The sequence below is a fragment of the Lynx canadensis genome, chromosome D1, assembly GCF_007474595.2.
Source record: "Lynx canadensis isolate LIC74 chromosome D1, mLynCan4.pri.v2, whole genome shotgun sequence".
NCBI lineage: Eukaryota > Metazoa > Chordata > Mammalia > Carnivora > Felidae > Lynx > Lynx canadensis.
In genome coordinates, this window is record NC_044312.2 from 43,170,991 (window position 1) to 43,315,169 (window position 144,179).

The 144,179-nt window shown below is 37.0% G+C and overlaps 2 protein-coding genes and 1 long non-coding RNA gene across 3 annotated transcripts; 2 read left to right on the forward strand and 1 right to left on the reverse strand.

Moving 5' to 3' along the window:
• The first annotated feature begins 7,700 nt into the window (after positions 1–7,700).
• CHORDC1 (cysteine and histidine rich domain containing 1) lies at positions 7,701–29,206 on the forward strand. Its single transcript, XM_030330945.1, has 11 exons — positions 7,701–7,857; positions 11,695–11,744; positions 14,770–14,826; positions 16,466–16,623; positions 18,673–18,776; positions 19,430–19,488; positions 23,243–23,313; positions 24,260–24,365; positions 26,278–26,397; positions 27,067–27,129; positions 27,810–29,206. Exons 1-11 carry the CDS (start codon positions 7,794–7,796, stop codon positions 27,954–27,956), a joined length of 999 nt encoding a protein of 332 aa, XP_030186805.1. The 5' UTR covers positions 7,701–7,793; the 3' UTR covers positions 27,957–29,206.
• Positions 29,207–42,144: 12,938 nt separating this feature from the next.
• On the reverse strand, positions 42,145–103,217 carry NAALAD2 (N-acetylated alpha-linked acidic dipeptidase 2). The gene is made up of 19 exons (XM_030330944.1): positions 103,010–103,217; positions 102,168–102,279; positions 91,778–91,964; positions 90,182–90,283; positions 87,490–87,615; positions 85,600–85,786; positions 81,444–81,537; positions 80,110–80,208; positions 75,521–75,606; positions 75,116–75,235; positions 74,928–75,010; positions 64,256–64,319; positions 63,492–63,559; positions 60,287–60,378; positions 58,996–59,086; positions 57,275–57,539; positions 54,657–54,738; positions 53,484–53,576; positions 42,145–42,334 (listed from the first exon to the last, which is right to left on the reverse strand). The coding sequence occupies exons 1-19, from the start codon at positions 103,089–103,091 to the stop codon at positions 42,145–42,147; spliced, it is 2,223 nt and encodes a 740-aa protein (XP_030186804.1). The 5' UTR covers positions 103,092–103,217.
• On the forward strand, positions 47,780–58,713 carry LOC116738355. The gene is made up of 2 exons (XR_004344215.1): positions 47,780–48,692; positions 58,552–58,713. It is a non-coding gene; the product is annotated as an uncharacterized LOC116738355 (long non-coding RNA).
• Positions 103,218–144,179: the final 40,962 nt, after the last annotated feature.

Below are 144,179 nucleotides of genomic sequence, written 5' to 3' on the forward strand. Positions count from 1 at the left end.
ATAAAATTCAGTTTGGTTCATGTATAAGCCACATGAAGTGTGGTCTCAGTAAAGGATTGAGACCATAGTGTTAAGATCCTTGAACTCTCACTCCTACACCTAAAAACTTAACTATACTCAAAAGGGAAAAACAAGCAAAACAAAATTCTTTTTGTGTATAAACAAATACTTCACCTAGGCTTTTTTTTTAATTATTATTATTACAGCTGACCACTTCCAGAATCTTGTTTTATGGGTTATTCCCTATTTTTCTTATATTTTAGACCTCTCTTTGTCCACCAGGTTATTTCTTCACAAATTACATTCATGCTTTACTCTCTTGCATTTCAAGTGAATCTTCTCACAGGAAAAGTTCACAACTGCCACCCCTGCCTTGCTTCTCATCCCTCATGGTCACATAGCAGTCAAGCAAAAGCTGTTCTGGCAGAGGTCAGATCCAGGATACTAATTGCCAAATCCAATCGATTGTTCTTACTTCTCTTCTCAGTTAATCATTTCTGTAGAACTTGACACTAAATTATTCCATTCCTAGAAGTCGTTCAGTCCTTGTCATACATGGCCCTATTCTCTGGGTTCTTAGACAGCTTCCTTTCCTTTCATACAGCCAGTCTTTTTCAGTCTCATCTGCCCATCCTCCAGCTTCCCCACCTCAGCTTATTCAGTGACTTGCAGTTACAAGAACAGGTTGTGTATGATGGCCTTATTGTGATCTGTTACATATACATAGACAAATATTCAGGGTATGTGCATGTAAGTTGTGTTTACATTTTTTTAAGTTTTTAAAATTATTTTCGAGAGAGACAGAGTGCACAAGCAGGGAAGGGGCAGAGAGAGAGGGAAAGAGAGAGAATCCTAAGCAGGCTCCACACTGCCAGCAAAGAGCCTGACATGGGGCTTGAACTCATGAAACGATGAGACCATGACCTGAGCCAAAATCAAGAGTCGGAAGCTTAACTGACTAATTCACCCAGGCAACCCTTAAGTCGTGTTTATATGTAAATCTGAATATATATATATATATATATGCACACATATATATAATATAAATAATTTGTATATATATAAATTATATAAATAAATATATATATATATTCTAGTGAATTTAACATTAATCATTTCTATAGTTTTTAAATATGTTTGTTTTGCAATTATCATGAATGAATTTTTAAATTGGGGAGTGAATAAAAAATTCACCAGTTATATTTATATGCCCTTGAATTATACTTGCATGTTGATTCTCAAACTGCTCTCTTAAGCCCAGATTTTTTCCCTGAGTTCCAGTCCTCAATGCCCCATGGACAAACACATCTCTCACCTTCATCTCTTTTGAGCCTCACCAGTCCCCAAATCAAAGTTTTCTCCAAGTAAGTGCTTTGTTGCAGCTCTATCTTTACATGTTTGTAATTCATAAAATGAAAAGCCCCAAGCATTATTCATGTTTCTATTCCTAGTACCTATCATAGCAACTTGCACATAGAATACAGTTACTGAATAGGTTGAGTGAATTAACTAGAAAATACTATTCTTTATTTCATATGGCTTAGGAAATTATTGGTCTTTTTTTTTTTTTTTTTTTTTGGTTAAGAAATGACATGTTCAGATTTGTAATTTAAAATTAATCTGGATGTAAAAAAATGGCAGTGGAGAGTATGACAGAGAGGGGCATGTGTAAAGAGTCACAGAAACTCTAGGTACCAATGATAAAACCTTTCTAATGCAGTGGTACCTCCAAGGAATAACGAAAAAGAATCCCCCACTTCCCTTACACATTGTAGCTTTTAAAGACATACATCATTTGGGATGACTACTGTGTCCAGTGATTCTAAAATAAATCTTTGCTGCCATCTTGTGGAAAAATATTTATAACAATGCCTAAGTTTTGCAAGACTTAGTGAGTCCAGAATTATCCATAGTTGTTTTTTAGAAAGAGATATCACCCTAAAAGTATTCCTTCTGCTGCTTTCATGCAAACTTACTTTTCAATCTACATGGACTTTGTATCTTTTTGGAGTCTAATATTGCTTTGTTAATTGTAATATAAATCTCTTTCAATGAATTTCTGTATTTAAATTTTTGTTCAATTTTGCTCCAAATTCTACAGGCTAAAGAAAAAATTAAGTTGTAATTGACCATATTTTAAATTTGAATTTATTGTCTTTTAGGTTTTTTTCCTATTGAGCACATATAAATTCATTTATTCAACTTATTCAACAAATATTTATTAAATGTCTATCTTATGTCAGTCATTTTCTAAGCATTCAGGACATAAGAATGCATAAAGACACAAAAATCCCTGCTTTTAAGGATCTTACATTTTAGTTGGAAGCTAAAGTGAATTTATAGGGGCACCTGGGTGGCTCAGTCGGTTGAGCGTCTGACTTCGGCTCAGGTCATTATCTCACGGTCCGTAGGTTCGAGCCCGGCGCCGGGCTCTGTGCTGACAGCTCAGAGCCTGGAGCCTGTTTCAGATTCTGTGTCTCCCTCTCTCTCTGACCCTCTCCTGTTCATGCTCTCTCTCTGTCTCAAAAATAAATAAATGTTAAAAAAAAATAAAAAAAAATAAAGTGAATTTATAGGTCTTAATGTTCTTTAAAAACGATCTTTGTTATCCACTTTGATAAACTGCATAAGCTCATAGGTTGGAAGGAAAGGAGATATACAAGATTTTGTCACAAAAATAGGCTCTTTGGAAAAAAAATGTATAATACTCCAAAATCAGGACCATGCATATAAAATTTTGTAGAACTGGAAGTCTTAGTAATTATTTCTGTACTTATAAGAGTATAGAAAAGTGAGCAACAAATAAATGAGTCAGCAACAAATTTTTTATATTTTAGTTATTCAAATCTGAACAAGTTATTTAGCACTCATAGGCACCATCTAAAGAGCCAAAGTTTAATGAAAATTGAAATTGTTTGGAAAAACCAGCATTATAGGAATGTAATGGAAATGTAGGAAATGTAACCTTACGGAAATGCCAGCAATTATTGTACAAGGAAATCAATTCTTAATCGACAATAGCTTCAAACTTTCGATCTATAAAGTTGTCTCTTCTTTCCCTAGTAATAGAAAGCAGTCACTCTATAAATTTCTGAGATATGATAAATTTTATTTTTTTGAGGATTTAATTTGCACATCTTTTCATTTCTTTCAGCCTAGGTCCTTTCCACAAACAGAGCTGGAGACAAAAGCTTGTAAACAGATAGTTTATTTTAAGAAATTATTCCAAAGAAGAGGAGTGGGAAACTGGGAAAACAAGGGAAAGAATAAATTTAATACCTAAGGTAAATTATTGAGGAGTTTTATTACTGCAGTGAGTAGCTGGGGGTCGATTCCTCTAAGAAGCCTTATAGAATACACTTCAGAACTGTCTACCTGAGCCACAGAATCAGGAACATTTATCCACTAGTCCCCATCTAAGAACTGGTCAAGGACTGCACCACTGCATGTTCATTCCTCCCACTTCCAAGTCTGGTATGCATCAGAATGGCTAACAGGCATCTCAAATATTGGCGCCAGAGAAGCATGGGACCAGACAAAGAAAGGTATGTGATACAGATGAATGAGATGTCAGGTTACATCACAATGACTGGAGGAAACTGGTGGGCCACAAGAATGTGAGGTGGAGCACAAAATATGTATGAATCTCACCTCCCGTTTTGTTAGGTTATTAAAACTAATAAGGAGATGATCTTAGATGTAAGTTAAAAAGTAAAACTATAAGTAAATGAGAACTTTTAAGAAAATATACTTCACAATTACTTCTGTTGGGATTGCTGCCTATAGTGAAATTCAAATATGGGGTAACATTAGAAAAGTTGTATTCTTCAAATAACTGTGTGCATGCACTCTAGAGTATAAACATCGCTGTATGCTTGTTTTTATTTTTAGAGAGAGAGAGAGAGAGAGCAGGAGCGCTAGGCGGGGGAGTGGAGCAGAGGGAGAGGGAATCTTAATTAAGTAAGCTCCACACTCAGCGCAGATCCCAATGCAGGGGGGTGTGTATCCCATGACCCTGGGATCATGACCTGAGTCGAAATCAAGAGTTGGACCCTCAGGTCACCCAGGTGCACCAGTCACCCAGGTGCCCCATGTATGATTTTTAATATACAAGATAATCATCTCTAGTCTCTCATTATTTATTTATATTTCCTCCCTTGCTTTGTAGGGATAAACTCAACGTAATTCTTACTTGTAATCTTTGTTTTCTTTTTTTAATTGCAATTGTCTAAGGACTTCAAAAGGTGAAGGGTTTTTGGCAACCCAAATTTTATTAACTATTCAGATAAAGATATTCCATTTATTTTGAAAAAAAAGTAACCAAACTTTGGAAGAATCATTTACAAAATGTGCAATACTGTTGTAGGACATTTATATTGATTTACGGGGCAGTGAAATAAGTTCAGGACATTTCTAAAAGTGTGATTGATGCAGAGAAGGAAAAAGAAAAACATGTACTGCCACAGTGAGGTTTTTCTCTTTCATTTTGTTTTAGATTTGATTCCACATGGGCTTCGTCTCTCTCTCTCTCTCTCTCTCTCTCTCTCTCTCACACACACACACACACACACACACACACACACACACACACAAATTTAGTTCAGTATTTCTGGGCAAATTCTGAACTTAGTATGAACTAAGTAATTCTGAACTCTTAGTATGAACTAAGGATTTTATTTCCACTCAAGCACTCCTTCAAGTTTCAAGTCTATAGAAGAAGCTATTTGAAACATGTAAGAGATCGAAATGATTCCTGCCCAGCTCTACTAGAAAATAAGCTTCATCTGACAAGAATGCCAGGAAACCTCAGCTGAGAGACTAGTAGTGACCAGTGAAAATATTTTTAATATATTTGTTATAAATACATTTACATAGATTTGATAAATATATTTATATATTCACACAAATATATTAATAATAAATATATTTAAATAATAAATAATAAAGCTAGGTATCTGGATGGAAGCCTCATATGCAAATGCTGCATTTTCCAACAAAGTAGAAAAAACTAACAACTAAAATGGGAGGAGAAGGAAGGAAGAAAGAAGAGTAGTAATCTCATTGACTGCCCTATAGGAAGCAACTAAAAGTCAAAATCAGTCCAATCTGGCAAAGTGAGCAGAAATGCCTAAGAAAAAAGTAAGAGATAATTAAGTACTAGTATACAGGGAACAATTTGAAGAAATACACAAATGTTCCTAAATGCCAAAGTAAAGACAAAATTAAAAAAAAAAATGTTGATATCATTTGTTGCAATACCCTATTCAAACTTGTCCTTGTGGGTTTATATATTTTTTAATTCTTACTTTCACTTATTAATATATTTATTCCTTTACCACAGTTTTAGTGGGATCTGAGGAGAAAATGGAGATAAATATACATGTTCAATATTACATGACTAATCAAAATAAGTTCAAAATCAGTTTTCAAGCCCTGAGATTGGACTTCCTGCTGTAGATAGATAGCTGGGTCAAGTCTACAATGGAAGCCCAAAGAGATTTCCTGAAAAGATTACTGGCTAGTACATTGTGGAGCTAGGATCTGAATGCTTGTCTGAATCCAAAGCTTTCTTTTTTTTTTTAAGAAGATTTTTTATTTTGTTTATTTGAGAGAGAGAGAGAGAGAGAGAGAGAGAGAGAGACCACATGACCTGAGCTGAAATCAAGAGTCAGATGCTCAACGAACTGTGCTACCCAGGCGACCCAAAAGTCTACTCTTAACAATCCTATATATAGCATTGCTTTCATAACACAGGAAAAATCGCAAGATTCTGTGCAACAGTATGTTTCTGTTGGGGGAGGAAATGGGACCTGGATTTAAAGCTATATAAATTATGCAGTGTTACCACCACAAAGTTTCTCCAACAATTTGTGGTAGTCAGCACTGGAGTGGAACGTCCTGTCTCTGTTCTCTTAATAAGAATGATTTAATTTTGTAGCCAAAAGAGGAACATAAACTTTCATGTATATTATGACTCCAATTCTTTGGGGGTTTTTTTGTTGCTGTCTTTTTAATTTGTTTAACATTCATACCAATAATTTATTGGTATGATGCCTGGCAGGGAAGGGACTGGAAATAAATTTATCAGTGAGTTATTTTAGTGATACAGTACTTATTGCTGGGTGATGGAATTATTGGTTTTGTTCCTGATAGATTTCTGCATTTTTGAATTACCTACTGTATTTATTATTTTCTGTTTATAAAATGTTGTAGCTGAAAAAAGTGAGAGTAAACATTAAAAGTATTTGAAAGAACTTGATAATAATCCTGATAATGTTGCACTGGTAGTAGGACACTCAGACCACGAATTTAACCACAACTAAAACTTTGTAAACGTCTCCCTCTCTCTAATTGTGTAAGATTAATTCCTATGGTCTGTTCCTCCAATCCACGGCTGGTGAAATTGAAAGTTGGTGCCACTTACTGGAAACAATTGGCTATACTTATCTTTAAAATCTTAAGTTTATTTTAAGACTTACGCCCTTTACCCCAGTACTGCCACGTCCCAAAACTCATCCTGGAGGGAAATCTGGTCATAGTGCCGATTTATTCAACTCCATTTATGATGATTATGAAACAGAAAAATACTCAGGTTAGGTTAAACGAAGAATAATACATTGTATATCTCTATGTTGAGATTACTGCAAAAATTTAACACTTCTAGATATAAAAAGAGGAAGGGATCATGCGAAGGTAACAAACCTTTTTTTTTTTTTTTTTTTTTTTTTTTTTACGAGGGTGAGAAAATTTTGAGCCCAAAGTTTTGGGATCACTAGAAACATTGCATAGCTTTTTACTTCTACTTAACACTGATATTACTATTCTAAGACTGTCAGTATACCTGCTATCAAGTGTTTGCTTTTATTTCTAATACCCCAAGTTTGGGAAATATACAAGTTGGAACTAGTATCTTTAGCTTGTGCCTGTTAGTGTCACGCTTTTTTTTTTTTTAATAATGCACTCGATGAAATCAGCTTCGGGATAGAAGAATTAAGTACGGGCACACTGATCAAATGGAGGCTTACATGAAACAGCAACGATTTTATCCCCTGGGTCTTAGAGCAATAGTGACCACTTCTAGCTCTGTATCGGATCAGTACTTTCGGTGTTCCGATTTTAGACGCTTTGTATTTTCAAAGTGATTTGACCTCAGTTACCACAATTGCTCCCGATGCCTGCGCTTCTCTAGTGCTCCAGAGACCGGGACAACGGACACACAATCACCCAGGGAGAATGGTCCACCAGTCCTCTCGTCGTTTGCCAAGCTTCCACGTTCTAGGCAGAGGACTCGGAAATACTGCAGGGTTCTGCCCCTACTCTGCAGCAGCTAGGGGGCGAACGTAACAATGCCGTGATTGTATTAATCCCAAAAGCAAGGAGCCTGCGGTGCTGGGGCAAACCCGCTGGGCGGCCGCTTGGCGGCACGACAGAGCCGCAGCCAGAGACGAAATCTGGAGCGAGCACGTCAGCCCCTCGGATGGCATCGCTTTCTGCCTTTAGGGTCTCTCCTCCTCAAATATCCGGACGCCAGCTCCCCGCCCCGCCGCCACCCTGCGAAGTCCGACCTACGGCGTCTGGGCTGTTGCCCGGCCTCCCGCCGCTCCCTCCGCCTCCATCTTCTCTGCGCGCCTGCGCGACCGGAAAATTCGCGAAGGTTCCTGAAGCGGAACCGGCCGTTTCCGGAAGCCGGCAGCCGCCCCAGCCGTCAGACCGGTCGTTGCGCCAGTGGGGTTGTAAGCGCATCCTCTTGCTCGTCCGTGTTTGAATCCGACCCGTAACGGTGGGGAAAGAAAATGGCCCTGCTGTGCTACAACCGGGGCTGCGGTCAGCGCTTCGACCCCGAGACCAACTCCGACGGTAAGAGGAACGCGCCGCCGGCCTTCCCTCCCGGGTCCACCTCACCCGGGGGGACGCCCTTGGCCCAAGGGCGACCCCGGGGTCCGCCCGCGAGCCGTTGCCGCGCTGCCCCCGTCCGGGTCTCTTCTGGCCGCCCTCTTAGCCCTACTGCCCGTGCGCGGGGCCCCTCGGCAACGGCATCCGACCCTCTCCCTGCAGCCACGCGGACCCACGTACCCACGTTCCCGGCCCCCACGTGTCTCCCGGTGGTCCGCTCGCTCGCGGATTCCCGTGCAATTTAGAACATCTTTATCCCCCCGCCCCCACCCGTGTCTTTGGGGAAGCCAAAGTTAACCCGGTGCTACAGAGCTCGCTTAGCGGTTGGTGTGTGTGTGTGTGTGTGCGTGCCAGAGATGGGTGGGAGGGTTGGGTTGCGGGCGAGTTATTTTATTTAGTTCAGCTCGCCGTATTAGTCTATTTTTCCGGAGTTTATTTATGCCAAGTGTTGGCATAAAGTGATTGTTCCTAGGTGTACAGTTAAGGATGTAAAGTGAAAGTTAGTGGCTGGACTAGGTGAACAGCCCATGAATTTGAATTTTGAGTGGCGATTGGGATAAAGTGAGTTGGTTTCTTGACTATCGTGGGAAGTGACACCACTTTGTCAAATTGAACTAGCGGTAATTGCATGTTTTCTATACCCCAGATGTTGGTCTGTCTTTATATCATCTCATTTAATCTTCAGGACACCCCTGTGAAGGATGTATTATTAGACCTATTTAATAGAGAAGCCGGGTTCAACATGGTAGCAGCATGGTTCCTGCATTATGAAGGGAATTAAAATCGAGGCCTTTGACACTCTTTTCCACCTCTAAGATGTCTGGAGCACTTACTTGGTGCACACGTGAATTGGTGACATACTTTAAAATAAGACTCTTGGCAGGATTCTATGGATAAAGTCGAATCTAGTCTTTCAGTCTTGGTGTAATACTCATGTTACTGTCATGACAATTTCATGATTTTTTTAAAAAAATGTGTAACGTTTTATTTTTTGAGAGCATGTGAGCGGACAAGGGGCAGACAGAGACGCAGACAAGAATCCAAAGCAGGCTCCAGGCTCCGAGCTGTCAGCATAGAGCTCTATGCGGGGCTCGAAGCCACGAATGAACGATCATGACTTGAACCTAAGTTGGATGCTCAACCGACCGAGCCACCCAGGAGCCCCAGAGTTTTTATGATATTAATACGTTACTCAAAGAGAAAATTGTGAGATTTCAGTGGATGACAAAATCGAGGAAAAAGAGGTTTTAAAATCAGTTGCTGTTGGCAGCATGCATAAAAAGTAAATTATCTTAGTATCTACACATATTCTACTTTAATATTAAATGAAGAGGAAAGACTGATACTTTGTTGAGTGCGACTATAATGTTCCCAAATAAGTAAATATATTTATGGAATGTTATATACGAGCCTGAAATTAAGGGGGAGATAAAGCCATTTTTTGGAAGTCAGCAGTGTGTGTGTGTGTGTGTGTGTGTGTGTGTGTGTGTGTGTAATGGTATAATGCCTAAAAAGGAGATGGGAGTGGAGGGGAGTGGGAAAATCAGAGTAGACACTCAAGCGTTGTGTGGTCACCAGTACTAAATTCATCAGGGAACGCCAATAAGGTTGCTGAAAATTTAGCTGCTTTAGCAAAATGGGGCTTAGAGACCAAGTAAGTTGCTTGATTTAAGTGGAAAGTTAAGAAAATGGAGATAGGAAGTAGAAGATAAGAGCTAATAGCAAACTGTGGAGTTGATTAGGAGAAAGTTTTATAGAATGGGAGAGGTTTGACCTTTGTATTGACAAAAATAAAAAGCCACCTAAGCTGGTACAAGGCTTTAGTTTGAAACACAAGCTAACTTAATGTTTAAAGGAGACACAGTGTCTTTCACATATTAAACACTTACTCTGTACAAAGCACCACTTCACAGTTTTTTACTTAAGCCATGTATGTAAACTGAACTGGCTGCTAAAGGGCAGAACCAGAATTTGAGCATAGGTCAGATCCAAGACCCAATACTTTGATTTTCTTAACTCTGAACTGCTACTATGTTGGTTTTTACCCATGAAATTTAACTTTGAGCAAAACTGGTAAACCTGGTAAAGGCTAGACAGGCCAATGACCATCTGCTTGTTATTTACATTTGAAAGCAGTGATTTTCAAATTGTGTTCCTACTAGGTGTATGGTTAAGACCTGACTCACACCTGCTACCATTCTGCCCAAACTGACCATTATTATGATTAATGCCTCTTAACGTGTTATACGGTATGCATTTTATGCCTCCATCTATATGTTTGGTATTTGAAAATACTGTTCTCTCTTTGCTTCTGTTCTTAACTTCATATCCCTCTGCTTATTCATTTCTACTTTGAATCTCCTTTTTCAGCCCTTAATTCCACTACTACCCTTAATTAATAAACTATATTGGCTATTACTGTAGGGGTAGGAGGATTTCTGTAAGTACCAGGAATTAATCACTTTAAGGCAACACCAGGAATCAGAGGCTGTGGGCAATTGAAAGCTAAGCAGACAAGGAAAGGTGGGGCAAAGTAGCCTTATAAGAAAATTGCACAGGTGTGGAGCTGACCTGTTTTTTTCCTAAGCTCATGGTTGTGTCTAGTCAGGAAATAATTGTTTATTATTATTATAATCTGACTTTTTAATGTAATACAGTATATTGCCATCTATAGTTAGCCCATTTTCATGAAAGAGTTAGTAGAAATTGATGGTGTAATGGGGAGGGGAGGGAAATACAGAATAACAATCGGTGACAACCCTGAAAACAGACTGTAGAACTTAAAACTTTTTTAAATGAAGTTTGTATCTAGATATTGACACCTGTCTAGGAAAGTTAAATTAGCAATAAGATATTGCTTCAGTTTTTAAAATTTTGAACTTGTCCTTCCAAAATATCTTTTTGGAGAATCTCTTCAGTCTTTATGGATCAGTGCACATAAGCACACTTAAGTTTGATAGCGTTTTTGTAAATAGAATTGGAAGAGGACCGTCAAAATCTTGGAGCTTAAAGTTTTGGTATTAAACAAATTTAACTACAAAGATTAAAGGAATAGAATACAGTTTGTTATAGTTGCACTAGTCTGTATTATTTTTATCTGTAACTATCATACTCTTGAATTAGAATTTTAACTATTACTGTTTAAAAAAATTTTTTTTAACGTTTATTTATTTTTGAGAAACTGAGGGAGACAGAGCATGAGCCAGAGAGGGTCAGAAAGAGAGACACACACACACACAGAATCTGAAGCAGGCTCCGGGCTCCCGCCTGTCAGCACAGAGCCTGGTGGATCTCAAACCTGGGAACTGTGTGTGTGACCTGAGCTGAAGTTTGATGCTTAACCGACTGAGCCACCCAGGCGCCCTGAACTGTTACTGTTTTAATACAATATTATAGTAAGCACTGTGTGCCATGCATCTAACTTGAGCATTTTGTGAATTTTTTTTATTTTTTTTTCAACGTTTATTTATTTTTGGGACAGAGAGAGACAGAGCATGAACGGGGGAGGGGCAGAGAGAGAGGGAGACACAGAATCGGAAGCAGGCTCCAGGCTCTGAGCCATCAGCCCAGAGCCTGACGCGGGGCTCGAACTCATGGACTGCGAGATCGTGACCTGGCTGAAGTCGAACGCTTAACCGACTGCGCCACCCAGGCGCCCCCGCATTTTGTGAATTTTTAAGGAAAAGCAAAGTATTACCTGCATTTGGAAAAATGATTAAAATGTTAACACCTGAAGAAAATAATGATTTTTCTTCATTATAAAGTTATTTTTTTTTCCTTTCTTTCTTTGTTTTTGACCAGATGCTTGCACATACCACCCAGGTGTTCCAGTCTTCCATGATGCCTTAAAGGTAAGAACTTGGTATATTTCAGTGTCTTCATATTTGTATATTAAATTTAGAGGTGTAATACTAACTATTTTCTCATCTTTTTTCCTCAGCTCAGCTTGTGACTTTTTTGCTTTCTTAATGACCATTTTGGGGTGCTTTAAGCAAGTCTAAAGGCAGAGACAGTAGGTGGTGGTCTTAAAGTCTTTCCCAAGTATAAAATTAGGTTCTTTTCATCCCAGCTCTCATTTTCTATACCCTTCATTTCTTCACTTTTCAATTTTGAGGGGAAGTGAAAGCAGTTGTACTCAATCTTAGTTTCTCAGTCTGTTGGGCAGCTGCTGTCTAATAAAGAGCAGCTCTGAATTTGAGGGAAGATTCTTAGCAGTAAAGGGTGCCAGTTGCAGGACAGACAGATATCAACTGTTTTCCACCTGTACTTTCTTGATGTTCTGGAGAATTAGATAATAGAATGTTGTTTGATCAGGTTTTTCTTGGTGGGTTTATTGATTTTTTAAAATTTATGTTAACATGGTACATTTATCTCCATAGATAACGTGTATCTCAAAAGAAAATGTTGCAGTGTGGCTGCCGTGGTTTTAGGTGTTGGCGTACTTTTGTTTTTAGGAACATAAACAATCTTACGTGTTTAAATATTGTTGATGCCTTTTGAATTTTTTGAAGCTTATTTATTTTGAGGGTAGAGAGAGCGAGCAGAGTGAGAACACAAGTGGGGGAGGGGCAGGCAGAGCATCCCAAGCAGGCTCCGCACTCCCAGTGCAGAGCCAGACGTGGCTCCAGCCCAGGAACCGTGAGATCATGACCTGAGCCTAAGTCAAGACTCCCACGCTTGACTGACTGAGCCACCCACGTGCCTGAATTTCTAATTATACCTTCCAGGGAGTAGGTGGACACTTTTGGTATTTAACTGTTAGATAGCCGAGTGTAAATAAACATGTAGCAAGTTTATGTCACTCTGGTTAGTTCTAAGAGAGGAAAACAGAATAGGGCAAGTTGAGACCTGAGTCTTCCTTCTTACGTCTTTTTGGCCTCTTTGAAAACTCTTTGGGGATGGAAACTGTGCTTCTGTGGAAATACTTTTGCAGAGGAGTGGGGGTATTTTATGTTTACTGGACTGCCGTTTATTCTGTGTTACTTAGTGTATGTTTTTCTCTTTCTTCTGCTATATTTTTCTATCTCCTAACCATAGACCTACTTCACTTCTGTTTTGGGCTTCCTATTTTCTCTCATTTAGTTCGTTTGTGTCCTTAAATGTCATCTTTGTGCCAATGGCTTCTACAAAATATTTCCATTTATGTGTGTCATTTGCTCCTGCAAACCAGTTTTTAAAGTGAACTCTTATTCCAGAAATAGCCTCTCAACTTCGCTGTTCTTTTTTTTTTACTACCCAGCTGTTAATCTCCCTGTTGAATTAATCTTAATGATCTCACTTTGAAGTAATTTTGTTTCTCTCCTTCTCAATCCTACTGTTCATAAGAGCCCTATAAACATTTCTTGAAGACCTGAAATCCAAAGACTATTGGATTTCACAGCACAAATACATAAACCAGTATAATGTCTACTGTTGCCTGTTTATTGGCAAATAAAAGTTAGAAAGAACATTTTAATATTTAAATTAGAAGTGGCATAGACAAAGAAAAGAGACAATTTCTCTTAAGAAACAACCTTATACTTACATACTTAAATTTATCCTTCATTTTTTTTTGCTGGGGACTGTGATAGATCCAAGATTGATACTTGGGAACAGCTTGTCTATTTCATGTATGTATCCTGGTCTCCCCAGAATATCTGCTGTAAGTCTTTGTGCAAGACAATAAAGCTTTTTCTCGTGTAGAATGACTTTTCTGAAGACCGTATTATCAATAGTAATTAAATTCTATATTTCAGCATTATAGTAGGTTTTCATCTATATTTCAGTTCAGAGTAAAAGATAATTTCAAAATAAAGGAAAATTTGAATTATAGCATATTTAACATTTTCTTTAAAATAATTTTGGGGGTGCCTGGGTGGCTCAGTCAGTTAAGCATCCATCCCTTGATTTTGGCTCTGGTCAAGATCTATTTGTGGGATCGAGGCCCATGCGTTCAGAGCCTGCAGCACAGAAGCTACTTGGGATATTCTGTGTCTGTCTGTCTCCTCCTCTGCCCCTCCTCTGCTCGCACATGTGTGCTCACTCTCTTTCTCTCAAATAAATAAACTTTAAAAAAAAAAAAAATCTTGTAAGTGCATAGTGTGGAAAAAATCACTACCAAATTCTTCATACATTATCTTGAGAAAAGCAGTGAGGCCCAAATGGGTATGTGCAAATCCTAGCCCTTAGTATAATTTGAAACATCCCACGTTTTGAAACTGCTGCATTTTTATTTTCTTATTCTCTGTACTACTTTGGAATTACGGATGACAACTTAAAGCCATTTTTTGGTAAGCCACTTAGTATTTTGTTTAGAAGTCACACACGGCATTAGAATTTCTGTGTATTTATGCTTGTCACTGAAAAGATCATTTAACCTAACAATTCTTAGGCTGCTATGCTAATCAATCTATGGTGTTCTGGAAATAGACTGATTATTGTTGGGAAACAGCTAGTGAGTTCTTTAGAAGCTGAATTGTGATAATCATCTCTATCTAACTTACCAGATTTTTAAAGTAAAGCACCTCACTTACTCTCCAGATCCTTTAAAATATATGATGTTTTTAGAAATTATAAAGTGTTTCTGTTCTAAAATTCAGTTACTAGTCTTGAAACCAGAAGCAGTTTTTGTTTCCCTATTTTAAGGTGTTTCCTTTTGTGATCATTCAAAACACAAATCACCTCTAACATTGGTTAATTAGGGTTTTTTTTTTTAAATCAAAGACTAAAAATCATTTCACTTGATTAGATAAATCATTTATAACACTTCACAACTGTGAAATCTATCTATGTGCCAGTCACTGTGAGATTCAAGGAGATAAGTGCAAGTAGACCCTTTTAGTGGGTTGTGGTTCTCTGCAAATTCAGTTTTAAGGTTTTTTTTTTCATGTTTCATAGGGTTGGTCTTGCTGTAAGAGAAGAACAACTGATTTTTCTGATTTTTTAAGCATTGCAGTAAGTATTCACTTTTTTCCTAGATTATCTCCTGAGAACGTACATACAATGTGAAGCTCCACATTTGAGGAGTCTGATTTTTGGACACCTATTAAGTAGTCTGTTAACTTGCAGATAGAATCTTTCTTTTAAAGTGGAACTCACCTCCCTTGATAGCCTTTAAAATAAGGAATTCGTCTGTTTCAGAAGTAAAAGTTTCAAGATACTAATTACCCACATGTCAATTTAGGTTTGTCCTTGGTGTTAGTGGTCTTTAAAGTACGTTAATAAAGAAGTGGTAGGTAACAATTTAAGGCATTTTTAGTGAGGAACAATATATTATTATCAAATCTAACATGCGCCAAAATGTGCCATTTATTTTGTATGCCCTTAAGAAAGAAAACAAAAGCTGTTAATGAAATGACATGCCATTGAAGTTCTGTATGATTTTTAAGGATGTTACAATGCATGTATGACTCCATGGAATGTGAAAAAGGTCACTAGCATTTGTTGACAATTTACCACATGCCAGATTTGACAAATACTCTATTGTTTGACTTAATCCTCTCAAAAAGTATCTTAAGTGCCATAATCTCCATTTTACTAGTGAGGAAACTGAGGTTTAAAAAGATTAACTTGCTCAAGGTCGCATGGGTAGTAAGTAGAAAAACAAGTTTATGCTATGGATATACTATAAATAGATAATCATGAAGCATAATTCAAAGGCTTCTTTTAAAATGCATTCAGATGTACATTAACAACTCAGGCAACAATAGATGTTGGTGAGGATGTGGAGAAAGAGGATTGCTTTCGCATTGTTGGTGGGAATGCAAGCTGGTGCAGCCACTCTGGAAAACAGTATGGAGGTTCCTCAAAAAATTAAAAATAGAACTACCTTACGACCCAGCAATTGCACTACTAGGCATTTATCCAAGAGATACAGGTGTGCTGTTTCAAAGGGACATATGCACCCCCATGTTTATAGCAGCACTATCAACAGTAGCCAAAGTATGGAAAGAGCCCAAATGTCCATCAACAGATGAATGGATAAAGATGATGTGGTATATATATACAATGGAGTATTACTCAGCAATCAAAGAGAATGAAATCTTGCCATTTGCAACTACATGGATGGAACTGGAGGGTATTATGCTAAGTGAAATTAGAGAAAGACAAAAATCATATGACTTCACTCATATGAGGACTTTAAGAGATGAAACAGATGAACATACGGGAAGGGAAACAAAAATAATATAAAAACAGGGAGGGGGACAAAAGAGAGTCCTAAATATGGAGAACAAACTGAGGGTTACGGGAGGGGTAGTGAGAGGGGGGATGGGCTAAATGGATAAGGGGCACTAAGGAATCTACTGAAATCATTGTTGCACTTTATGCTAACTTACTTGGATGTAAATTAAAAAATAAATAAATAAAAAATAAAACAATTAAAAAATAAAATAAAAAAATAAAACAAGTTAATAAAAAATGCATTCAGATGTAATAATTGCAAATTTGGAGTTCTAGTTTTAGTTTCTTAAAATAAGTCTGTGTAATGAAAGTGGAGAAAGCATACAAGAGATTTTATTAATAAAGAATTGAAAACTAATTTGTCAGGGCATATGAAACCCATGATAAGCTAACTCTCATCTGTCACTAACAGGGCTGTACGAAAGGTAGGCATAATAGTGAGAAACCACCTGAGCCAGTCAAACCTGAAGTCAAGACTACTGAGAAGAAAGAACTTTCTGAATTGAAGCCTAAGTTTCAGGAGCACATCATTCAAGCCCCTAAACCAGTAGAAGCAATAAAAAGGCCAAGGTAAACTTTATACAGTTGTAATTTTTGTCACAATTAAATAATAGCATTTGATCCTGGTATTTTATGATTTTATATAATATCATTTATAGCTCTTGTGTAGATCACTTTGATGTTCCCTTAAGTATACTTTTCATTTTTTTTCCCCTTTACCTTGAGGACATGTACACAGTAAATTTCCATCGCATATGTGTTCACTGTGTCATCATAATTTTGTCCAGAGCAGAAGAGCCACACATCTTTCTTGTGACTTAACATGGCTTTTTCACTGTAGTATGGAGAAATTGTTGTATAAAGAACAATTTGTAGTATAAAAGATACATAAAAGTATAAAGAACAAATTGTAGTATAAAGAAATTGTTGTCTGGGAATCCGTTTGGGTTGAAAAAGAACCTAGAGGCCTTCCTATCCATTCTTGTGCTGTTTTCTTGAAGAGCATCTAGGACATTCTTCACAGAAGGATATTTAGTTTCCTTTCAAATAATTCTAGTGAAGAGGAATTTACTTTTATTATTGTAAAGCATTCCATTTTGTTACTAAGTGTGTATTCTTTCTTAATATTGAGCCAAATCCTGTCTCTTTAATTTGTCCATGCTTTGTCGCTTAGAGCAAGCCTAGTCACTCCTATTTTCAGATGCCTGAAAACTGATAATGTTATTACTTACAAACTTTTTATTTATTTGATTTAGATGCAGATCTGTTAAACTACTTTTAAAATACCTCTTGCTCATTTTGCAATAGGTTACACAAGTCCTTCGTAGTCACCTCATCAGCTAAAACTCTGTTGTACACGCTCATACAAGTGTGTTGGCTAACGCTGTTACAGCAGGCCTTCTTAATGTTGCACTTGAGTGTTGTTTTAGAACCAAAATATGAGACTCAAAAAACATGATTCTGTGGCCTCAAATATGGCTCCAGTTGATATTTTTATTCACACCATGGATTTAATGTTTTTCATAATTTTTTTTTCCTGATCTTACATTTAATTTAGGTAAATTTATTTAGAAATTTATAGCATATTGAATAATACTGGACCAAGATAAGAAGACTGAGAGACTTTGTGACAATTATTCATTTAACCAAACTACTTAGAATTATTATTATTCCATCTTCACCTTATTCATAATCATGAGAGAGTTTATCAAATGCATGGCTGACTGATTTGCCAGTTAAAAAAATTATGAGAAAAACACAATTTTGGCATGACTCATTCTTAAGTATCACAGTAGTGTCTGCTGTAATTGACAGTATGAGTTAATATTTTCTTTAAATAATGGACTACTAATTTACTTAAGAGAAATTAAGTATTTTGTCCTAAATTCATTTGGTGATATTGTAGAAATTATGAGAATACAGGATTTTACATACTTTGGTAATACTTCTACATCTTACTTATAATAGTTGTTTTCAATAAGGATGTGGAATGCATAACCTAGCATTTCTATTTTTGTTGTTTTTGTAAATATTCTTAATACTTATTGAATGGCCTTAAATTGTACATACAACACTTAATCGTTATGAAGGGGCACTGTATTGATTTTTAATCCTACTAGAATTGTCTTGTGATAGAATTGTATATGAACATATAGATGTATATACCAGTGTCCACACTAAGTGAATTATCTCCACTGGTAGGAATATGGATTCACTTAGTACATATTTATTGCCTGTTAGGCTTATGCCCAACATTTTGCTTAGGTGTGGAATGTAAAAGTACTTCATGATCCCTTCTTGGCAAACTTGGAATCCTAGTCTTTATTTCCTTTCCATTATGGATACTGATTAATAATTTACTGTGTTGGCAATAGCATGATTATTTGAGACTTAATATTTTAATATCAACTTTCCTTTTAAAATTTAGAAGTATAGGTACACTATGGCAGTTATTTGTAAAATAGTATTTAATGTGAAAACCCTGATTCATGAGGCATTTGGCTTCTTTTTATAAATAGGCTCTTAGTGTATTTATTTTTAGTAAAAACAAAACAAAACAAAACAAAAAATAATGTTTTGGTACATCACTAATGGTAATAAAGTTTAAAAATTCTCTAGCCCAGATGAACCAATGACAAACTTGGAATTAAAAATATCTGCCTCCCTAAAACAAGCACTTGATAAACTTAAACTGTCATCAGGGAATGAAGAAAATAAAAAAGGTAAGATTTTATTTTATAATTTTTTTTTCTGTACAATTAACCAGTTATCTAGAAGATAAAAGAGACAGTGTAGTTCACTGAATATAAATATGAAAGAAAAGGTAACATTGTAGTAAAGAATTTATTTTGCTTTCTAAATACCAGTAATACCTCAGAATGAATTGGTTTATTCCATAATGTCTGTATTAAAATGAAAAATTTAATTAAAAATTTGTTTCTTCCATGATTCATCACTTTTTTAACAGTTAAATTTATTTTATAATTGTACATGTTTCATTGGGCATGATATAAAATATATTCAATTTTTTCTGACCTACACTCTATACCACGGGGGAAAGTAGTACCTTTTTCATGATTTCCCTTTCACAAGGTCAAGATGTTGGATGTTGTATTGCGGTATAGGATAGAAGCGTGTCATGTATTATTTGGAGACATAGGCAAAATGTAATCACAATAGTTGATTTCTTCTTAGTTTTTTAAATATAATTACCTGAAAGGTCACCTAGAAAATAACTTAAAATTGTCTTAAAATAAGTGTTTTTTAAATTTAGATTATTTTTTCAAGTACTTATTTTATGAAAGAGGTTACTTAAGAATAACGCCAAAGTATCTATCTTAATGTTTCTAATTTGATTTTCTTTTCTTTGTTTTAGAAGAGGACAGTGATGAAATTAAGATTGGGACCTCATGTAAAAATGGAGGGTGTTCAAAGGTATATATTGTAAAATTTGTGTTGGGTCATGAAAGAAAAATTTTAATTTTCAAAGAAGAGAGTGCAGTTTACTGATTGAACAAACTTTTGGGTGCCTGTTATGTGTTGGTCAGTGTGCTTGGGCTAGGGCTGTGAACACGGATAAGAGACTCTGTCTCTGACAAACACCATATCTGATAGACTCATGGGAATAAGTCATTCTGATGCAGTCAGCATTTACTGAGCACAGTAAATGTGTGCCAGACATTGTTTTAGGGGCTAGAAATACAGTATTAGGTGAAGCAAAAATTTCTCCTGTTGTGGAGGTTATACTGTAATTTAGGGAGAAGGGTAACATGTAGGTAATTAAATACGAATTTAGATAGATATGAAGAAAATACAGTGAACAAGGCAAGTAAAGGTATTAAATAAGGCTATTAGGAAAATCCTTTTGGAAGTGACACTAAATCAGAAATCTAAATAATGTAGCAGGTGAGTTATATAAACCTTGAAATTGATATGGGAGCAGTATATGTAGAGCTTTTAAAGCTTGGCTATTCAAGGAATTATGAGAAAGGTCAGTGGGACTTGGTCAGTGGTGTGAAAGGTAGGAGTAAGCGAGGTAGGCAAGATTATGGCAGTTTTTTTAGGGCATAATGATGGGTTTGGGCTTTTTTCTTCTTTTTAAGCATACTGGGAAGCCATTGTCTATTTTAAGGAGGAATTTTAAAAAGATCTCTTTGGCTGATACGTGGCAAATATATTGGCGTAATAGGGGAATTGGCAGAAGGAAAACCAGCTAGGATGCATTTATAGAAGACCAGGCAGTGGGAGTGGAGAGTATTTTTTAGAAGTAGTTAAATGTGGGATGTACTCAAACATCCCAGTGAGAATTTTCCCCACCCCTCTAGGTAAAATTATGTGCCCTCCAGCATCTCCACTCTCACTGCCCTTTTGTCTCCAGGGCACTAATGACCTTATAACATGCTGGTTTTTTTGCATATGTATTTTACTTCTGTAGATCTATCCCAGCTGACTTTCCCTTCCCTTCTCCTCTCATGTAAGGTTTATGAGAAAAGAATTTTGTTGTTGTTCTTTGCTGTATCTTGAATGCTTAGAACAGTGCCTGCCTGGCTCATGACAAATCACGCAGAATGAATACTATTTCAAAGTATTAGCAGGAATTGCTAATGAACTTTAAGTGAGGGGGACCTCGAGCTCCAGCAGCTAGGTGACTGGTGACACCATTAACCAAGAAGGAGAAAACATGATTAGGGGAGCAGGTTTGTAATTTTCCCTCATGTTAAGTTGGAGATCACCTTGCTTATTTAGGGATGGAAATGGAAATGTATTGACATACATGTAGGGTAGAAGTAGTAGATAAAAAAGAGTGAGTACTGGGGTGGGGGAGAGACAGTGGAAGTGGTAGGATAACTGCAGTAAGATGAGAGAGAAAACATCTCAGTTGAATTTTGAAGAATGAGTGCCAGTCCTGTAAATGGACAAAAGGGAAAGTGTGTCTCAAGCAGAGGTGATAGCAGTTTCAGGAAACAATAAACAGTTAATAATCATGGTACAAAATTTGTTGGTGTGTTGAGGTTAAAAGAGAGACAGGCCAGAACTTTAAGGGCATTTACAGTTTTACCATGCCCACAAGTGAGATCTTACTGTAGGTTACAGAGGCCATTAAAGAAACTTTTGATCTTTTTCACTGAAAAAATAACATTAAAAAGTAAGTAAGTTCATAGCTTGAGGGATTTTCACAAAACCGAGCCCCTCAGTATATCTTTTCCCAGCTATTATTTTCTCCCAAAAGTAACCACATTTTTCTATCAGTATAGTTTTGCCTATTTTTGAGCCTAATGTGAATAGAATTACAGACGAGGTGCTCTTGTGCCTGTCTTCCTTTGCTTCATGAAATGTATGTTAGACTTCTCTTTGTTGGCATATAGCTGTGGTTTGTTCATTTTCATTGTTTTAAAATACGCTGTCGTGTGAATGTGCCATTCAGCTTACCCTTTCTTTTGTCCTTTACATTTTTTGACTAATGCTACTATGAACATTTTTGTGCCTGACTTTGGAACACGTGTGTACATTTCTATTAGGTATATGACTAGAAAAGGAATTCCGTGATCATAGGGTATGTATATGTTCAGTTTTGACAGATATTTCCTCATAGTTTTCCAAGATAGTTGTATTTCCACACCTGCCGCAGTATATGAAGCTGATTGCATTTGTTCTACATCTTAGGAACGCTTTGTAATATCAGTCTTGTATTTTAGCCATTCTGGTTAGTGTGTAGTGTTCCCATTGTGATTTTAATTTGCACTTTCCCGATAATGATGTTGAGTTCCTTTTTGTTTGTTAATTGGTCACTTGGATATCCTCTTTTGTGAAATGTCTGAAATCTTACACCTATTTTTCTTTCTGTTAGTTGGCTTCGTCTTACTGATGTTAGGAATTCTTTTTTATTTTTCATTCAGAAGTACTTTGTTGGAGAGGGACACTATACATTTTCATGATCTTAATAATGGCTTTTGATAAAAAATCTTTTTAATTTTAATGAAATGCAATTTGTCCATTATTTTTGACTAGCACTTTTTGCGTTGTTTTTAAGAAATCTACTTACTTTAAAGCCGTGAATATTTCCTCATATGTAGAGGCACATTTAAATGTACAAACCACCTGGAACTGATAACTGTGCAAGGTATGAGGTAGATGACTGCAGATAAGAGAGTGATTCATGTTTTAATTAGTAAATGAATTAGAACCTGTTAGTGTAGTCTCATTGTCTAAGATCTGGTAGTGATCATGAGGAAGGTTAGCAAATTAAACCGATAGTTATTTTCAAGCTAAATTGATAGGATTTTGTGATAGAAAACATGGATGGAAGGAGAGGTTTTTTGTTTTTTTTTTTTTTTTGCTGCTTTGGGAGACTGAATGGATATGGTGCCATGAAATAAGGTGGGAAGAAGAGTAGGAGTTGGGAGTAGTGGGGAGGAAATGAAGGGGCAATAGTGGTTAAGTTCAGAATCTAACATACTGTTTTATGTGCTTATGGAATATCTTTAGGAGATGTGCATTTTGTCAACCCAGTACTTTGGATTTACAAAAAGTAAATATACAGAATTTTATTTTCTGTACTTGTAGGTAGTTGCTATAAATACCAACGTAGAAAATATACTACTGGCTGCATCTGTGTTTTATTAACATAACTTTTTGTGAATTCATCTGTAGGGCCTTCACCTACAGCAGCAGTGGGGCCCGGATCTTCCAGACAAACCCTGGATATATTTATAGGTCTGCAGCTCATTTTACCCTTCCTAGGGATAAGAAATCAGCAAAACTCCTAGACCTTCCAGAATTGCTTATTAAGTCGTAATGTCCACACAGAGTTTCCTATACACATAAATCATGCCTTAACTATATTTCTGTTGGGAATACTAATTCCTTGGTTTCAGTATTGTTCTATAAACTTAAATACCTGAATATGCTTGAATGTGACCTCATACCTGAAAGTCTGAGAGCATCTTAATGTATCCCATTGCCTACTTTTTATTTGCCTTTTTCACAGGGAACTAAAACTTAACTATAGCCAAAAAGGAATTATTTTCCATTCCTTATTGGAATGGCCTGGGGTGAATTTATGAATGTTCTAGGTAATTGTTATTTCTTGAGCATTTTCATAGTTCTTAGAGGTCACCAGTACTACAAATGTTGATGAAACATAACGTTGAGATACGAAGCTAATTTCTTCTTCTTTTTTCTCTTTTAGACATATCAAGGTCTACAGAGTCTAGATGAAGTCTGTGTATATCATTCTGGAGTACCTATTTTTCATGAAGGGTAACTTAATACATGACTAATTAAAACTTTATGGTAGAGGTTAGAAAAGTTAATATGCCTGTAAGCATTATTTGCCGTGCAGCATTATCAGGTTTTTTATTTACATTGTCAACATCTTTAGAGTCACCTAGAATGTGGATTTTGTCTTTTTACACATAAGAAAACTGAAACAATATTACAGTAAGTGGCCATTGTGATCCAAACATCATGTTATTCCTTATTTCCTTACTTTTCAGTGGGATACTCTATTTGGGCTGAATAGTGTTTAGTTTGAAGAACTGTTCTGTGCACTACAGGACTCTGAGAATTTTGGCTCTGTGCCACAAAGACACTGGCATTGTGGCATCCAAGAAACCTCACACTTTCCATAGCCCTCAATTGAGATCTAGCTCCCCTTCTGTATTCTGAAGTTTATAGACATGCAGTACTGTGTTAAAGTCTTCCACTCTTTTTCCGTATTCTGCAAGACTCAAACCCAAAGCTTTACTGTAATTTTTATCTTTCTAGTCTCAAGTAAATAATAGTGGGTATCACCTACTTTAGGACTGACCATCACAGGTTGTGTAAATGTTAGTTTTTAGTTTGTTTGCATATTTTCACTTTCCTGGTTTATTAAAATGGGATTTAAAATCTTTGGTTATACCACTTTTTGGTAGCTCCATGAGGAAGCTGGAATGTGAACAATTAGTGAAAAGCAGGTTTGGAATTTTCTGGTGGTTTTAAGCATCTTTAGTCAGGAGCTCCAAAATTGCTACAATAAATGGCATTCTGGTTTTAAAATGATTAGTCTTCTGATAGTTTTAACTGTTTAGTACCTTAAACACTTTGTTAGAATACTAAACTTGCACATTTACTTATCTTTTAAATTCACACTGTCGCTGTACTACTTCTAGACTTAAGTAGCTGTAAGATTTTATTTCTGAAGTTTTTCTATGGTAATTTAAAGGATGAAATACTGGAGCTGTTGTAGAAGAAAAACTTCAGATTTCAATACATTCTTAGCCCAGGAGGGCTGTACAACAGGGAAACACGTGTGGACTAAGAAGGATGCTGTAAGTAGCCTTTTCAAAATAACACATTGGGGTGTATTCATCTGAGTCATTTTAAAAAGGTTAAAAATTATTCTGTCTTCAGATGTAAAAGAAAGTTTTTCTGTCTCATACAGTAAAGATTTCATATTCCTGAAAATTAAAGTTAATCTGAGTCAAGTGCCCAGAGCACCGCCCTTTGATCAAAGTAGCCATTATGTACAATGATACAAGCGTGCCAGTTTTTGTGAAATTTTAAAGCCTGCCAAAATTGAAGAATGTGTTTCTGTAATTCCATAGCCTGCTCCCACTTTTTGCTTTTCAAAAATCACTTTTGAGTTCATTTGAGTTACTGATCACTTAGACTTCTGATTCCCTTTTGGCCACTTTAAATTTCATTCAGCTATTTACAATGCAAAAACACTCCATCTAGTGGCCAAAGAGGAGGATGGCAAACTTGTTGGAATTGTCTTGAATGCCTCTGCTTGCTACAAGGTAATTTATCACAACAACAAAAAAAGCATTAGTTCCTACTTCCCTAGATAGCTTTATTAAAAGATTTAGGTTGTGCAAATTAAGTGTCTAAATCCCATTAAATTATAAGCAAGCAATTTATTGCTCAGTAAGTATGTGTTGGCTGCTGTAATGTATTTTATAATGTATTAAATTAGTTTTATATGTTGTATTGGCACTAACAACCCCACTAACACAATCAGCCTTTTCATTATATGTGTCCTTTAACTTACAAAAAAATTGTAAATTTTCAGAATGTTTTAGGGATTTATTCATTCTCCATTTGAATATTCTGTAGTTTCTGATTTTTTTTTTTTATAGCTTCTGATTTTTAATAACATATGCTTTGGAAGTGTAAATATATCCTTCAGGTTATAATGATTCGTCTGCCACAAAACTTCCAGGGATATTTTATTAGCAGAAAGACTTAAGTAAAGTCTCTCTGTACTTTCCCCAAGGACCTAAATTTTAAAAGTTTTAGCTTGAAAACATAGAATGTTTTCTGTTATACGTAGAAGTTTTCATAATATAACCCTTGATGAAATAATGTTTTTGTTATTTTTTCATACACACAGTTATCAAGTATTAAGTTGGTATAAGCTGTAGCTTAGGGCACAAAATGTAAGTGCTAGAAGTACTTTAAATTCAGTTAGCATAATTGGACCAAAACGTAAATACTACTTTTTCAACAGTAGTGTCTCACGGTTTCCTGCATTATGTGGCTATGCTGCTCTCATTTATAAAACAAATTACAATTTGTCTCTTTTTAAAATAGTCATTGATAAAGCACAGTGTTCTACTGGTAGGTAATAGTTACTTCCATAATAATAACCAAAACATTACTTTCACAAATCCCCACTTTTTTCTGCATGTTATTATGGGAGGAAAATAATTATTTGAAACAAGTAGCGGATAGTTGTAAGTAGTCAATTAGTTCCACTTGTAGAAATTGGAAATTTCAATTTGTAGTCAGATTCCAATTTATAGAAAATAAATGGAAGGCTTTTATGCATCAGGTTAAGATGTCTGGATTATTTCATTAAGCAAATGGTTTATTTTAGTCTTTGGAGAACGTTTTTATGACTGCTTAGTGGATTTCAGAAATGTTAAACTTGGATAAAGTTTAGTAGGAATTCTTAAGTTGTCTTTTTCAATGTATGTTAATGCTGTGGTTCCAAAAGAAAACAAAAAAAAAAGGGAAGAATAAGCATGTTCTCCAGCCGTAAAACTATAAAGATTCTTTGTATTGTGATAGATTTTATTGTTTAAGCTTTTGGGTGAGAACTTAAGAAGTTGCTTGCCCTTAAAAACACTAAGGGCTCAGTTGCACATAGTTATTTTTTCTCAGTTGTTTGGTCAGATTACTCATTTTTAGAGGTCATATGGCACATAATAAATTCATAAGGTTTTTCTTATATTACAGGGGAAAAAAGTCGTTCCATGTAGACATGACTGGCATCAGACTGGAGGTGAAGTCACCATTTCAGTATATGCTAAAAATTCACTCCCAGAACTTAGCCAAGTAGTAGCAAATAGTACATTGGTAAGTATACGAAATAATTTTGAGTAAAAATTGTCTCATATATTACTCTTTATTTTCATGTATTATCAAATCCATTATATATATTGTTGATTTTAAAACTTTTTAAATCTTTTCCATTTGAAGAAATAGTTTGAAATTACTGTCAGAAACTATTTTAAATGAAAATTTCTGCGTAATTAGTTCTGAAACATTCTGAAAGTACTGTAGTACTTCAAGATTTATCAAATAATATAGTACCTAGTTTTTAATATGAAACTTTAAGTTAATTTTTCTTTTCTGTGAATGGTTTCCTCAAATTAAAGAAAAAAATAACAATATTGGCAGTTTCTTAAATACTTTAACTGATTTATATCAAGGGGCACCTGGGTGGCTCAGTCGGTTAAGTATCCGACTTCGGCTCAGGTCATGATCTTGCGGTTTGTGAGTTTGATCCCCATGTCAGGCTCCATGCTGACAGCTCAGAGCCTGGAGCCTGCTTCAGATTCTGTGTCTCCCCCCTCTCTCTGCCCCTTCCATGCTCATGCTCTGTCTCTATCTTCAATAATAAATAAACATTAAAAAAAATTTTTTTAAGTGATTTATATCAGTATGTTACTTTTATAATCATTGCTTTAAATCCTATTCCTTCAACTTGGATTTGATCAGTTATTTAACTTTATTATTTTTCAGTTAAATGTGCATATTGTATTTGAAGGAGAGAAAGAATTTCATCAAAATGTGAAATTATGGGGTGTAAGTATTAATGAATCCAGATTTTTTTTTTTAATACTTTAAAATACCCATTGGTGCAGTAAAAAGGCAGTACTTTGGAAATCGTTGGTGTAAAGTAGGTGTATAACTTTACCATTCATTCTTACTAAAAAGTTTAAATCTAAGTATATAAATGCCCTTAGAAGCTTGGAGTTTTGATTGTTAACATAGACAGGACCACTGCTTTCCTCTAAGACTTAAAAAGAACACATCCGGTAAAGAAGATATGGTATATGTACATATATATACAATGGAGTATTACTGGGCAATCAAAAGGAATGAAATCTTGCCCTTTGCAGCTACGTGTAGGGAACTAAAAGGTGTTATGCTAAGCGAAATTAGAGAAAGACAAATATCATATGACTTCACTCATATGAGGACTTTAAGATACAAAACAGATGAACATAAGGGAAGGGAAGCAAAAATAATATAAAAGCAAGGAAGGGGACAAAACATGAGAGAGTCTTAAATACGGGAGAACAAACAGTTACTGGAGGGGTTGCGGGGGAGGGGGGGATGGGCTAAATGGGTAAGGGGCACTAAGGAATCTACTCCTGAAATCATTGTTGCACTATATGCTAACTAACTTGGATGTAAATTTAAAAAAATAAAAACAAAACAAAACATCCAGGCTTACCATAGCTGTCTCTGCTCTGTCACAGGTGATTGATGTAACACGAAGTTATGTAACTATGACTGCAACAAAGATTGAGATCACCATGAGAAAAGCTGAGCCTATGCAGTGGGCAAGCCTTGAACTGCCTGCAACCAAAAAGCAGGAAGAACAAAAAGAAGATTCAACAGAATGAGTTGACGGGGGAAAAAATGATTGCCTATTTCAGAATTCTTAGTATGTGGTAAAATGTTGGCTTGCTGCTGTAATCTTTGTTGTTGCTGTCGTTGTCGTCATTGTTGTTGAGTCTGGCATTTCAGGGTCAACGGTAGGTTGTAAAAGCCAAAGTCAGGTTATCATTTTGTGCCTCCCATCTTTTTGAGTTACCTAAGGTTGATTATTCGTTTCTCCTCACTTGATAGAACTGTAGTTGTGTCCTGTACTTGAAAAGCTAGAAAACAGCAGTTTCAGTATTTCTTGGTATGATATTATGTTTAGCAGACAGGTATAAAGGAACATTTGTTTGGTTCACATCTGTTCCTATTATCCCATAATTAGTAAAGCCAAGATGGAATATCCGATTTTTAATTAGTTTTTTCCATGAGTTTGTGTTCCTATAATACTTGAAAATCTTTAAGGAAGACATGAAGCTCTGCATTGCCTTCTCGGGAAGGTTACTTGCTTTAGAAGGATTAATTCTGAGGTAGTGTAGTTTTACTAGTTAAAGAGGACATATATACATTGATTCACAAATTGGAATTTGTTTGCAACTAATTAAAACATCATATCAGTACCTTTATTACTTGCCAAGTGCTATGATATAAATGTATCAGAAACATTATAAATAAGAGTAGAGAGGTATCAATTTGGTTAAAATTTGCTGTTAAGACCAAGCAATAATGTTAACCATCTCTTTTCTGATTTTTTTATAAGGTCTTTGTATGGTGTTATGACTAAATTGTACTTGATTTGTAGCCTACACCCTCTTAAAATCTTTAATTAGTTACATGTAAAGAGAAATATATCTATAATTTTCCACCTCTGATGGAAAACTGTATCTATAAAACTGTAGACTTAAAGGCTTATGGAAATACATTAGAGTATCAAAAAATTAAATATTTAAGCTTTGCTTTATGAGAAATACCTATTACATGTTAACTAAAGTAGCTTAATTCTTTTGGAGTTTTTTTAGGCTTTCATAAACAGCTTGACAATTCTAGGTGATACGATGTTGATTATATATTATACTTCATTAGATACAGGTATCACAGACTTAGATTGTTTATGCCAATTGAACCCATTAAAGGATAATTTACTTTTTGAGGCAGTGCAGAGTTCACCAAGAAAACTAAAATTAAGAAATGTTATGAAGGCCAGAACTTTGGCACAGTTTAAGCATTTTGGGTGTGAATTATGCTTATGTAGATTAAAATGATTATTTCCCAATCCCCTTGAGTGTTTTTCTTTTGTTCTTACAAAGAAAAATTTACAAAAGTACCGTTTTTGAAGTATAGGTTAATAGAGGGTTAGGATACCTTACTCCACTACCCTTAGCAAATAACTACTGAAGGTGGTTATGTAATTACTGAATGATTTAGCACTGTTACAAATAAAGACGAAAAATCTGGCAACCAGGCTTTCATGACACATGGTATTAATGAAATACCATGGCCAGACATTTTTGGCAGTACAGTTGGGACAAAAATAGAGCATATACAACTTGGGGTTGTATTTAAATTTTTTTAAATTATCTTTCATAATTAGGAACTTGGGTTTATTTGAAGACATGAAATCTTATTTATTAAAGGGAAAGGTTGATACTTGATTTGACTTGAGATAATGATTAATATACCTTTGTTAATGTTTTCTTCTTGAGGCTATTTTTCCCTAAACGATATCTTAATGTTACATGCAATTGAGCTATTATTCAAAGCAAGTGGATTAGTCACCCAAGAGTTAGTTACAGAGTACTGACACTGTGTGTGTGTGTGTGTGTGTGTGTGAGAGAGAGAGAGAGAGATAGCGAGAGAGAGAGAGAGAGAGAGAGAGGTAGCTTATATAGTCTGGTTACATTAGTGACCATTCTATTTCCTTTCTTATTCGTATGAACATCTGATTTGTTACCCAAATAAAAATCTAAATGATATTTTTATCTTAGACTCATACATAAAGGGACACAGTTATAATTAAGTAGAATATGTTTTACTTTATCAGAAAATTTTATTGAGTTTATTTGTTTCTCTGGAAATATACTTTATCTTTCTCAGCATTCAAAAAATTACTGTAGCAAAGCAGTCAAAACTAACTTTATTATGCACTTGGTAACTAACAGTTAAACTCAACATGGGAGATAGTACTATTTTTCTTACTTAGCACATTTGCTAGTATAGAGATAGTAAGTTACTAAGAGTTGAGCTTTTATTTTTTTTAACTTCTTGAAAATAATTTTAGATTTATAGAAGAATTGCAAAAAAAGTATTTATATAAGTCTTTATACCCTATATTAAGCTTCCCCTTATATTAAAATCTTACGTGACCATAGAACTTGTACAAAACTAAGAATTAGTCTTGGTACAATGCTATTACTTAAAGTAGAACATTGATTTTGACCGTCTTTTATTTAGTGGAACACTTGAAAGGGTAGTTCTTAAAACCTATCCTAGTTTGTTTTGTGATCATTTTAGCCAGTAATTTATAAACCATTGTAAATATAAGTTGAAATCCTCTTACCATAGAGAAATGTTTATATAGGTCAGCTATGTAATTTCTTGTTGTACCCATATACTGGCAAAGACTAATGATCAGTTTTATTATAATTTTATCCTAGAGTTTTGTTTTTTGTTTTTTTTCCTGGAGATTTTAATTCTTATAACTTGGTTTTTTAGACAATTCTTTAACCATCTAAGGGTGAAGAGAATCTTAAAGAGTTCTTGCAAATATTTTAAGATGACTTTGGGTTATTGCTCTCACCCATTGCTTTTTAAAAAAGAAGTCAGCCATTCCACAACCCAAAAAGGCATACATGCATACACCCACAGTAAATTTTTAAAAGCTCATTAAGGAGTGCTGGTATCCGTTTAGGGCATTTGGGCATGTACTCTAACTTTCTTTTTAACAGCCATGTATTTTTAAGTTGTCAACATAAACAGACTTTGGTTCATTTCATAGCAAGTTATTTTGATCTGGCATTTATATTTGGTATTTTTATTCTTTGCCTTTATCATAGTTCTATGGCGTCAGTTCTGAAATGCAAGCTTAGTCTGTTTCTAGGTTTTGTTAATAGGGTTTCCCTTCATTTATTTTCATTGTTGGGTAGATAGGAAGTTGAATTTTTTTTTTTTAACCTGTTTCCTTACTGCTTAGGTATTTTACAACTTATGGAGTTGTTGCATGATTTGCCTTTTTTAATGTAGGTGTAGATGCCTGGGGCTCTATATAGGTGGTATTATCTCTAAAGTACTGAGCTTGCTGTGTTTTTCTTCTGCATAGTTATTTTTCTTTAATTTTTTTTTAATGTTTATTTTTGAAAGAGATACAGAGTGCGAGTGGGGGAGGGGTAGAGAGAGGGAGACGCAGAATCTGAAGCAGGCTCCAGGCTCCGAGTTGTCAGCACAGAGCCCAACGAGGGGCTCCAACTCAGGAACTCTGAGATCATGTCCTGAGCCAAAGTCAGACGCTTAACCGACTGAGCCACCCAGTTGCCTTGTTATTTTTGGTTTTTAAGTTTTTACGTAGTTCTCAGTTGTGAAGAATTCTTTCAAGAACAGTTTCTCTAAAGAGCATATTTTAATTAAATGCTAATTAATGACTTTTCTTAGTTTTTCAATTTAGTAGACCACTTTTAATGTCCATTAAAGTGAAATAAAACTTCCACCCTTAAATGTGTTTGTTAATTAGAAATTGTGTCAAAATAATTTGATTTCCATTTCTTCTTGACAAAGCAGGTATACTGTCCAAATGATTGAATTGTTAAATTATCTTTAAGACTTTCTTAATTGAAGTAAGAGGACTATGAAGCCTGGAAGACGGGAACATCCCTGAACCTGTAGTACTTTCCTGTCATCCCCCAAAAATGAGACTAGATGAGTGTAGTAGTATTAATGTTTTTAAAACACTGTGATCCTTTCCATCAGTTTGCAGTCCATATTTATTCATACTTTGTGTGATTAATTTGTTAATATCTGTATCCTCTTATAGACTGAATATAACCTTGAGTATGTTTTGACCAACCATTATGTCTCCATTCCATTTTCTAGTACAGTGCTTGGCATATTGATTGGCTTTTGTAAGTATCAAGAAGCAATGCAGCACTTGTTATGGGCCAGTCACTTAATCCTAATGATAACTCTGTGAGGTAGGTTCTGTTACTTTATTGCAGAGGTGAAATAACTTGCCTTAAGTCAAAACTAGTGAGTTAGGGAGAGTAGAGATTTCAAGCTCAAGCAGCCTGGCTTTGTGTTCTGTGCTTGTCTTTTAACTATTCTGTGGGGCTTATGTGTGTCAGTTGTATTAATAGTTTCCATGAAACATTGGCACATAGCATGGAAAATTGGTAACACTGTGTTTGGTCACCAGAAACAGATGTTTACTTACGTATGTTGTGTTAGAAGATAAGTTTATGAAATAAAACATGTAGTCCTTATGTCTGAGTGGTTTTAGTTTTAATAATAGCTGGATTAAAAACTTCTCATTTGTGATTTGACAGCTGTTAGGTCTCTAGTGTCTCTCAGCAGCCTCCAAAGAATTTTCCTAATCCTCAGTTTCAAAACAAGTTTCCATTGTTATTTTGAAAATGATATGTATCTTGTATGGAGCTTATAGATAGGAATGCATATCTGCGTGTTAGATAAAATGTGTAATGAAACAGCATCAAATTTGTCTTTTGTTTCCCCATTAGTATGAGACTTGTTTAAAGCAATTCTATAATTTAAAGTGTCTGTGACATAAGATACCTGTATAGGACAGACAGATAAGATTGTAAAGATAGGACAGATAGCAAGGGATCATTTGAAATTTTGACTTTCATCTTCTAGGCTAGGCCAGTGGCTATCGAAGTATCATTTCTAGACGCAGAGGATCACTGTATCTCGGAATCTGTTAGAAATGCAAATTCTTGGTCCTCACCCTCCGACCTACAAAATCAGAAACCTACTAAATGCGAAACTAGTTCCAGAAACTAGTACAAACCATAAAGTTTTTACTAGTAGCATGGAAGTGTGATCAGGCTTGCCTTTTTTCCCTCTTACCAACTTATAATTTTTTTAAATTATTTTTTGTTTTAGAATAGTTTTGGATTTAGAGAAAAATTGTGAAGCTAGTACAGAGAGTTCCTATGTATTCCACACCCAGTTTTCCCTATAATTAACATCTTACATTAGTATGATAATATTGGTTAGAATTAAGAACCCATATTGATATGTTCTTGTTAACTAAAGTCCATACTTTATTCAGATTTCCTTAATTTTTACCTAATGTCTTTCTCTGTTCCAGGATCCCATCTAGGATACCACATTACATTTAGTCGTCATGTCTTCTTGGGCTTCTCTTGGTTTTGACAGTTTCTCAGTCTTCCTTCAAAACCCTGACAGTTTTGAGGAGAACCTAGTGGTCATGTATTTTGTAGAATAGCCCTTAGTTGGGATCTGTCTGGTGATTTTCTTAGGGAACTGAATGTGTACTGAGAAGGAAAACCACAGACGTAAAGTGTCATTCTCATTGGTGATATCAAGGGTATATACTGTCAACATGTCTTAACATTTTGTTTATCTGGTTAAGGTTTTGTGGTTTTTTAACTGTAAAATTACTATTAATTCCTTTATGTCCTTCAGAAGGATGTTACTACATCCAGTCCACACTTAAAGAAGAGTGGGGGGTTATATTCCACCTTTTGAGGGTGGAGTGTCTATATAAATTATTTAGAATTTTTGTGCATAGGAAATTTGTCTCTTCCTAATTTATTTCATCTTCTATTTATTGCATTATGGACTCTGTTTCATATTTTAAGTTATAGTCTAGTATCACATTGTTTTGTTTCTCAGATTGTTCCAGTTTTGCTTATCATGACCTTTTACTTGGCTCCTGTGGGTTTTTGGGGGTTTTTTTTGGTGGTGTTGTTTTTTATCCTATTACTGTCCTTCCATTGTGGGGTTTTCTATTGTTTTGTTTTGTTTTGTTTTGCACTTTCTTACCTTCAGGCACTTCAGAATGCTCCAGTCAGCCATTTCTCCAAGGATCCCTGGTTTATTGAAGAATGGTATTAGGTGTCCACTCATTGCTACTAAGCTGTCTTTGCTTCTAGGCACACTCAGCTGATAGCAAGGAAACGTAGGTGTGTATGCCAACCTGTGTCTATGCACATATCTATAAATATTTCTACAAGTAACCATTTGTATCTATATTAACCTAAACGTGAGTTCATACTCCTATCTCCAGCACTAATCCATTACCACATCATTATTTTAGCTTCCTCCTCTTGCTTATTTGTAACTTGCTCTGACAACTTCAACCATCTGCTATCCATTTACTCTAATTGTTCAATTCAGGTACGCATGTATAGCAGTTTCAGAATTATTAACCTAGTTTCACATGGAGAACAAAGTCATCAACTAGAGCATGGTGCTTATGTTTGTTTGGTTTTGTTTTTCCTTTAGTCTTCTTGTACAGACTCAGAATTAGTTGATTGCCTTTTGCCTTCACTTAGGTTGTTCCATGTATTTAGTAATAAGGCTTGGATTTTACTTAGAAATATCAGTTTGGTAAGAAGGTGTAATTGGAAATGGTTGAAGGGAAAGACCAGAAAGGATAAAGGCATGAAATATGGAACAAAAGCAGCAGGAAAGGAGGGGTAAGTTAAGGGACTTAGGATCTTGAACTGAAATTTATTAGGGACTAGAGAGTGAAACTTCTGCATGATTCCTAACTGTGAACAGGACAGGGAATATAGAAAAAGGTTGTGATTTTCACAGAAGACTGCTGAGTCCAAGGAATGTTGATGACATCCCGGTAAAATAGTCCAGGCTTTTGGTAAGTTCTGAAGCTTAAGGTTGGTGAGGTCTTGTCTGCCTCTTAGGATTTGAAAGTCATAAGTAAATAGTAATGTGAATATTCCATTTGGCTAACTTTGAGGATGCAAAATGGATAGCATTTTGAACTTTTGTTAGGGTACCTTACTTTTCATTCAAAAAGCAGTGACAGACCCTGCCCGTGAGTATGATGAAGTAGGAGTACACAGGTACTGAGATAATGAAGTCTGGTAAAGAATCATTCACTCTTACATCCTGAGTATGCAGTGTATGCCACCTAAGTCACTTGTGATGCGTCTTGTGTATGAAAAAGTGTTTTGCCAGAAGAACAGGGAAGGAAGGCTGGGTTGACAGAAACCACATAAGTTAACTACAGACTCTTTCTTTAAACAACTTAATCAGGCATGATATATTCTTAAGGTGGAAGAAAATGTGAAGATTGTGTGTGTCAATAAATAAAATCCACAAGTTTTAAATGTTTGACACATTGGGCTTATTAGAATTAATGGGTTTCTTACAATTATTAATGGAAGCTGGATTCTAGTAACAGACTGATCCCAGACTGCAGACTTCATATTTAGAGGCCAACATGGACTGGTTTTGATGTCTTAGGGATTCCTTCCAGTACACACACACACACTCCCCTACAAAACATAATATCTGCAGCAGAAGACTGGATTGGACACAGAGGGGAGAAAAAATTTAAGGGAGCAGAAAGCTACTAACAGGATAATGAAAATTAGAATTGGAATGTATTCAGGTGGAATTGTAGATCAGTTTTTCAGGCAGGTAATTTCAAACCATCAGGAAAAGTAAGTGTCTAATAACAGGACTTTATCATTCAATTGATTAGGTTAGAAGACCACAAATTTTGTGAGTGAAGCTTAGGAATTTAGCGTGTAGACCTAACAATAGCTGAGTTTTTGTTCAATAGCTTGGCAGCTAGTGTGCCAAGCACTTTGCTAAGTGTTTTTAGTAGCTTTTCGCTTAAAGTTAGAACACCTTCATATGAATATATATACTATTATCCCTATTTTACTAATGGAGAAACGGAGGCAAAGGAAAACTGCATACTTTGCCTCAGGTCACATAAGTAGCAAATGGTGAAATTAGATTTTAAAATCAGGGACTTTGACTCCTAAGTCCTTAAACTCTAAGTCACCGTGCAAAACCTAAATTTAGAACACCATTTATTAGTCTTTTCTTGTTTAATATCAAACGACCAAAGTATCATAAGATAATGAGCTTTCACTTTTCACAGTAATTGGTGGAGCCATTGGCTTATCTGAGAAGGACCTCTAAAGGGCCAATGGGTAATTGACAAGAATTAGGGATGGAGTCTGCAGGACTGAATGAAAGTAATAGGCTCATGGCAATGAATTTGTCTTGTAAAGGCTTGTGCATGTAAGTAAACTTAGCCTTACTGTCATCTGGACTTTGGGACAATTTTCTGCATCTCTGTATACTTAGATGTAGGTGTGATTTAAAGGCCATGTACTTAAGCAAAACACATCATTGTAATGGAGTGAAAGAAGGGATGCATTAAGATTATTAGTGTATTAGGCAAATGAATTCATTCTTTCAGTTATGTGAAACTGGATAGGTTCTCATTTGTGAAAAGTCAGGGAAGATGTCCCATCAAATTACAAGAGGACATTTATTTTAAAATAAATAAAAAAATACTTAAAAAAAAAATAAAGATTTATTTATTTTGAGAGAGAGTGCACAAGTGAGGTAGGGATAGAGAGAGAGAAAATCCCAAGCAGGCTCTGCACTGTCAGAGCAGAGCCCAACTTGGGGCTTGATCTCATTAACCATGAGATCATGATCTGAGCTGAAATCAAGAAGAATCAGATGCTTAACCAACTGAGCTACCCTGAGTGTGACTACTTTAGATTCCTCATGCAAGTGATACAATATTTGTGTTTATGTGACCACCTTATTTCATTTAGCATAATATCCTAACACCAGGTTCAGAATATTAGACTATCAGAGTATCTGGTTCATTCATGTGGTTGCAAATGTCAGGATTTCCTTCAAGACTAATATTCCATTATATGGAATACCACATTTTTTTAAAACATTTTGAGAGAGAGAGTGTGCACGCATATGTGTGCATAAGCAGGGAAGGGGCAGAAAGAAGGCAAGAGACAGAATCCCAAGCAGGCTCTACACTGTCAGCGCAGAGCCCAACACAGGGCTGGAACTCTTGAACCATGAGGTCATGACCTGAGCCAAAATCAAGTGTTGGATGCTTATCCAACTGAGCCACCCAGGCACCAGTATATTTGAAACTCTTAAGTGCTTAAGGAGGTGCCATGCTAGGTGCTAAGGACTCTTAACACCATCCCTCTGCTAGGATGACTTTAAAAAAATATATTTAACATATAACGTGTAAATTTAAGGTATAGAATGTATATGTTGTAATATGATTTTGCCCCTGTAGCAATAATTAGCACCTCTATCACATTGCATATTACATAATTATAATTATTTCGGTAGTTGAAATAATTAAGGTCTAGTCTCTTATTAAGTTTGGTTATAATACAATTTATTGTTTTTATTGTACTATACATTATATCTCTAAGGCTTAACTACTCCTTGGTTTAAAGTAACTGCTTCTTGTAAATTTGTACCCTTAACATCTGTTCTTGACCCCACAACTTTCATCCCTTGGTAACCACCATTTTATTGTGTTTCTACAACTTTGGCCTTTTTAAATTCCACATACAAGTGATATCATACAGCATTTGTCTTTCTCTCACTTCTGTCACTTAGCATAACGTGCTCAAACTCCATCCATGTTGTCACAAATGGCAGGATGTCTTTGTCATGGGTGAATTATTACTCCAGTGTGTATATACACACCACATTTTATCCATTCATCTGTTGATGGACACAGGTTCTTTCCATATCTTGGCTATTACAAATAATGCTGCAGTGAATGTAGGGGTGCATATATCATTTTGAGTTAGTGTTTTCATTTTCTTTGGATAAATACCCAGAAGTAGAATTACTAGGTCCTATGATAGCTCTTTTTTAAAAAATTTTAAGGAGACTCCACACTATTATCCATAGAGGCTGTACCAGTTTACATTCCTAACAATAGCGCACAAGGGTTCCCTCTTCTCCACATCCTTGCTACACTTTTTTTTGATGGTAGCCATTTGAATAGGTATGAGATCTCTCATGTTGGTTTTATTTTGTATTTTCCTGATGATTAGTGAAGTTGAGCATCTTTTCATGTGTTATTGGCTATGTAGATATCTAGAAAATGTCTGTTTAGTTCTGCCATTTTTTGGATTTGGGTTTTTTGTTTCCAAGTTGTAGGGAGTTCTTTATATTTTTTGGGTATTAACTCCATGAGCTAGATGATGAGCAAAAATTTTCTCCCATTCTGTAACTTGATTTTTCTTTTTTTTTTTTTTTTTTTTTTTTGCTATGTGAAAACTTAACTTTGGTGTAGTCCCATTTGTTGAGTTTTGCTTTTGTTTGTGCTTTTGGGGTCATATCCTAAACATTATGAAGACCAGTGTTAAAGAGCTTCATCTCCCATTTTTTTTCTAGGTTTATAGTATCAAGTCTCATGTTGAAGTCTTTGATCCATTCCCAGTTATTTTCCGAGAGGAGTATAAGATAGGAGCCTAATTTCATTGCTCAGTGTTTATTCAGTTTTTCCAACAGCCATCTATTGAAGAGACTGTCCTTTCCCCATTGGATGCTCTTTTCTCCCTGTCAAATATTGATCGTTAAAGCGGGGGTTTGATTCTGGGCTCACTGTTCTGTTGGTCTCTGTCAGTTTTTGTGTCAGTACCATGCTGTTTTTATTACTGTAGCTTTGTAGTATAGTTTGAAGTCAGGAGATACCTCCAGCTTAGTTCTTTTTCCTCAAGATTGCTTTGGCTGTCTGGGGTCTTTTGCAGTTCCGTACAAACTTTAGGATTGTTTTTTCTATTTGTGTGAATAATGCCATTGGTATTTTGATAGGGATTGCATTGAATCTGTAGATGGCCTTGTGCAGTATGGACATTTTAATACTCTTTTGATTTATGAACACAGGATGTCTTTCCATTTGTCTTTAATTTCTTTGAGCAGTCTTACAGTTTTCATTGTACTCTTTCACTTCGTTGATTACATTTATTTCTAAGGATTATTTTTGATGCAGTGAATGGGATAATTTTTTCAGATGTTTCATCCTTAGTGTATAGGAATGTAACTTATTTCTGTACATTTTGTGTCCTGCAACTTTACTGAAATCCCTGATTAGTTCGTTTTCGGTTTTTTTTGAGTCTTTAGGATGTTGCATATACAAAATCATATTAACTACAAATGGGACAGTTTCACTTCTTCCTTCCTGATTTGGATATGAGCAAGAGCTTTCAGTTTTTCTCAGTTGAGTATCATGTTAGCTGTGGGTTGGTCATACATGGCCTTTATGTTGAGGTATGTTCATTCTATACCCAATGTGCCTGAAGTTTTTATCATGAAAGGATGTTGCATTTTAAATGCATAGATGATCGTGATTTTTGTCTTCCATTTTATTAATGTGATGTATGACATTTATTATTTTCACGTATTGAACCATTTTTGCATCCCAGGGATAAATCCCATTTGGTCAAGATGTATAAGCTTTTTGTGTTCTTCAATTAGGTTTGCTCATATTTGGTTGAGAGTTGTGTTCATCAGCAATATTGGTCTCTACTTTTTGTTCTTTTCTGGCTTTAGCGCCAGAATAATGCTGGCCTTTTAAATGAGTTTGCAAATATTCCGTATACCTAAAGTTTTTGGAAGTTTGAGAAAGATGGTGTTAATTCTCGGAGTGTTTATTAGAATTTGCCAATGGAGCCATCTGGTCTTCGGTTATTTTTTGTACTGTGATGTTTTAAATTATTCAGTCTCTTGTTCCTTATTGGTCTATTCATGTTTTATGTTTCTTTTTCATTGTCTTGATAGGTTGTTTCTAGAAATGTATCCTTTTTACCTGTTTTGGGGCATATAGTTGTTGATAATGGTCTCTTGCAATCCTGTGTATTTTTGTAGTATCAGTTGTAAGATCTTTTTTAAAAAAATTTTTTTAATGTTTATTTTTGAGAGAGACAAAGTGTGAATGGGGGAGGGGCAGAGAAAGAGAGACACACAGAGTCTGAAGCAGGCTCCAGGCTCTGAGCTGTCAGCACAGAGCCCAACGTGGGCATCTCAAACTCACACACCATGAGATCATGACCTGAGCCGAAGTCAGATTCTTAATGACTGAGTCCCCCAGGCACCCCAAGATTGGTTTCATTTCTAAGTCTGGCTAAGGTTTTGTCAGTTTTATCTTTTTGATGAACCAGCTTTTAGGTTTTACTGATGCTTTTTTCTGAAAGAGCTTTTATTTCTGCTTTTATTTCCTTCTGCTATGTCTAGACTTTATTTGTTCTTTTTACATTTCCTAGAGTAACTTTCACAACTGGCTGTTTGAGATCTTTGTAATTTCTTAATATATGCATTTATACTGTAAACTTTCCTCTCAACTGCTGTTGCTGCACCCCATAAGATTTGATGTGTCATATTTCCATTTTTTTCTTTGACTCCTGGATTATTTAGAAGTATGTTTAGTTTCCACATATTGGTAGATTTTTTCTAGCTTTCTCTTGATGATTTCTATTTTACACTATTGTGGTCAGAAAAGATAGTTGGTATTATTTCAATCTTAAATTTGCTGAGATTTGTTTTGTGCCCTATCATGTGATCTGCCTTGGCAAATGTCCATATGCACTTGAGAAAAACGTGGATTATGCTGTTGGTTGGAATGTTCTGTATATGACTGTTGAATCCATTTAATTGTGATGTTCTGATGTTGGATGTATAATTGTTTTATCTTCTTGATGTATTTATCATTAGTGACTTCTTTGTCTCTTAATGTTTTGGGCTTGAAGTGTATTTTTTCTGGCATAAATATGGTGATGCCTACTTTTTTTTGGTATCTACATGCATGGAATATCCTCCTCTGTCCCTACACCTTGAGTCTGTGTTTTTAGAACTAAAATGAGTTTCCTTTAGACAGCTATATAGTTAGGTGTTTTTTGCATCCAGCCACTTTGTGCCCTTTGGTGAATTCAATCCATTTATAATTACTTAACTACTGCTGTCTTCTTTTTTGCCTTCTAGTTATTTTTTTTAGCTCCTGTGTTTCCTTTTCCCTCTGTTTCTACCTTTGTACAGTGGATTTCCATGGTGATTTCCTCAGTCTCCCCTTTTTTTGTTTCATCACTAGATTTTTGTTTTGTCATTAGCAAGTGGCATACATAAAACATATTATAGGTAAAGTACTCGTAAGGGAAAACGTTAAGAAATAGCTCACGGGCGCCTGGGTGGCTCAGTCAGTTGAGCGTACAACTTTGGCTCAGGTCATGATCTCATGGCTTGTGGGTTCAAGCCCCACGTTGGGCTCTTGCTTACAGCTTAGAGCCATGAGCCTGCTTCAGATTCTGTGTCTCCCCCTTTCTGCCCCTCCCCTGCTCATGCGCTCACTTGCGCACTCTATGCCTCAAAAATCAACATTAAAAAAAAATAAAAAAAAATAGCTCATTATATATGTAACATCCTTGCTTAATTACATGGCTTTGGCACATAATCACTTGTTCTAATTATCAGCTGTTGATTAAAGATGATAAAAACATAACTTATGAAACAATAACTTGCAAGGGTTACTACAGTTGACCCTTGAACAGTGTGAGGGTTACGGGTGCCAATCTACCAGGCAGACAAAAATATGCATATAACTCTACTCCCTAAAAATTTAACAGCTGATAGCCTACTGTTGAGCAGAAGCCTTACCAATAATATAAACAGTTGATTAACCCATATTTTATATATATGTATTATATGCTGTATTCTTACAGTAAAACTAGAAGAAAAATGTTAAAATCATAAAATGCTGTATTAGAAAAAAATTATGTATAAGTGGACTTGTGCAGTTCAGACCCATGTTCAAGGGTTAACTGTATTTTTTAACTTGGTAAGAAGCTAACAAACTGTTTCCCAAAATGGTTGTACCATTTTACATTTCTAGCAACGTCTGAGAGCTCCAAGTTCCTTGTCATATTTTATTTGTGGGAATTTTCAGTTACTTTATGTCTTTCTGCCCCAAGACTGGAGTTCTTTTGTTTTATTAGATGAACGATTTGGTGATGAAGTTTTGAATTTTTAAAAAGCCAAAAAACTCTTTACAGATGAACAGAATGGAAGTCTAAATCAAAATAGGACATGAAAAAGCAAGATTATTGAATACTCTGGCTTCATAAGTGATCAAAAAACAAGGAAGGATTTTATCCTGAGACTTTCAGTAACACTTTTAATGGCCATTTGGCTGAGACCTTCCTATAACACTTCTTTCAGGGTTCCTGCTGCTGCTTGAATTGTAAAGGCTGCAATAGAAATGTGTTTCTTTACTTCTGTCCAGGCTGATTGAGGGTCTTCTTTATTTTCAATATCAAACATAGCATCGTAGATCCCAGGAAATGATTCTCCAGCATATTTGTTGTGGCTACTTGGAGCAAAGATGATGTGCCTAATAGAAAAAAAAAACAAAACAACAACATAGGGCAGGTTGAGCTAAAGGGTATATGTACATACGTTACATTTTACACACTTCTGTCTTCATTCCCTTTCCTTAGATGACATCTTAAGAATACTGTGTCTCCTCCTGGCATTCACTTTTTTACTCCAAAATGAAGACCTATAATTAATTTAAGATAGTTATGTAACAGTATAATTTTAAATACAGTTGACCATATGCATTCACTAAGATTACTCTCATAAATCATGTTGCTACCCGTACCAATTGGAAGAAAATGGGTTCGATCTCATAAGTTGTGTACATCAGTTGTCTGACTGCCAAGACACCCGAACAGTGAAAACAAGTATGCTTTATGGATATATTTACTGAGAGTGAGAAGAGATTGAAAAAATAATTTATCTGTGCGTTGCCTTTTTCAGAGATTCAACAAGAATGACACTTGTTCCGATACTCTTTAGACCTTAAAAATCAATAATTAAAAAAGCGTGTATTGCCAATACATCATAAATGTAAGGATGATGAATGAAGTCCATGTGAATTGCCTACAGACACATTTAATTTGTAATCTAGAAGGAAAGTTTTGCATTTGATTTTTTATTTTGTCTTATAACTACCTGAAGAGATCAAGCTACTTCTCTTCCTCTGGAATGCTGCTTTCCAGAAAAGGACATATTTTATTGAATACCATGATAAGGAATTAGGTCAAAATCCTACAGCTTCTTTAAGATGGTAAATCTACTGTCTGAGACAATATGAAACTCTATGTAAGTTAATATTAACGATCAAATAGAAATTTATAATGTAAATCATTTAGATTATCCAAACTACATCAGGATTTATTTCTCTTGGCTTTTAAATCTTAACATGGCCTCAAGTGGATCTTTCTTAGAGCCAGTGTTACATACTGAACTGCCTATAAACATTGATATTCTGACCTATATATGACTTGAGATATTCTACATGAAGTTTATAGCTATTCATAAGTATACTTGTCCTCTATTGGAAAACTGTAAAAGCAGAGTATAGTAAAATACAGATAGATACTAAGAATTGTATAAACCTGGTTCGAATCATTGACCTGACATCTAATACCCCTGTGGCCTTTCACCTTGGCTAAATTGTTAGGTATTCTATTCTTTTTGATGCAGTTGGAAATGGGATTGTTTGCTTAATCTCTCTTTCTGATAGGCCATTATTAGTGTATAGAAATATAATAGATTTCTGTATATTTTGTGTCTTCACCATACGATGAATTTATTCATTCTAACAGTTTTTTAGTGGATTCCTTAGGTTTATCTATAATGTCATCTACAAATAAGTAATGGTTTTATTTCTTTCCAGTATGGATGCCTTTTTCTTGCCTAATTGCTCTCAGTAGGACTACCAATACTATGTTGGAAAAAAGTGGCAAGACTAGGTAAGCATTCTTATATTGTTCCTGATCTTTGAGGAAAAGCTTTCAGCTTTTCACCCTTAAGTATGATATTAGCTGGAGGTTTGTCATATGTGGCCTTTATTATGTTAAGTTACATTTTTTTTACATGACTTTGATGAGTTTTAATAAAAATGCATGTTGAATTTTTGTCAAGTGCTTTCTCTGCCTCATGTAAGACTTTATCCTTCATTTTGTTAATATGGCATGACATTGATTTGTGGATATTGAACCTATCTTTATATCCCTCGGATAAATCCCATCTGATTGTGGTACGTGATCTTGTTTTAATATATTGTTGAATTTGGTTTGCTAATATTTTGTGAAGGATTTTTGCTTCTCTGCTCATCATATTGGCTGGTAATTTTCTTGTGGCATTCTTGTTTGATTTTCATATCAGGGTAATGCTTGCCTTTTAAAAGGAGTTTGGAAGTGTTCCCTCTTCAGTTTTTTGAAAGAATTTGAAAACCAGTGGTACTGATTATTCTTTCAATGTTTGGAGAAGTTACCAGTGAAGCCGTTTGGTCCTGGACTTTGGTTTGTTGCGTGATTGAGGATTACTGATTCAGTATCCTCCCTTTCTTTTTACATACACATTTCTTCATGCTTCAGTTCTGAAAGGCTGTATGTTTCTAGGAGTTTGTCCATATGTTCCAGGTGGTTCAGTTTGTTGGCATAATAGTGTTGATAGTCTTGTGTGTTTGTATTTCTGTGTTATTAGTTGTAACATCTCTTTTATGTATCCGAACCCTTTCTCTTCTTGGTGAATCCAGTGAATGGTTTATAAATTTTCTTTCAAAGAATCAGCTCTTCATTTCATTAAACTTTTCTTTTGACCTTTTAATTTCTATTTCCTTGATTTCCTCTTTATTTCCTTCCTTCTACTAACTTGGCTTCATTTATCATTCTTCTTCACTGAGGTGGGATGTTAGGTTGCTTGAGAATTTTACTTTTTTCTTGGGGTAGGTGTTTATTGCTGGTGAACTTCAATCTTAGAACTGCATTTGCTATATCCCATAAATTTTGCCATCTGTATTTCCCTCTTCATTTTTCCCAAGGTATTTTCTTATCTTTTGATTTCATGACCTGCCCTATAGTTGGTAGAACATTGTTTAATTTCCACTTTTTGGGAATATTCCACTTTTCTTGTAGTTGATTACTAGTTTCATATCACTGTGGTCAAAACAGATGCTTAATAGTTCCTATCTGTCAAGACTTATTTTTTGACATATGACCAATCCTGGAAAACATTGCACATGCTCTTGCAAGAATGTGTGGTTTGCTTTTGGATGGAACATTCTGTATATATCTTTTAATTTCATATGGCCTAATGTTACATTTAAGGGTAACGTTTCCTTAGTGATTTTTTTTTGTCTAGAAGCTAGCCATTGATGTGTGGCGTTAAAGTCTCCTCCTCTTGTATTCCTGTCTCTTTTGATGTGTGTTAATACCTAATTTATATGGTTGGGTGCAGATATATTTACAAATGTTATATCCTCTTGTTTGACCCTTTTATTACTATGTCTCTTATTACAGTCTTCGTTTTAAAGTATTTTGTCTGATACTAGGATAGGTATTCCTCCTTTCTTTTGGTTTCCATTATGCATTAGATGTCTTTCTCCATGCCTTCAGTTTTCGTCCGTGTGGGTCTTTACATCTGAAGTGAGTCTCTTCTGGGCGCCTAGGTGGCTCGTTTGGTCAAGCATCCAGCTCTTGACTTTGGCTCAGGCATGATCTCACAGTTCGTGAGTTCGAGCCCCACATTGGGCTCTGAGCTGGTGGTGCAGAGCCTCCTTGGGATTGTTTTCCCTTCTCTCTGCCCTTCCCCCCACTTGCGCTCACTCGCTCTCAGAAAAAAAAAAAAATGAAGTGAGTCTCTTCTAGACATCATATAGATAGGTCTTGTTTTTTTATTCATTCAACTACCCTGTCTCTCCATTGCACATTTATTCCATTTACGTTAAAAATAATAGGTATGTACATATTGCTGTTTTGTTAAGTGTTTTCTTGCTGTTTGTAGTTCTTGCTTGTTGCTTATTTTGCTCTCACCCTTTGTGATTTGATGGTAGGTATGCTTAGATTTTCTTTTATCTTTCTTGTATCTACTACAGGCTTACCTCATTTTATTGTGCCTGACAGTACGTTTTTCGTTGTTGTTTTTTTTTTTAATTGAATGTTTGTGGCAACCTTCCATCAAGCAAGTCTTTTGGCACCATTTTTCCAACCATATTTTTTCACTTTTTGTCTCTGTGTCACAATTTGGTTATTTTTATAATATTTCAGACTTTATTATATTCTTTATTGGAACACACTTGACAATACAGTGTTATTTGGGGTGTATAATAGTAATTTGACAGTTACATACATTAGGAATGCTCACTGCAATAAGTGTAGGTACCATCTGCCACCAAAGTTACTACAATATAATTGACTGTTTCCCTGTGGTGGACTTTTTGTCTTCATGGCTTATTTATAACTTCAAGTCTGTACCACTTAATCCCCTATTTTGTCCATACTCCCTGCCCCCTCTCCCCCCCCCCCCACTGTCCTTTCTAGCAACCACCAATTTTTTTCTTGGTTCATTTGTTTTGAAGTGAAATCATATGGGATTTGTTTTTCTCGGACTTACTTCACTTAGCTTAATACTCTCTAGGTATATCCATGTTGCAAATGGCAAGATTTCATTCTTTTTTATGGTTACTGTTGCATTGTGTGTGTGTGTGTATACATCTTTCTCTCTTCATCTGTTAGTGGACACTTAGGTTGCATCCCTATGTTGGCTATTGTAAATAACACTGTATTAAATAACGATGCATATATTTAGTTGAATTTGCGTTTTTGTTTTTTGGGGGGTAAATACCCGGTAATAGAATTACTGGGTCGTGTAGTATTTCTATCTTAAGTTTTTTAAGGAATGTCCATACTGTTTTCTGTAGTGGATGCACCAGTTTACATCCCCACTAATAATGTATGAGAGTTCCCTTTTCTCCACATCCTTGCCAACCCTTGTCTTTTTGATACTGGGCATTCTGACATTGTGAGGTGAAAACCTCATTTTAGTTTTGATTTGCATTTCCCTAATGATTAGTGGTGGGGACCATTGTTTTTCATGTCTTTTTCTCTTTGGAAAAATACATATTCAGGTTCTCTGCCCTTTTTTAATCAATTTTTTTGTTGACTGGTAGCAGTTCTTTTAGATATACCTTCCCATTTTAGATTTCCTTGTTGTTTTATTGATGGTTTCCTCTGCTGTGCAAAAGCTTTTCAGTGTGCTATTCTCCCAGTTTATTGTTTTCGGGGTTTTGTTTTTTGGTTTTTTTTGTTTTTTGAGTCTAATGGTTTTAGCTCTCACATTTACTTAGGTATTTAACCCATTTTGAGTTTATTTTTGTGATAAGAAAGTAGTTCCATTTCATTTGTATGTAGCTGTCCATTTTTCCCAGCACCATTTATTGAAGAGACTGTCTTTTCTCTATTGCACAGTCTTGCCTCCTTTTTTGTACATTATTAATCACATAAGCATGGGGCTCTCTCTTCTGTTCTGTTGATTTATATGTCCATTTTTCTTCCTGTATCATCACTATAGCTTTGTAGTATATATTAAAATCTGGGATTGTGATACCTCCAGCTCTGTTCTTGTTTCACAAGGTTGCTTTGGTTATTTAGGGTGCATTTTGTTTCAATGCAAATTTTAGGATAATTTATTCTAATTTTGTGAAAAATGCTACTGATATTTTGATACGGATTGTGTTTGCTTGTTTTGTGCTCCCTTGTACTCTTCAGAGTACACGTCTTTCACCTCCTTGGTTAAATTTCTTCATAGATATTTTATTCTTTTTGATGCAATTGTAAATGAGTTTTCTTAATTTCTCTTTCTGCTTTGTTTAGTAGTATATAAAAACAGAATAGATTTCTGTGCATTTGTTTGGTACCCTGCAACTTTACTGAATTCATTAGTTCTAATTTTTTGGTGTTTTTAGGTTTTCTGTATGTAGTATCATGTCATCTGCAATAGTGACAGTTTTACTTCTTCCTTATCAGTTTGGATGCCTTTGATTTCTTTTTCCTGTCTGACTGCTACAGCTAGGACTACCAATATATGGTGAATAAAAATAGCATGAGTGGGCATCCTTGTCTTATTCCTAATCTCAGAAGAAAAGCTTTCAACTTTTCCCCATGGAGTAATAGGGTAGGTGTGGGTATATCTGAAATGGCCTTGATTACACTGAGGCATGTTCCCTCTAAACCCACTTCACTGGTAATTTTTATCATGAACAGATGTATTTTGTCGAATGTTTTTTCTGTGTGATTTTTATCATTTATTTTGTTAATGGTGGTCTATCATACTGATTGATTTGTGGATACTGAACCACACTTGTATCTCTAAAATCTGACTTGATCATGGTGAATGATCCTTTTAGTATATTGTTGAATTCCATTTACTGTTTTATGGAAGATTTTTGCTTCTCTGTTCATCAGATACTGGCCTTAATTTTCATAATCATTATATTTTAACTGCTGCAATCTTACAATAAAACTTTAATCGGTGAAGAGTTGCTGCTTATGGATGAGCAAAGAAAGTCGTTAATTTTAGATGGAATCTTCTCTTGGTAAAGATGCTGTGAAGATTCAGCAGTGGCAACAAAGGGTTTAGAATATTACATAAACTTAGTTAAAAAGCAGCGGCAGGCTTTGAGAAAATTGACTATTGAAATAGAACTGTCGAACAGCATCACAACAGAGAAACCTGAATGGAAGACTTAGCCACAACCAGTCCAAACTTCAGCAGCCACCACCCTGATCAGCCAGCTGCCATCAACTTGGAGGCAAGACCTTCCACCAGCGGAAAAGATTACAACTAGCTGAAAGCTGAGATGATGGCTAGCATTTTTAGAAATACGGTATTTTTTAATTAAGGTATGTACTTTGTTTTTAGAAGTGCTTCACACACCTAATAGACTATAATACAGTATAAACACAACTTTTGTATGTACTAGGAAACCAGAAACTTCATTTAAGTTGCTTTATTGCAGATCTCTGTAACCTGACCTGCAGTAGATCAGAGGTATGCCTATGTAGCTGTTTGGTTTGTGGTTACTATGAGCCTTACATAGAACAAACTACCAATTTAAAGTAGACTTTCATGAATATGACAGTTTTACTTTGAAGGCATTGTAAAGCTCTGCCTTTTTACTCTTACCCATCCTACCACCATGGTTTAGGTTTTACTTCCTCTTACTTGTGTGTATCCCTTAATTATTATAGTTATTTTTACTACTTTTGTCTTAACCTTCATACCATTACTTTTACTCTAATGTTTATCTTTACCAGTAAAATGTTCACTCTTCCTGTTTTCTTGTTACTAATCCACACCTTTCCAACTTAAAGAGCTCCCTTTAGCATTTCTTAGGAGATTCCTTTAGCTTTTGTTGTTCTGGAATACTCTTTCTCCTTTAGTTCTGAAAGATAACTTTGCAAGAGTGTATATTCTTTCTTGATTGGAAGTCTTTTTCTTTCAGCACTTGCGCTCTCTCATGCCACTCCTTTCTGGCCTGCAAAGTCCTGCTGTAAAATCTGCTAATTATTGTATGGGGGTTCTTTTGTATATAAGAAGTTCCTCTCTTGGCTGCTTTTATCCTGGTCTTTAACTTTAGACAATTAGTGTTTTGGTGTGGGTCTCTTTTGGTTCATTTTATTTGGAATTCTCTCTGGGCTTCCTGTTTCTGGATGTTGGGTTCCTCTTCTAGGTTTTCAGCCCCTTTCTGTCTCTTCTGGGATCCCTGTCATGTGAATGTTAGTTGATGTTTTCCTCTAAGCTTCCCCCTCCTCCCCCCGCCCCTGTGCTGTGGGTGAATTCTAATATCCTGTCTTTAAGATCAGTGATCCTTTCTTCTGCTTCATCTTGTCTGCTGGAAAACCCCTCTAATTTTTCAGTTCTGTTATTGTATCCTTTAGCTTTGTGATTTCTATTTGGTACTTTTTTTTTTTCCAACTTCTGTGTTCATCCATTCTTCCAATTTTGGTAAGCATATTCATGGCCATAGTTTGAGCTCTTTATCAAGTAGATTATTTATCTCCATTTCACTGAGGTATTTTTCCAAGTTTTTATCGTAATTCTTTCATTTGGAACATATTCCTGTTTTTTTTTTTCTTCTTTGTTGGTTTCTGTGCTTTAGATGAAACAGCCACCTCTCCCAATGTTGAAAATAAACCTTTTCATTCAACCTTGCCCTATCATTTGTTTCTCAAACTTGTGGTTGTCCAAGCAGACTATTTTTAAGAGCTCCTGGTAGCTGAGAGTGTGCCAAGACCTGTCAGTGTACCAAAGGGGAATCTCTTGCCACCTAAATTCAGGATGATTGAAAGCTGCTGCCTGAGGGTCTGGTTTCCAAACTTTCTGTGAGACTGCAAACATAAGCTGTTTTCTGGAATACACCAACAAGCTGTAGTTACGAGCACAAAGATGGCACTGCCCTCATCCACATTGCCTGAGAGTATCTCCATAGGCCTCTAGATGAGTGCCAAATCTGAAGCCTGCTCTTAGGCTGAAGCTTCAGGATAAATATGCTTCTTCTACAAAAAGAGGATGTGAGTTTCAGTCCACTGTGCAGTGGCATCTGTTTCAGGAGGCTCCCCACCCCCACCGAGCGAGCCACAAACACCAGGGTGTGAGAACTCCCCTCCCAGAGGTGTTGGTGCTCTGGAACAGGCAGAGTGAGAGCACCTGCCCTCTGAGGCCTCTGATAACTAATCCTTAGATGTGTGTTTTAACGTTTATTTTTGAGACAGAGACAGAGCATAAACGGGGGGAGGGGCTGAGAGAGAGGGAGACACAGAATCGGAAGCAGGCTCCAGGCTCTGAGCCATCAGCCCAGAGCCCGACGCGGGGCTCGAACTCACGGACCGTGAGATCGTGACCTGAGCTGAAGTCGGATGCTCAACCGACTGAGCCACCCAGGCGCCCCTAGATGTGTGTTTTAATTAGAAGCCTGCCCCTCAGGCTGTAGCCATGATGATAAAACTAAGACCTCTTTCACTGGAAGACTGAGCTCTTGGATCTGCTGTCTCTTGGCTGTGCCCTGGGGGTAGCTGCTTCTCCATTGGTTACTGTCCTGTGGGACCCATCAGCCTTGCCCTGTTGGCCACCAGAGCCATACAATATACAGGTGTCCCCTGCAGCAGCTGCAAAAACTGGGGTGCTGGACAAAGGTACAAACTCCATTTGGGGATATGCCATCAAGCTGGGGAAAGCAGGGGGAGAGTGCAAAGAGGCTTCTCAGCCACAGACTCCTAGATACATGCCAGACCAGAAGCTCTCTCCTGAGGCCAGAGCTCCTGGACAAAAAGTCCTGTTTCAGTCCACTCTGTGTGCAGTACACTGTAGGTGGTGGTTAGCCAAGAACCATCTCCCAGTTGTCCCAGTCCCATGGGACCCAGGAATATAAGACCCTCTGGCTCCAGAGCCAAAGGGCATCCCTGGGCAGCAGCTTTAAAATGTAAGTGTAAAGGCTCCCTTCCAGGAGATACTGGCACTTTGGAGCTCAGCAGAGGAAGAATGCGAAGATGGCACCCACCAGCCTCCATCCCAGAGAACAGTGCAGCATGTGCCTCCACATGATGCATTAAAGCTAGCAAGTGAATGTTTCACGTGAAGTCTCCTTTTCAAAGTGCTGCTTGTGCACTGGATCCTGTGGCGAGTGAGTCCATTTAAGCCCTTCAAGAGCCGTGCCTTAGTTCTCCACAGCCCTTTGGGTCTCTTGAATGTGAGCACACCAGTAGTTTCCATAGCCAGATGTTTTGGAGGCTCATCTCAGGCATACGTCTGAAAAGCTGGTGAGTCCTATTTGAGGTATGAGCCCTTCATTCCCCAAGGAGAGGTTCTGCGTTTATAAATTCCCTCCCACTTGTGGGTTGTGTGCCTTGGGCCAGGTTTATGGCAGAATTAGTTCTCAGACTCTCCTGCCATCTTCAGTCAGGCCTTTTTCTTGTTTGATAATGAAGGGGTTGCTCAGCTAGTCTTTAGGTCTCCTTCGGAGGAAATGTGGTTCACACAGAGTTGTAGCTTAAGTGTGTCCATGGGAGGGGGCGAGTTCAGGGTCTTCCTGCATTGCTCTTGTACTGCCTGGGCTTTAGAATATAGTCTTAATATTCAGGTAATAGTTCTAAACATATTTTCAAAATATAGTGCAGTCTTTTTAGAAGACAGTGTGGCAGTTACTTAAATTTAAAATGTGTTAAATCCACATACTCATTAGATATTAGGACATGTTCAAAGAGGACACGGGGGCATCCTACAGTATTTATCCCAATAGTAAATAAAAACTCAACAAGGACTTTAAAAATTACACATATAAGCCATACAGTGGAACACTGCACGCCGGATATATACCGACATGGGAGGATCTTGGAGATAAATTGTTACGAAGAAAGAACAAGCTGAAAAATAATGTGTAGGCCCATTTATATAAATATAGTTGGATGAATATATATACGTATACACACACATACATATACACACGTGTATATAAAACATTTTCTTTAGAGACTAGCAAATGGCTGGGTATGGGTTACAGAAGGGAATGCTGAAGGATCACTGTCCCTTTTTATTCTACAAGGCTGCATTCATTTTGACAAAATAGAGACATTTTGCTTATAAAATACAGATACAGGCAGGAGAGGATTAACATGTAGCTTTGCTTTTCGCTTTTAATTTGACATGTAAATACTTAACTGATGGCTGCTATTATTTATATGAATTATTTTCTGAAAATAGCAGCCATTTACTGAATATATCCCTCTCTGAGCTCAATCTTCCACATGCCTGAAATATATAAACCTGTGGGGTGAAAGCAGTTATCTCCTTTAACAGCTAAGGAAAATGAGCTTTAGAGAAGTATTTTGCCCAGGTTACTTAGTACGAGCCAGAGCAGGGCTCTAAAAAAGCCTGTGCTTCTAATTAAATATTAATACTAGTCACTAATATTTATAAGAAAGCTAACATATAGAACTATCTCTGGCATAGGTTATCTGATGATAAACAGCCTTGTAAATTTTCACGAAGGAGCCACAGTTTAAGAGGTATCTTAAGAAACTGGAGTCTGCCCAAGCACACAGCCAAGATATTGAAAGAAAACTTGACCTAGAAATACAGGATATTTCTTCAGAACATGGCAGCCATCTTTAAAAACCTAAAATGTTACATGGAAATAGATCTAGATTTATTCTATTTGATTTTGGAGAGTAGATAAGATTAGAAGGAGAAAATTACAGGGAAAAAGATCTTATGAAGAAAAAATTCTATTAAAGTAGACCTCTCAAAATGGGATGGACTTCCTCATGAGGTGGTAAGCTTCCTACAATTGGAAGATTCAGAGGCTAGACAAGCTACTTACCTCAGATCCTATAGAAGAAATTAATGTAGAAATTTGAACTACACAAGCTCTAAGATACTAATAGCCTTTATATTTACAGGTTATTTTTCAACTATCATTTACATCTGTAGCAAAGCAGTGAACAACATGAAATTAATTTTTCCGATACTACAAGTTACACTGTTCTAATGCATAATCTTACCCGTATTCTTCTCAGCATACATATTCACCTTCCGTTCATCTGATGGCAACAGTTTAAAGCAGACTTTGGATATGCTGGTTTTGGTCACACTGGAGTATTTAATAACCTTTAGTGGAACACATGTTGCTTCCTTACCTATAGAACTGCCTCCCTGGTAAACCAAGAGGATCGATGAATGCTCTCTCCAGGAGCATCAATTGGTCATTCATGATTCTCACTGCAATAGGACTTTGAAAATAAGAAATAGGTAACTAACTCTTTCATGGAACTATAGTTTAAAATAATATAGCATAAGGCATGGAAAAATAAACTTCTAAAATACATAGGTTTTTAAGAAAATACATATTAACAGTAATGCTTTATATGTAAGCTACATATAACAAGAGGGTCATCTTCCTAATATTCAGAGTAAGAGAGACCTACTGGAGATGGCTTGTTTTGTTTTTCAAGACCACAGAAAGAACTAAAAGTTTTAATTCTCTCTAGGAGGACAGCCAGGCCTCCTGCAAAGGCCGACTGGGTGTACTATCAGTTGTCGATAAGCCATTCAGTTCCACTGTGGAAGAAAGTTGCAGAATAAAGGCTGAACAACAACAAATGAAGAAGGTCGCAGCAGTCTGCAGGAAGGGTGCCAGTCTGCGGGAGTTGCCTATCATGGGCTGGGAATCCCCTTTCACACTTGGCATCTGCCAACTCTTCCTGGGGTGCTACACAAATTCTCTGGGCTTTCCTACAATCCAAAGGAGAGAGAAGCCTCTCAGAATGAAGGATAATCTTTCTGCCTATATGGGTAGTGGGAGAGCTTACTCTAATTGGATCTGAAAAAGTAAATGTGATAGGACAGTTTATGCTTGTAAAATCATGCTTTGAATAGAACTTTTCAAATTATATTTCAATCTAAAAGTGGCAAAAATTCTATCAGTAAAAGAATTCCTACACTGGTCATAGAAGTATTGGGACATTAGTAAAATATACTACAAGTGCATTTACCCACGGAACGATGAATTACACTCAAAATTCTTATGCAGACTCCTGAAGGCATGAGGCTGGCCCTTGTCTTGGGAGGGGTTTTTGGTCTACCAGATAGAGCACTGCTTCTCAAACTTAAGTGTGAATACTGACCATCCTGGGTGTTTGTTAAAGTGCAGAATTCTACGTTTGATGACAAGCTCCTAAGTGATGCTGATGCTGTAGTTACCTTAATTTGGGTAGCAGTGACTTAGAGCTGCCTGCCCAGGTAAGTGTACACAATTCACTCTAGTAACTAGATTACTTTTCAAAATAGGAAACTTTACATTTGAAACTTACTTGTTAAGATCAACTTCTGTGAGTCTTCTATGAAAATCTGAAGCAGCATCTGAGAAGTTTTTCACAGCAGAAAATAAAGAATCTTTTAAAAATAGAAAAGTGGAAGGTATATTAGTAAATGCTTCTTATTTCAGATGTTCACTTCCCTGCCCTCCACATTCCAGGCTGACAGGACTGAATAGATATTAAAACTGTTTTTCTACTGAGCCTTCTTGTAGATCCATGAAGATCAGAAAATATTGTAACAAAGAGACAATGGATAAAACAACATTTCTAAATTGGTTCTTCATAAAGGAACTTTCAAGAGTCTAGGACATAATTATTTTAACTCCTAATTTACCATTCATGTAGATACTCATTCAATATATATTAATACAACTTCTATATGCTAGATACTGGATACAGCTATAAATTGAGCTGTGTTCCTGCAATAATTAGAGAATAAATCAATGTTAACCAACCCCCTCTTTTTCAGCAGTGCATTTAATATCTTGTTTAAATGCAACCTGTGACAAGCTGGTGTATGTGGACTCAAACAGGATCAGGTCTGGTCTAGTCAAGCTTTTCTTTAGTTAACATAGATTCTAAGAAGTGAGAAGATTCTCAACATATTTTTTTATTACAACAACCTGTATCATTTTCCATCTTTTCTAAACTGAACATTAGCATAAATCATTGATTTCCTTCATTAATCCTGTGATACAGGGAATACATTATTCATTTGGCAGAGAAAGCACTGCTCCACAGGATTGCTGTTAGGTCACATAGCTAGTAAACAGTTACTTTCAATATAAAAGACAAGGTCTTTTTTAGCCCTAGATATCCTTTAAGCTCTAATTATTGTTGCTATTCTTAAAGCCAAGTACAAAATAATCTAATAATAGATATTTTTGAAGCCAAAGAGTGTTGAGGAAAGAATTTTAAATTTCCAATGAACCACAATAGTCAAATTGGATAAGAAATAAAACGTGTGCCTGGTATTTAGTAACAGGTGAGTAACTTTGGCAAAAGCAATTTCAGTAGAGTGGTAGGAAGATAGGACAGTACTAGATTGGTAGAAGGAAGTAGAGAACTGGAGACCATGTAAATTACATATCCATCCTATCCATCATTCATTCATTAAAACATGTTAGGGACTGTTTTTTGCCTGGCACTAAATGAAGAATTTTGATTGGGAAGGGAGTAGGGTACATTAGGTAGAAGAAATGTTTATAAAAAAGTTACAAGATGGTTTAACGTGGATGGAATATTGCCACTGAGGTGGAGAGGGTGAAAATATGGGGGGAAAGGGGCATTAATAGAGTAGGTTAAGTCACTTTGTGTGAAGAGTGGCCTTCCCCTGTAACTGTGTGCTTTCTCTCTCGGTTGGATCCTGACTTAAAGTGATAAAAGGTAATTCACCAAAAGAAAATCGGGGCATCTAGGAAAAGAGGATGCTGGCGAGCCACAGAACTGTGAATGTCTATCTCGCTGTCAGCTCTGCTTATTCCGATTTCATTTGCCTCGTTAAAGAGACTCTCCAATCCAATTGTATGTAAATACAATTTCCTAGATTTTCTTTGTATCACTTTATCTAGATCGTAGTACCTGCTGCTCATGACTTTGAAGATTACTAATTTGTATGCAATATTCCAAAGCCATTGCTGATTTCTCTCTACTTATTCTGTGTCCCTACAGTACTCTCTGTAGCGTCCTATAACAGCTTGTCCCTGGCATTTTTGTCTTTTCCCTCACGTGGGAGCCTGTGCTCTTTGAGGACAATGATTATTTTTTAAACATTCTGGTATCTCCCAGGAAATAACACAGTAGATGGTAGACACTGAGTACATACTTGATAATTTTGGTATGTACTAAGAATATCTACTCCCAGATTAAAAGAAAATGGTTATAGTAAAACAGTACTAGTAGGTAACGTTTATAAGACTCACCACTGTGTCTATATATCCAACCAACTGAATGTCCCACAGCAGTCTTGGAAACGTTATATTCTTTACCATTTCACTCAGAGGAAAATTGACAAAGGTCATGTAACTTTTCCAACATCACACAATGACTAAATATTAGAACCGGGATTTGAACCAGGTAACTGCTTCTAGACCCAATGCTCAGTCCTTTGCACCATACTATATTTCATCCCTGCTTTGTTGGAGATAGCATAGTACATAACAGTAACCACAAAATGGCAATGTGAATATAAAATGAATATAAAATACACAAAATGAAACAATGCTTAAACCAGGTAAAAAAATCTCCATGTAAACAAAAATATACAATAATTATATATGGAGTGGAATTGGTTTTCTCTATTTCCCCATCTTTGTGCAGTATTGTATTTTTATAGTATTGTTCTTTTAACAGCAAAAATATTTCTAAAGGCAGCAATATAGGGAAAATATTAACCAACCCAATGTTCATAGCACTAACTTAGCAAAACAAATTCATCCTACAAATACCAGGTTAAATGACATTCTTTAAAGGTGTTTCAAGTTTTTTCCTAGAAATCAAAATTAAGTAACGCAAGGATGTATTCTAGGATGAAAGAGTGTGCAGTGATGACAGTCGGAGACGATATCTGAAAGCTCTAACTCAGATTATAAAATATACCCAGCCATTCTTACCAAATGATACTCCATGGTCTCTCAATCGTTGGTCATGTTTCTTAGATAAATTGTAGATGCTTGTTGCATAGTTTTTCAAAGCTTTTGCATAGTCTTCAATATTGAAAGGAATGATTATAGAGTCTGCAAGCTCATAAACCAGTGCCCCTCGTAACTGAGCCACTGAAAGGTGTTTTTTAAAAGTAGGGTCATAAAAATTCTCTACTAATTCAAACGTCTCATAAATTGTATGGTATACCGGATAGCTGCTGTACTTATCTGTTTTCTGGGGAAACAAAATATGGGTAGGTACTGAATATAGACAAACATTAAATACTCCAATTATAATATTTATGTAATCTTAAAAATGCAGAAAAAAAAATACAACCATGTGGAACTCTGAGTTTTATCATGAAGCAAAAAGTTAAAATCTAACAGTTTCACCAACTATTCACCCATTTAAAATTTTACTGTTATTTATCATTCACGTAATCTTCATTCAAAATACTTCAGAATTGTTATTGTATTTCTGATAACTGAAATTAAGGCATACATACTCAAATTGCATATTAACACAGTTTACAATTATCTATCAATTGATTGGAAATGAAAGGTTCTGGGCAGCTAAGATCTGTATAGAATCTACATTTAAGCACTTTCTCTGCCTTCCCAAACTGTATAACCAAATGCCATCTAACCTTTATTATGCAGTTAAGGGCTACCATTGTAAACTATTACATAGATGTATTTTATATAAATATTTGTTTTACTCCTTAGGTCTTCCTTTCCTAAGTTTAGTTTTACCTATATGCTACTTTGCTATAAGGTTAACATTTTTACTGCGAATCCTTGTGTCAGTCTCTCTCCTGTCTAATGTCCTGCTTTTAATCTGCAGTTTCTTAGAAACTAGACAACTGTGTTCAGATTGATGACAATATAAAAGTGAACAGGCCTTGAAAGAGTTTAATGAGTATCAGGATACAGATTTATTTTGCTTTCATCTCTGTTCTGATTCTGGAGAATCAGATTTACAAAAGGTATGTATTCTAGGCAAGCAAGACTGTGTATTGCAATTATGATTTGAAAATTATTAAAATCTGTGACAAATCTGGGTTTGCTGATGTAATCTTCAGTTTGGTTTATCACATAATTTATAACCTAGACAAGCAAACACGGCACATGTTGGCATATTCAAATACTCACATATCATCAGTGTGTTTGAATGGCAATGGTGCAAACTGATCAGAAAAGTTAACCGACTTAAAAATCAGGAGGAACTTGTTTTATTCCCTACTCAGGAGCCCTGGACTCAGATGACAGGCAGGAGTGAGGATGTGAAGAGGGGCTACTGACAGTAAAGACTCGTGGCCTAGCATTCCCTGTGACCAAAACAGGTTCTTCACATGCACATTTTCCTCAGGAAAAGTGGAGGAGAACGGGATTTTCCAATAAAGCCTGAATGAGAACAGGGATGTGCACTACTTGGTTCTGCTAACCAGCGAAGCACTTGGCAATAATCTCCCAGCTACCATTTCATTGAATAATCCTGCAAGGAAAATTCACTGAATAACCCAAATTAATTCCTAGTCCATCTACAAAGAGACATGAAGTCAGCCTCCAGTCCTGGAATTCTTCCCAGGCCACATGACCTGGTGCCCTGGTACCAAACAACTAAACAGTTTAAAATTCCTAACGAGAAGTTGGATAAAATGCTATGTATCCAAAATAATGAAATGGCTTACCCTGTTCTTAGTGTAACGGGCTCTGCCTGAAGCAATCCCAAGTCTCTGAAAGTAAGCTTCAAAATCACTTCCAGATCCCAGCTTGTTGATTCTAGATGTAGAATATGTGTATATACACACACAAGGATATTATAAATGCATAAGTTAAAAAATATGAAGTTAAAGAAATAGAAAAATGAATCCTGTCCCAGGAATAGCAAGGAATTGCACAGCACATTTACAAAAATTAGAAGGTACACCACCCCAAGCTACTTTCCTGTCACATGCCGGAAATTGCTGCGTTAAACCTGTAAATCTGCACTGACTACAGTCACAGTTGAACAGTGCCACCGAAGACAGCAGCCTAGTGACTGTGGTCTCTCTCACATCGTCAGTCTTTTAGAATATTTACGTAGAGAGGAAAAAGAGAAAAATAAAATTTGGTCACTACCCTCAGAGAACTATAGTAAGAAAACTGCCATGATAAAGTGTATTTAGGATCACGAAGAATCTATGCCTTATTTAGAAAATGAAATTACAATATATTTTTTTGCATGTAGTTAAGAAACCACTACATACATACATATGTAATATATATGCAATAACATGGGAAAATTTATGATAAAATGGTAAGCAAAGAAGAAAATTATAGGTGTGTTAGAAAATACATACTTCCAATGTGTTTTTGAGATGTAGGTATTTTAAAACCTTTTTTTGACTCTAGTTTTTTTTTTTTTTTTTTTTTTTTTTAATCATGTAAAACTTTTACAATGGAAACAAACTTTCACAAGACTTATTTGGAGTATGTAATGGAGCTATTAACTGTTACCATCATCTGCTGGTTTATAGAAATAGTATTGCAGGAGGAAAAAAATTGAAGAAAACTGTTGTGTGAATGAGAAGTAAAAAATTAATACATTCTATATTCATTACAGGTAAAGACACAATTCGGTAGTGACTTATAATGCCCCTTAAACTTAGAAGCAAATAATCCGTATTTCATCATTATCATTTGGTGTCACATTAATGCATTGAATACATATCTAAAATTTAATGCAAAAATGCAAAATAATACCCGATAATGTGGCAAAATAATTTTGGCTAAACATCTGCAAAAGTAAAATTTATTATAGATTCAAAGACTTGGCTATTCTGTCCCATTAGCAAATTGAAGGCTACACAGGGATTCTTTGGGATTATCTTTCTTCTACTCACATTGTTGACACAGCTGAGAATTACATTTCTGGAGAAACAACGGGCAAAGGGGAATTCACAATTGGTCCTAACGGTAGAAAATATACAAATAATTCACCTAGGAAAATCTTTATTTTCAGATGAAGGGTCCTTTTCCAACCAGCTTTCATAAAGAGACTTACTCTCAAAACCATCATCTGGGCTGGATATCTGGAAAGAAACATTAAATATTGGGAATTAGAGGCAGAAGCAACTAAATTTATGTCGATAATAAAACCATAGGTTATCAACTTCTAACTATATGGACATATATCATGTTCTTTATAGAAAAACAAGCAAATGACAAAAAAATACAACCAAATTCATGTTCATTTTTGTTGCCTGCCTATTGATAATTTTGCCATGTACGTGAGATAAAAATCTCTGGCTTATTTTGGTAAGCTTTTTTAATAGAGTTGCAGATTTATAACAAATGTTATCACTTTAATTTTTAGCAGTTTAAATGTCCTTGAGTAAGTCACTGGGGGAAAACTTGGATACAAGATTTACGTAAGTAAGTTGCTTCTGTCCTAAAAGACCTTTAAAGAGAGGCCTCAGGGTGGCAGACTTGGCTGAAGCATCTAAGCCTGACAAGAGCGATGTAAGTCCTGGTTTTGCAGAGCCCGAGGGGAAAAAGGAGGAACTGCTGTTTTGGAAAGTCCAATTGTATTCAAACCAAGTTGGAATCTGATGGGTTTTACAAGCTCTGCATAACCTCACATTTCTCTCTGGGGATTTTAAGAGCTTCTATGAATACAAGAACCTTTTTTACTGCCCCCATTAAAGGTACGGCCATTAACTTACACTCTGCTCTCTCCAATCTTGGGCAGGGCCACAAGGTAGAGTGTGGACTGTGAAGGCTGAGGTGCCTGTTTTAGATCCTCATGAACACACGTATTGCCTGAATTTTGTGTTTGTAGCTCTGCTTTGTTCAGAAAAAGGCATACCCTCCTCACGCAGTTCTGAAAGCATCATAACCTATGGTGCGTTGCTTCCCCTCTTCAAATGCTAGTTTTCTCAGCTGTGGAAATGGGGATAATGGTCCCCACCTTAACATAAACATCAATTCCTCTGATATTTTCTGTGGCCTTTATACAGAGTGGGTTGTTGCCTCATCATTGCACATGAGCCCGCAGCTTAAAGGCAGTCCTGGCTCTCCACATCCTTCCTTTGCCCACCAGCATGTTACAGCAGCAGGGACGTTCTACTCCTTCCCCACCAACTGACTGGGTTCTACTCGACTCTGCTCCCGCCAACTTGTAATAGCTGAGAACCTGCTCCAATTCCTACATCCTGCTTAGACCGAATTCCCTGAAAAACCCTCTCCTTTTCTGGAATCACAATTTCAGTCTAGCACTACCCAGAACTGAGTCCTTCTAGCCTGTACCCCCTAGAGCATACTTTCTGTCTCTGCTGTCTTGCCACAAATGCTGACCCTTGGGTATTTTCAACACCTTGTCCCAGTTCTTAAATTGGGCAGCTGCCCAGTCTCTAAGCTCTGCCCTAACACTCCCATCCTGCACTCCTGCCACCAGCATGGTTTGCCTCTGCCAACACATTCTAGAGGTTGCTGAAATGGTAATAGTCCGTTCACAGAAGTCTTTTTCTACCAGGTTTTGGTATGGCCGTGGAGAAGCATCTGCCTGTGTACAAAGGGGCATAGACCTCAACTTCTCCCTATTGGCCCTGAAATTATTAACTATCCTTGATATCAAAGGCAGGAGCCATCTCTGGAGGACAGCACAAAGCATAAATGCATGTCCTGAGCAGGATTCTCTCAGAATTTTCCTTACAGCTTGCTTTAGATGTTTTTATGGGACATTCCAATAAAAGTATCAAGAACATAAGCTACCCAATATGTTGAGAGTTGGGATGGGAATGATGAGAGCACTCCCATTTGGGAAAACTGGTTTTTAAAGGCATTTAATGAGAAAAAAGGAAAGGGTAATATTAAGGGAGAGTGGAAAATAGTACCTACAGAGAAGTGACACCTACTTCACGTTGTAACCTAAGTGATAACATACTTTAAAGATTTGTATTTGGTAACTAAATTCTATAATGAACCATTTAAATGAAGTACACAAAAATTAAAGATATATGTCATTTTTAGAGTGCAAAGTACTTTTTATCAATAATATTCACAAAATTCCTGTAAGAATTATTTCCATTTTGCTATTAGACTTGCTACAGCTTAATCTATTCACTACACTGATACTGAGTGGTCTTTCTAATGAACAAATATGATAATGTATAACCTTGTTAAAGATTCTCTGTGGCCCCTGGGTTGCTCAGCCGGTTAAGCATCTGACTTTGGCTCACGTCATGATCTCACAGTTCATGAATTCGAGCCCGACATCAGATAGGTGCTGACAGCTTAGAGCCTGGAGCCTGCTTTGTATTCTGTGTCTCCCTCTCTCTGCCCCACGTGTATGCACGTGCATGTGCACGTGCTCTCTCACTCGCTCTCTCAAAAATAAACATTTAAAAATAAGATAAATAAAAGGAAGAAATGATCTTCCAGGTCTCTTCAAAAAAAAAAAAAAAAAAAAGATTCTCTAATTTTCCCATCACCATATTTCTGACCTTGGCCTATTTGTCATGCTCCATTTCTTACCATTTATCCACCAAAACCTTATACTTATGTCACCCTGAACCACCTACAGTTGAGGAAATATTTTCTTTCATGTCTCCACATCTTTTTTAGGTTACGGTGTTCTCTGCTGAGAATGCCTTCTCTCTTACTTTCACACCCTTCCATTTTACAACCCAAGAACTAATTATTCTGTAAACATCTTCTGATGCTTCCCCAACCACCCCAGGATTTCAGCTTCTCTATTCCATAATTCTTCTCCATTGTTTATAGTATCCAATAGTCTACTGACGTGTAATTCCTCACTTACAAGTGTGTATCCTCTCTAGATTGCGAAGTGTTTGGATTCAGTGACCATGTCCTTTTATTATTGATGCTGCTGGAATTCATTTTATAGGGTTTGAACCCAAGGCTTTCTCCATTCCAGCTCATTCTGTTGTATCGAAATTCCTCTGCCAAATGAAACTGTATACCCTCTACATGGCAACAGTGTATACAATAATAACTACTATCAGAAAGATTAGCAATGCTATTTTTATACATAGGTCATATAAATAGTGTATTAAAGATTTTGTTCTGACTTCTTACTTATACAAATCAGTTACCAGTTTAAAAATCAGTACCACTAATTAAGAAAACAAGTGTTATCCACTTATCTATTCATCAGAAAACATTAAGACATCTATTTATATACCTCTTTTGTCAGTTTATACACCAATTGGTAAAGAAGGGGTGTACAGTCAACTCTCAGAGTATAATTGCCTGAAAAAATAAAATACAATGTATTTTAATACTTCCAGGTGAAATTCCAAGAGAAGTCTAATTCTAACTATTTCTAATTATAAACAATGTATAGTCTTGAAATCAAATAGCATCATTCTTAAGGTGGTATCTTTCGAGGGGGGCTTTGGCAAAGGAAGTGATAAGGCTATGCCATTCACATTTACTCCATCAATTCGACAGTGTATATCAAGACATTAGACCAGAGCATTTCAGTACCTCGGAAGTATGCTCTGACATTCATCTAGAAGTAATACAAAGAAAGCCTAGAGACACAAGTGTCACATGTCAGCTTCCAAGCAAAGTCTGTAGTATGAACTCACTTCAAATTGCTCCCATAAAGTGTTTCTATGTGGAATATTCCGTAAAACATTCTTCTGAAATATTGTAGCCAAATTCTTTTAATACCTCCACAGGAAGAATATGGTTAATACTAGAGTTTTAAGTAGTAATTCAAGATAGGCAAATGGCAAACATACTAAAGAAATTACAATCAGTAGCTTAGTTATGACTCATACTGATTCATTTGAACCATAATCATTTTCTCTATGGCCAAGTGGAAAATGGAGGTACTATTGAGGAATTTCACAGGACGAGAATAATCTTAGTTTACAAGTTAGTTACAATTTGCAGACTGAAAAGATGATGCATTGTTTAATAATCTGAAGTAAGATTTACCTTCTATAGATGAATCAGAATTGATATAAGCAATGCTTCTCTCCTGGAGTGTTTTTGCATTCTCCTACAGTTGAAGCAAAGTTGTTATTTAATTCACAATATTTACAATTGTGGAAATAAATAAGCAAATTAATTTAATATAAAGGTGGTCTACAGATGCCTTTATGAATCCAATATCTATGCCTTTGCCATAATTTGAGAAAATGCAGAATACTGGTTGGTTTATAACATTAACACAAGTAAAAAGAAAAATATGTGTAGCTACTATTTATAGCAATAGCAAGGATTCTCAGAAAAAAAGTATTTTCACAGTGTGGTTCCTTGACTCCTTGCATTAGAATATGAAGGGGTGAGGCTCCCAGATTTTGGGCCCCACTGCAGATGTACTGATTAAAAATTTCTGAAAGGCCTGGGAATCTTTATTTTCTAAAAGGTATCCCTGGAAATCCTTACATACACTGAAGTTTGAGAGAGCTACTGAGACTGGAAACCCAAGTATAATTTTAAAAGTCAGAAATAGAGTCAATTTATCTATTTTTTTAAAGTATTTTATTTTAGAGTGCACGTGCACACAAGCAGGGGAGGCACAGAGACAGGGAAAGAGAATCCCAAGCAGGCTCAGCACTATCAGCACACAGTCTGACACAGGCCTTGATCCTGTGACTCTGGGATCCTGACCTGAGCCAAAAATCAAGAGTTGGATGCAACCAACTGAGCCACCCAGGTGCCCTTCCATTTATCTATTTTTAAAAGAGGAGATGCAAAGAAAAATAATTTTCAAAAGGAGGATAGAAAAAAAACTAGATGGAGAGAAGGAAAGCCATTAGGATAGTCTCTTCCTCTCACTATAACACACACACACACACACACACACACACACACACACACACACTATCACACAGATGGGATATGCTGAGAGAGACTTTTACTTCTCTCTAGCTTGCTACCTCATAAGAACACACTATAATAGGACACAGTCCAAGATAGACGCATATAAATACCTTGAACTCAGTTCCCAGACACACCAAATCTACACCTACAAACAGAGCAACTCTTCCTAAAGAAGAACTGAGGGCTGACTGAACAGCTTCTGCATGACAAAGAATAGAGGGACCACATAAAGAAGGGTAGGAAAGACAGACACACAGTAACATTGAGAACAACCACCCGAAGTGGCAACCTAGAGTAGAGAGGGATATCACTGAGGGGCCGATGGACAGAGTCACCTACCCTGGGACACAGAAAAACAAAACAAACAGTAATTTAAAGGGAAACTAGAGAGCACCTGGGTGGCTCAGTTGGTTGAGCGACTGACTTTGGCTCAGGTCGTGATCTCACAGATCGTGAGTTCGAGCCCCACGTCGGGCTCTGTGCTGACAGCTCAGAGCCTGGAGCCTGTTTCAAATTCTGTGTCTTCCCCTCTCTCTACCCCTCCCCTGCTCACCCTCTGTGTCTCTCTGTCTCTCAATAATAAGTGAATGTTTAAAAAAAATTTTAATAAAATAAAATAAAGGGAAACTAGATTATTAAGTGAAGGAAATCCATTTACCAACCATAGAATGTCTGCCAAATGGGGGTAACTGCTAGAACTCTCTCCAGGGTCAGATTACTCAGTCCTCTAACCCACACCAGCTTCAGCTGTCCCATCAAGGTGACCCAGGCACAAAGCACCATGTCATATCTGGCCTGCTCCCATACCATCTCCAGCCATCCCACCAAGGCAGCCCCAATGTAGAGCACCCCAAAAACCCTTGGCCTGAATCTGCTTCATTTCAGCTGACCCTCCAAGGTGACCATAGTGCAAAGCACTCTAGGAACCATGGGTTACACTCGCTCCAGCTGACCTGACAGGGTGCCTCTGTGTAGAGGGCCCCAGCCAATGCCCATCCAGCACCAACCAGCCAGCCAAAGCCAACAAGTACACAGTCTACACGGGAGACATTCTTCTATAAGGCTCCTCCTTCAAGACTGGAAGAGGTACCCATTCCACATAATTCATAGAAACAAAGTCAGACAAAGGAGACAGAGGAAGATGTTCTAAACAAAAGAACAAGACCTCAAAAAAAGAACTAAATGATGCCGGGAGCCAATCCATCCAGCCTTCCTGATGGCACAGCCTGGGTGGTTGGCAGAGGGCAACGCACAGTGACCCTTCGAAAGGGTCACTACCCTGGGAGGGACCAGAATCCCTCCTGTTATTCATCATGGCCATCCCCATGGTCTAATTAGCATTGATGATTCAAAATAAACCCATGGGGGCAAACTCAGGGATATATAAACTCCCTCTGGGAAAAACCATGAGAATCCAAAGATGGATAATGAAACCTTATACCCAGCCAGTGCCACCCCTGTCTGCCTGTCCCCCACCTAAAGGAAGGATAGACCCATATATTTCCCAGCCAAGGAGGGGGACAAATGGGTTTGAAATCCCCACCCGGCCAACAAAGGAATGTATCCATGGATACAAGTTACTCCAAACCCTAGACCCACTTGGCCCCCAGGAGGCATTCCAGATGATAACTGGACCTGGTGGGTTAAGGTACAGAATGGTTCATTAGCTCCTAGGTATACACTGTCTCTCTGGGAACGCATAAGGCGTGGGTTCCCAGGGCCCTCTTGGCTCCCTCCCGGCACCCCAGACCAAAGAGAATACTTTTGTTCCTTGTATTGCAAATGGTTCAAAGGAACAATTAAGAAGTCATATCCCTGTAAACCTTCCACTTGAGGTGTTGAGAGATAGATGACCTTTCATGAAAATAGCAAAGCAAATGCTTTATAGACAAATGTAGATTCATAATGAAAATAGTATGAAGAAATTAATAAGCAGAAGGGCAGGAGGGAATGTTACAAGAAAATAACTATGTTGTTCCTTACTGGGTGATTACACAAAGAAACATATTTAGAATTAGGTAACGCTGAGAAACATAGATAATGCACTCTACAAGGAAATTGCTAACACAGAAAATGCCACGTTTGCCACAATAAAGCGACCAGTCTAACACACTGCTATTGTCTGTGTCCATTTGTTATTTTCGCCGACGCCATTCATCCTTTGGGAACCCCTGGACCTGCTAGGGCTGGACCTCAGCAAAATGAAACAAAAATAAGCCATCTACCTGAGAAAGAGTTCAAAGTAATGGTCATAAAGATGCTCAACAGACTTGAAAGAAGGATAGGTGAGTTCAGTGAGAACATCAACAATGAGACAGAAAATATAAAAAAGAACCATCAGAACTGAAAAATACAATAACTAAAATGACAGCAGAATAGAGGCAGCAGAACAGATCAGTGAGCTGGAAAACAGGATTGTGGAAAGCAACCAAACTGAACAGCAAAAAGAAAAAAAAAATTTTAAATTAGGACAGGTTAAGGTATCACTGCATTAAGCATAACAACTTCTGCATTACAGGGTTCCCAGAAGGAGAAGAAAGAGAGAAGGAAGCAGAAAACTTATTTGAAGAAGTAACAGCTGAAAACTTCCCTAACTGGGGGAAGGAAAGAGACATCCAGGAATACCAGGGATCCCCAAATAAAATAAACCCAAGGAAGTCCACACCAAGAAACATAATAATTAAAATGTCAAAACATAAAGAGAATCTTAAAAGCACCAAGGGAAAAACAAATACTTACATACAAAGGAAACTCAATAAGGCTATAAGCTGATTTATCGGAGACTTTGCAGGCCAGATGTGAGGGGCATGATACATTCAAAGTGCTAAAAGTGGTAGGAAAAAACATAACCAAGAATACTCCATCCACCAAGTTTACCATTCAGAATTGATGAAGAGATAAAGAGTTTCCCAGATGAACAACAGCTAATGGAATTCATCATCACTAAACCTGCCTTCCAATAAACATTAAAGACACTTCTTTAGAAAAGAAAAGGTCATACTAGAAAAAAAAATTATGAAAGGAAAAATTTCTACTGGTAAAAGCAAACATATAGTAAAGGTAGTAAATGAGTCACTTATAAAGCTAGTATGAAGGTTAAAAAGACAATAATAATAAAGTCAACTATATTTAGAATATTAGGTAGGCAGTATGAAAAATATGTAAAATATGACATCATATAAATAAAATGGGGGGAGGGGTCAAAAATGTAGTGTTTTTGAATGTATTCATACCCAAGCAGCCATCAACTTATATAGAGTACTAATACATAAGAGGTTATATATCAACTTTACCATAACCACAAACTCAAACCTATAATACACAAAAATAAAAAGGAACCCAAGCATAATACTAAAGGAACACCATCAAATCACAAAGAAAGAGAGCAAGAGAACAACAAAGGAACAGAAAAAAACTAAAAAAAACCCAGAAAACAATTAACAAAATGGCAATGAGTATATATCTATTAATTAGTACCTTAATGTAAATGGACTAAATGCTCCAATCAAGAGAGAATGACGGAATAGATTAATAAGCAAAATCCATCTATATGCTGTCTAAAAGAGACTCACCTCAGATCAAAAGACACACAGAGACAAAAAGTGAAAGGATGGAAAAAGATATCCATGCAAGAGGAAGCAAAAAAAAAAAAAAAAAAGTTGGAGTAGCAATACTTTTTTTTTTTTTTAATTTTTTTTTCAACGTTTTTTATTTATTTTTGGGACAGAGAGAGACAGAGCATGAACGGGGGAGGGGCAGAGAGAGAGGGAGACACAGAATCGGAAACAGGCTCCAGGCTCCGAGCCATCAGCCCAGAGCCTGACGCGGGGCTCGAACTCACAGACCGCGAGATCGTGACCTGGCTGAAGTCGGACGCTTAACCGACTGCGCCACCCAGGCGCCCCTGGAGTAGCAATACTTTTATCAAACAGACTTTAAAACAAAGACTATAACAAGAGACAAAGAAGGCATCACATAATAAGGAGATCAATCCAACAAGAAGATATAACAATGGCAAATATCTATGCACCTAACATATAAAGCAATATATAAAGCAAATGTTAACAGACATAAGAAGGTAGAAATCCACAGTAATAGTATAACAGTTGGGGATTTTAACACCCCACTTACATCAATAGATATATCATCCAGACAGAAAATCTATTATGAAACAGTGGTTTCAAAATGAATCATTAGACTAGATGGATTTAACAGATAAATACAGAACATTCCACCCAAAAATAGAAGAATGCACCTTTCTTTACAATGGCACATGCGGGGCGCCTGGGTGGCGCAGTCGGTTAAGCGTCCGACTTCAGCCAGGTCACGATCTCGCGGTCCGTGAGTTCGAGCCCCGCGTCGGGCTCTGGGCTGATGGCTCAGAGTCTGGAGGCTGTTTCCGACTCTGTGTCTCCCTCTCTCTCTGCCCCTCCCCCGTTCATGCTCTGTCTCTCTCTGTCCCAAAAATAAATAAACGTTGAAAAAAAAAAATTAAAAAAAAAAAACAAAAAAAAAAACAAAAAACAATGGCACATGCAACATTTTCCAGATCATATGCTATATCACAAAACAAATCTCAATAAATTTAAGATTAAAATCCTATTAAGCATCTTTTCCAATGACAATGGTAAAAATTAGAAATCAGTAACAAGAAGGGAACTGGTAAAAACACAAATATGTTGAGGTTAAAACAATATGCTATCAACAACGAATAAATCAATGAATGAATCAAAGAGGAAATAAAAAAATACCTGGAGACAAATGGAAACAATGATTCAATTTTTCAGCACACAGCAAAAGCAGTTCTAAGAAGAAGGTTTTATAGCAATACATTATGGCCTACCTCAAGAAACAAGAAAAATCTCAATCTAACCTCACTAGAAAAAGAACAGGGGTGCCTGGGTGGCTCAGTTGGTTAAGGAGCCAACTTCAGCTCAGGCTTCATGGTCTCGTGGCTTGTGAGTTTGAGCCCCGGGTCAAGCTCTGTGCTGACAGCTGAGAGCCTGGAGCCTGCTTCGGATTCTGTGTCTCCCTCTCTGTCCCTCCCCAGCTCACAACACTCTTTCTCTCAAAAATAAATTAACATTAAAAAAAAAAAATTTTTAAAGAAAGAAAAAGAACAAACAAAACCCAAAAAGAACAAACAAAACCCAAAATTAGTAGAAAAAAAGAAGTAATAAAGATCAGAGCAGAAATAAAGGAAATAAAAACTTAAAAGAGAGAAAGTATCAGTGAAACTAAGAGCTGGTTCTTTGAAAATATAAACCAAATTGATTGACCATTAGCCAGACCCATGAAGAAAAAGAGGACTCAAAATCATGAACAAAACAGAAGTTAAAGCTAACACCATGGAAATACAAAATATTATAAAAGACTATAAAAATTAAATATCCAAAAACTGGACAAGCTAGAAGAAGCAGATAAAATTCTAGAAACATACAATCTTCTCAAACTGAATCAGAAGAAATCAAAAATCTGAGATCAATTACTCGTAACAAAATTGAATCTGTAACGAAAACACTCCCAAAAAACACAAGGCCAGCCCAGTGGCTTCACATATATATTTTACCAAACACTTACGAAGAGCTAATATGTATCTTTCTCAAACTATTCCAAAAAAGAGAAGAGGAAGTAAAACGTCCCATTCTGTCACGCCAGCATTACCCTGATACCAAAACCATCTAAAAGACACTACAAAAAAATAAATACATAGAAATAAAGAAAATTGCAGGCCAATATCCCTGATGAACATAGATTCAGAAATTCTCAACAAATTATTAGCAAACCAAAAATGCAAGGATCATTTATGATGATCAAGTGGGATTTATTCCAGGGATATAAGGGTTGTTCAATATTTGCAAATCAATGTGACACACATTAACAAAATGAAGAATAAAAAAATCACATCATCTTAATAGATGCAGAAAAACCATTTGACAAAATTCAAAATTCATGATAAAAATTCTCAGCAACTGGGTTTAGAAGGAACATACTTCAACATAATAAAGGCCACAAACGACACACCCACAGCTAACCTCACACTCAATGGTGAAAAGTTGAAAGCTTTTCCTCTACAGATCAGGAACAAGACAAGGATGCTTACTCTTGCCAGTTTCTCCAACATAATATTGGAAGTCCTAGCTGTAGCAGTCAGATAAGGAAAAAAAAAAAAAAAAAAAGGCATCCAAATTGGTTAGGAAAAGGAAAACTGTCACTGCTTGTAGATGACGATACTATATACAGAAAACCCTAAAGACTCCACCAAAAAACTAATGGAACTAATAAATGATTAAGTTGCCAGATGTAAAATTAATACACAGAAATCTGTTGTTTCTATATGCCAATAACAAAGTAGCAGAACGAGATTTTAAAGAAACAATCCCATTTACAACTACACCAAAAAGAAAATACCTAGGAATAAATTTATCCAAGGAGGTGAAAGATCTGTACTCTAAAAAGTAGAAAGTATTGTTGAAGGAAACCAAAGATAACACAAACAAATGGAAAGATATACTATGCTGGTGGAATGGATTAATTAATATTTTTAAATGTCCATAGTACCCAAAGCAATCTACAGATGCAATGCAATCCTTATCAAAATACCAGTAACTTAGCATTTTTCACAGAACTAGAACAAATAATCCTAATATTTGTATGGAAGCACAACAGACTATAGATGAACAAGATAATCTTAAGAAAAGAGAACAAAACTAGAGATATCATAATCCCACATTTCAAACTACACTAAGAAGCAATAGTAATCAAAACAGTATGGTACTGGCACAAAAATGGCACACATTGGGGTGCCTGGGTGGCTTAGATGGTAGAGCATTTGGCTTGATTTCAGCTCAGGTCATGATCTCATGGTTCGTGAGTTCAAGCCCCACTTTGGGCTCTGTGCTGACAGTGCAGAGCCTGCTTGGGATTCTCTCTGTCCCTCTCTGCCTCTCTCCCATTCTCTCTCTCTCTCTCCCTCAAAATAAATTAACTCCCAAAATAAATAAACTTAAAAAAAAAAAACTCTTAAAAAAACAGAACACATAGATCAATGGACCAGAATACAGAGCCAAAAATAAACCCACTTAATGGCAATTACTCTATGACAAAGGAGGCAAAATATGCAATAGGGAAAAGACAGTCTCTTCAATAAATGGTGTTGGGGAAACTGAGTAGCTACATGCAAAGGAATGAAACTAGACCATTTTCTTATACCATACACAAAAACAAACTCAAAGTTTATTAAAGACCTAAATGTAAGACCTGAAACTATAACACTCCTAAAAGAAAACATAAGCAGTAATCTCCTGGATATCAGCCTCAGTAATATCTTTCTGGATCTGTCTCCTTGGGCAAGAGATACAAAAGCAAAAACAAACAATTGAGACTACATCAAAATAGAAAGCTTTTGCACAGCAAAACAACAACAAAAAACCAAACAAATAAAAACATCAATAAAACAATAAGGCAACCTACTGAATGGGGGAAGATATTTACAAATTATGTACTAAGAAGGGATTAATATCCAAAATGTATAAAGAACCGATACAACACAACAACAACAACAAAAACCCTAATAAGCCAATAAAAAATGGGTGGAGGACCTCAATGGACATTTTTTCAAAGATGACATACAGATGGCTAACAGACACATGAAAATATGCTCAACATCATTTATCAGGGAAATGCAAATGAAACCCACAATGAGATATCATCTCCTATCTGTCAGAATAGCTAGTATCAAAAAGATAAGAAATAACAAGTATCGGTGAGGACGTGGACAAAAGGGAACCCTTGTGCACTGGTAGTAGGAAAAGAAATTGGAGCAGTCACTACAGGACAGCGTGGAAGTTCCTCAGAGAATTAAAAATAGAACTACCATATGATCCAGAAATTCCACTGGTGGGTACTTATCCAAAGAAAATAAAAACACAAATTAAAAAAGATATATGTACCCCTGTATTTATTACATCATTACTTATAATAGCCAAGATATGGAAGCAATCTAAGTGTCCATCAAGGGATGAATGAAGAAGATGTGATGTGTCTCTCTCTCTACACACACACACACACACACACACACACTCACACGAGAATACTACTCAGTCATAAAAAAGAATGAAATTTTGCCATTTGTGACATTGTAGATGGACCTATAGATGGACCTAAGAGGTATTATGCTAACTGAATTAAGTCAGAGAAAGACAAATACCACATGATTTTACTTATGTGTGGAATCTAAGAAACAAAACAAACAAAAAACAAAGGCTAATAAATACAGAGAAAAAACTAGTGGTTGCAAGAAGGGAGAGGAGTGGGAAAATGGGCAAAATAGGTGAAGGGGATTAAGAGGTACAAACTTCCAGTTATAAATAATAAACAAGTCATGAATGTAAAGTACAGCATAGTCAATAATATTATAATAACTTTGTACGGTGATAGATGGTAGTAACTACACTTATTGTGGCAAGCACTGAATAATGTATAAAATTATCAATCCACAGTTTGTGTGCCCGAAACTAATACTGTATGTCAACTATACTTAAATTTAAAAGAAGAATAGGGGCACTTGGGTGGCTCAGCCAGTTGAGCATCTGACTCTTGGTTTTGCCTTAGGTCATGATCTCACGGTTCGTGATTTCAAACCCCGCACTGGTCTCCATGCTGGCAGTGCAGAGCCTAGTTTGGGTTATGTTCTCATTCTTTCCCCTCTCTCTCTCCTTCTCTCTCTACTCTTCCCCTGCTCTTGAGTATGCATGCTCTCTCTCTCTCTCTCTCTCAAAATAAATAAACTTAAATTAAATAAATAGAATATATTATAATAAAAAATGTAAAGCTGTGAGTGGTTATGGCACAAGTGAGGACTATTTCCTCTCTCCCCTTGCCCACAATGGCCAAATAGTAGCTGTCTCTTCTATAGATAGAGTCAGTTTCCATTATAACATTTTGAGTAGAAATAAAGATTCCTTAACTATTTTTAAGAAAGGTATGCTGCTGAATATTATCATGAATTAACAGTGTTGAAATTGTCTTTTAACCCCGATTTATTTAGATTAATGTGAAGTACATGTTTTATTTTATATCTGAGATTTTTTTGATCTTTAAGTTGGTAAAATTAGAGAAACAGAGTCACGTATTTATATACACATGTATTCACAAGAATTTGCATTTTTTAAAGTAGAGGAAATTTGATTCATCCAAATGAACAGTCTACTTCCAAAATGCATACTGATAATTACCAAAATGATAACAAAACTTTGCCATGTCAATTGAATATACGGATAAGAAAGCAGAGAAATAACTATATGATTTCACCCCCACGTTTATTTCATTCACGTTATTTCAAAATATTTCTATATTTTCAAAACAATATTCAAAACAATTCTATAAAATATCAACCCAAAGATAAATAGATGGTGCAGGTAAAGCAAGTATACAGTGTTCATGTCTTGACAAAAATGTGTGGCCTTACCTTGTATGTTAAAGAACTTACTCAATATGGAGGCTAAGGGAAGATGAAAGAAGGGTGTCTAGGAGAGACACTTAAAGATAAAGCATCTGGGACCAGTGTGAAATGAAATAAATCATACCTAAAGAAGAAATAAATATCTGGAATCAGAAAGGCAATTTACTAGAATAATTCCATTTACAAAATTTCTTAAATTTTTGAGTCTTTCTCCAAACTAAAACCATTTTTAGCTAATGGAATCTATCTGTGATCACCCTGAAATACATGTATTTGTTTCCCTGTTGATCAAGAACAAGAACCTCCGGCCATATTTACCTCAGCCCATTCTGTGGAGCCCAGCAGCCCAAATTCTTCTGCATCCCAGCTGGCAAAAATGATTGTTCTTCTAGGTCTCCAGCCTGCAACCATTGTTAACATACATTAATTAGGCGCATGTGCCTAAAAATAGAGGAAAATTAAGTGAGTCATGTTTTGTCATCAACTACCAAAGAAACATCATTTACCTCTACCCATCAGTTTTCCAAAACTCTGGACAATTTCTTGCAAAACAGCAGCTCCACTGGTTGGGTCAATAGCTCCAAACACCCAGGAGTCCCGATGACCTCCTAGAATAACATACCTGTCTGGAAAATAATGTGTTCAAAAGAACTACAATTTTGAATACCTTACAAATACTTGTGACTTGTGTCTTTAAATTAAACTCCCTTTTGGTTGTGTTTCTTCTATAGAAAAAAAAAAAATCAACACTTATAAAGTACAGGTTTCTTTTAGCGTTGTGCAATTTTTTTTTTTTCAAATGTAGTTGTCTCTAATCACTCAAGGGAAATAAAGAATTATTGACTAAAGGTTTTTATCTCTTACTCTTTTAATCTTTGTGAAAATGAAGTGTTTAAAAAATTCATACTCACCAGGTTCCACAGATCCTCTGATTGTTCCAATTACATTATAAATCCTTGTAATTTTATTGGTGTTATGAACATCCATTCTAACCTTCCTAGGATTACAAAGGGAATAAATTACTTCACGTAGAGCATTATGTCTAACAGTTTTGTTCCAACGTTTAATTATGAAAAATCTCAAAATTACAGAAAACTCTAATAAGTCAATGAATTCCCATACATCCACAACCTAAATTCTATAATCATTAATATTCTTGATGTGTGAAATTTGCAAATGGTTAATGTATTTTACTCCTAAGTACTTAAGCATGCTTGAAGTCAGATTTTGAAAATAGAATGTCAATATTTTTTATTACTCCTCCCACAAAGCTATATTGTTAATAAAGTCCAAAATACTTATTCAAAATGTCTTGGATATTCATTCTAAACTTTGTAAGTATACTGTATGAATTACAAAAATAAGACAGCCAATTATGTGTTAAAGAACAAATAAGCATTTTTTAAGTAGGTCTTCGTATTTACATTAATTCCTGCTGGTGAGTAACTTTCTTCAAGGTTATTGACCTTTCTTCAAGGTTATTCAGTCAGTACATTGTTAAATAGCTGGCTGAGAGCTGCCAAAAAGAAACATGGCAAATTTGGGAAGGAAATAGGAATTTGGGAAGCACCTGCTAAAATGCACAAGACAACTGTATGATGAAACTTTTCTAGCCCATCACTGTTGATTCTGATTTGGGCCAGCGTTTTAAATATCCGTTCATGAAATACAACTTCCCAAATTATAACTCAAAGGAAAATTCAATCAAGCTCAAATAGAAAAACAAACAAACAAAAAAGCCATTCACATTTTATGAACCCAAAATGATATGGGAAAATGCTGAGCCATTTTTTTCAGAAGTAAACAAAATAAATCTTTATCCTTGGGGGGTGGGGTAGATAGAGGAATCTCAGCAGTTTCTAATTTATGTTTATTTATGAATGGAGGAATTAAGAGGTTGTCAAAACCTTTACATTGCTAACTGCAGATTCTGGTTTTTCCCCACCAGAAGTATATTGTGTTTCTGAATGCATATTCAGATAAAAAAATATTTTTAAATGTTCATTTAAAATATCAAATAGATGAAAACTAATAGCAAAAAAGCAGAAACACTTTTAGCATGTATATCTAAAAATAGAAGCCCAAGATTAGTAAGAAACCCCAAGCCATTGATACTATGTCATTAAATGAAGAAAATACAAATGTTACAAATGAGGAATGAGGAAAAAAAATCTATTCAAAAAAAATTTTTTTAATGTGTATTTATTTTTGAGAGAGACAGAGACAGAATGCGAGTGGGCTAGGGGCAGAGAGGAGGGAGACAATGAATCTAAAGCAGGCTCCAGGCTCCAAGCTGTCAACACAGGGCCCGACTTGGGGCTCGAACCCATGAACTGTGAGAACATGACCTGAGCCGAAGTCGGACGCTCAACTGACTGAGCCACCCAGGCACCCCAGAAAAAAAAAATCTATTTTAATTAAAACCTGAAAATAGACTATCCACATATTTAATCCTTAAGTCTTCCTAGTTTTAATACCATTGACTCCAGAAGTTTCTAAAAGAATATCCATTTGTCCTACTATCACTTCAAATTCATAATGTTCAAAAAAAAAAAAAAATGAATGACAATGTAAGCCCCACATGGGAGGGAATTTTGCCTGTTTTGTGCACTGCTGAATAGTACCTAGGTTATAGTATATGTTCAATAAATATTTGTGAAATGAATGAATAAACTCCTTTAAGGAAAAAGCAAGAAAGGCCTTAGCTCATCCATCAATTACCTCTGCCTATCACTGTCTTTGATTAGAAGATTTCACAACTCTGTAGAGATTGAGGTTAATTTGTAGAAACAATACATCGACTGAAACACCCAATCTGTCTAGTGAATATTTAGTTCATTCCTTCAGAGTGGAAGAAACAAGTTTTTCTGCTATTGAGTAATGTACTTTCATTTCAGCATTCTGTTTTTGTATCATTGAATTTTCCTTTGAACCATCTTAAACTCTTTTGCGGCTTCCTTATTAATGAATTAAATGAAATATTTGACACATGTTCATTTTATATCTGTAGGAGAATTATAGTTTTACTTAAAAAAATCATCCTTTAGCATTTTTGGAAGTTCCATTGAGATGTGCAATAGATTCACCTCACAGATTCACCTCATAAACCCAGACATGTCTTCTTTTGGCTCTGAGGTAAATCAGAAGCAGTGACAGAATTTTAACTCTGCTGATGATCTGTATCTCCAACTTTTTAAAAATTATACTTTATCTTTTTTTAAGTAAGCTCTATGCCCATCGTGGGACCTGAACTCATGACCCGTGATCAAAAAGTCTCCTGCTCTACTGATTAAGCCAGCCAGGTGCCACTCTAGCTTTTTTTATTATTAAGTTTTTTTTTTTTTTTAATTCCAGTATAGTTAACATATGGTGTTATATTAGCTTCAGGCATACAATATACAGTGATTTAACAATTCTGTACATTACTTGGTGTTCATCATGATGAGTGTACTCTTTAACCCCATCACCTGTTTCATCCATTCTCCCCAAACTACCTCCCCTCTGGTAACTATCAGTTTGTTCTCTATAGTTAAGTCTGTTCCTTGGTTTGTCTCTTTTTTGTGCATCTCTAACTATATACTCTTTTTCCTACTAATTGCGTGTTTTGGGTTTTTTTGTACGTGTTTTTTAAAAATGTATTTATTTAAATTCAAGTTACTTAATATACTGTATAGTATTCGTTTCAGGATTTCAGGAGTAGAACCCATTGATTCATCACTTGCATGTAACACCCAGTGCTCATCCCAACAAGTGCCTCCTTAATGCCCGTCATCTGTTTAGCCCATCCTCCCACCCATCTCCCCCTCCAGGAATGTGGTTTCATGTCTTGTCACTCGGTAATCTCTGTAAATGGATTAATAGATTGTCAAGGGCTCTTCTGGGTGAGAAATGACAGAGAATCTAGACGGCTTATCTGAGTGAAAAGTGACGTTGAATATCTGTAAATAGATTGTCAAGAACTCTTCTGGGTGAAAAATGACAGAGATTTTTATTTGTGTATTTGTTCATTTTGAGCTCAAATCAATTAATAATTTTGTGCCCATGGTGAAGAATAGCTTTTTGATATCTAGACAAGGGGATTTGTATGCTTATGATTTACTCTTGAACTACAATTATAGAACTGAAGCTGTAGGTTTTCTGTGTTCTCTGTGTCATCATGTTTCTGTTTCTAAATCAGAAAGGCCTTTGTTGGGGCACCTGGATAGCTTAGTTGGTTGAGTGTCTGACTTTTGATTTTGGCTCAGGTCTTGGTCCTTAGTCATGGGATCAAGGCCTGCATCAGGCTCCATGCTGAGAATGGAGCCTGTTTGAGATTCTCTCTCTCTCCCTCTGCCCTTCTTCCCTGCTCACACTCAATAAACAAATAGCCTTTATCTTTCATTGTGTATGTTAGGTTTTCCTGCTGCTGTTAAGGTATTAATAAATTAGATAATAAACTCTCTTATATTAAAGTAACTCTGCTCTAAGTTATAAAGATAAATAAGCACTTAAAGTATTTCTAAAATTCCCATAAAATAAAATATTAAACTTCTAATACCTTAAAAGTTCTGGAGAAAAATTCTTACAAAAACTAAAAACCACTAAGAATCCAATTTCACATTGTTATGGTAACGTGTTACCAAACAAGACTGATTTTATTAAAAAGAGCTATATGTTCTCTGATTTATCAGTGTTCTATCTCCCTTTCTTTTTCAGGCAAATCAAGCTACTTCAAGTTGTAATCATGCCATGTTGTTTCACAACTCTACCCAAGATGATCTCTTTAAACTGCAATTTCCTTCCTGCCTTGATCCAGTGTTCAACTTAACCTTTCTGTATAACTTAAGCTCAATGAACAAATATTCTGTGATCACTCCTCTACAATAGTGCATGTGAGAATGATAATGCATTGAGCCTTACCATAGTTATGTGCTTACCCTACATAGTAGGTGAGCAGTATATGTTACCCTCCTTTGTCTCCTCTCTTGTACTCCTTCCCTTAAGGCAACTTTCAAAATGTTATACATTTGAAATACTGGGTTATCTGAAACATTGTTCTAAAACTTAAGGTGAAAAAGGAAGTTAAATGTTAAACACTAAACTCAAATTTAGTCATGTTTAAGACTTTATAAAACAAATGTTCTGATATCACTATAAGAATAATAATTCAGTACATCACTCTGTAAGTACTTCTTTTTTTCAATTTTTAAAAAATGTTTATTTATTGATTTTGAGAGAGGAAGAGACAGCATGAGCTAATGGGGAGGGGCAGAGAGAGAATCCCAAGCAGGCTCCACGCCTAGCACAGAGCTCAAGGCGGGGCTCGTTCTCTCAAACTGTGAGATCATGACCTGAGCCAAAATCCAACGTTGGAGCCACCCAAGCACCCCTGTAAGTATCAATTGTTCACTATAAAAATGAGAAAAAGACAAGCAAAAGCTACCTGGCAGAACAGTTATCTTGACATTTTTCCATTAAACATATAAAACTTTTCCAGTCTATTAAAGTAATATAAAATTACCTGAAGGAATCATGCCCTGCAAAGCCAGGCCCAATGTTGTAATCCACATTAAGACTTCCCTTCCAGCTGTCATCTGGTGGAGCAGTTCCTCCCATGTGACTGTCGAGAGAAAATGAAAATGACAGAAAGAAGGCTGACGTCACAGTTTCTTAGAAGAAATCATGAAGTCTGACAATGAGATATTTCATCATACATTTAACAAATATTTATTGAGCTAGGTACTGCTAACGTTCCCTCTCCTTGGGGAACTGACATTTTACCGAGAAAGCCATAATTGAGATAAAGTATTTAATATGTTTGTGATAAGACAGCTTAAGGAAAAAGATAGGGAGAGGAAATGAGAAGCATCGGCCTCTTTACTTTTGACTAGTGAAGACTTAAGATTAAGAAATACTGAAAATACTGACTTCAGCTCAGGTCATGATCTCATGATTTGTGAATTCGAGACCCACCACAGGCTCTGGGCTGACAGCCTGGAGCCTAGAGCCTGCTTCGGATTCTGTGTCTTTCTCTGCCCCTCCCCCACTCGTGCTCGAAAATAAACAAACATTAAAGATTTTTTTTTTAAGAAATACTGAAAATAGGAAATTCATGACTGTGTTAAGGAGAATAAATTAATTTCTAGAGGCGCTGATTATCTAGTAGGTACTCATAAAGCAATCACTAATTGTATTGGTATAAACATCTTAAAAAAAAAAAAGTCTGGATGTTTGTAAAAGAACATCAGTAACAGAATGCAAGAATAGCAAACATTAATTAAATATTTACTGTATTCTAGATACTTCATTACTTGATCTCATCTCCTCCTCCTAAAAACTCTATCAGGGAGAAACAATTACTATCCTCATTTCACAGACAAGGAAACTGAATCAGAGAAAGATTAAGTAGCTGGTCCAAGTTCACAAATCTAATAAGTAGTGGACATTATAATATTTTTAAAATACAGGTCAGGTATAAACACCAAATTAATACCTAAGAAAATCCAACTACTTGAAAAATTTCCAATCAGTATTTTTCTATCTTTGGACAGTTTTGCACTTGAGACTTTCATTTGTAGTAAACTAATAGTTTCTTGCCATTTCTTGCTGTGCTCTGTTATTCCTACTTCAGAAGAATCTTGACACAAGACTTTTCTTTTTTTTAACTCATTTTCCTACTATGTTTCCTGAATTTTTACTTAAAAAAATTTTAGTGAGATATAAGTGACACATAACATTGGTTTCAGGTGTACAACCAGACTTAACTTTCAACATAATTAGATTACATTGATTTTAGATGAGAAAATGGACATATTAGGACAACATATCTTAATCTATCCAATTAAAAAAACATACCGTAACAATACTTCTGCATCATTATACCCAATAGGATGTACAGGGATCTTGGGGATTCCCACTCCTTCTTTGACATCAAGTCTAAAAGTGTACTCTGCAGAAATCAATAAGGTAAATTGAAAATAACTGAAGAATCTGAGCCAAGGGTATAAAGAAATTTCTTTTATTACTATTGCAGATCTATTACATGTTTGAAGTTATATCAAAAACTGAAAGTTCTCTCCAAGCCAATGATTGTTTTGCCTAACATGGCCTATTTTATTCAACAGTAAGAAACTAAATCATTTATATTTTAATGTAAAATCAATCATTGAGATTAAAAATTTCCAAATTTGTTTTGACACTTCATGTATTTCTCTTGAATTTTAGAAGAATATTTTATTTCTTCAAGGATATCTTGAATCCTTCTTAAAGAAGCCTCAGTTAACCAATTGCCTGGAAAATGTGTCCCAAATTCTGAAACTAGATATAACTGAAAAAAAATTAAAGGGAACTTATGAGATCTTGGGAAAAATAAAGATCCTATTCAAATAGTAATACAATATTCTCTTTAAAGGAAGACTGAAACCTATGGTCAGACTTACAACCTCACTGGGACTTTGGCTTCCAGCCAAAATAGTTGTACAGCACTAAAACACCCATCTTAGAAACAAAGGAAGGTTTCAATCAAATGACATCAGGGGCGCCTGGGTGGCGCAGTCAGTTAAGCGTCCGACTTCAGCCAGGTCACGATCTCGCGGTCCGTGAGTTCGAGCCCCGCGTCAGGCTCTGGGCTGATGGCTCAGAGCCTGGAGCCTGTTTCCGATTCTGTGTCTTCCTCTCTCTCTGCCCCTCCCCCGTTCATGCTCTGTCTCTCTCTGTCCCAAAAATAAATAAACATTGAAAAAAAAAAATGACATCAGATTCCACCTTGACAAACTAGAAAAGAAGAGCAAATGAGGCAAAAATAAGCAGGGAAAGGACATAATAAAGATCAGAGCAGAAAAGTAAGAAATATGAAATAGAAAAATGGTAGCAATTATTAATAAAATCCAAAGCCGGTGCTTTGAGAATATCAATAAAGCTGATCAACCTTTAGCAAGACAGTTCAGGAAAAAAAGAAAAAAAAATTGCCACAATCAGGAATAAAGAACAGCATACTTGTACATGTATGTACACACACACACACACACACACACACAGACCGAGAAGATTATGAACAACTCTATTAAATTTAACAACTTAGATGAAATGGACAAAATCCTTAGGAGACAAACTACCAAAGCTCACTCAAGAATAAATGGACAACCTAACTAGCCACATATCTGTTTAAAAAATTGAATTTGTAGTTAAAAACATTCCTATAAAACAAAACTTCAGGCCCAGATATATTTGCTAGGGAGTTCTACTGAATGTTTACAGGCAAAAATCAAACCCATTATATATAAACTCCTTTTTAAAAAAAGATGAAATAGTTCCCAACTCATCCCATGAGGCCAACATTACTCTGAAACCAAAATGAGATAGAAATACACAAGAAAATAAATCCATAGGCCAATACTCCTCATGAAAGATATTCTTAACAAAAGGATAATGCACTGTGTTCAAGTAGAGTTTATCCCAGGATGGCAGGGTTGGTTTAACATTCAAAAGTTTACGAGTATAACTTAACAAAATTAATAGAACTTATTATCATCTCAAGACTCGGTAAAAGCATTTGACAAAATCCATTGTACATTCCTAGGTAAATGTGCTAAGATAAAGGCTCTTAGCACATTAGAAGTAAACTTCCTGACAAACCTGACAACTTTTGTCAACCTGACAAAAAACATCGATAAAAAATATCTACAGCAATATCAGACTTAAGAAGAAAACACTGGATTTTTTTTCTCCTTGAGGCAGGAGCAAAGGGAAAGGTATCTCCTCTAAACAACTTTTTTCAGCAGTGTAGGAGAGGTACTAGCCAGTATACTAAAAAGCAAAAGGCATCCATACTGGAAACAAAGAAATAAAATGTATTCTCAGAAAACATGATCATCTGTGTAAAGACTGATAGTATCTACAGAAATCTGCTAGAACTACTAAGTTTAACAAGTTTGCAGGACACAAGATCAATGTATTTCTTCTAGAAATACAAAGCATTTCTATTTACTAGCAATAAGTGTATGGACATTGAAATTTAAAATGTGTTTTTAAAAGGCATAAAACTAGAAAATGCATATGGATAAATGTGAAAGACAGGATCTGTACAATAAAACTACAAACATGCTGAGATAAATAATACCTAAGTAATCGAAGAGTTGTGTCATGTGCATAGATCAAAATATTTAGTATCTTCTAAAATGTCAATTCTACCCAAACTGACATATAGATTTAATTCAATCTCAAATTCCCAGGAGCGTTTTCAGTGGAAATAAGCTTGTTCTAAAATTCACATGGAAAGGACCTAGAATGGCCCCAAAACTTTGGGGAAAAAAAAAAAAAGTAAGTTGGAGGATTCTCTATTAGAATGTAAAATCAAAAAGACTGACCAAACTAAATGTAGCAAGGGTATAGTAACTGGAATACTCACACACTGATGCTAGGGTGTAAAATGGTACAACCACTTTGGAAAACAATTTGAAAATTTCTTCAAAGGTTAAATATGCATCATATTATCCAGCCATTGCATTTCTATAGATTTATCCATGAGAACTAAAAGCATATGTACATGTAAAGACTTCTATACAACTGTTCATAGTAGCTTTATATACAGGAGTCCCTAAACTAAAAACAATCCAAATATCCATCAACAAATAAATGAATAAACAAGCTATAGTGTATTCAGTGAAATACTACATAGCATAAAAAAGAATGAAATATTGACACAGACGTAAATGTGGATGGATCTCAAAATAATTATGCCGACAGAAAGCAGATCAGTGATTGCCTAGGAATTGGCAAGGAGTGGGTGAGGAAGGGTTGAGAGGAAAGCATTACAAAGAGATAAGTGAAAACTCTGGGATAATGGATCTGTTCATTATCTTAATTGTGGAGGTAGTTACACAGATGTCAAAACGTTTTACATTTTACATATTAAACAACATCAAAAACTTATTGGTATTTAAAAAAAATACAAATGTATCATCTAAAGAAGGATAAAATCAGTAAGCAATTCAGAAAACCAAAGTCCTAGTTTGGTAAAAGCAATGTTACTTTGGGTATGGGGACCTGTGGTTCTGGACCTCTATTAAAAGTAGAGAGAGGGGTACCTGGGTGGCTCAGTCGGTTAAGCGTCCAGCTTCAGCTCAGGTCATGATCTAACAGTTCGTGGGTTCAAGCCCCACTTTGGGCTCTGTGCTGATAGCCCAGAACCTGGAGCCTGCTTTGGATTCTGTGTCTACGTCTCTCTCTGCCCCTCCCCTGCTCTCACTCTGTCACTGTGTCTCTCAAAAATAAATAAACATTAAAAAAAAAATTAAAAAAAAAAAAAGTAGAGAGAAATTGAGGTGCCTGGGTGGCTCAGTAGGTTGAGCAGCTGACTTTGGCTCAGGTCATGATCTCTGAGCTCATGATCTTCATGAGCTTGAGCCCCCCATTGGGCTCTCTGCTGACACCTTGGAGCCTGGAGCCTGATTTAGATTCTGTGTCTCCCTCTCTCTCTCTCTGCCCCTCCCCTGCTTGTGCCCCATCTCTCTCTCAAAAAAAAAAAAAAAAAAAAAAAAAAATTTAAAGAGAAATTCAACCACCCTTCCCTCTCCATGTCCACACCTCATGGAAATTTGAAACAAAAGTAACACAAGGGAGGGGGGCCTGGGTGGCTCAGTCAGTTGAGTGCCAACTTTGGCTTGGGTCATGATCTCATGGTTCATGGGTTCAAGCCCCACGTCAGGCTCTGTGCTGACAGCTCAGAGCCTGGAGGCTGCTTTGCATTCTGTGTCTCTCTCTCTCTGCTCTCCACCCCTCTCCCCCCACTGCTCTCCCAAAAATAAACAAACATTAAAAAAATAAAAATTTAAAAATTAAAAAAAAAAGTAATACGAGGGAAAGGTTTTTGAATTCCTAGCAACAGTAATCCAAAACATTACAATTACATACAGTTTTAAGGTTATCCTATAGATGTTTGCTTTTATGTCTTCTAAAAGGGCAAGTAATATTTTTGTAAAAATAGGTGGACCATGACAGGCCCATCCATTACCTTTAGCTGGATAGCCTGGAGTGAGCGGGTCACCAGCACCATTCAAATTTAACACATTCCCTCTCTGCACTGCAGTTCCAGGAAGGTTCCATCCTTTAGGATATGGCTGTACCCCAGGGGCAAAGTAGTCAGCTGGATCGGAGTACAAGATGATGCCTATGGCTCCTGCTAACATGGCATTTTTAACCTGCAGGGGCAATGTGCAAACCATAAAGTAGTACTGGCAAATTAATTCATCTAGGTGAAAATCAATTTAACAATGTAAGGAAACTTAAGGCACTGCTTTCTGTCATGCTGTTACACATTCAATCCTTTATGTCTTGAATACAATTTCTCCCCTGGGAGAGCAAACAACTCTCATTTACTCTATACAACTCCAAATAAGTGACTGTCTCTTCTTTTAAACATTCCGATTGTCCCTAAAACCACAAAATTAATGTCTCCCTTCTTTCTGCCTCTTCTATTTTGTACACATCTCTGTTACAGGATGGGCCATAGTATTTTAAATATCTTTAAAATATCTTTCTCCCCTGCTAGACTGAGGGTGGTTTTAGAAAAGGGACCATGTCTTAATTCACTTTTAACTACCCGCCCTCCAAGTCTGGCACATCATACAAATATTTGTAGAACTAAACTAATTTAAAGTTCTATACAAAATAGTTGTAGTGTGTGAAAAATTGCCCATCGTGTTCTGTAAACATTTTTTAACAATCCAAACTGACCACAAACAGGAAAACCTTTCCAAGCAAGATTCTGAATTCTTCACTATCAGAAGTATTATAGCAAAAGATAGATAACCATCAGTCTTGATTAACTAAAACACATTCCAATATTCAGAAATCATTCTTACAATATGAATGTGAATGAAATCTGTCACAACTTTTTTGAAGGCAATTTGATGATGGCTTTCAAAATTTTGAAAGAACATACATGTTGATTCAGCCATTCAATTTCTAGGAATCTATACTACAAAAGTCTTTACCTAAATGTTCCAGTGTTTATGGACAAAGATGTTCACAATGTAATTATTTGTAATAGTAATAAATTCAAGCCAAGCATCTGTCAACACGGGAATAGTTAAACTGCTTATCAAGTCTTATGCATGCATAATACTTATATAAAGTATTATGCACCTATCTAGAATGAGATATTTACTTAATAAGAAGCCAGGTATTTGTAATTAGCTAAGTACCAGTCACTATCGTAAGTGCTTTCAAACAAAATAATTTCATCTCAGTAAGCATTCTAAAGTGATAGCACTAATTTCACTTTATATACGAGGAAACATTGGCAGAGAAAGGTTAAATAACTTGCTTGCAGTAAAAGATCTAGAAAACAGCCTAGACTAGACCCCATGTGGTATGGATCTAGAGTCCTAGACTCTTAGCCACACATTATACAACTTTCAATGCGTTAGCTTAGAGGAATACCTTTGTATTATAACTGAGTGAAAAAGTAAAGCTACATATACTGTATGATCCTATCTTTATTAAAAAATGTATAATATATGTAAAATTAGTACATACAAAAAGATATTTATATTCATATTTCACAGAATTCATATATTCTAAGAAAAGCTGTTACGATTGATCATGTCTGGGCAAGGAAACTGAGTAATGCAAGGAAGTTTTAATTTTTCAGCTTACATACAAAATTTCCTTCAAAATTTTTTGAAAAGCAGATTTTGTTTCTATAATAAAAGTAATTTCCCTTTCTTGATGTGGGAGGTTAACAAAAAAACGGGATTTCCTATGCTACCATGGCCAATAGGGGGAAAAACTTTTAATATGTATATTGAGGTAATTCTGGAAAACATGACACAAGCTGATCATTTACATTTACAAGATACATACTATCCTCTTCCCTCTAGAAAAGCAAATGATACAATACTTTATTTCCTCTGAAGATTTTTCCATATCTTGCAATAACAATCTTTCCACTGCAATTGATGTTCATCTCTCTTTCCAGTTTGAAAAAATCTTCAGTACGAGCATAGTTCACATATATAAGATCTCCCTGTAAGGAAAATTAAAAAAAAAAAAAATTAAATATGTAATACTGCTATAATTAAAGAGAAAACCAAACAATAAGTTTGCTCCACCATACCACATCATCAAAAGTTAACTTTCGTGATTTGGGCTTAATAAACAGATCCATGCTAATTCTGTATAAGTTTTTAGAAAATATTTCAATACTTTGAGAAGTTAAAAAAAAAAAAAAGCCAATATGTTACACTTTAACCAGTGTGTTCTGTTTTGAAGAGATTATCAGCATACACTGGGCCACAGGAAATAAATGTCATGTTATTTTTAATTTTTTTTTAATGTTTGTTTTTGAGAGAGAGAGACAAAGACAGAGCGTCAGTGGGGGAGGGGCAGAGAGCGAGAGGGAGACACAGAATCTGAAACAGGCTCCAGGCTCTGAGCTGTCAGCACAGAGCCCCATACGGGGCTCAAACTCAGGAACAGCGAGATCATGACCTAGGCTGAAGTTGGACCCTTAACCAACTGAGCCACCCAGGCACCCCAGTTAAAGTCATTTTAAAAATCCCAGCTATGTTTTAAACAATCCCATTTATAATTACACCAAAAATAATAAAATACCTAGGAATAAATCTAACCAAGGAGTTGGAAGACTTTTACCGCCCAAAACTGTAAAATACTGATAAAAGAAACCGAAGATGACACAGAAGAATGAAGACACTCCATGCTCATAGACTGGAAAAATATTAAAATACTACCCTAAGCAATCTACAGATTCAATGCAATCTCTATCAAAATACCAACAGCCTTGTCACAGAACTACAAAAAATAATACTAAAATTTGTATGGAACCACAGAAGACCTGGAATAACCAAACTAAGCATGAGGAGAACAACAAAGCTGGAGGAATCATAATCCTAAATTTCAAGATATACTACATCAAGACAGCATGGTACTGGCATGCAAACAGACATACAGATCAATGGAGCAGAATAGAGGCCAGAAATAAACCCACACTTACATAGTCAATTAATCTATGACAAAGGAGGCAAAAATGTCAAGACAGTCTCTTCAATAGATGGTGCTAGGAAAAATGGACAACTATATGCAAAAGAATGAAACCAAGATACTTTCTTACACCACACACAAAAATAAACTAAATAAGGATTAAAGACCTAAATGTGAGACCTGAAACCATAAAGCCCATAAAAGAAAGCATAGGGAGTAATTTCTTTGGCATTAGCCTTAACAATATATTTCTAGATATGTCTCCTTGGGCAAGGGAAACAAAAGCAAAAATAAACCATTGGGACTTCATCAAAATAAAAAGCTTTTGCACAGTTAATAAAACCATAAACAAAAACTAAAAAGGGTGAAGATAGTTATAAGTGATATATCCAGTAAGGGATTAATATCCAAAATATGTAAAGACCTTATACAACTCTATACCAAAAAATAAATACATACATACATCATCTGATTAAAATGGGCAAAAGACTTGATAGACAATTTTCCAAAGAACACATACAGATGGGCAACAGACTCATGAAAACATTCTCAACATTACTAATCATCAGGGAATTGCAAATCAAAACCATAATGAGATATTACCTCATATGTGTCAGATATGGCTAGTATCAAAAAAATGAGAAATAACAAGTGTTCACAAAAGGAAAAAGAAATCCTCAGGTACCATCAGTGGGAATGTAAATTGGTACAACCACTGTGGAAAATAGCATGGAAGTTCCTCAAAAAATTAAAAACAGAAATACCATATGATCCAGTAATTATACTACTGGGTATTTACCCAAAGAAAACAAAACCCGTAATTCAAAGAAATACATGCACCCTTATGTTTACTGAGTCATTATTCACAAGAGCCACGGTATGGAAGCAGCCCAAGTGTCCACTGACAGATGAACATTATATATAAATGTGTGTGTGTGTATATATATAATGAAACATTACTTAGCCAGAAAAAGGAATGAGATCTTGCCATTTGCAATAACATGGATAGACCTATAGGGTATTATGTTAAGAGAATTCAGAGAAAGACAAATACCATATGATTTCACTTACATGCAGAATTTAAACAAAAATGAACAAACAAACAGACTCACACACAGACAACAAACCGACGGTTGCCAGAGAGGAGATGGATGGGGGATGGGTGAAATAAAGGGGATTTTTAAAAGAAAAAAGAAATCCCAACCGTGTTTAATTTTCAAGTATAGTATTAAGTTAATAACTTCTGTGGTGTAATCTATAAATCTATGACAAAGACTATGAACAAAGGAAAAAAGCTTGTAAAAAACATCTACTGACATTACTGAATTAAAGATATGTTCAGTAGCTTGTCATTTCAGAGTGGCATCCACTTCATCAGGCTCTGATTTTTATGTATTTCTCTTTTTTTTTCTTTTTCTTAAACTATTTTTACACAGGGTGCTCATAGCACTGAATCTCAAAGTATGGATCATGTATGATTCGCCTTTTCTCCTTAGTTTTAGTCCTCAACATAGGCTTTAAATAACAAAGGGAGGTTTAAAGAGTTTAGTAAAAAAAAAAAAAAAAAAAAAAAAAAAAAAGTCTTATTTTACCTCTGGCATGCCTTGGGCTGAGAAAGCATTATATGGTGGAACAATGTTTGCAACATTCTCATATCCATCTGGTGGTGGCTCAAGGTATGATGTATTGAAAATCTAGTGAGAATCGAAACACATGAAGTTGGAGAGAAATATTCCAGATTTTCCCCACTATCAAGATTAAGCATTCTGAAACTAGATTCAATAATTAAACAGGTAAATTCTACTGGCAACAATGAAAAAGAGCTTTATCATTATTATTGCCTTCAAAATAGTAGCAACTCTGCAAATTAATGTCATCTCAGGTGACTAGAAATTCCTATACAAAAACAGGGCTTTGAAGGTGGCATCCTCATGGTTCTCCTCCTCCTTTTCCAGTGACTCCTTTTCTTTCAATTCCATGTAAATAATATTTTCTGTGTTTTATCCCCAGTCCACTGTCTGCCTCATTTTATACTCCCTTCCCGTAAGATTTCATTGACTCTCAAAGTTTTAACCTTAACCAATATACTTATAATACCCATATTTCCAGACTTGTATTTTTAAGGGCCAGATGGTTATTTCAGATTGGATGTCCAAACTCAGTATGTCAAAGTTTGAATTTATTATCTCTCACCCCAGGCTGACTTCTGGTTTGGCATTCCCTGCGATTACCAGCAGCATCAGTAGCCAGCAACCCATTCCCAACACTAGGAGTCACCCTGAACTCTGTCTTCATCTCCTGCCTCCAGTCAATCACTAATCAATTCCTACTAATATTGCTTTCTAACTGTTTCTTAGATCATCCCTCTTCCTCATTCCTGCTAACATCCTGATTCAGGGAATCATCATTTTTCACCTGGACTATTAACTTAAGACTCCAATTTGAATTTCTTGCCTAGTCAAGGTCTAATCTGAAGACAGCCTAAACTATCTAAAAGATGCCTCTCTAGTCACATCCTTCCATTGCTTAGGACTTGCAAATGGTATTCACTGACTGAAGTTGAATTCTAAGCCTCTTACGACAATGTATAAGCCCTTTTATGACCTGTTCCCAAAACATTTATCCTGGTTTATCTCTTACAGTGGCCCACTTCGTACTTTACATTTTTGAAATACAGAAAAATTTTAAGTTCCTCAATAATACTAAGCTAGTATAGGTCTCCAAACCTTTGCCTTAACTTTCTCTTCTGCCTAGAATTCTTTTACTTTGATTTTTCATGTGGTTAACCCCTTCGGATCTTTCATAACTCACATATCATGGAGGCCTGCTTTCAGAAAGCCTTCTCTAAGTCCGTGTCTGGCTAAGTGAACCTTTTCTGTGTAAAGAACCGAAACCATACTCTTCCTAACACTTACCGTATTAACTTAAAATGATGTGTTCCAACGTCTGCCATACCTTACTTAAAGCAAAGAGACCATGTTCCTAGACTTCATTCTGGCTTCAAGACTTAGCACCGTGCCTAACATACAGTAGACACTGAATAATTAGTTTGTACCTATCAACTTTTCTAAGAAATATGAGTTCCACTGCACTATTAACAAATTTCTATTTTTACTTGACCCTACATCCCAATTCACATAAACAAGTGGGGTCATAAAATACAGCAAGTACCAGCAATTCCACATCACCTCAATTCCATGTTCATCTATGATTGATATATAGTTGGCATTTGTCTCATTAGGGTAGGATAGGAGAACATCATAATGAACCAACTCGGCTGAATCCAGTCCAAATTTCTTCCACTGGGTTTGGATTTTCTTGGCAAGAAGTAAATTTTGTTCTGTTCCTGCCAGATGAGGGAGCTTTGTAAAAGAACTACAATGAAAATAAAATACAAGTGGGTGTTAAATCTATATTCAGACAATGTGCTAAGGACTGTTCTAGAGGTATCACTCATCATTTACATACTAAATTATTTCTACATCAGAGATTTAAAAAAAAAGGTAGTGATACCAATTTCTAGGTATGCCAATAAAAACTATTTGTGTGTCACTATAATTTTCTCATTATACTTCCCCAGAAAAGAACATATTCCATGGTAAATACATGTATGCAGCTATAAGAAGGCACCTTGGAAGGTCATGCCTCTATACCAGTGGTGCTTCTTCTTGCTGATCATCAGTAGAGGACATTTTGGGGGAAGGGGAGTTCATAATATTTTCCAGAGACCAACTGGGCAGTCTAACATATACTTCTACTAGAGTCTTGTCATATTTATTCAGTTGTTTATTGATTTTATTGAAGTTAAAGTCCATGCATTTTTATTTTTATATTGCCTACTGCTTAGTTCCTGCCTGTTATCCAGCAATAATACAATACAGGTTGTTGAAGTGAATTTGGCAATGTTCTCTTGGTTCTGAGGGTAAATGGGTTGTAGCATTTAAGTAGCCTCATAAAAGTAGTTTTTATATCAGTTCACTTTACATGAGTGTAAACCATATTTTTAAAAGTTTCAGTAAAATAATAATGCTTTTGTAAATCGGCTTTTTAGTCAACCATACGACAACCAAACAACAACAAAAAATATAGGCAGTAAAGGAAAGTTGATATTTACAGAAAACTTACTATATGTCAGGCATGTGACCAGGTACTTTCACCTGAGTTACCTCATTGAATCTTCACAACCCTTCTTTCACTGTCCTCATTTTGCAAATGAGGAAGCTGAGAGGGCAAATAACTTGCTCACAATTTCATAGCCATTAAATGCTGGGGCTAAAATATGAAAATCATGGGACTCCTGGGTGGCTCAGTCAGTTAAGTGTCCAACTTTGGCTCAGTTCATGATCTCACGGTTTGTGGGCTCGAGCCCTGCATCAGGTTCTGTGGTGACAGTTCATAGACTGGAGCCTGCTTTGGATTCTGGGTCTTCCCCGCTCACTGCTCCTCCCCCACTCAAACACGTGTACTCTCTCTCAAAAATAAAAAACATTAAATAAATATCAAAGTCATAGTTGTCTGACTTTGAGAAATAGTGATAATTTGAAATCATTCATATTATTTAACTACTTGAACTCCTTGTATGGCTCCCTGCACTCTCCATTATCACACTCAAACATGGCGTATTGGGTCCTTTTTCATCTGATTCACCCTTCTCCTTTCCATTTCCCATCCCTCTCCACCATGCAGCATTTGGTAGACTCATTTTCCTTCTGCAGTGACCACCTGTTCCCTTTGCACAAGATCTTCTCTCAGACATAAATACTGTCCCATCTACCTGAATCTCCCTCTGTCACCACTTCTTTTATTCCTCTTTCCCACTTGCAAACTACTCATCATCCATTAGGACTCCTCCAGCATCTTCTCCTCTGTGAAGCTTTCCCTTTATCATTAAATGAAAACTACAGGTTACAGACATTTAACATCTTACAATATGTTTTAAAAAGCATTATTGTGTTTATAGAAAGAAGCAATTTTATTTTTTCTTTATTTGAAGTTATTTTATATGTATGAAAACAGTGAGGCTCAAGATATTTAATTTCTACTTTATATAATTTATTATTGTTTTATTTTCTACACTGAGCAGATAATATCATCATAACTAAGAACAAAATGTATTTCCTTAAATTAAGATGGAGGGTTGGCCATCAACTTCTGCTATCCATCTTTTAAAGAATTCACTGAAATGAAATACCGAAGTGCAAAAGTAAAACAAAACAAAAAGAGCAGCAGTGTGTAACATCCTTTAGTTTATTTAAAAATTTCTCCTTATGGTCCCCAAGATGGGTACAGTTCCAGGCATAAAATATTTATACTGTAATGCTCAGGAGAAACAAGTACAAACAGGAATATCTATTTCCTCTTCTGTGTTTCTTTTAACAGAGGAGGAAAACTTTTTGTAGAAGATCCAGCTAAACATTCTTTTCGTTTCATCATAATAGGGTATATACCTCTTAAACGAATCACTGCCAAAGGGAAGAGTTTTAATAATTGGATTATGGACCAATCAAGAGATTCCTGAGCTGGAAGGAAGTAACCCTTACTGAATACATGAAGGATGAGGAATACTCAACAGTCATCAGTCAGACACTGTCAACAAGAAAGTGGGTAGGGAGAAATCAAACTGTTCTTATTACATTATAACTGCTAACCCAATCTTTATTTATTTATTTTTTTTTTATTTTATTTTTTTAATTTTTTTTTCAACGTTTTTTATTTATTTTTGGGACAGAGAGAAACAGAGCATGAACGGGTGAGGGGCAGAGAGAGAGGGAGACACAGAATCGGAAACAGGCTCCAGGCTCCGAGCCATCAGCCCAGAGCCTGACGCGGGGCTCGAACTCACAGACCGCGAGATCGTGACCTGGCTGAAGTCGGACGCTTAACCGACTGCACCACCCAGGCGCCCCGCTAACCCAATCTTGATCACCTTTCCCTCCTAGGCTCCTTCACTGATCATAAACCCTGTACATCCATGATCAACAATTTTGTATCCTCAGCCCCTTCTCTGAATGTTTGCTTGACTTCCTTGCTGTAACTGGTTTCCTCAGAGGACCCTGCTCACCTGCAATTTGTTTTATTTCACATGCCCCCACATATCTCAGGGCTAGAAGATCTGCTACTAGTTTTTACTCTCCCTTGGCTCTTACAAATATTTTTCCTTTTTTGTCTTAACAAAAAAAAAACACGACTATTATAGCTCATACCAAAAGTTACCACGTACTACACCTTCTGGGTACTTGTCAAAATTGTCAAAACTTCTCATTCATTAGTGTTGAGTTCCTAATTCAATGTTTTTCACTCTATTTCTACTCTTGTCATCATTCTTCATGTGCAACTTCAGTATTCAGTTGGATGTAAAGGAAAGAAAAGCAAACTCCAAAAATATAATTATATAAACTATTTATACATAACTAATCACCTTATGCTATACTACACATTAAAGGAAAATAGAGATAAATTTTAATGGTCAAAAATATTACTAAGTTTTGCTTCTGACATCTTTCTAGGTGACTTTTTTCAGCAACTTCATAATATGCTGCAGACAGAGTTCGATAGTATTAACATTATATCTCATCTTTTAACTTACACAATTTAAATACAAGTATTCTGTCTCAACTGATAAGACATTTTGCCTTTATATTGTAGTGCAGGAAAAATAAAGACTGAGTCTCTCTTTAAACAATATGCATCCTAACTGCCTGATTCTTTTCCTTTATCTCTAAACAAGCACCTCAACAGACATTTTGAGTTTGCTTCCTAATCTCTAATGCACCTCAATTATAAATCAGCTCAAATTTGACGACAATGTAGCTGTTTTCATTCCTCATTACTACAGCTTGCTCTAGTTTACCCAGAGATGAAGATGGAACTTCATGACCTCATTAAATCACAGAATTGATAAGGAGGAAATATACCACACTGCACACACTTTATTTGATTCTAGGGTTTAAGTGGAGTCTCAGAAGGGGAAAAGAGAATCTGCAGAAAACTTTAAGAAACAGTGAATAAAACCTTCCTAAATTAGTGAAAGACAGAAGTTAACAAAGCCAAGAATCTCAGAGAGCCATAAACAGAATAAATTTGAGGAAAACTAGGCACATGGTAAAACTGCTCAAAATTAAAGACAAAATGACATATGTTATAAAATTTAAATGAGTGTAAAGTTCTCATCGGATGCCAATACCAGACAAAAGACAATGAAAAACATTTAAAGTTATGAAAGAGGAAGAAAACAAGGTCATGTTAACAATCTATATTCAGGAAAAGTATGCTTCAAGAATTAAGATCAAATAAGGATTTTATACATAGAAAAAAATTACAGAATATTTGTTATCACCAGAGTTCATATTGCAGTAAATGCTTAAGAAAATTTCACAGACTACGTAGAAATATCATAGCAAAACCAAAATTTTTCAGAAACAAATGAAGCTCATTGGAAATTAAATACAAAATATTATTTTAACTCTTTTATCTTACAGAGAGAGCACAAGAGGAAGAGAGAATCTCAAGTAGGCTCTAAGCTCAGATCTCAGTGTAGAGCCCAAGGCAGAGCTTGATCCCATGACCCTAGGATCATGACCCCTGATGAAATCGAGAGTCCAATGATAAACTTCCTGAGCCACCCAGGCACCTCAGCTCTTAAATGAATTTCAATACATATAATTTTCAAAGAAAAATTGATAATTGTTTTGTAAGGTTAATATTGCAGTGCACATATGCTACTTTTGACAGCTATAATATAAAGAATGATAGAGGAAAGGGTGAATGGAAATATAGAAATCTGAGTTTTTCATATTGTATGTTAAGCTGTACCAAAAACAACTAAGAATTGAGAGAAGTAGGGTGCTTGGGTGGCTCAGTTTGGTTGAGCATCTCTTGATTTTGGCTCAGGTCATGATCCCAGATTTGTGGGATTGAGCCTCAGGTTGGGATGTGCATGAAACCCATTTGCATGCTCTCTCTTTCCAATAAAAAAATAAAATAAATAATTGAGTGAAGAGTTATAGATGTATGATATAATCACTACAGCATCTACTAAAAAACCCAATGCAAGGACAGATAGCCAAAAGATAAATTGAAATGGAATAAAATTTTAACTACTCTTCCCACTACCAAAAATAGGTCAGAAAATGAGAAGTAAAGGAAAATAAACACAGCAAACAGAAAACAATAAATTAGTAGACCTAAGTTTTAACCATATCAATAGTTACATTATATGTTAATGGACTAAATACTGAAATTAAAGGGCAAAAGACTACCAGAAGGAATATAATAGCAAGTTGCTACTATCTGCTGCCTACAGAGGACACACTTTAATTAAGATTATCAAAATGTATTAAACATCAAGTTGCAATTAAATGATTTCTGTTGAAGGTACATTTGAATTCTAAAGAAAATGATAGATTAAAAGTAGATGGAAGCATGTAAATTTAAGCATAAGAAGGTTGACAGAGTAATATTTATACCAAATAAAACAGACTTAAAAATAGTGATCACCAAAGATAAGAAAGGATATTTCATAAAGATAAAAGGGTAGTTCTGTCTTAAGAGCACAACAATCTTAAGGTATATATGTCTAATCAATGAAATTCATAATATATAAAGCAAAAATTTACATAATTAATGGGAAAAATATACATTTTCACATTCCTAGTGATTGTGACTCCCTTCTTGATATAACTTGATCCCCACCCTGCCAAAATCAGTAAAAAAGCAAAAGAATAACCCAGATAAAGAAAAATAATCATGATCATATAGGTTGATGCAGGAAAACAACCTTTTGACAGTAACAACATCCATTCATGATAAAACAAAAACAAGAACAAAACAAAACTCCTAGCAATCTTGGAGTAGAGGGGAGTTTCCTTAACTTGATAAAGAGCATCTACAACAAATGTATAGACAATGTCACACTTCATTATGAAACTGAATGCTTTTCCCAAGACTAGAAACAAAAAGACGTTTGCTCTCACTCTTATTCAACATACTACTGGAATTCCAGTCAGCACAATAAGGACAAAACAAACAAATAAAAATCTGCATGTAAAAAGTGTATGGTTTGGAATGGTAAAAATACAATTGTCCCTATTTAAAGATGGCATAATTGTCTACACAGAAAATCCCAATGAATCTACAAAAAACTTCCAAACACACGGGTTTCCACAGGCCACATGAGGCAAGGCCAACATAAAAATCAACAGTGTTTCTATATATTAACAACAAATATGTGGAGACTGAAATTTAACACAAGATGACTTAAAATTTCTCTGAAGAAAATGAAATCCTTGGATATAAATCTAACCATACAGATCTAGGATCTGCATCCAGAAAATTACAAAATGTTGGTAAAAGCAATCAAAAAAGACCTAAATAATTGGAGAGACTTGCTACGTTTATGGATTAGAAGATTGGACATGGGAAAAATGTCAAAACCCCAAACTGGTCTATAAGATTAGTGCAATTACAATCAAAATCCCAGCAATGCCTTTGCAGACAGAAGTATGTTTATTCTATGTTTTCTATAAAAGGGAAAAAGATACAGAATAGCTCAAACAATTGTTTGGAAAAACAAAGCGGGAAGAGTTATTGTACACATTGCGGGGGCTTATTATATAGCTTCAATAATCAAGACCATGTGGTACTAGCAGAAAGTAGACATACAAAGTAATAGAGAATAGAGAACCTAAAAATAGACTCACTCAAATAAGTCCAACTAATTTTTGACAAAGGTGCAAAGCAATTAAATGGAAGAATAGCCTTTCAACAAATGGTGCTAGAACAATTGGCCATCCATAGACACAAGAATACACCTCAGCCAAACTTTACATCTTATGTAAAAATTAACCCTACATGAATCACAAATTTAATGTAAAGTATAAAATTTGGGGGCAGGGGAAAGAGAATAAAAGGGATCTAGGGTTAGTCAAAGAGTTCTTAGATATGAACCTAAATGCATCATCCATAACAAGAACAACTGATAAATTTGACCTCATTAATTAAAAACTTCTTAACTACAAATGACTCTGTTAAGACATGAAGAGACAAATAATAGAGTAGAATATCCGAATACCAAGAATTCTAGGGTTGCCTGGGTGGCTTAATCAGTTAAGCTCTGACTTCAGCTCAGGTCATGGCCTCATGGTTCATGGGTTCGAGCCCTGCATTGGGCTCTGTGCTGACAGCTCGGAGCCTGGAGCCTGCTTGGGATTCTGTGTCTCCCTCTTTTTCTGCCCCTACTCTCCTTATGCTCTCCCTCAAAAATAAATGTTAAAAAAATTTTTTTTAATATAAATAATTCTCAAAGCTCAACAGCAGAAAAACAAAAGAACAGCAGCAACAACAATAAAAAACCTATCCTAATAGAAAAAAATTCAGACATGAATAGACATTTCACTGAAGAGAGTATACAAATGATGAATAAACATGGGAAAAGTTATTCAATACCATTAACTCTTAGAGAACTGTAGATTAAAATCACAATGAGGTATCACTATATACCTGTCAGAAGGGGTAAAATTAAAAATAATGATAATGTCAATGGAAAAGATAAAATGATACAGCCACCCTAAAGAGCAGTTAGGCAAATTCTTCTGAAACTAAAAATATATTTACCATACAACTTAGCAAGGGGATTTATGCAAGAGAAATGACAACCTATGATCATGTAAAACCTATACACAAATATTAATAGCAACATTAATCATAATATTGAAACACTGAATGTAAAAAATCTCTCCGTGGGTGAAAAGTTAAACTGTAGAACCTTCCTATGACAAATGAATAAAGAGACTGAAAGACTCGGTATTTTAAAGATGCCTCTTCTCTTCTAAATTCATCTATTGAGTTGATGCAATTTCAATAATTTCAGCAGGGTTGTTTTTTTTTTTTTTTTTTGTAGGAATTCAGAGGTTGATTCTAAGATTAACTTGGAAATACAAATAGTCAAGGCAATTTTTAAAAAGAAAAATTTGTAGGATTAACTCTACCTCATTTTCAGACATATTATTAAGCTACACTAACCAGCACTGTGCAGTGTTGAGATATAGAGGTCAATAGAAGAAAATGTTAATCTAAAACCAAGCCTCACATATATGGTCAAGTGATTTTGGACAAAGATGTCAAGGAAATTCAAGGCAGAAATAGAGGTTTTTTTCTCAACAAATGTTGCAGGAATAACTGAATATTTGTATCTAAAAAATTGCCAACCCTTACATCATACCATACTCAAAAATTAACTTGAAGTAGACCATTGACCTAGGTATACAAGCTAAAATTATAAAACTTCTAAAAGAAAACATAGAAGAAAATTTTCACAACTTCTCATAGGCAAAGTTAGAGAGCACACAGAGTATGAAACAGAAAACCAAAAATTGGTCAGCTGAACTTTACCAATATTAAACTTTTCTGCCCTTCAAAACCTCCATGAACAAAAAAAGGCCAGCCATACAATAGAAGAAAATATTCACAGTACAGGTCTGACAAAGGAATTGTACCCAGAATACATAAAGAACTCCTACCACTCAATAGTAAGAAAACAACTTAAAATAGGAAAATATGTGAGCAGAAACTTTATAAAAGATATGGAAATGTCTAATAAGCATAGGAGATGATGCTTTACATCACTAGTCATAAGAAAGATGCAAACTGAAACCATAATAAGGTACCACTACATATATATTAGCATAGTTAAAATTAAAATGACAATATTTGGGGCGCCTGGGTGGCTCAGTCGGTTGAGTGTCAGATTTCAGCTCAGATCACGATCACAGTTCTGGGTTTGAGCCCCATGTCAGGCTCTACGCTGACAGTTCAGAGCCTGGAGCCTTCTTCAAATTCTGTGTCTCCCTCTCTCTCTCCCCCTCCCCCACTCAGGCTGTGTCTCTCAAAAATAAATAAACATTAAAAAAAATTTTTTTTAAATAAGTAAAATGACAATCCTAAGTACTGACCAGGTTGTGGAAGAGCTGGTACACTCACACATAATAGGTAGGAATGTAAAACATTACAATTATTTTTGAAATCTATTTGGCATGTTCTTTAAAAGTTAAACATGTTTATCATCCAATACAGCCATTCTAAGATAAATGAAAATGTATGTCCACACAGATACTTGTAAACTCATGTTTACAGCAGCTTTGTTCATAATAATAAAAAACTACAAACAACCCAAGTGTCCAACAACTACACATTACAGTATATGAACACAATGGAATACTACTCGGCAGTAAAAAGCAATGAACGGATACATGCAACAACCTGGATGAATTCCAAAATTTATGCTGAATGAAAGCAGGCACACACATAAGAGCGCATACTGTATGATTCCATTTACATAAAATTCTAGAAAATGCAAAGAAGCCATAGTGACATAAAACTGATCAGTGACTGGAGGGCACCTGGGTAGCTCCATGGGTTAAGCGTTGAACCTGATTTCAGCTCAGGTCATGATCTCATGGTTCGGTGAGTTAGAGCCCCTCATAGGATTGGCGTTGTCTCTCTCTCTCTACCACTCCCCACTCATGCACTCTCTCTCTCTCTCTCACAGAATAAACTTAAAAAAAAAAAAAATGATCCGTGATTGCCTAGGGCTAAAAGAGAAGATTGCATGATGTAAAAATTTCTGAATCTCGATTGAAGAAGTGGTATGTTGGGAATATTACACATCTGTCAATACTCTCAAATTTTAGGCTTTATAGGATGCAGTTCACTTTATGTAAATGATACTTCAATAAAGCTGGGTTTTGTTTGTATTTGTTTAATGACACGTAAATGTCATGGTGACTGCCTTCAAGGAGTTCATCACCACTCCCCCAAATGTCACTCTTCTCCATGCTTAGAGGCTGGTAGATTTACACTGATCGTTTGCTCTCATTTTGTCCCATCCGTGTGACTTCTATTTGCAACGTGGGACAAACGTTTAATTTGTGGCAGACAGAATCTGCAACTTTTACCTCGCCTCCTTTAAATCTGAGTTTGTATAAGTCTTCCTGACAGAATGCGATGTTCATTAAAACTGCTTATTAAGCATGAGGAAGAAATAACATTCAGCTGCAGTCTAAAGTTACATGAAGTTGAAACATCTCAGAATAAAGCAACCACATACTTTTTCTGTAGATGAAGTTAGGGAAGAAAAACCCATTCCTACAACATTCAAATACATTGTACGCTGAGTGGTTTAAAGGGACATTTTAGGGGCGCCTGGGTGGCGCAGTCGGTTAAGCGTCCGACTTCAGCCAGGTCACGATCTCGCGGTCCGTGGGTTCGAGCCCCGCGTCGGGCTCTGGGCTGATGGCTCAGAGCCTGGAGCCTGTTTCTGATTCTGTGTCTCCCTCTCTCTCTGCCCCTCCCCCGTTCATGCTCTGTCTCTCTCTGTCCCCCAAAAAATAAATAAACGTTGAAAAAAAAAATTAAAAATAAAAAAAAAAAATAAAGGGACATTTTAAGCTACCATAAATTAATGTGATATCACGTAATTTCACACAAAGTTTACCTATGTGAATATAACCACTTGTAATAGACTTCCCACTCTGCAAAAAAACGTTTTTAAACGCTCTGCAATAAACATCAAGACAAACTTACCGAAGAAATGATTTAATATTTTCAGCTTTCATCTCAGATACCAGGTTCCACCGCATACTTTGATGATAGCCCAGTGAAGTGGTGCTTTCTTTGAAAGGCTTAATAAACCAGCCTGGGGTGGGGAGTGGGGAACAGGGGAGGAAATATATACATATATACATGTTACATACAGACATAATTGTTTTTAGCTTTTATGAACATTAGAAGCCAAAAAATAGTGCTTGCATAAGAAACAGTTCACGGCAGGCTTTACAAAAATGTTCATATTAAATTCAGAAATCCTTCAAATTCTGCTGTGCAATGTAATTTTGGGTGGGTTAAAAGTAGTTTTATGTGAGAGAGAGATAAGTTATTTTTCTACATGTTCTGTATCAAGGCGCGGGGCCTGTCTTTCTCATTCTCCTCGGGGTGGTCTAGTTTGTAGCACAGGGCCTGACACACAAGGAACATTCCACGAGTATCTATTTAGTAAGTGAGGAAGGAAGGGCAGTTTTTGCAGTGCTGTCCACATTCCTTGCTAGTTTTGGCTTGTTAAGCGTGCTTGTAAATGAAAGCATCTTTTCATCCCTGTGGATAGGTAGATAGTGACAGCTCTGACCTGCTTTCCTAACAGCTCCTGGCAGTATCCTCAACTCGCTGTAAACTTTAATGAATGTGGATTTCAGTCGCACTTTATTAGGAAGGTCAAAGTCATCCCACCGGGGTTCCAGCTGGGCTGAATTCCGCGGGGCTGGCCACAGCTCAGGGAGCCCCGCCAGGGCCTCCAGGCTTTCTGTGTCTCCTCCCCAGCATCAGAGCCAGAAGCGCCAGCCCCGCGCTGGGGACACGGGGCTCGTACTTACCCACCATAAATCCTGCCAGGAAAGATGCCAGCACCACAGCCAAGCACATCCAAAGGTAGAGTTGGCCCCTGGACTTCGCCATGCCTCCCTGAGGACCGAGCTTGGGGGGCTGGCCAGAGCGGGCCTCTAGCCTGCAGACCAACAGAGAGCACCCCGGGAAGGTGGTGAGAGCCCGCCCACCCGCAGGCTTTCTGCAAAGCCTGGCCACTGCCTCCACCCTCCCAACCAGGCCCAAACAACTCGTTGCCCCTCGGGTCCTCAGGGGGCCTTCCCGGGGAAAGAGGAATTCCTGCGAGGGGAGGAGACAGAGCCTTCCCATTGGCAGGCAACTTCCATTCTGTTGATCCTGTAAAAACCGGGACAGTCTGCTCTGGGGGGATGGGGAGGGGGTGGCTGCCGGGAAAACATCTCTAATTGTTTCCTAAATAACTCAACTGTCAACCTTGAAAATAAAACAGTTAATCTGCCAACAAAAATGAGTCAAGAATAGCAGAAAATTACAATTCCAAACATGCCTTGCTACAGCAAAACCATAGGCAAGGCAGGAGAACCAAGGAGATTAATGCTCTTTTATGGAGGGGTGGGGGCACTTGGGAGGGCTGCTTTAAACAAGTCCATTGGAGTACAAAGTTTACTGTGTAGGAGTTTAAAGTTTACTGGCTTTTCATTGGCTGAGTTATGACGGTCTCTCATTGGCTGAGCGGTTGCTGGGGGAGGAGAAAACCTTCCTTCCTTCCTTGTGCTGGGGTATATCCCCTTGCAAGGTTCATCTCTTCTGGCTCTTCTGGCCTGCATCTGCAATTGGTGATGAGTGGCAGAGTGTGAGAGCTTCCCTCTTCTGGCCTCTTCACTCCATTTTAGTTAAATTTACCGTTATTAATTTTTACATTTCTTCTCTTTGACCAATATCTCTCCTCAAAAGCATCACTGAGCAAGAGTCAGGTTTTCCATATTTAGTGGTTTTGTCCCTTGGGTCCAGGAAGGACTTTTCCTGGTTGTCATGTCCCATGTGCGAGGGAAAGTACAACATACCAGTCGGAAGCCACTAAAGACCACATGGTAACAGAAAAGACTTGGAGGCAGAATTCTCAGGCACTTCCCCGCTCAAGTCCATATCTTCTCAAAGTCATAAGCATTGGAAATCATCTCTGAAGCACTGAGCTAGCATCGCATTTTTCAAAACACCGTTTATGCAAAAGTTTGACCGGGAACAAAACGCAACACTTAACAAAGCAAAAGTAGTAACGTGACAATTCCAAACTGTAGAATTGCCCTCAACCAAGACTCTAGGTCAGAAAGTAGCCAACGAAAAGCTTTATTGGCTCTTATTCCAATTTAGGGGAGCAAGGTTCCGCCTTAGGAAGGCAGAACTGAAGTCATGTATGTTTCCTGGAAGTCCACCACTTAAAACAAACACGAAAGCAGATTAGTGGATACAGCAAGAGCACACTGAAAGAGTTAACTGTGTGCGTTTTGGAAGATACAGTACAGGTGTAAATATGAAGCAGTAGCTGATGAACTTGTTGCAAAACTTCAAAGATGTTTTAAAACGAACCGTTTGGAAGCAAATATGTTATCGATAATACAGATGTAAAGTTGTACATTCAGAAACCACGAATCTGGGTTAGAATCAGGAGTCAGTAGTTCAAGATAAAAGACTTTTGTGAATTCTGAACCTTAACCCTTCAGAGAAAGCTCACGGGATCGTGATAAGATTGTTTCCAAAAGGCCATAAACAAAAGAACAGGTTTCCTCCTTTTGCAAGAATTTGTGAAATGCAGACAGAGCATTTTCTTTCCATAAGAGATCGAGCAGCAGCAAACAGCGAGAAAAAGGGCTACAGGCCTGGTCTGGACATCTTGGGAAAGCTGTCTCGTCAGATGTTGTCTGTTTCGATTCAAATCTTTACTAGTGTGCAGTTCCAGTCAGGGTTTGATGCTTTCTTTGCATGGGTCATGTGAATCCAAGAATCTATTCCCTGGAGTTTAATGGCCCAAGGGTTGGTTAGCAGTTTCTGATAAGGGCTTTTCCAGTGAGGCCTTTCTGGAGGGGTCTATTCCAATAGATGAAATCTCCAGGTTGCAGAATATTTGAGGTCTCCCAGGAGTACATGGTGACAAGATTGCTCTACCAAAGCATGGTTATTTTTAATAGAAGCAACTAGGCCTTTACAATATTAAAGTAGATCTCCTTTTATCAACTGTGAGTCAGAGGAGGCAAGGGCCAAGTACATAGGACATCCTGTGACCATCTCATCACTGTGCTACAAAGGATGAGGGTCTCTGAGTCCCAAAGGGGGTGGATCTGAGATTTAGAGGACCAACAGCAATGCTTTGGAGGTATTTGGAGGGTCTGTACAAATTTTGCCAACTAGTGCTGTTAGTGCATTTGACTAACCTTGAGGACTGAAGATGGCATTCACAATGGAAGTTGTAAAACTGTCCAACAGACTTGTTGAAGCACCTGACTGGTAAAATGACCTCCCCAATCACTATGAAGGTTAAGAGGGGTTCCCCAAGGAGGGATAATCTTTTCTAACAGACTTTTAGCCACAGAATAAGCATTGGACTATCTACAAGGGAAAAGCTTTGGTCCAATGAGAAAATAAACCATAATTACAACACATTTATATCCATGAGACAGGGATGCTGTATGAAACCCATTTGTGTGAATAGGTTTTTTTTTTTTTTTTTTTTTTTGGATTATACTTTGGACAGGTGAGACAAGCAAGGTAGGTACTTTTTGCAGCCTTTTTAATATTTCCCCACCCACATTCCCAAACACTGTTAGTTTGTCAGTAGACCAATCGTTTAACGCATGTACAATGGTAAGTAGTGGGAATTCTAGGACTTCTGGCAAGGCAGGATTGTTAGATCTAAACCAGAGTTATCTTTGTTTGTATATTAAACCAACAATTATTAGATTTCTAATATTTTTCCCTCTCTGAGGCCAATTGTTGGATTGCTCTTGTCAATATTTCCAAATCATCATTTGAGAGAACATCTCTTTCAACAATGAGATTGCTTTGGGTCTTGGTTTCCTCGAGATCAGTGTTTTGGTGGGAATATCAGTGAGGCAGTTTCCTTTGGACTCTAGGGATCCAGTCTGGAAGGCCCAGGAAGCTTAATAATAGCCAGAGTTGCCTGAAAAAGTATAGTATCTAATAAATTTTGAAAGTGGGAGCCATTTTTTATTTTATTCCCATTGTTGGTGAGGAAACTTCATGGTTTCCATAACATTCCAAAGTCATGAGATACTCCAAAGGCACACCAACTCTCGGTATAAATGTGGTTTTACCCTTGGCTAAGGGTAAATGCAGATAACTCAAACTATTAGGCCAAAATAGCCAAAGGGAAAGGAGCTGACTCAATGACTTCCAAAGGAGTTGCAATAGCATACCCAACGCAATATTTATCATTTTAATCCTTCAAATTGAACCATTAGTAGGGGCACCTGGGTGGCTCAGTCAGTTAAGCGTCCGACTTTGGCTCAGGTCATGATCTCACAGGTTGTGAGTTTGAGCCCCGTGTCAGGCTCTGTGCTGACAGCTCAGAGCCTGGAGCCTGCTTCAGATTCTGTGTCTCCCTCTCTCTCTGCACCTCCCCCACTTGTGCTCTGTCTCTCTCTCTCAAAAATAAATAAAAAACGTAAAAAAAAAAAATTAAAAAGGAAAACAACCATTAGTAATCCATGAAAAATCTGCACGGGTTAGAGGAGTTTCCTATAAATTGTCACAGGGAGTCAAAAGGTGATCTATCAGCATTAAGCGGTCACGTGGGATTTCCTCCATGATGGAGAGAAGAATAGCAGGACTAAAGGTATTGTAGGAGAAGGTCATATAAAGGAGCAGTTAGCAGGATGATGACCCAGAAGGGAAGTAACCCAAGTGTTGAGGGTGATGAGAATTCAGAAGAGCTTCTGCTACATGGAACACAGGATGGTTAGAGGATCCTGTGATTATTTCTCCCAAGGCCTTAAAACAGAAGAGCGGTAGCAGGAATGACTCTAAGGCAAGGGGGTTATCCCCATGCTACAGGGTCCAACTGTTGATTGTAATGCCCCATTGGTTGATAGTGCTCCCCGTATTTTGGGAGCCATGCACATTCCAAGGGCATGGCTTTCCCCCTCACATACGAAGAGGGAAAAAAGAAGTTGATAATTAGGATGACTAAGGACAGGGGACTTAATTAGGCTTTTCTTTAATGTCATCGTGATCCTTCCAAATAATAGGGTCATTTTCAAATAAAATATATGGAGGTTGAGCCCCAAGAGAGAAGTTTGGAATCTAATTTCAATAGTAGACAGCCAGTCCAAGAAAACTTCATAAATAGCACTTAGTTTTAGGTTTTGGGAAGTTCAGGATGCCATGAAGCCTACCTGGATCCAAATGTAGTCCTTGTTCTGAGATCAGGTACCCTAAGTATCGAACCTGAGTTTGAGCAAACTGCATTTTTTCTTTGGAGACTTTGTGACCCTTTGAGGCCAAAAGTTTTAACAGATGGATGCTGTCTTCCTGTGAAGAGGTTTGCAGAGAAGCAAATCACCTATGTATCATAACAAATAGAACCTGCAGAAAACTTCATCATCCAAATCAGCCTTTAAGGTTTGTGAAAAGAAAAGACTCTCACCCTGGGGCATTACTGTCCAGATGTATTTCCAGTCTTCCCAAGTGAAAGCAAAGAGATACTGGCTATCATTATTAACAGGAATACTAAAAAATGCTGTGCAATTATAGTGAAAAAATTCCTTTTGGTAGGAATGTGTGTCAGGAATAACAACATGCCAAGGGACAACAACGTTATTTATTGTTCAGAGGTCCTGGACAAATCTCCATCCTCTACCGCTGCATTCTCTCACAGGTTAAATAGGGGTATTATAGGGACTAGGGCAGGGGAAATGGGGCCCTGAGCCTTGCAATCTTATATTATGGAGCTTATGCCTTAGAAGGACTTCTTTATTTGTAGGTTAATTTATTAAAATTGATTAATAAATCTTTATTAATTCTGAGAAGTTTTGAGGGATCCACCTGAGTCTTGATGGGAAGTACACTGGACTCCACCATTGTCATTTAGACATTTTGCCCATAAGAGGATGGTAGCTGATCCAAGAAGAATAAATGATCATGGTCTCCAGACTCAGCTATAGTGACATCAGAGACAGAGCAAATAAAAGATATCAAAGACTCATTTAATTTCTCTGGTTGCTTATTTAGATTACTACTGTCAAATTCTAGATTTCCTCTTTTTGGGTGAAAGAAATTCCAGCATGATTATTTTCTAAGAAATCTTGGTCCAATAAATGAATAGTGGTGGAGGAACTAAGGAGAAGAGTGTGCATGTCACAAAGGCCTAGATAAAAGGAGAGACAGACAGAAAGGAACCTGTTGGCATTTATTAAAGACCCCCACTATCTGAACTGTTTTTGTGCTCTGAGATGGGGCTGATTTAAAGCAGTGGGGGTAAGCACTGGGAGTGTTGTTCTGGTGTCAATAAGGACAAAGAGAGAGTCATTCCCAAACTGGAGAGTGGTTTCTCTAAGCCAATTAGGAAGGAGTACTGAGAAGAGCCCCTGTAGTTTCTCGGTGTGCCATTACTGGGAATGAAGAGGACATTGGAAAAACTGGCTAGGGGGGCTGATGGCACTTGGAATGATTAAATGTGTAACAATCCTTTTGTCCAATGTCCTGGCCCTTTGCAAAGCTGCCAGAAACTAGGAGGTTTTTGGTTCTGTAGAGGAGCCTTTGATTTCCAGAACTGAAAATTGGAACTGTAGCCATCTTTCTTTTAGGTGACTTATGTGGGATATGAACAAGCTAGTTTGCCAAATTGCCTAAATCTCGAGTGGACACAGTTCCCCATTCCATCAAGTTTCTTTTAACTAAAAGGGAAAGATCCCCTTTCAGTGAATTAATAAAATTAAAAGCTACCCACGTGGATTCAACATCGAAACAAAGACCAAAACTTCCTTTACAGACATTTTGGAGTGGACTGTAATAGACATAAACAGTTTCACCAGGTTTTTGTGTACAAACCTGAATTTTGTTCTCATCAACAGGTTTATGAAAAGCTACTGTAATTGTTTGGTGGAGATTTCCAGTGAGAGTTCAAGTATTTTGCCAAAAGTTAGGGGTTTATTTTTCTACATCCCTTTCAAGATGTCCCCATTGAGTTAGTTTTATCCAATATTTGGCCTGGCCCTCACCAACAGGCATGTGGCCTCACCAACAGGCAGGTGGACTGATATAAATCTGAGAAACCAGGTTGCCATTTGAATAACTATGCTAAATTCTTCAGCAAACCTAAAGGGGTCCTCAGTCACTTTAGGAAACTACAGCTTAAAATTCAGGTCTTCATAAGAAACTTGGGGTTCATTCAGATCCTCAGAAAACTTAACTTTATAGGGGCTGATTTTAATACATTCAGAAGAGGAAGAACTGAGAAAGGATTCAAAGGAAAAAGGAACTTAAGCAAAAGGATTAGAAGAGAGGGGACATATACAGGAGGAAGGGCTGGCACAAAGGAATAGAGAAAAGTGGTACTGGAGTAAGGCCCTGTGCACAGGTGTCTGGGTACAAATGAGGGGGAGGGGAAAATAGTCCTCAGAAGCCATTTTGATTCCTTTCAATTGTTTGTTTCAGTTAACTTAGAAATAGTATTTCACAAAGAAGCAGAATTAGAATTCTAAAAAACATTTGGAAGCCTCAAGGTACCAATGAAATAGGCACCCCAGTTTTTGTTGTTTTTCTTTTAGCTGTGACTTTCTAACTGGGGAAATCAGAAGTTCCTCATAATGGCCATTAAAGTTCTAAATTGCTTTTGATTAAGTTGGCCCATTTAGTTAGACATGCACATGAGGAGGGACCACAGTTTTTAAACATAAAACCATCTGGGGTTCGAGAAGGAAGGGACCCTTCAAAGCATTTTGATGACTAGAATTCCATTTTTTTTTTTTTTTTAAGAAGTGTTCTCTAAAGCAAAAAGCAAAGTTCCTAAATGGCACAGTTCCAATAGGAACACCCTGGTTCCAAAAAGGAGTCTCACCAAAGATCAGCAGAGTTCCAAAAGGCACAGCCTGGTTCCAAAGAGGAGGCATACCAAAAGCTGAACAAGTACTCTCAGAAAGACCCAGACCAAAGTAGATCCCAAATGAAGCCTGTAGAGATCACTACAAACACAAAGAAAGCAGAGACCAAATCCAGGAAAAAACTTACCCTCAAACTCCAGGGTCGGCAAGAAAGCAGTGAGCTCAACTGGCTCTTTGGGGTCTAGCACCTGTTTGCTCACTAGCCTTGGAGTTATTGGGGGGTCTTCTTGAGATCCCATATCTGCTCACCAAGGAATGTTAATCTTAAAAGTTAAACTGTCACTTATTTCACTAACAAATATGGGTTATTTCGGGAGTTGTAGAGAGTTCCAGTTCAGGACATGCAAGCTCCCAGAGAACAAAGAAGAATGTTCTTTTCTGGGGGCGGGCAAAGGGGGAGGGAGAATGATTGCTGTTATAATCAAACAGTCTGTTGGAGTAAACTGAGAGTCTGAAGTATAGTGGCTTTTCATTGGCTGGATTGTGACAGTATTTCATTGGCTGGGCTGTTGGGGAGGGGGATGACCTTTCTCCCTTCTGCTGGGTCAAGTAATAGGATTAGAAAGGTAAGTCTATCCCTGTTAGGGTCTGCAATTGGTGATGAGTAGTACAGCATGAAAGCTCCCTCTTCTGTTCTTCCCACTCTATTTTCATGAGCTTTCTCTTTGTTAATTTTCACACTACTTTCTTTCTTGTGTCTTTGCCACCTCCATTCAATTGCTGAATTTCAGCAGCAGCAAAGTGCATATAAGTACTGCTTTTCCTTCCCTGTTTATCATTCTGCTGCCAGATTCTGTCCTAAGTTCTAACTGGATACACTTGGGGAACATTTCTGATCCAGGCTGCTCCACTATAACCCATTAGTTCCTTAACCCACGCATCAATATCAAAACTAATCAGATTGAGTTCTTTTGTTCTCTGTACCTAAGCAAGGCTCCAAATTTCCATAATTCTCAGTTTCTTTTTCTGTCCTGGGGTTTTTCCCCTACCTTATTAAAATATTGTATGTTCAAATGAATAAGATTAACCACTGTAAGTGCCTTGCACCATAATGAATAAGAGGTTCTCAACAAATGGCATCTTCCCTGCCCTCCCCTTCATATCAGTTATGCAGCATTTCTCTTTAGAAGTGTTTAGAAGGTTTGCAAAATAGGACTCCTGCATCCATCCATTTCATCCTAAAGGAAAATCTTTAGCAATTCATGACTGAATTCCTTGTATCCAACCAAAAACAGTTTTGCAGCCAAACCAAACATGCCTACTGAGTAAATAATGGAGACAGTACATCTACAGTTATACTTCCAATCTTCATTGCACTGTTTGATTCCTTGATGATCATAGTGAAGACACCTCTCTTTGGTCCTAACAGGTTGCCAAAAGAGTCTAAATTCATTTTTATTGCACTGTAATTGATGCTAGATATACTGGATAGACTTTTCCCTTGGAACTTTTGTAGAATCCCTGAGAGTTAACTTTGAACCAAATATCTTTAGTCAACTGATTGATGTCAAAATATTTGTAACTCAACAACAACAACAAAAACACCTCACAAATGATTTGATTAAAAAATGGACAGAGGACCTGAATAAATATTTTTTCTATAGCCAACATACAGATGGCCAACAGACATGTGAAAAAATGCTGAACATCACTTTCATCAGCGAAATGCAAACCACAACCACATGAGATATTACCTCACATTTGTCAGAATGGCCAAAGTAAAAAACACAAGACATAACAAGTGTTGGCAAAGGTGTGGAGAAAGGGAAACCCTTGTTCACTGTTGGTGGGAATATAGTGGTGCAGCCACTATGAAAAACAGTATGGAGGTTTCCCAAAAAATTAAAAATAGAAATACCATATGATCCAATAATTTCAATGCTAGGTATTTGCCCAAAGAAAACTCAAACACTAATTTGAAAAAATACGTGACCGATTACTCGACCACAAAAAGAATTTGTCATTTGTGGGGCACCTGGGTGGCTCAGTCGGTTAAACGTCTGACTTTGGCTCAGGTCATAATCTCACACGTCTTGTGGGTTCTAGCCCTGCATTGGGCATTGTCCTGACATCCCAGAGCCTGGACCCTGCTTCGGATTCTGTGTCTCCCCGACCCCTCTCTCTCTGCCCCTCCTCCGCTCATGCTTTGTTTCTCTCTCTCAAAAAAAATAAATAAATAAACATTTAAAAAGTTTAAAAAGAAAGAATTTGTCATTTGTGATAACATGGACATATCTAGAGGGTATTATGCTAAGTAAAATAAGTCAGGGAAAGACAAATACCATGTGATTTCACTTCTATGTGGAATCTAAAAAAACAAAACGATTCTTAAATACAGAGAACTGATGGTTGCCAGAGGGAAGGTAGGTAGGTGGATGGGCAAAATAGGTGAAGGAAAGTAACAGGTACAAACTTCCAGTTGTAAGTCAGGGAAATGAGAAGCACAGCACAGGGAATATGATCAATATTTTAATAACACTGCATGGTAACAGATAGAGACTGCACTTACCATGGTGAGCACTGAGTACTGTATAGAGTCTTTGAATATAGATGTTGTTCATCTGCAACTAATATAACACTGTATGTCAACTATATTTCAATAAAAAAGATTTTTAGAATACTTCTATATTGCTAAAAAGCCCTAACATGATAGAGCCAGGCTCTTCCAGCCATTTGACATACCTTAACTGATGCCTCCAGCTTTTCTATTTTAGAGGTAAACACCTGCAAAAAGATATTTTCATAACAAGTTCCCCCACCACGGCAGCGGCGTATATGGCTAACTAGAATGAAGTTCTTCAAACAGAAGCAATAGCCAATGAAGTAGCTGTACTCCTCATAATTTAAGAAACATTTTCCCAGAACATCTATAATTATTTTCATCACTAAAAAGTATTGGAATTTTAATAAATATCCAGTCTCTGTTTTAACAGTGGGGTGACAAGGGTCTTCTCTAGGTCACAAACAATATCAAACATTTTATGTGTCGGTATACACAAATATATGCTACGCGTATGCCTTTTAAGGACTTACATAATTTATCTCATCCATGGTACCATTTGCTATTGACTACATCATTCTCATCTCTTTGTTGGCAAAAGAGAAGGTAGAAACTAATGACTATAAGGACTTAGTTGAGAAATTTGTTTTTGTACTCCTACCTCAACTTGTATTGCTAATTAAAGTTTGACTACTAGAAGAAATCAGTGTATTCACCAGCACAATTTCCCAATGTGATTAATCTTCCCAAATTAAAATTATTTATTCAACCAATATTTGACAGGTTATAGCATGCCAGACATTATGAAAAATTGAGGATATGATCCTGGCCTTTAGAAAGCTTAGGATACAAGGAGAAGGCAAATATTGACTATGTAATTAAATGTGAACAGTTCTAAGAAGAAGCAGTATTACCTTAACTCTGAAGGTCTCCGCTGCCTCAATGGGTGGGATCTCCCATCTTTATCTTGCCAATCCATTGTATAAAAGTCTGGTTAGCTGGGTTAGCAAGTCTTTGGCCTTTTGTTGATACGAATACAAATTCATTGTTAAGTTGCTCTTATATAATCTTTTCTCCCCTCCCTTGTCTCACATCCTAAAAGAGCTGATCTTATAACTTCAAACCTCAAATCCTGTCAAACGAGTCACAGAGAGATTTGAAAACAAAGTGTGACATGTACTAATAAGGTGGTACGTGTAGAGTCATTAACATACCAGTAATTAAAATTTGATAGAGAAGGAACAACATTTAGCGTTGTCACACATTTCATGTTTTGTATGATGATGTTGTCTTATGTTTCATATGAGAGGGATCACCTAGATGCTAACTATAGAGATATGGACTTTATGCCATTAATGATGTCTCAAGGTGACAGGATGTCTGGTCATCCAGACAACAAGTTTCACTTTCCAAAATAAATAAATAAATAAAAGAATGATTAATATCATGATGGCTGAGATTTGTGACAAGAGATACATCCTAGTTGAGTATTTTCAAACTCCTGGTGGAAAAACCACCAAAAATCAGTTTCAAACTTAAAATAAGATGTTAAAATGTCAGTACATTATATAGTATACCATAACCTATAAAGCAAGTGAGAAGTGAGAAGTAGTACAGATAGTGAGAAAAGGGTACAAGACTAATAAAAGAGGGAAGACATTTGAAAAGAAAAGCAGAAAACCATGATTGGATGACTTTCTTCTGATGTCACAATTACTCAACAGTAAATGTAGAAATTAGAAATGGCCCATCAAGTTAAAGTGTAAAACAGAGACAGGGCCCCTGTGCATGCCTTCTCATCAATACAGGATGTGCGTAACCATGATGCTAACATTCCAGACAGAGGTTTGGCAATGGTAAGTATATCATTTGGCCTTTAAAGCAAATTTTCCCGCTCAGTATTTCTTTCCCTGTATCATTAACATGTGCTTTCAGCCCATTTTCCATGACAACTTTTACCTAATAGTGCTAAGATCTTCCAACACACTTGCATCATCCAGGCTCAGTTATAGCCTCTATCCTTGTGTGCCTTCAGTATCATTTAATTATGAATAAGTCTCTCTAGATTTTTTATCTTCCTTCCAGCCCTTTCTCTATTCTATCCTACCTGACACCTGTTTTCGGTGGATGATACCGCTTTCCTCAAACCAGATAGTTTTCCACTTCATGGGGAAGTGGAAATCGGTCCCATGGAGACTCACGGGGTCAGAGAGGAAGGATGCACCTTTGTTCGGCACCATTATTCCACTGTGTCTTTTTTGAAGTTGCTACCCTCTGATTACATCATTTGCTTCCTATTCTCATCCTTGGCCCCAGTTGAACACCAATGAGTTCTCTCACCTTTGGCAGTGGTTTTAATGGTTTCCTTGTAGATTCTGGGCGAACCTCTGGGCCTTCACTCTTTATTTTCTTTCACACTTGTATCCAATCCACCCGTAAGTTCTGCTGGCTCAGCAGTTAAAATATAGCTTGAATCCAGCTGCTTCACCAGTATTCTAATCTTAGCCACAATCATCTCTCATCCAGACTTCTGCATCAGCCCCCTAAGTGGTCTCCGCCTCCACTATTACTCCTGTTTAGACCATCTCTGACTTAGTGGAGTTTTCTTCCTAAACTAGCAATCAGATGGCGTTATTATCCTTCAAAGTTTTCTCATTAAACTTAAAAACAAAATTCAGACTCAGAGGGGCAACCAAACCCACTTGATCTAGCTTTTAAATCTCCCCTCCCTTCAAAGTAAGACAACACTAAGGAAACACATCCAAACCAAATTCATAGAAACCAGGAAACCACCGCATCAGCAGAGATCACCAGCATCACAAAGAACCAGACAATCCCAAAGGAAGGCCTGGGGTACTATGGCTCTCCTAGTGATGGTGTAGCATATCCATATGCCTACAAATGAAGAAGGCTTGGTAAACAGAAAATGGCCAAGAAAGTTCCTGGCCTTCTTCCACAGTATCGTCCAAAGGGTCCCTAACAAGGCAAAACAGCAAGAAAAGGGTATTCAACAATTTTAGAAGTGGATGCAGTTATTGGAAAAACTAACATTTTTTGTTTTCATTCCATTGTAATTAAGTGATAACTCTTCTTGAGCACCCAAACTGAGTACAATACAATTCATCACAATGACAAAATAATCACTATTCTGCAAGCCCTAGCCATAATGAAGCTCAATCCTACAGTTTCTAAACTGCATTACTGGTATTTGGGACTCAGTGCTTAATCTCTGCTAAATCTCAGACCAACCCGAGAAAGTCGTCCAGACATTTGCCAGGCTTTTCACTACTGGCTTTCATGTAGAATGCCTTATTAGACCCAGACAAGCAAGGCTATTCAGGAGTAAGTGAAAGAGGTTTTCAGATAATTGAGTGGCAAAGTTATTATAGACTTTGGCTCACACATAGAAAGAGGGTGAAAAAGTAAAATCAAATGGGGGAGAAGAGACAAAGGGTAAAAGAACCATGGTGTGGTTCAAAAGGATGTGAAATAACTGCTTCCGTGAGTGCTCTCTGGCTCTCACAAAGACCCAAATTTTAACAACCTATCTATCCTAACTATTAAGGAGGGGCACCTGGGTGGCTCAGATCATCATCACATTGTTTGTGAATTCCAGCCCCACCTTAGGCTCTGTGCTGACAGCTCAGAGCCTGGAGGCTGCTTCGGATCCTGTGTCTCCTTTCTCTGCCCTTCCTCCCCCCCCCCCGCCCCCCCCCCACCACACTCTGTCTCTCTCTTTCAAAAAAATAAATAAACATTAAAAAACATAATAAAACACAGGTCATCCTAACACAACACTAAATTTGTTAACCAATACAGACATTCTATTTACTTTTCCTTAAAGCCTCTTTTCCTAAATAAGAATGGTATTAGAATACTTTAAAAAACATTTTTTTTCAACGTTTATTTATTTTTGGGACAGAGAGAGACAGAGCATGAATGGGGGAGAGGCAGAGAGAGAGGGAGACACAGAATCGGAAACAGGCTCCAGGCTCTGAGCCATCAGCCCAGAGCCTGACTCGGGGCTCCAACTCCCGGACCGCAAGATCGTGACCTGGCTGAAGTCGGACGCTTAACCGACTGCGCCACCCAGGTGCCCCTAGAATATTTTATAAAAGTTACTTTACACTGGAACAAAATGTAGCTTACATCTTGCAGAAGACGAAAAAGGCCCCTAGAACTAAACACATAAAACTGGACTTAAAATGCATGAAAAATTACAAGACATTCTTATGACTTTTTCTTCAAAAAGATTTAGGAAGCACTAAACTTCGATAAACTTGGAAAGATTAACAGATATCAGCTCCATCATTCTGGTCATTCCTTTTGCCATCTTTTGAAGGAAAGGGGTGTGGTGAGTGGGCTTACTATAAAGCCAGCTTCTTAATAACAAAACACTGTTTTGCATATTGCTTAGAGAAGACTGACCTTGCAATTTATTGGCCTCAAGAGACACATGATCCCCTTCTCTGCCCCCAGGCAAAATACAGCCAAGGACAGAGACTATCCTAGTGGATAATCAGCTTTCATGAATTTTATACTATTTCTTACATGTATTAGTTTTGGTGAAACCAAATTTAAAACTAATCTATAAATACAAAATTTAGAATGAGGTAATTCCTATTTACCTTGCACTTTAAAAATTGTTTTGGGGGCACCTGGGTGGCTCAGTCAGTTAAGTGTCCAACTCTTGATTTTGGCTCAGGTCATGATCTCATGGTTTGTGGGTTTGAACCCCACATTGGGCTCTGTGCTAGCAGCACAGAGACTGCTTGGGATTCTCTCTCTCTTCCTCTTTCTCTACCCTTTCCCTCTTAAATAAGTGAACGTTTAAAAATAAATAAAATAAAAAATTGCTTTGGATACTTGCTCTGTAGGCATCGGGAAGCACCTATATTTAAAACAACTCAAAAAGTAAACATACAATTACCATACAATCCAGCAATTCCACTTTTGAGTATTTGATGAAATTGAAAACACTGATTCAAAAAGATTTCTGCACCCCTATCTTCATTGCAGCATTATTTCCAATAGTCAAGAAATGGAAACAACCTAAACGTCCACTGATGAATAGATGAAGAAAATGTGAGAGAAGGAAGATGGCAGAGAGAATGATCCTGAGTCACCACCTACCGCAGATGCATCTCAGCAGGTGACCCAGTGCAGAAGCAGTTTGAATAGCACCTGAGTTATACATGAAGGAGATTTATGGACAATTTTAGGACATGTGCCAGAGAGTCAGGGATCTGTGGGAGCTTTCTCTGGAAACAGGATTGCTGGCAGGTGCCATTTTTCTTCTCCTCCTTCAGCCTAGACCACCAATGGTTGCAGAACTAGTTTTGACACTCTCCATTTACCTTGATACCAGTGCTTGCCCCCATAGACCTGCCCCACCCAATCTGCTTACCTCAGCAGACAACCCCTCCGAACCATGCCGGCCCTGCCTCACCTAGCCCTGCCTCACCTAGCAGGCAGCCTCACCAGGACTGGCATCCCTCCAAAGTGACTACTGCCCCCACAACACTGGGCAGGTGGCCTCCGCTGGGACTAGTGTACCATCAAAAGGATGGGAAAGCTAATCTCACACACCAGTGTGCCTGGAGTAGCTGCAGCTGGGCCTCTCAGCTAGCTGGGCCAGGAGCAGACCCTGCCCACCAGTGCACCAGCAGCAGATACAGCTGATCATGGCAGTCACCTGGGATAAGGGCTGGCCCCACCCACCAGCACACCTGCTGGGGCTGCAGCAGGGCTTCTCAGCCAGCCATGCAGGAGACAGAGACCTGCCCACCAGCGCATCCAAAGAGTTGAGGCTCAGTCACAACAGGAGGGCACACACAGAGCACACAAGGGACACCCTTTGAGCTCCTGGTTCTGGTGACCAGGGGGTTTTGTGTTCCAAGGCATCATAGGATGCCTTCTACATAAGGCTACCACTTTCAAAACCAGGAGAGGTGGCTGAACTATGTAAAACATAGAAATAAACACAGAGAGAGAAAATGAAACAGAGACTATGTTCCAAACAAAAGAACAAGATAAAATCACAGAAAAAGAATGAAATAAAATGGAGATAAGCCATCTACCTGATAAATAATTCAAAGTAATGGTCCGAAAGATATTCACTGGACTTGAGAGAAGGGTGGATGAGCCTAGTGAGAACTTCAAAGAGATGGAAAATATAACAAAGAACCAATCAGAGCTGAAGAATAACTGGAATTTTAAAATATGTTAGAGAAAATCAACAGCAGATTAAAAGGATGCAGAATGGATCAGCGATCTGGAAGACACTTAAGCTGAACAGCAAAAAAGAAAAAGAATTTTAAAATGAGGATTAGGACCTCTGCAGCAAAATCAATAATAACATATGTAAATAACATTTACATTATATGGGTTCCAGAAGGAGAAGAGAGAGAAGGTGGGAGAAAACTTATTTGAAGAAATAACAGCTGGATAAATAGCTAGCTTCTAACAATGAATCAGGAAGAAGTAGAAAATTTTAACAGACCAGTTACTAGTAGCAAAATTGAACCAATAATCAAAAAACCAAAACCAAAAACCCAACAAACAAAAGTCCAGGACCAGATGTCTTCACAGATGAATTCTACCAAACATTTAAAGAAGAGTTAATACCTATTCTTCTTAAAACATTCCACAAAATATAAAAAGGAAAACTTCCTTATTCATTCTATGAGGCTAGCATTACCCTGATACCAAAACAGGACAAAGGCACTACAAAAGAGAAAATTACAGGCAAATATCTCTGATAAACACAGATGCAAAAATCCTCAACAAAATATTAGCAAACTGAATTCAAGAATACATTAAAGTGATCATTTACCATGATCAAGTGGGCTTTATTCCAGGGAGGCAAGGGTAATTCATCATCCTCGAATCAGTCAAATGTGATGCATCACATTAACAAGAGAAAGGATAAAACCCACATGATCATCTCAATAGGTGCAGAAAAAGCATGGGACAAAATACAACACCCGTTTATGATAAAAACACTCAATAAAGTTGGTTTAGAGGGAACACACCTCAACATGATAAAGGCCACATATGAAAAACCTACAGTTAATGTTATACTCAATGGTGAAAAACTAAAAACTTTTCCTCTAAGATCAGGAATAAGACAAGGATGTCCACTCTCACAACTTTCATTCACCATAATTCTGAAAGTCCTGGTCACAGCAGTAAAACAATAAAAAGAAATAAAAGTCATCCAAATGGATAAGGAAGAAGTAAAATTTTACTATTTGTAGATGACATACTATAGAAAACCCTAAAGTTCCACCAAAAACCTATTAGAACTGACAAATGAATTCAGTAAGTTTACATGATACAATATACAGAAAACCTGTTGTTTCTAAAGGTTGATAACAAAGTAATAGAAAGAGATAAGAAAACGATCCCACTTAAAATTGTACCAACGATAATAAATTACCTAGGAATAAATTTAGCCAAGAAGCTGAAAAACCTGTCCTCTAAAAACTGTAAGGTATTGATGAAAGAAATTCAAGACAGCACAAACAAAAGAAAGATATACCATGGATTGGAAGAATAAATATTGTTAAAAATACAATATTATCCAAAGCAATCTACAGATTCAATGTGATCTCTATCAAAAATACCAATAGCAAATCATTTTTACCAGATTAGAATAATTCTAAAATTTGTATAGAGCCACAAAAAAAAACTAAATAACAAAGCAATCTTGTGAAAGAACAAAGTTGAAAGTATCACAATCCCAAATTTCAAACTGTACTACAAAGCTATAATAATCCAAACAGTACGGTACTGGCACAAATATAGATGCGTAGATTAATGGTACAGGATACAAAGTCCAGAAATAATTCCACTTATATAGTCAACCTGCACAAAGGAGGCAAGAATATACAATGGGGAAAAGGCCATATTTTTGGCAAATAGTGCTGGAAAAAATGGACAGCTACATATCAAAGAATAAAACTAGACCACCTTCTTGCATCATACACAAAAATAAACTTAAAACAGAGACCTAAATGGGAGACCTGAAGCCATAATACTCCTAAAAAGAAATGGAGGCAGTAATGTTTTGAATATCACCCTTACAACATTTTTCTGGATATGTTTCCTCAGGCAAGGGAAACAAAAGCAAAAATAAACTATTGGGACTACACCAAAATAGAAACCATCTGAACAGCAAAGGAAACCATCAACAAAACAAAAAGGAAACCAACTGAATGGGAGAAGATATTCACAAATGATAGGTTTAACACGGGGTTAAAATAAAAAAATATATAAACAACTTAGGGAGCTCAACCAAAAAAAAAAAAAAAAATCTGATTAAAAAATGGTCAGAGTACCTGACTAGACATTTTCCCAAAGTTGATATACAAATGGCCAGCAGACACATAAAAAGATGCTTTACGTCACTAATCATCAGGGAAATGCAAATCAAATCCACAATGAGATATCACCTCATAACTGACAGAACGCCTAGTATTGCCTAGTATCAAAAAGAGGACAAATAACAAGTGTTAATGAGGATGGGGAGAAAAGAGAGCCCTCATGTACTGTAGGTGGGAATGTAAATTGGTGTAACTACTATGGAAAACATCACAGAGTTTCCTCAAAAAGTTAAAAACAGAAACACCATCAAATCCAGTAATTCTACTACTGAGTACTTGTCCAAAAAAAAAAAAAAGTGCAAACACTAATTTGAACATATCTATGCATCTTTATGTTTACTGCAGCATTATTTACAACAGCCAAGATAGGGAGACAAATGTGTCCACTGATAGACGGGTGGATAAAGAAGATGTGGTATATATGTACAATGAATGCTACTCAGCCATAAAATGAACGAGGTCCTGTCATTCATGACTATATGAATGGACCTAGAAGATAATATGCTAAGTGAAAATAAGTCAGAGAAAAACAAATACTATATGATTTCACTTATATGTGAAATCTTAAAAAAAAAAAAAAAAAAAAAAAAAGAGACAAAAAACCCCCAAACAGACTCTTAAATACAGAGAACAAACCTGGGGTTGCCAGAGGGATGTGGTTGAGGGAGATGGGTAAAATAGGTGAAGGGGATTAACAGGTATAAAATTCCAGTCATAGGTAAGTCACAGGGATGAAAAGTACAGCATAAGGAATACAGTTAAAATATTGTAATAAGGTTGTGTGGTAACAGATGGGTACTACACTTATCACTATGTTGTCTACCTGAAACTAATAGAACATTGTATATCAATTATATTTAATAATAAATTTTAAAATAAGTATAAAGAAAAGAGTGGGTAATTAATCCTAAATATATAATTACATTAAACCATGAACATAATATTTCAACTAAAAAGAAAATATTGTCAGAAATAAGAAAAAAATATCTGAAAACTTCCCTAATCTCAGAAAGGAATAATCAAGTCCAAGAAGCAGAGAAGTCCCTGAATAAGATGAACCCAAGAAGGTCCCTACCAAGAGGCATAATAATTATAATGGAAAAATTAAGAATAAAGAGAAAGTCCTAAAAGCAGCAAAAGAAAAGCAAATAGTGATGTACAAGGAAAACCCCATAAAGCTATCAGTTGATATTTCAGCAGAAACTTTGAATATATTATGCTACTCCCTTCTGACCTGCAATGTGCTAAAAGAAAAAATTCTAGAACCAAGAATACCCTGCCCAGCGAGGTTATCATTCAGCATTAAAGGAGAGAGAAAGTTTTCCAGATAAACAAAAGTTAAATTCATTACCACTAAATGGGCCTTCCAAGAAATGTTAAAGTGCAGGGGAACCTGGGTGGTTCAGTTGGTTAAGCATCTGACTTTAGCTCAGGTCATGATCTCATGGCTCATGAGTTCAATCGCATGTTGGGCTCTGTGTTGATAGGTCAGAGCCTGGAGCTTGCTTTGGATTCTGTGTCTCCCTCTCTCTGTTCTTCCCCTGCTCACGCTCTCTCTCTCTCAAAAATAAACAGAAAAAAAAAAAAAAAAAAAAAAAAAGGAAAAGAAAGAAATGTTGAAGTGCAAAATAAAAGGCTATACATGGAAGAAAATTATGAAAAGAAAAATATTACACTAGAAGAAACAAACACAGAAGTAGATCAATCACTTATAAAGCTAATATGAATGTTTATTTAAACACAAAAGTAGTGTTACCAATTTTATCTACACTATTTAGGTAAGGGATACACAAAATTAAAAAATGTAAAATATGATATCATATAAATAAAAGGCAGAGGGGAGGGAGGTGTAGAAATGTACTGCTTTTAGAATGTGTTCAAATTTAAGTGACCATCAACTTAATATAGACAGGATCCTATATACAGATGATGTTATATATGAACCTCATGGCAACCACAAACCCAAAATTTATAATAGATACAGAAACACACATACAAAAGAGAAAAAAATGCGACCATAAGAAGAGAAAGAGACCAAGAGAAGAAAGGAACAGAAAAGAACTAAAAAAACAATGAGAAAACAACAAAATGGCAGTAAGTACATAGCTAATTATTTTAAATGTTCAATAATTATTTTAAATGTAAATGGACTAAGTGCTCCAATCAAAAAACATAAGGTAACTGAATGGAATAAAATAAAAATAAACATAAAAATAATAAAATAAAATAAAATAAAATAAAATAAAATTAAAATTAAAAATTTAATTTAATTTAAAAATTAAAATTAAAATTAAAGAAAATAACCTATCTATATGCTACCTACAAGTTGCAATTCAGATCTAGAGCTATATACAGACTGAAAGTGAAGGGATGGAAAAAGATATTTCATGCAAACGGAAGCAGAAAAATGCCAGGGTAGCAATACTTATGTAAGACAAAATAAACTTTAAAACAAAGGCTGTAACAAGAGACAAAGAGGGGAATTACATAATGATAAAGTGATAATTCCAACAAGAGGATATAACAATTGTAAATATCTATGCACTGAACATCAGAGCACCTCAACATATAAAGCAAATACTAACAGACATAAAGGGAAAAATCGACAGTAATACAGTAATAGTAGGGACTTTAACACCCACTTACATCAATATGGATACATCATCCAGACAGAAAATAAGGAAACAATGTCTTTGAATGACATATTAGACTTAATATATTCAGAACATTCCATCCAAAAACAGCAGAGTACATACTATCTTTTCAAGTGTTCTTTTCAATGTTCACATGGAACATTCTCTAGGATAGATCATATGTTAGGCCACAAAACAAGTATTAATAAATTTAAGAAAACTGAAATCCTATCAATCATCTATTCCAACCACAATAGTATGAAACTAGAAATCAATTACAAGAAAAGAATGGGAAGAAACATGAACATGTCAAGGCTAAACAACATACTACCAAACAACCAATGGGTCAATGAAGAAATTAAAGAAGAGAGGAAAAAAAAAAATGCCTGGTGACAAAAATGGAAACACTATAGTATAAAATCTTTGGGACACAGCAAAAATAGTTTTATGAAGTAATTTTATAGCTATACAGGCCTACTTCAAGAAACAAAAATCTCAAATAAACCCATCTAAACTTACACCTTAAAGGAACTAGAAAAATAACAAACAGAGCCCAAAGTCATTAAAGGGAAGTTATTAGTATCAGAACAGAAATAAATGAAATAGAAACTTCAAAAAAATAGAAAAGGTCAATGAAACTAAGGGCTAGTTCTTTGTAAAGATAACAAAATTGATAAATCTTTAGCCAGAATCAAGAAAAATAGGTCTGAAAATCAGAAATGAAAGAGAGGTTACAATCAACATAACAAATACAAAGGATTATGGGAGACTACTATGAAAAATTACTTGCCAACAAATTGGACAACCTAGAAGAAAAGGATCCATTTCTAGAAAAATACTATCTTCCAAGACTGAATCAGGAATAGAAAACTTGAACAGACTGATTACTACCAATAAAACTGAATTGGTAAAAAACGAAAACAAGAACCTACCAACAAACAAAAAGCCCAGACCCAGATGGTTTCATAGGTAAATTCTACCAAACATTTAAAAAAGAATTACTACCTATCCTTTCCACTCGATTCAAAAAATAAAAGAGATGGAATACTTTCAAATTCATTCTGAGCCCACTATTACCCTAATATGAAAACCAGACAAAGGCACTACAAACAAAACAAAACAAAACAAAACAAAAACAAAACCCAGGTAAACTACAGGCCAATATTCCTGATGAATATATATGTAAGAATCCTCAACAAAATATTAGCAAACCAAATTCAACAATACACTAAAAGGATCATTCATCATGATGTGGTGGGACATATTCCAGGGATGTAAGAATGGTCCAATATCTGCAAATCAGTCAAGATGATACTCCACATTAACTAAATGAAGGATAAAAATCATATGGTCAGTCTTAATAAATGCAGAAAAATCATTTGACAAAACACAGGGCCCCTGGGTGGCTCAGTCAAGTGAGTGTTCAACTCTTGATCTCAGCTCAGGTCTTGATCTTGGGGTTGTGCTCTACACTGGGAATGAAGCCTACTTAAAACTAATTTCAATTTCTATTTTTGATAAAAACTCTCAACAAAGCAACTGTAGAGGGAATGTACGTCAACATAATAAAGGCCATATATGACAAGCCTACAGCCAACGTCACACTCAATGGTGAAAAGCTGAAAACTTTTCTTGTAAGCTCAGGAATAAGATAAGGATGCCCACTCTTGTCATTTTTATTGAACAGAGTTGGAAATCATAGCCAGAACAGTTATGCAAGACAAGGAACTTAAAAGACCAATCAGAAAACAAGCAATAAAATTGAACCAGATCATCTGTAACCTACATCATTACCAGCCCATGTCTTTGGTATTGATCAGGTTTTGTTTTGCAAGCTATATGCAATGACTAACTTTAGCAGAAAAGCAATAGTAGCTCACAATCTCTGGCGATATTAGAAAATAAAAAATTATTTAAAGTGACCAGACCCACAAATGTATGGCCAACTAATCTTCAACAAATTAGGAAAGAGTGTCCAGTGGAAAAAAGATGGTCTCTTCAGCAAATGGCGCTGGGAAAACTGGACAGTGACATGCAGAAGAATGAAACTAGACCACTTTCTTACACCACACACAAAAATAAGTTCAAAATGGATGAAAGACCTTAATGTGAGACAGGAAACCATCAAAATCCTACAGGAAAAAACAGGCAGCAATCTCCTTGATCTCAGTCACAGAAACCGCTTACCAGACATGTCTTTGGAGGCAAGGGAAATAAAAGCAAAAACGAACTATTGGGACCTCACCAAAATAAAAAGCTTCTGTGTGGCAAATGAACAAATCAACAAAACTAAAAGGCAACTGATGGAATGGAAGGAGATATTTGCAAATAACATTTTGGATAAAGGGTTAGTATCCAGGGCCACCCAAGTGGCTCAGGAGGTTAACTGCCCAACTCTTGATTTCAGCTCAGGTCATGATTTCATGGTTCATGAGTTCAAGCCCCACATTGGGCTCTGTGCTGACAGTGTGGAGCCTGCTTGGGATCTTCTCTCTCCCTCCCTCTCTCTCTCCCTCCCTCCCTCTCTGACTCTCATGTATGCTCTCAGCCTCTCTCAAAATTAATAAATAAAATCTTTAAAAAAGGGTTAGTATCCAAAATTTATAAAGAATTTATCAAACTCAACTCCTCCCCCAAACAAATAATCCAGTGAGGAAATGGGCAGAAGACATGAATAGACACTTTTCCAAAGAAGATATCCAGATGGCTAACAGACCCATGAAAAGATGCTCAACATGACTTATCATCAGGGAAATATAAACCAAAACCACAATGACATACTACCTCACACCTGTCAGAATGGCTAACAATAACAACTCAGGAAACAACAGATGTTGGCGAGGATGTGAAGAGGATCTCTTTTGCACTCTTGGTGGGGATGCAAACTGGTGCAGCCGCTCTGGAAAACAGTATGGAGGTTCCTCAAAAAATTAAAAATAGAACTTCCCTATGACCCAGCACTTGCACTACTAGGTATTTAACCAAAGGACACAAAAATACTGATTCGAAGGGGCATATATACCACAATGTTTATAGCAGTGCTATCAACAATAACCAAATTATGGAAAGAGCCCAAATGTCCACCTACTGATGATGAGCAAAGAAGATGCAGTATATAGATGCAATGGAATACTACTTGGCAATCAAAAAGAATGAAATCTTGCCACTTGCAACAATGTGGATGGAATTAGAGTGTATTATACTAAGCAAAATAAGTCAGAGAAAGACAAATATCATATGACTTCACTCATATGTGGAATTTAAGAAACAACAGATGAACATAGGGGGAGGGAAGGAAGAAAAAGATAAAATGAGAGAGGCAGTAAACCAAAGGAGACTTTTAAATACAGAGAACAAACTGAGGGTTGCTGGAGGTAGGCAGGGGGATGGCCTAAATGGGTGCTGAACATGAAGGAGGGCACTTGCTGGGATGAGCACTGGGTGTTGTATGTAAATGATGATTCACTGGGTTCTACTCCTGAAACCAATACTACACTGTATGTTAACTAACTTGAATTTAAATAATTAAAAATAAATAAATAAAGTGGGCAGAAATCAAGGCATCCAGTGTTGGCAAAAATTATGGCATAGTAGCAATAAGGCAGAGTAGTGTGGCTGTAGCAGCAGAACATCAGATCACACTAACCCTACTGCTGTGTAACACTTTGTTGAGGAGACCATCCTTACCACCACCACGAAAACACTTAGATCACGTGTCTGTGCCCTAGCTTTCACCGTCAGGGAAAATAAATATCTAGACTTTATTGCTTCTCTAGTTAACAATAATTCTGAAACCATGAATAATCACAGAGTGGAACGTTCCATGAACATAGGTAAGGGTTTCAAATACTAGATAACCAAAAACATGTCAACAAATAATCATGTAGTACATTCTTTGCCTACCCAACATTCATATAGGTTATTCTTCCTTTAGCTACATCTCCTCCCACCAAAACAATAAACCCACACACAAAAAAAAACAACACAAAACTGAAAATTAGTTTTATAATTTTCACACTTAACAAGATTCTGCTCATTCCTTCTCTAAGCAGACAGAAGAAAATGTGGTAGAGTACTGAGAAAGAGTTCTCAAAGTGAGGTCACCAGACTAACACTTTGGCAACTTGTTAGAAGTGCAAATCCTCAGGCCAAACCTGGAACTACTGAATTAGAAACTAAGCAATCTGTGTTTAACAAATCCTCTGGGTATATTCTGGTCATGCTAAAGTTTGAGAACCATTTCATATTAAGTATATTTAAAAATATATGTATAGAAGATGAAGCAACACTATCAACCAACTTGAGCTAATTAACATTTGGGAAACACACCACAGCAGCTTATGCATTCTTTTCAGTTGTGTACCTTTAACAAGGTAGTTCATGTTCTAGGCCATAAAACTAATCTAACCAACTTTGAAATGATGAAAATCTGCACAAAGTAGATTTTCTGAGCGTACTGGAATTGAATTAGAAATAAATATCAAAGATTTGGAAAATCTCCAATTATTTGGAAACTAAGTATCATTCCTAAACAGCTTATAATTCAAAAAAAGAAATATAAAGTGAAATTGAAAAGTGTTTGAAGCTCAATTAAAATGAAAACACAACACAACCAAAATCTGTGGGATGCCTGTAAAACAGTACTTGAGGGAGAAATGTCTAGCACTAAAATCCTCTGCAATTAGAAAAAAAGAAAAGGTCTCAAACCCAGGACTTCAGATTTCAGTTTAAGAATAAAAAAAAAAAAAAAAGAAAGAAAATTAAACCCAAAGAAAACAGAAGCACAGAAATAATATTAGCAGATGCCAATGATATAGAAAAGAAAAACAAGAAAATCAGCAAACCTATTGATCTTGGAGAAGATCATTAAACTTGGTAAACTCAGTGACAGCAGCATAGATTTTACAGATATTAAATAGTAACAAAACAATATGAACAACTTTCTGCCAATAAATTAGGCAACTTAGAGGACATAGAAAAGACCCTAGAAAGGAACTTTAGCCAAAGACCACCAGGAACACACTTGTAGTTGAACAAGTTGGGTTTATAACTCCTTTCAATGAGGGAAAACATATTCCAAGGGGAGCCATGAGGGAATCTCAGGAACAGAACATTAAAAAGTACCTATTATAGGATTGGAGCTTTGGCTAATGGATTCGAATTAGAATCTAAGGAAAAAGAGGTTTGCTCTAATTGGATGCTGTCAGCAAGCAGAGACCTGAAGTTCACCCATTTTATCCTTACAGATCATTCAAACTGAAAACAATATTTTCATTAACAAATAAATGGTTATACTATGTTACATCTACTCAAGTAGTATTCTGCAATAAAAATTATGCACGTAACAACAAAGATGAATCTCAAAAAAATGCTGAGTGAAAAGAACTAGGCAAAAAGAAATGTCTACTATGCAATGCATTCATACACGATTCTGGAAAGAAAATGCAAGCTCATCTCTAGCAACAAAAAGCAGATCAGTGGTTGCCTAGAAAAGAGCAATCTGGACAGTTAGGAAGATTTAAAAGTGGCAGGTGGAAACTCTTGGGTATGGTTGTTCATGATCATGATTGGGGTGGCAGTTTTAGACGTGTATACATAGGTCAGAACTTACCAAATTGCACAGTTTAAAGATGCGCAGTTTATCATATGTTGATTATATTTCAATAATTTGATTAAAAAAAGATAAAGAAGTCATTGTTTTCCTAAACTTCAGACACAGTCACTTAACCAGAAACTACACTCAACCAACATCCTCTTTCTTCCTCTATAGACATTAGAAATTATATCTCAAAATTAGCATACACATATTTTTAGTGGAATGGATTTGAAAGTAACCTGAAAGATTAATTGAAAGTTGAGACTTATACATGAGTCTCTATTTCTCCAAAAGTATTACAGGTAAAATAGCATTTTCTCCCTTCCATATATTGGCAATATTATGACTAATTACTATGTTAACACTTACTATATTTACATAAGACATAATAAATTACAAGCTTAAGTTTACAGAATCCAAGTAAGAAAGTTCAGAGTACATTTTTATTCCTCTTGGACCAACAGTGATTTTTTCTTCCTGCTTCTCTACTCAAAAATTTTGATTCCTACTCGGTACAAGATATCCAGAAAATTCTTATCTGTCCTATACACAAAAACCATGTCATCAAATACATGGTCTCTGAGCATGGGGCCCCAGCAAGACTGGATAAGAACTTGCTTTACTCAAAAGGTAGTCTTTTTATTTTTACAGAAATACATTTTTATTTAACAATCAGAAGAATACATCATGTACATCGTGTTTGAGAATTGGTTAGCACAGGAGCGCCTGAGTGGCTCATTACCCAACTTTGGCTCAGGTCATGATCTCACGGTTCGTGAGTTCAAGCCCCGTGTCCAGCTCTGTGCTGAGAGCTCACAGCCTGGAGCCTGCTTCAAATTCTGTGTCTCCTTTCTCTCTGCCCCTCCCCTGCTTGTGCATGCATGCTTGCTCTCTCTCAAAAAACAAATATTAAAAAATTGGTTAGCACAAAACAATGTTTTGAAAAATATTGAAACAGATTTATATAACTTTTTATCCTTTGCTACAACTTTTATTGAGATATAATTGACATAGATCACTCTATTATAAGTTTTATTGAGATATAACGGACCTATATCACTCTATGATAAGTTTAATGTAGATGGCATAATGATTTGACTAACATGTTTCATGAAATTACAGTGCTAAGTTTATGTAGCATCCATTATCTCACATAGATACAATAAAACGGGGAAGCAAAAAAAGAAAAAAAATGTTTTTCTTTGGAATGAGAACTGTCATTCTCTCTCTTTACTTCTTTATATATTGTACAGCAGTGTTGGCTATAGTCATCACGTTGTATGTTGCACTCCTAAAGTGCTTATTTATCTTATGACTGAAATTTATACCTTTTGACCACCTTACTTCAATTCCTCCTCCTTTCCCTCCCTGCCTCTGGTAACCACAAATCTGATCCTTTGGTCTAAGAGTTGGATTTTTAGATTCCACTTATAAATGAGATCACACAGTATTTGCCTTTCTCATTAATTTCATTCAACATAATATTCTCAAGGTCCACGCATGTTGTGAGTGGCAGGACTTCCTCATTTTCTTGGGTGGAATAACATTCCATTGCCTGGGGTGCCTGGGTGGCTCAGTTGGTTAAGCATCCAACTTTGGCTCAGGTCATGATCTCACCATTTGTGGGTCTGAGCCCCACATTGGTCTCTATGCTGACAGCTCGGAGCCTGGAGCCTGCTTCAGATTCTGTGTCTCCCTCTCTCTCTGTGCTCTTCCCCTGCTCATATTCTGTCTCTCAAAAATAATCATTAAAAAAAAAATTCCATTGCCTAAGTATACCACAACTCCTTTGTTCATTCATCTGTCAATGGACACTTAGATTGTTTCCATACCTTAGCTATTATAAATAATGCTATGAACATGGGGATGCAGATATCTTTTTGAGTGGTTTTTCTTTTGGATATATTCCCAGAAGTGGAATTGTTAGGTCATTTGGTAGTTCTATTTTTAAATTATTGAGGATCCTCCATTTTGTTTTCCACAGTGGCTGCACCAGTTTACAAATTCATCAACAGTGAAAGGTTCCTTCTCCCCTACATGTGCCTCTACATTTGTTATTTTGTCTTTTTGATGATGGCTATTCTAACAGGTATGAGATAATATCTCATTGTGGTTTTGATTTGCATTTCCCCTATGACTAGTGATGTTGAGCATCTTTTCATGTACTTGTTTACCTTTTGTATACCTTTGGAAAAATGTCTATTTAGGTTTCAGATATTAAAAAATCCCATTTTTAATTGGATTATTTTTTTACTCTTTAGTTGTAGGAATTCTTCATATATTTTAGATATTGACCCCTTAGCAGATAAATGGTTTGCAAATATTTTTTTTTTTTCATTCTGTAGGCTGTCTTTTCACTCTGTCAATGGTTTTGCTGTGCAGAAGCTTTTCAGTTTGAGGTAGTCCCACGTGTTTTTTATGTTGTTGTTCGTGCTTTATGTGTTTTCCAAAAAATCATTGCCAATATCCAGGTGAAGGATCTCTTTTCCTATGTTTTCCTCCAGAAAGTTCATCATTTCAGGTCTTATACTTGAGTCTCTAATCCATTTCCAGCTAGCTTTTCTTAGTAGTGTAAGATATGGGTCCATTCTCCTACATCTGGATATCCAATTTCCCCAGCACCATTTAAGAGATTTTCTTTTGTCCACTGAGTATTCTTGGCTCTCTTGTCATATTAGCTGACCGTTTACGCTTGGGTTTATTTCTAAACTCTCAATTCTATACTGTTGACTTGTCTATTTTTATGGCAGTACCATATACTATTTTGAGGACTGTAACTATGTGATATAGCTTGAAGCCAGGAAGTATAATTCCTACTGTTTAGTCCTTTTTCAGGATTGCTTTGGCTATTCAGGATTTTTTGTGGTTTCATGTAAGTTTTAGATTTTTTTTTCTACTTTTGAAAAAAATGCCATTGAAATCTTCATAGGGATCCCATTGAATCTATAGATGGCTTTTGGTAGTATTGACATTTTCACAATATTTCCAAACCATGAACACACAATATCTTTTCATTTATTTCATTTCTTAATGGTTTAAGGAAACTGACCTTATGCCATATGCATCAGGTTGTATATAAATGTCTATCAATAACCTTTCATGTTAGGTATTTTCAAGATCACTTTTGTATGGTTTCTCTGTCCCAACTTTTTTTTTTTTTTAATGTTTATTTTTGAGAGAGACAGAGACAGGATGTGAGTGGGTTAGGGGCAGAGAGAGAGAGGGAGACACAGAATCCAAAGCAGGCTCCAGGCTCTGAGCTGTCAGCACAGAGCCGGATGCAGGGCTGGAACTCACGAGCCATGAGATCATGACCCGAGCTGAAGTCAGACACTCAACTGACTGAGTCACCCAGGTGCCCCACTCTCTGTCTCAACTTTGACATTAATTTCAGATTTCCAGATGGAGGATAAAGACAATGCTACTGCTTATAATTTTAATTTCCAGAGGTCTGCTTCTCCCTAAATATTGGATCTCTTAGGTTTGCACCATAATGACTTCACATTAGAATCACCAGGGAGGTTTGGGGTGCCTGATTAGGTCAGTTGGTTAAGTGTCTGACTCTTAATCACAGCCCAGGTCGTCTCATGGTTTCTAAGTTGAAGCCTGCTTGTTATTCTGTCTCCTCTCTCTGCCCTTCCCCTGCTTGCTCTCTCTCAAATAAAAGTAAACTTTAAAAAAATTATTAAGGGGAGACTGGGTGGCTCAGTGAGTTAAATGTCCGAGGTTGAGTCAGGTCATGATCTCAAGGTTTGTTGAATTTGAGCCTCACATTGGGCTCTGTGCTGACAGCTCAGAGCCTGGAGCCTGCTTGGATTCTGTGTCTCCCTCCCTCTGCCCTTCCCCTACTCGTGCTGTCTTTCTCGCTCTCAAAAATAAACATTAAATGAAATTGTTAATCACCAGGGAACTTTGAACATGTTAATGATTAATTTAAGGTTTTATTTTTGAGAGAGAGAGAGTGAGTGCAGGGTAGGGGGGAGAGAGAGAGAGAGAGAGAGAGAGAGAGAGAGAGAGAGAGAGAGAGAGAGAGAGAGAGAGAGAGAGAGACATAGAATCCAAGCAGGCTCCAGGCTCTGAGCTGTCAGCAAGCACAGAGCCCGACGTGGGGCTCGAACTCACTAATCATGAGATCATGACCTGAGCTGAAGTCAAACACTTAACCCACTGAGGCACCCAGGTGTCCCTAAACATGCTAATGATTAAATCCCAATCCCAGAGACTGTAATTTAATTGATCTGATCTGGGTACTGATAAAATTAAGAGCTCCCAAGGTGAATATGCAGATAGGACTGCAAACTGCTGGTCCGTAACCTGTTACACGAAGTTTGGTCAAGATCAGCAGCCTAAGTATCACCTGTGAGCCTTCTCAGATTCATTGTTGATTTACTCATTGTCGAATTTACTCATTTTGACGTGATAATAATGTCGACTGAAAAAAAAAAAAGCCAATCTCAAAATAGGTTAGTAAATGCCTTATTTGTTGTATTACTGAGGAGTATAGCCTGGGAGACAGGATTTCAGATTGCTCTGAAGTTTGTTAGTTTACAAGGGATTATATACAAAATGGGCAAGGGATATATGGGTTTATAAGCAGTTCTCCAAATACTTGTGCATCAAAAGGTATAATTTGCCTGGTTGTCAATATTAAGGTTTAACTGACTTCCATAGACCCATGAAAGACCCTTAGGTCATCTTAATACATTGTTTCTACATATCTGATTTTTCAAAATTGCTGCCTGCATGCCTCTACTTAACTGGCTTTCCAGTTCTTCTTGTTTTTGTTATCTCCTTGAGGTCACTTGAGATGGTCACAGAAAGCTGACAGCAGTTTTAGAGCACACCAGGTGACCTAAGTGTACTTCAATTTGGAGAAGCACTGGTCCCAACATACAAACTCCAGTGGGACTCATTCTTAAAGTAAGTGATCTCGAGTACAAGTCCTTCAAAGTGTGTTTTTCAAGACACCCTGATTTTTTTTTTTTTTTAACTTTTAGAATCAACTTTCATTTTTCACAGAAAAAGAAAAAAAAAAAAACACCCTGCTTGGTTTTAGTGTAGATTTTAATCAGATTATCTGGCACGCATTTAACAGATTTACCACAAATGAAGTTCCTTGAGGCAAATATCTACAACTATTTTTAAGAGAGGGGAGAAAAAGTCTCTCTAAAGTTGCATATTTGAGAAATTGGGAAAGCAGAAAATGGCCCTTGCGAGGATTACACACTTTCATTCCTTTTTAGAATAGCCTTAATGGAAGAAAGCTTCCACAAGGGGGCAGTAACACATCATTTCCAGTCTCAATCGCAAGAGCTAAGCTTTTCTTATTTAAGGCTAACACAGGCCTTTCTGAACTCATTCGAATGTATGGAAAAAAACCTATTAATTCAAATTGCCTTAATTACTTACAGTCTGCTATCATTTTAGTTGCTTGATTAGTTTTCATCTTAATATTTTTAAGGGTACTATGCATATTGACTGATTTGACCAGTGAAGGTGTTTTATTCTATTTTCAGAAGTAGGTCTTCTAAAAAAAAAAAAAAAAAAAAAAAAAAAAAAAAAAAGGTTAAACTTTCATAGCTGATGAATATTGTTTTTACTTTGTTAAAAAGTAATGGATTCACACAAATATGCCCAACTGATTTTTAAAAAATTTTTTTAATGTTTATTTATTTTTGAGAGAGAGAGACAGAGTATGAGCAAGGGAGGGGCAGAGAGACAGGGAGACACAGAATCCAAAGCAGACTCCAGGCTTTGAGATGTCAGCACAGAACTCATGAAACCATGAGATCCTGACCTGAGCCAAAGGCAGATGCTTAACTGACCGAGCCAGTCACCGCCAGTCACCGCCAGTCACCGCCAGTCACCGCCAGTCACTGCAAATGATTTTTTTAAAAGGGTGGATAAGCAGTTCAAAGGAAAACCTTTTCAACTAAGGGCACTAGAGCAACTGGATGACCTTTGACCTAAATTCACACCTTCTACAAAAATTGACTCACGTCACAGACATAAAAGTAAAACTACAAAAATTTCAGAAAGAAACAGGAGGAAAATTCTTGAGACTTGGCATTCAGTAAAGAATTTTTAGGCCTGACAAACAAAAGCACAATCCCCAAAAAGGAAATTTGTAAAACTGAACTTCATCAAAGTTAGAACTTCTCCCTGAGGAAGAAGCTGTACATGAAAAGACAAACTGCATATTGCAAGAAATCATTTATGTAAATGACCACATATCTGAAAAAGGACTTATATCCACAATAAAGAATTCTTAAAACAGTTTTAAAGAAACTTTTCCAGTTGGAAAATAGGCAAAGGGCATAGACATTTCACTGAAAATGATATACAGATGGTAAATAAGGAAAACATATTCATATATTTTTAGCCATTACAGAAGTGCACGTTGAAACCACAATGAAAATCGCCATTCTTTCAGAATGGCTAAAATCAGGTGTCAACACCAATGCTAGCAAGAATGCAAGGGAACAAAATCACATATACATTGCTGACAGGAATGTAAAGGGTACAGTAACTCTGGAAAGGAGCGTAGTAGGTTCTTACAAAACTATGTGCTACCCGGGGGAGCCACCAACCAAATTCTCGGCATTTGTCCTAGAGATATGAAATAGGTTTATGTTCACACAGAAACATACACATGGATGTGTATACGCTGTATTTATATTGGCCCTAAACTGAAAACAACCTAAATCTGTCAGCGGGTGAATGGTTGACAAACTATGGTACATCCATACCAAGAAATACTACTCAACAATAAAACCAGCTATAGAAACAAAGTAGCAACAGTTGCAAAAATCTGAAGTGATCCCAAAGAAATTATGAGGCTTTTAAAAGTTGATCTCAAAAGGTTTTGAAACATATGATCCCATTCATTAGGTTCTTGAAATGGCAAAATTGTAGAGATGGAGAACAAATTGGTCAGTGGTATGGGTTAAAGACAGGAAGAATGACGGAGCTGGCTGGGGCTATAAAGGACAGGACAAGGGATCTTTGTGTAGAATGTTCTGCATCTTGATTGTGTTGATGGTTACATGAACGTACACATATAATGAAAGAAAATGAACACATAAAGGAGTAACTGTAAAACTTGTGAAATCTGCGGGTACTGGGGGGTGCTCAGTCGGTTAAGCATCTGACTTTGGCTCAGGTCATGATCTCACAGTTCGGGAGTTCAAGCCCCTCATTGGGCTCTCTGATGTCAGCTCAAAGCCCTCTTGGGATCCTCTGTCTCTGTCTCTGCCCCTTCCCCACCTCACAGTGTTACACACTCTCAGTCTCACAAAAAAAATAAACATTTAAAAAAAATGTAAAAAAAAAAAAAAAACTTGTGAAATTTGAATAAAGCCTGTGAATTGTATTAAGGTCAATTTCCACATTGTGATAATGTACCATAGTCATGCAAGATGCTACTACTGGGGGGGAAATGGGTGAAGGCCATTAGGAACCTCTGTATATCAATAGTTTACAACCGCATGTGAATCTAAAGTTATCTCAAAGTTAGAAATAAGATAAAAACAGGAATGCCTGCTTCTAGCAAACAAAATATCCACAGAACATAAAATTACATAAATTCAAATTACTGAACTATTTACTCAATCTAGTTATTTCTTAATGTCTGTATCCATTTGCTTGAGGATATGTGCACGTATAGTTGCATTTTTTTTAAATAAAGCAGTCACATGAGTAAATTATGTTTTAAAAATTTAGCATATAGTTACCCCATGTAAGTTTGTAGCCCCTCATTTGTAACAGCTGCATAGCATTTCAATTTATGGTAAATGGCTGATGGATAGGTTTAGTTTTTGGTAATTTATGTTTTCCTATTCTATTTGTATCTATTCAAAGATACAAATATAAGTAGGCTCTCCCGTATCTCTGTCAAGTAACTTTGAATTAAAATAGCTTTAAATCATGTGCACATGAAACATTTTAATCAGTAGGACTTATAAGCAAGATATTAGTAGCAACAGCATACTTTCAATACCTGAGTCCACCACAAGAACCAGCAGATCAAGAAGGAGAACAAGACAAAATCTATGACTAAACAACGTGATGAGTGAGGTAACCCCATGAAGCCCAGGTTGAGCAAGAGGAGCAAGACCACCAGGACACAGAGAAAATCACCAATTGTCTCCAACAGCATAAAAGAAAGGCAACAGTGTTTCCAGAGACTCTAAGTACTGGAAAGCTTAGAAACCCAATTGGTAACAGATGGGCACCCCCAAAGCTAGAGATTCCTGCTTGGTGCAAAGAGCTCAGTAGCATAACCATAACCCAGAGCAGCAGTCAACCTGTAGGGGACAGTGCTGTCAACCTGCTGTCAACCTGTAGGGGACAGTGAGGATGGCAAGAGCTGAAGGAGGAAGTGGTCTGTACCCTGTGAATCCAGCAAATTAACCACCTCCAGGACAAAGCGCTGACCTGGGGAGAAAATTCAGGAAGCTAATTATAATTTGAGCTGGACAAGGACACTGAGGTCCAAGAAAAGATTAGATATATAGGAGGAGAAGGCCAGTCTCAACAACTCCAAGTACAGATAATTTCTTTACCTTCTAGTTCCAGAAATACCAGATGCTGTGCAGGTAAAATAGGAAGGCTTGGTTCAACTTGATTGAATCTTCTGGCCCTGTTTACTAATCTAGTCAGTATCTGTTCTACTCAAATCCATCACAATACAGACAGATGCTCAGCAAATCGTATCTAAATATTTTCTTGGGAAATAAACGCTAAAGAGTGTTCTCAAACTCCTACCTGTGGGTCAAAACATTGCTCTGAAACATCACAGGTTCTTGAGCCGATTCAGCTTTTTATAAGGGGCAGGGCTTCCCTCCTCCCACGAAAAGCTATAAACTCCACCTGTTCCCAGTCAACCATCAAATCCTGCTATCATAGAGACAGTGCTTAGTGTATTCTCCCCTCCCCGCCCAGAATGAACATTTTCATTCTCATCCCCTCTCTTTCCTTCTCCCTCTGCCTTGGATTCTACCAGAGGATACATTTTTGTTTGCTTTCTCCAGCACTTTTTTTAAACCTTCTAATTTTAGTGTGGTGGTGGTGGTGGTGAGCACAGAATATATTTAGCCTCAAAGACAAAAACATGTGCAGGACAAATGAACAGAAAGGAATCTAATTAGTAGGTACTCTGATAATATAGAAATGACAGGACTAAGAAAGATGGGAAAGGGGAGGAAGAAAGGCATTGCATAGAACGAGCTTATGGACCACCTCATCTATAATGCCCGGGAGTCGCAGGATTTTGTGTGCAGACATGGGTGTAGGCTGTAGGCATATTTACTACTGCAAAGGGAAAAGCCTTAATGTTAGTATTATGATATCAAAATGGAGGATGAAGGAGAGCATGGGGAGGGGAAGAAAGAGAATACAAGCTAATGTCTTAGTTTGGAGACAATGTCTAAAGAAAAAGATTACTTTAGCAAATTATATCAGGAAGCCATCACAACAAAATCCTGACTTCCTATCCAACCTTCACACCAGAACAAAAGCAATGAATACAAATAAGTTAGTGAAAGACAGATACGTGCATACAACTATTGAAAATGCTATAACCAAAATAAAACCACACAAAATTCTCATATCAATAAAAGTAAATGGATTTAACTCTTATTAAAAGAAGGTATTGCCAAATTAAATCACAAAGCAAAACTCAATTCCATGCTGAATGCAAGACATATATCAGAAAGGTTAAAAGGACAGAAGACAAATAAAAGAGTAACAGACAAAAGGATTTCTTTATGGATAACAGAGCAGAAGGTGAACACCTGATGTATGTGCTCACGTTTTTACACTTAACAGGTAGAGGTGTTCGCACTGGTGCGAATTTATTTGAAAGGTGTTTACATGGCTAGTGTATTTGAACATGTAAAGAAACCACTTTTATATTATTAGAAGTAGAAATGGTGGGGCGCCTGGGTGGCGCAGTCGGTTAAGCGTCCGACTTCAGCCAGGTCACGATCTCGCGGTCCGTGAGTTCGAGCCCCGCGTCGGGCTCTGGGCTGATGGGTCAGAGCCTGGAGCCTGTTTCCGATTCTGTGTCTCCCTCTCTCTCTGCTCCTCCCCCGTTCATGCTCTGTCTCTCTCTGTCCCAAAAATAAATAAACGTTGAAAAAAAAATTAAAAAAAAAAAAAAAGAAGTAGAAATGGTAACAGTGAGTTAAAGAAGAAAATAATAGCATCTACATTGAAGGCTGAGGAGAGTCACTGTTGGGTAGCAATCACATTACCAGAAGGTCAGCTGTGTACAGTTAAAATGGCTGTGCCCTTCTATTGAAATCATGTGTCATCCCAGGAAAGTGTGTGCTTTTCACACAGTTACTATCAGCTGTGCTATTGCTGTCTACACAGTCTGAAGCATCTGACTTAGGCTTGCCTTCATATGATCATATTCATGGTCACATTTTTCACTTTAGAGAAGCTATGATATTGCAATTATATTTTGGATAACTTGTGTGGTCCTAGACAAATAATCTTTGACATGCACAATTTCTTCATGACAGAGGCATTTATGCTTACCCAAATGGAAGTGAACATTTTCATCAGTAGTAGAATGAGTAAATGATGGTATTCTCATATAATGGAATACTATGAAACAAAATTTTAAAAAATGATTGCTATATGCATTGGTGGGGGGGGATAAATCTCACCAACATAATTTTAAACAAATGAAATCACACACAGAAGAGCATGTGTTATGGGATTGAGTTTACACAAATTTCAAAAATATGATAATTAGTGTCAGGATATATTAATCACTAGGATGTGGTCACCTCTATGGGAGAAGGGGTTAGAGTTGGGAAAGGGTAGGCAATACTGAGACTCGCATGTGGGAGTATCTTTACTTTGTGTTATGAAATGCATCTTTCCTTTGACAATGCCTTTATCATGTTTCATAATGTTTACAGACCTCTGGGCAGGAAGATACATTCTCGAGTCAGAAATGTGGAACTGTGCACTTTCACTATGTTCCCAAATATTCCTTCACATATAATTTTCTGCCTTATGGATTTCAGGGACCTCTGAACCCCACATGATCCATAAATTACATTCAGTGAACAGCATTTTCTAAGATTCATGATTACCTCAACAGATCTCTTCTAATTATTTTGTTCCTTTGTGATACACATTTATTTTCCTAATTAAACATGAAGTTTTCAAGCCAATTTCATAAATATGCTCCTTCTCAAATGATAATAACCTTTAGATGTTACCTAAATATCAACTGGTTTGTCCTTTGCTTTTCAACATGACTCCACTGATTTATCAAAACATTAAATCATATATGCTTGACTTTAGCCTGTACTACAAAGCTGTAATCATCAAGATATCATGGTATTGGCATAAAAACAGACACATAGACCAATGGAATAGAATAGAGACTCCAGAATTGGACCCACAAAAGTATGGTCAACTAATCTTTGAAAAAGCAGGAAAGAATATCCAATGGAAAAAAGACACTCTCTTTAACAAATGGTGCTGGGAGAACTGGACAGCAACATGCAGAAGGATGAAATTAGACCACTTTCTTACACCATTCACAAAAACAAACTCAAAATGGATAAAGGACCTGAATGTGAGACAGGAAACCATCAAAACCCTAGAGGAGAAAGCAGGAAAAGACCTCTCTGACCTCAGCCGTAGCAATTTCTTACTTGACACATTCCCAAAGGCAAGGGAATTAAAAGCAAAAATGAACTATTGGGACCTCTTGAAGATAAAAAGCTTCTGCACAGCAAAGGAAACAATCAACAAAACTAAAAGGCAACCAACGGAATGGGAAAAGATATTTGCAAATGACATATCGGACAAAGGGCTAGTATCGAAAATCTATAAAGAGCTCACCAAACTCCACACCCAAAAAACAAATAATCCAGGGAGAAATGGGCAGAAAACATGAATAGACACTTCTCTAAAGAAGACATCCAGATAGCCAACAGGCACATGAAAAGATGCTCAACGTCGCTCCTTATCAGGGAAATACAAATCAAAACCACATTCAGATACCACCTCACACCAGTCAGAGTGTCTAAAATGAACAAATCAGGAGACTATAGATGCTGGAGAGGATGTGGAGAAACGGGAACCCTCTTGCACTGTTGGTGGGAATGCAAATTGGTGCAGCCGCTCTGGAAAACAATGTGGAGGTTCCTCAAAAAGTTAAAACTAGATCTACCCTATGACACAGCAATAGCACTGCTAGGAATTTACCCAAGGGATACAGGGGTGCTGATGCATAGGGGCACTTGTACCCCAATGTTTATAGCACCACTTTCAACAATAGCCAAATTATGGAAAGAGCCTAAATGTCCATCAACTGACGAATGGATAAAGAAGTTGTGGTTTATATACACAATGGAATACTATGTGGCAATGAGAAAGTATGAAATCTGGCCATTTGTAGCAACGTGGATGGAACTGGAGAGTGTGATGCTAAGTAAAATAAGCCATACAGAGAAAGACAGATACCATATGTTTTCACTCTTATGTGGATCCTGAGAAACTTAACAGAAGTCCATGAGGGAGGGGAAGAAAAAAAAATAAAAAGAAAGAGGTTAGAGAGGGAGAGAGCCAAAGCATAAGAGAATCTTAAAAACTGAGAACAAACTGAGGTTGTTGGGGGGTGGGAGGGAGGGGGAGGTGGGTAATGGGTATTGAGGAGGGCACCTTTTGGGATGAGCACTGGGTGTTGTATGGAAACCAATTTGACAATAAATTTCATATTTAAAAAAATAAAAATAAAAAACCAACTAATCCAAAAAAATTGTATATGCTTAAAGTTGGAAAATGATATGTAAATTATGCATCAAAAAAGCTAACAAAAAGCATGTCTCTACAGTAAAAGCGTATAAGAACATAAGAATAAAGATACAGAGGGAATAAAAGAATGGAGATGCAGAAAAAAAAAGGAAAGAATAGAGAGCAAGTGTATTAGCGTTTCAGGGCTACTACGGGATTCTGGACTTTCTGCAATTTTCAAGTTGGTAAAATAAATTTTGTAAAAAAGAGGATGCGGGGGGCGCATGAGTAGATTAGTCAGTTGAGAATCTGACTCTTGGCTCAGATACACATAATATAAAAAAGAAGGATGCTGGCCGTAGAGGGACGTGTTCATCGAAGTGAACAGCAGTTGTGCAGCTTTTGAAGATGTGCAGGAGAAAGCCTGCCTCCTCCCATCAGCCGGAGAGTCTGCGAAGACTTGTGAGGAAGGTTTGCATATTTTGTGTAGTGTCTCTTCAGTTTTATTTTTCTCCTCTCGTATTATAATATCTTGTCGTCTCTTCTTTCTCTCTCTCATCCAGTCTTTGCAAGATCTTCAGCCCTTTGCTAAAGGCGATGGAAATTCCAGCCCAGCAGGTATGGACTCTCAGGAACACCTGGTGATGTCAGGAGCTGAGACCATCCGGGCTTCTGCATCTGCCTCTTGGAGAACAGACCTGTTTTCCTCTCCCTGTTTGGCAGTTTTATTATTTTCCCTATGGCTTAGAGGAACCAGTCATTCTCTCCCCTGTATTTGTTAGAGAATTTGCATCAAAAACGTTGCCAGCGGGGCCACAGTACCTCTGTGGCTTCTGTCCTTCCATCCTTTCGTTTTATTCTCCACCCCACCCCCCACCCCCCGCCGGACCTCACAGGTGGAATCCTGCGTGTTCTCAACCCAGTATCTGGAATCGAGCGCCCAAAGGGCCCAGGAGGAGGAGAAATCCTTCTGAAGCCCATGCACTTCCTCGTGTGAAATGTGAGGAGCTGTGAGGACCAGTGAGCTCGTCCTAATTCCGCGGGTGGGATGAGGTCGGAGGGAGCGGGCGCGCTCCTGGGCCGCGCCTTCTACAAGGTCTTAGAAATCCCGAGCAGAGGCTCCGTGGGGACGGGGGGATGGCGAGGGGGGAGCCGCATCAGGGACTCGAGTGGGTTTCGCTTTGTTTTGACCACGCCCCGCGCTGCATTCCTCCGCGATCTCCCGGCTTCCGTTCGGGTCTTGAGCCACGTCCCGGGGTCGCGTTCCGACCCGAAGGCAATCACCACCCGCACCCGCACCTGTTCTACGTCACCCCTGCCTTCAGCACCCAGAGAAAGGCTCCTGGCCGGGCAGCCGGCTGCGCGGACCCCGTCTCCCCCTAAGGCTGGTGCGCATAGCCCGGAGGGTCCCCGAGGCTGGAAGCGCTTGGCGACGCCTCTTCGCTCCAGTCCCTCCGGCCCCGCTCGCTCTCGGGCTCCCTCCTGTGGGCCCTTATTTCCACCCCCGTCCTGTCGCCCCTTGGGTCTGTTCCCGAGGCTCCGCTTCCCTTTTATGGTTTTTTTTTTGTTTGTTTTTTTTCCTCGGAAACCGCGCCACTACCCCTAGTCGCCCCGTGCAGGTTCCCGGCCTCAGCGGGACGAGTCAGTAGGCCGAGCGAGCACCCCAGAGTCCGCGTGCAAAGGGGCCTTGGCTGCGGGACCGTTCCGGGCCGGCCCTGCGCGGTGGTGGGTGTGGTCGCCGCCGCCCTGCATCCCTGGCGGGAAAGGGTAGAGATGCTCAGCCTTTGCCTGGGGGATTTCAGATCCAGTTTGAATCTCCGCGAATTGCAGTGCTGGTTTAGGGACCCTGGCCTTCTAGGCTTTTCTTTCACCCTGGCGACAGGGTGCCCTCCACTGCAGTGCCCTCCACTGCTCTCTAGGCGCCTGGAGTATGAACTGGGAAGCCTTAGCCTTGGGGACAGTGGGACCCGTTCCCTCCAGGGTAGGCGACAGGTGGGCCCCGCGGAACCCCAGCTTCCTCTGTAGGTGGTTCAGATGACTTTCTCGAAAACTGTGCAGTCCGTTTCAGATCACACATTTTCACCCACGCACTGCCTTTTTCATAGACACAAAGGGAGCGCGCAGAGAGGATGTAGAATCCCCTTTAATCCTGGGGCTGTGGATTAACAAGGGAAACAAGTCTCTGCTCTGAAGAAGTTTGAGCCCC

What these genes read in the sequence shown, in the direction of transcription:
- CHORDC1 (XM_030330945.1), top strand. Translation starts at nt 7,794, where the DNA reads ATGGCCCTGCTGTGCTACAACCGGGGCTGCGGTCAGCGCTTCGACCCC. An exon ending in GAATGAAGAAAATAAAAAAG is followed by an intron (nt 18,777 to 19,429) that starts GTAAGATTTTAT and finishes TCTTTGTTTTAG; the next exon opens with AAGAGGACAGTGATGAAATT. An exon ending in TAGTAGCAAATAGTACATTG is followed by an intron (nt 26,398 to 27,066) that starts GTAAGTATACGA and finishes ATTATTTTTCAG; the next exon opens with TTAAATGTGCATATTGTATT.
- NAALAD2 (XM_030330944.1), bottom strand. Translation starts at nt 103,091, where the DNA reads ATGGCGAAGTCCAGGGGCCAACTCTACCTTTGGATGTGCTTGGCTGTG. An exon ending in TGTATAAACTGACAAAAGAG is followed by an intron (nt 60,379 to 63,491) that starts GTATATAAATAG and finishes GTTTCTTTCCAG; the next exon opens with ATATCCAGCCCAGATGATGG. An exon ending in ACAGAAGTTGATCTTAACAA is followed by an intron (nt 53,577 to 54,656) that starts GTAAGTTTCAAA and finishes TTATTTTCAAAG; the next exon opens with TCCTATTGCAGTGAGAATCA.